This window comes from Mixophyes fleayi, chromosome 1, assembly GCF_038048845.1.
Source record: "Mixophyes fleayi isolate aMixFle1 chromosome 1, aMixFle1.hap1, whole genome shotgun sequence".
Classification (NCBI taxonomy): domain Eukaryota; kingdom Metazoa; phylum Chordata; class Amphibia; order Anura; family Limnodynastidae; genus Mixophyes; species Mixophyes fleayi.
In genome coordinates this window covers 335,810,693-335,943,015 of record NC_134402.1, presented here as the reverse complement: position 1 = coordinate 335,943,015, position 132,323 = coordinate 335,810,693, and the positions used below count along the sequence as shown (strand labels likewise).

Sequence of the window (132,323 nt, the reverse complement as noted above, 5' to 3'; positions counted from 1 at the left end):
TTATGTGATGTTTCATAGCAATTGCTATTATATATAACATATTATATAAAAGGTTTTTGTACATGTTCGCAAATTGGATGTAATTATCTGAGCAGTGCATCTGTTGTCAAGCGGACACATCTGCTATTCCTGCAAGTCTGGATGATCTTCAATTCTGAATACGGCGTATATACACATACACTTTCATGTGGCTTTTTCAATCTGGTTACGCTTATGTTTGTGTTAGAATCTGAATCAGACCCTCAGTGCCTGATTTAGCATAAGTGCAATTTGTAAACATGCGTATATCGATGCAGCCAGAATAGACTTGATGATGACTAATGTTTTAAATAGAATAATTACATTTAAAATAATGTGTGCCCCTGAAATAAGTAACCAGCACCAGTGCTACAAACTGGACTGGTTATCCCCAGGGATGCCGAGAGGGGAAGGGGAAGGGGCGGGTACTAATTACCCAGGCCTGTCCCCGGCCCTCACTGCCCACCATTTTTTGCTTCTTTTTTTTTTTTAAACCAAACTTGATTTTTATTTTGTCTTTCTTTTTTCAATGAGGGGTGGGGTTTCAGCGGCTCTGCCCCCTTCGTTGGTGGGGGGAGCAGGACACTTAAATATGAATAGAAATACTCAGATGATCCCGGTGCCGGGTCCATCTTCCCTCCCTGCTCAATTCGCATTGAATGTTGGGCGTGATGACGTCACGCCCGACATTCAGTGAGGGATGGTGCAGAGAGGACCCTAGCAGGGGCTTGCTGCTGACGGCTGCACACTGTGCAGGTCCGTTCAGCATTGACAGTATGCTGCCCGGCTGCTCTGATTGTGTTTTAAACACAATCAGAGCAGCGGGACAGCACACTGCCAATGCTGAACGGACCTGCACATACTGTGCAGCCGTCAGCAGCTTTAGAAATTAGAAAGGGGGCGGGGCCTAAATCGCCCCCCCTAAAATTGCCCCGGGTAGAGCAGTTGCCTAGATCCGCCCCTGGGGGGAGGCACAGTGTGATGAAGAAGAGGAGGGGGGAGGCACAGTGTGATGAAGGGGGGAGAAAGGCACAGTGTGATGAAGAAAGGGGGAGGCAGAGTGTGATGAAGAAAGGGGGAGGCAGAGTGTGATGAAAAAGGGGAGAGAGAACAGTGTGATGAAGAGGAGGGGGGAAAGGCACAGTGTGATGAAGAGGAGGGGGGAAAGGCACAGTGTGATGAAGAGGGGGGGGAAAGGCACAGTGTGATGAAGAGGGGGGGGAAAGGCACAGTGTGATGAAGAGGAGGGGGGAAAGGCACAGTGTGATGAAGAGGAGGGGGGAAAGGCACAGTGTGATGAAGAGGAGGGGGGAAAGGCACAGTGTGATGAAGAGGAGGGGGGAAAGGCACAGTGTGATGAAGAGGAGGGGGGAAAGGCACAGTGTGATGAAGAAGAGGGGGGAGGCAGAGTGTGATGAAGAGGAGGGGGGAAAGGCACAGTGTGATGAAGAGGAGGGGGGAAAGGCACAGTGTGATGAAGAAGAGGGGGGAGGCAGAGTGTGATGAAGAGGAGGGGGGAAAGGCACAGTGTGATGAAGAGGAGGGGGGAAAGGCACAGTGTGATGAAGAAAGGGGGAGGCAGAGTGTGATGAAAAAGTAGAATATAATAATATATAGCCTTTATTGAGGTGTGCAACTGCTGCTGAATCTCACATATTTATTTGATTTAGATTTATCTTCTGTTCATTCACTTTGCATTTTGTTAATTGATACAAAATAAACTATTAACACTTCTATTTTTTAAAGCATTCTTACGTTGCAGCATTTCTTCCACACCTGAGTAAAACTTTTGCACAGTATTGTATGTATTTATTTATTTGCCTTGCTCTGAGGCTGCCCACCACTACTTCCAGAGCAGGGCTGGTGCTGGGATCTCCAGCGCCCCCTGCTTTGAGTTAGCACATATGTGTCAAAGCCCTGAAGGATCTTCACTGTACGTGCGCCGCTCCACCATACGCTTGTTCCAATACCTGCTTTGTTTAGAGCCCGGGACCTGGAACATATGGGGGCTCATCACCTGCAGGCTAGCGGGGCACCCTGGCAAGTGCGGTACCATCCTGCCATGCTTACCAGTGTTCCTCTGGCCCTATTCCAGAGATCAGTGCATCAATGTTGAGACAGGAAATTCCAACATCCCCCGAGTCTTTTTGGGGGATTTTTCCTTCCCCATTGTGAGGACTGCAAAACAGCTGCTTATAGCAAGGTAAAATTAATTTTAGGAAGGATAGTGTGAGCTGTCAGGGTGTTTATTGGCCAAGGGCTCTGACTACAAAGGGATTTTCAGGATGTATTTGGTAAAGAAGTAAATGTTAATAATGTAAAATTTATATTTCAGTCACTTCACGTCAGAGTGATGACATAGCAAAAATATTTTTGGGTTCTAAAAATGGTGACCTGCTACTAAAAGGCTAAAACATAAAAGCAGGGGAATGAAAGTGTGAGCTGCCATGAAGATTAAAGAAACTGTGGCCAAAGAGGATAAAAGTACAAGACATTCTACATCAATTTGCTAGTGTTTTACCATGCCACTAAATCAACAGCGGCCCTTGTGTCCACAATGTGTACTTTGACCCATACAGGATGATTAGGCTGCATTGCACCATTAGTCTATGTAGGAACATGCACAGGAATCATTTCAAAATGTGTTGCTTAGTAGTGTATGTCTTGTCATGATTATGGGGGTCACACTATTGGTGAAAGAGGGAATAAACTAAAAAAAAGAGGTACAAGCAAATATGAGCTGACAATGAAGTATTTTATTTAAGAGTGGTCAATGTGTAGTGGTGAGATCCAAAAAGACAAGAAATAAAATATATGCACAATACCGTACAAGGAATATGTAATGTTTTGTTAACAAACTTTGAAACATCAAATAATAAAGCATATTTTTTTTTAAAAAAAAAACATACAAAACTACAAATCACTAATACCAACAAGCACCAGGCGGGAAAGTCACATTAAAGTCCAACATATTCTCTCTCTCTCTTCCTCTCTCTCCCCATCTCTCTCTCTCTCATTAAAACAACTGCTGACATCACTGACTAATTACTTCTCTTAGTAGTGTTGGGGGCAGGCCCATGGGCTTTCAGACATGTCTGGATAAACCCAAATGAAAATATTATGTTTCACTTTTGAGCAATCAAGAGTACAAACAAGCAATCAAGAATTCATAAATAATTCATATTCACATTTAATAAATATCCCTCCTCCCACAAACTCAGCCCCATATTCAATTAATAACCCCAAACCACCACAGCATTAAATTAAAGGTCCCATTACCCTATCTTAATTTAATAGACCCCACTATTAAATAGCCCACCAATAAATTAAATTGTCCCACCATCACCCCACAAATAAAATAACACCCATTAAATAATTAGCCCCCACCTAAAATCCACCATTAAATTAATAGCCTACCTCCCACCCATGTACGATCAAGACGCCCCCCTCCCTTCCCTCATAACACACATTATATAAAAAAAAAACAAAAAAACACCTAGCACATTATAGCAACCCACCCTTTTTTTATTCACACAGTATAGCGGGCTACCCTCCCATTTCATTCTACAGTATAGCGGGCCTTAATCCCATTTCATTCACATAGTATATCGGGTCCCTCTCCCATTTTATTGACACAGGATAGCAGGTCCCTCTCCCATTTCATTCACACAATATAGTGGCCTCCCTCCCCTTTGATTCACACAGTATAGCAGGACAGGCCTCTCCTCCCCTGTCACACAGTATAGCAGGCCAGGCCCCCCCCCCTCCAATGTTATTCACACAGTATAGCAGGCCCCCCGTCCCGTCACTTACACAGTATTGCAGGCCCCTCCTTCCCTGTCACTCACACAGTATGGCAGGCCCCCCTCAACCTGTCACTCACACAGTATAGCAGCCCCCCCCCTCCCCTGTCACTTACACAGTATGGCAGGCCCCCCCTCCCCTGTCACTCACACAGTATAGCAGGCCCCCCTCAACCTGTCACTCACACAGTATAGCAGCCCCACCCTCCCCTGTCACTTACACAGTATAGCAGGCCCCCCCTCCCCTGTCACTCACACAGTATAGCAGGCCCCTCCTCCCCTGTCACTCACACAGTATGGCAGGCCCCCTCAACCTGTCACTCACACAGTATAGCAGGCAAGGCCCTCCCCTTTCATTCACACTTACCTTATTACTGCAGTGCTGGAGACTCCTCTCTGCATCGCACCATGTTCAAATTGGACGGCACCTGTCAGGTGGTGCACGTCGGCGGCCCAGTCCGACGCTGCTGTGGTCTACAAATAAGTATTACTGTTAAAATATAATGAATAGAAAATTGTTGTGTACAAAAAAATAATATTAAAATATGATTAATAATGAATCATTTGCTGGTTGGCAGTTGACAATAGGTTTGCAAAGACATTCTGGATGGCTGACAACCCACTGTGCAAGTGACAAGAGGATATCCGCTGTGACTGAGTGAAAAGCGGTTTCATTATTAATACAGAAATTACTTTTAATTATTAAAGCAATAAGGCTGTAAAATGCCATACAAAGGGAGGTGGTGATGGCAGATTCACCAAATGGATATAACCATTTCGCTGCCATCACCAATTGGAGGTGGGTATCCCCACTAGGAGGACACATCTATGAATCCTTTAAATTGGGATTATTCTGCCATATTAAATGGATCAAATTTTACTATTATTTTACTAAGCGTTTCCTAATCTTTTTTGTTTTTATGTAGTAATGGGTAGGTGGGTATAACCTCTATGGGAGAACTGCTTTATTTTACATTTTTAGTCCATATTATTGATACTAGATTATTCGGTTATTAATCTTTTTGTGTCTATCCTTATTTACATTTTGGCACAGTTCAACTCTTCAGATTTTTCCACCTTCCTGTATGGGCCACTAGTTTGTGTAGACATGTTTCAGAGCAAACTGATTACCGTATATACTCGAGTATAAGCCGAGTTTTTCAGCACATTTTTTGTGCTGAAAAAGCCCCCCCTCGGCTTATACTCGAGTGATGCTCAGGACTCCGAACACCGGTTACCGCGCATGCGCGGGTTGCATCACCAGCACATCCGGCAACAGAGCCAGACACGGAGCGCACAGCGCTTACACAGGGGAATACCACCACATCATCGGGATTTACGGCAGCCGCACAGTGGTCCCGAGCACATCAGTTTCTCACTGCCTGGATAAACTTTTGGTATTGTCCTACCGACTATGCCGTTGTTATTCACTTGTATGCAGAGACTTTGAGATTGCTTCATGGTACATCGTTAGAAGCACACACCTGCCAGGAGTGGGATCCCTACCTGGAAGGAGGACCTTTGCATAGACTACCTGGACACACCATCTGGGGAGGGAGGTTAAATGCACTACCCAACCTTCCCAGACTCGTGGCCCTTTGTTTTTATTGTGACAATGTTTTAACAGCACCGTTAGATTGGCGGTTGCTATATTGTATTGTGAGGACATATGCAATCAGTAACCAGCCCCATACATACAAACGGATATCACATCCTCTAGAGATGCCTGCTTGTTTTTAAGAGTAAGTCCACATTTAATCTACCATTGTTTTATCCAATATTGCATTTTTTACAATCTACTTATTTTTATTTTTCATATTGCTTTTTATTTACACTTTCCTTTGTATCTCTCTATTGCGCTGGGGAATCCATTGTTGTTGTATTCCTAGGGGTTCGAGACCACCTATTCTTTCTGTTCCTCTGGCTGCCCATTTTCATCCATTACTGTGATTGTTTTTGTCTCATGTACTTTGAAATTTACCAGTAGCTGCTGCATTTCCCACCCTAGGCTTATACTCGAGTCAATAAGTTTTCCCAGTTTTTTGTGGTAAAATTAGGTGCCTCGGCTTATATTCGGGTCGATTTATACTCGAGTATATACGGTAAGTGTTTTGCAGTGTACATCCAGTATGTTTATCCCATGGGTAGGAACATTTCCAACTGCCTATTGCCTAATATATTTATATAAACAACAGCTCAGGCTTCAATGAACACCTAGGGGTATATTTACTAAACTGCAGGTTTGAAAAAGTGGCGATGTTGCCTATAGCAACCAATCAGATTCTAGCTGTCATTTATTTAGTACATTCTACAAAATGACAGCTATATTCTGATTGGTTGCTATAGGCAACATCTCCACTTTTTCCAACCAGCAGTTTAGTAGATATACCCCTTAGTGTTTCAGCATTGGGTTGCTGGTTTGTTGTAAATATACCCCCTGGTGTGAGTAGTTGATAGAGACTTATTAAAAAAGAATCACTGCTAAAATAAAAGCAAAAATTGCACCCACAAAGTATTAATGTATGGGGTGTGTACACTTATGCAACATGGGTGTATGGGTTTTTTTCACTTCTTTTTTCCACAAAAATGTCAATTTGTTTTCATTCGAATTGTGTTGGTTGCAAGGCCACATTAAGGGTGGGAAGTGATGGAAAATATTTATCTTGATTTCAAGCTTTATATTGCAAACACCTGCATGTTCAATAAAGATGTGTAGACTTATTATATCCACTGTATGCATCCAACCTAATTAGAACTGTCCTTGGAAAATTGCATCTGCAATGTACTGTATCTCTGATATGTCACTTGTTGGCTTATGTATGGCAATGTGTGCGGGAATGTTTGTAATTCCATTATTGCATTATAAGACAATGGTCCTGGCAGGTGGGATACAGAACACACAGTGGGTCATATGTCCTAAACACTGGTGTCAGTGAAGTATCATCAGTGTACTGTAGATTTTTACTATATATTGTTTTTCAGTCATAGGAAACTGATCTTGCCCTGCATTATGTTACCAAATCCTTTTGAATTTTGTTTTACCTTCTATCTCACCATATAGATGCTCATGTGGATATAAAATGACTGCTGTGTTGGGGTATCATGTCTATCAAATGCAGTGTGACTGCTAAGTGAACTCTGTGTTAAGTTACTAGTGAGGAGACACAGAAAACAAGATCTGAGCAGGTGGTGCATGGGAGTCTGTTATAACAAATGATGTAACCATATGTATAATACACAACAATGGACAGTAACTATTGACTTTTCTTTAAATGGTATTTGTACTTATGTGTTTACATGCCAAAATGTGTCAATTATACATAAAAAGAGACACAGCTTGCCTCACTAGCTCCTCCATCAGTCTATTGGCTTTTTATCTAAGACTATGCCCATAGCCGTGATAGCAAATTTGGCAACTTTTAGGCTCTCTCCTCCAGGAGATCCCAGAGAAGAGAACCTAGTGCTGTGTGTTGGGGAGTGGCCATGCGGAACACAACATTAGATTCCACCCCCTGCTGCTCAAATGTTGTGATTTGTGGAGTAATACAGCAGGGAGTGAAGCGAAGATGATGCGATTCGCTGTGAATCCCGTAATTGACCGCGCCCTCACACACTTCACCAGGGAAGTGGGCTAGATGCAGGACGTAACACTGCTCTCCCAGGAGTCTTAGAGAACTCCTACAAATTTGGGAGTCTCCCGGACATTCTGGGAGAGTAGGCAACTATGCATGACAGTACTGAGGCCTGTACAACAATATTTTTTGCAACTCCTAATCAGTCACATCTCTGGGCTCAAATACAGCCATAACAAAACTAAACAGAATCCAGAAAATGTTTGGATTTTTATTTTCGAATATGCTGCTCTCCTCGCCTTCCTATGCGTTTCATACTGCTTCTATTAATCATACTTGCCAACTTTGGCAAGGCCTGCTCCGGGAGATCGGGGGTGGAGTGGTTGTATTGGGGGCAGGGCCCTCTAAACATCAATTGTCTTTTCGGACCAACTGGAGCAGGGGGCGGGGCCACGATGACGCACGATTGTTGTCCTAAGCCCGCCCTGCTTCGGTGGTTAGGAGTCGGGAGCTTAGCCTGCTCTCGCAGGATAAGGGAGGACTCCCAGAAATTCGGGAGTCTCCCGGGAGAATAGGCAACTATGCTCTTAATCTCCTTTTCTTAAATACATTGCTTTATGTGCACATATTTATGCACAGTATGATTTATCTGTAGTGATTTTGTCATGGTGACATTTTGCAGAGGTAAAAAGCACTTTAAACAGCCCACAGAAACAGGAATAACTAGAAATTTGCCCATTCTCTTTTTTGGTGAATTGAATATCTTGTTCCATAAAAAAAAAAATCAGGTGAATCAGGTGCATTATTGCAAATTCCCTACAGCAGTGATGAGCACCCCATATATGTTTTTTGTAGGGGTGTGCACCGGCCACTTTTAGTGTTTTGTGTTTTGGGTTCTGATTAGCTTGAGGTTTTGAGTTCTGATTTGTTTTGCCAAAACACCCGACGAAAGGTTTTGGTTCTGATTTAGGGTTTTGGGTTCTGATTTATTTTTAAAAAAGCATAAAAAGTGCTAAAATCCCGGTTTTTGATTTTTTTTTCACTCCTACGCTATTATTAACCTCAATAACATTCAATAAGAATCATTTCCACTAATTTCCAGTCTATTCTGCACACCTCACATATATCTGGACTGCGTAGTGGAGTGGCCCCGGTACCCAATTTCGTACCGGGGCCACAATACCTCCTCCAACTGGTCTAAATTCCACTGCACAGATGGCTGCTCCTACATCCTCTGCAGCATATACAGGGTGTAGTTCGAGCGCGTCAATACCTCTTGTTTTTGACGATGACAGGTCATTTTCATTAATTTTGGATTTGGCAGCAACAGTCAACGTTTTTTAATATCTGATACGCATCTATCTGGACTGCGTAGTGGAGTGGCCCCGGTACCCAATTTGGTACCGGGGTCACAATACCTCCTCCAACTGGTCTGAATTCCACTGCACAGATGTCTGCTCCTACCTCCTCCAACTGGTCTAAATTCCACTGCACAGATGGCTGCTCCTACCTCCTCCAACTGGTCTGAATTCCACTGCACAGATGGCGGACAGCGGATGCACGTCTAACACCAACATAGCTGTTAAGGCCGCAGTTATCTGCTTTGCCATAGGATGACTACTGTCGTACTTTGTGCTCATGGCAAACGACTGTTGGACGGTCACATAATGCCAAAAAAAGAGGTGCAAGATGGAATTGTCCTTGGGCCCTCCCATCCACCCTTATGTTGTTGAAATAGGACATGCACACTTTAACAAACCAATCATTTCAGCGACAGGGCCTACCAAACAACTGTGGCTGAAATGATTGGTTTGTTTGGGCCCCCACACCAAAAAAGCTATTCATCTCTCCCTGTACAACCTAAACTGGCTCTACTGAGGCAAGATGTCGTCCTCATCCTCATCCTCTGATTCCTCTCCCCCTTCAGTGTGTACTTCCTCATCCTCACACATTATCAATTCGTCCCCGCTGGACTCCACAACCACAGGTCCCTCTGTAGTATCTGGAGGCCAGTGCTGTACTTGATTGAGGAATTGATAATTAATTTTTATGAACATCATTTTTTCAACGTTCTGCGGAAGCAACCTCCTTCGCCGCTCACTGACCAGGTTCCCCGCTGCACTAAAAACTCTTTCGGAGTAAACACTGGAGGGGGGACAACTCAGGTAACTTGGGACTGCACAAACAATGAACGTAGTAATAGAAATGGCGGTTCCTCTTTTTTGGAACTACAGAAACAATGAACGTAGTAATAGAAATGGCAGTTCCTCTTTTTTGGAACTACAGAAACAATGACCGTAGTAATAGAAATGGCAGTTCCTCTTTTTTGGGACTGCACAAACAATGAACGTAGTAATAGAAATGGCAGTTCCTCTTTTTTGGAACTACAGAAACAATGAAGGTAGTAATAGAAATGGCAGTTCCTCGTTTTTGGAACTAAAAATACAATGAACGTAGTAATAGAAATGGCAGTTCCTCTTTTTTGGAACTACAGAAACAATGAACGTAGTAATAGAAATGGCAGTTCCTCTTTTTTGGAACTACAGAAACAATGAACGTAGTAATAGAAATGGCAGTTCCTCTTTTTTGGGACTGCAAGAATATATTGCTCTATAATATTTTTTTATACTTTTTCAATTATTTTTTTATATTTTTTAAAAAAAAAAAAAAAAATTGGGTATTTTTGGGGTATTTTTTTTACATTTTTTAAAGATTTTTGGCTAATTAACAAATTGTTATGGACTTATCAGAAACAAATACAGGACAAAAGCACCACTGGACTCAGCAGCACAGACACTGGCCAAAGCACCACTGGAATCAGCAGGACAGAGCACTGGAAAAAGTACTAATGGACTCAGCAGGACAAAGCACCACTTGACTAAAGTAATCAGCAGGACAGAGCACTGGACAAAGTACTAATGGACTCAGCAGGACAAAGCACCACTTGGCTAAAGTAATCAGCAGGACAGAGCACATCAACCTCCCTCTTCAGTAACCACAGGGAGAATGAAGATGGCGGCCGCGAGCGGGGCATTTATGAGATCCGAGTCTCGCGAGATCAGACGCGAGACTTGGATGTCATAGCCTCGTTTTGCATTCCTTGGGCGGCCGGAAGTACCCGAACAGTGCTCGGATCCCGTCGGATCCGCACTGTTCGGGTGAGCTCGGATTAGTGAAATCTGAGCCCGCTCATCTCTAGTTTTTTGATGCACAAATCCATGTGCAGTTCTGTAAATATAGGTGCAAACTCTGGAAATATATATTGATGATGTCACAAAGTGCTGCATGCAGTGTTTCCTATTATTATTATTATGATAAGCAATTATTTATAGTGTGCTCTTAAAGTTCTGTTCTGTAGCGCCATAAAAGACGGTAGTACAAATAAGCATAAGTAGAATTGGGTAACAAATACAAGTAGTAATACAAGAAGGGTAACATATATCAAGTCATATTACAATGGGCATTTCCTGGGCAATTACAAAGATGGTAAGGAAGCCAAAGGTGACAAGGGTGGTGTAGGAAGCAAGTGGAGATGAGGGGAACAGAGGAAAGAAGAGGAAGCAGGCATTACTCTTTCACTTTACTCCGAGTGAACTCAGCATATCATCATATCTTTAGAAAGCTGTGGTTTCCTGGTCGCAAACTTGTAGTGTTCTAAAATGTCCTTGTGGCCCTGTGCTTAGCTCAGCACCAACCCTGATTTGTTTTGTGTACTAAAGAGGTATGATAATTAGGGATAACATCATCCTTAAATGATCACTGGATATTTTATTTACTGTGAGATATTTGGAAGAAAATGTTCTACTCTGTTCAATGCTTATTGCTAGATCTTAACAAATTGGTTGTATCTGAACAACCCTCTGTTAACAAATACTTTTCATTTTACCAATAAGAATGTTTGTCAAATGTATAATTTCATAATGTGGCTGGGTCCCTTTCCCTCAAATCCAGCTCTAGGCGTGGTAAAGTTCTTATTTTTTCTGCTGTATCTCTTGCTCCAACTACAGGGCTAGTCTAAGTCCTGAGTACTAGTGATGACAGTCTCGTATGCATGCTATAGCATTGAGAAATTGTTAGAATGTTTTTATGTTCAGTAGACATTAAAACCATCCTAATAAACATATTTCATGTGGGGTGATAAAAATAAAACTTGTTTTTAATTGTTGTGTAATATTTCTTTATTGTACGGTACATTATGGTTAACAATGGATTGCATCATGGTCAAATTGAACAAACCACAAGAGTGGTTATGTTTTTCTACAGAGAATATCAGATGCATAATTTTTACCAAAGAAAGGAGAGAGTAAGAAAAAGAAGAAAAGGAGAAAGTACAAGATGGTACCGCTTGGGTGATGCCCGTAAAGGTAAAAAAGAAGAGAAAGAGGGGAGGTGGGGATCAGAGGGGAAGGGGAGGGGCTACCTTATTGTGATTATGATTGTGGTGGTGGTTAGGATGGGGCATTTTCAGCAGAGGAGATGGGAGTTGAACTCGTCAGTTTCCCTGCGTCCTGAAATGCAAGCCAGAGACACCATGTGGCATAGTAATCAGCAAACTTGTCCACTGAAAAGAATATTAATTCATCCATTGATCTATAGAATTCTATTCTCTGAAGCCACTCCCTGGTGGACGGAGGTGTGGGGGACCTCCAATGGGTCGGTATCACTGCTTTGGTGGCTGAAATGAGATATTTCAGAATTGATTTTTTGAAGCTGGAAATTGGAGAGTTAGTTTTGTTTAGCAACCAAAAGACAGGATTATCAGGGACCTCATCTCCCAATATATCTATAGAGACAGCTATGACCTGGGTCCAGGAAGACCGAAGCACTGCACAGTCCCACCATATATGAAGGGGGGTGTCTGGAGCCTCCTGACATCTCTAACAAAAGTTCGGAAACCCCGGGTAAATTCTTGCTAAGTGGGCCAGGCATTTATACCATCTCGACATGACTTTCTAGTGACTTTCTACAACTGCTACACTAGTGGAGCATGCATGTGTAGATCCAAAAATGTTTGGCCAATCTGCTGCCTAGATCTGGTTTCCCAGGTCTCATTCCCAATCTCTGGTAAATCTGGGTAAGGATTTATACAGATTTTCAATAAGGAATGTATATATAATAGAGAGGAGGTGAGAAGGGCAGTTGGGGGCCTGACATATTGATTCAAAGACCGTAAGATCCCTTGTTGTGTCTTTGTGGGGAGGCCCAGAAGCCAAACAATGTTGATTTGGAGAAATCTCCAGATTTCAGAGTTCGGCAGTTCCCATTTGGCCTGAATTACTGCAAAGGGAGACACACCCGTGGAGTTAATCAGCTGGCCGACTCGTGTGATTCCAGCTCGGACCAATGTCTTGAATGGACTCGGTCGCCCAGTGGAAACAGTGGATTGTGGAAAATGCAAAGGGGATATAGGCGAGGATATGCGAGTGAGTAATTGGAGTCTAGACCCCCTTGCGATGGAGGGGCCAATATAGGATGTTTAATGGTAGGTAATTTGCTAAGCCACTGGGTAAACCGGGGCAGAGAGGGCAGAATTGCACCCTCAATGTCAATCCACTGTTTCTCACAGTTAGAGATTGTCAATTCCACAATCCTTCCCAACATGACTACATTATGATATGAAGGAAAATGTGGGAGCTGTAGACCCCACAGGTGTCTCCGGTGGTACAGGACGTCATGTTTGAAACAGGGTCTCCCCACCATATAAAATCTCTCAACAGTCTCTGTTGGTCAAAGACCATCTATCGGGCATGTGGATTAGGAGCATTTGTAGAAGACAGAGGACGTGGGGAAGGACAATCATCTTAATTATGTTGACCGAACCTATCCAGGAGAAGGCCTTTCCCCTCCACTCTCTCAGATCCGCTCGAAGCCGTGCTATTAGAGGATCAAAATTGAGGTCAAATAGACGTGACAGGTCACTAGGGATCAACACACCTAGGTACTTAATATGATGAGTGTGCCATTGAAAGGGAAACGCTTGTTGGATACCCTCAGCTACATGGGTAGGTAATGAGATGTTGAGGGTCACCGATTTCGGGTAATTAATCTTGAAGTTAGACAGGGAACCAAAATGCTAAAATTCCTTGACCAAGTTTGGAATCAATATAATCGGATTAATGACCATGGCTAGGAGGTCATCCGCAAACAGAGATAATTTATATTCTACCCCTCCTACCTGTAATCCTGATATATCAGGATTTACTCTAATGGATCTGGTCAGAGTTTTCATACAGAGCACAAAAATTAGCAGGGAAAGTGGACAGCCCTGCCCGTTGCCGTTACCAATCAACACTGGTTCCGAGAGTGTCCCGATGATTTAATACGGGCTGTGGGGAAGCGATAACGATAAAGAGCCAGAAGTTTTTAACTGTTTTATCATTAATGCCTATATTATTAACAGGTTATGTTTATTCTATATAATTTTGCAAATTTATAATCCACGTAGGCTTTGGACGTATCCTGCAGTATATTATCTAGTAGACCATAGCAGACCTACAACTGAATTCATCAGCGCATGTATCTTCAGACCTGTTTTCTTGATGAATTCAGGAGTGCGCAGAGCCTATTTACGTGCTTTTTAAAACACACATTGCACTTAGTATGAATGTTTTGAGAAAACAGGCCCATAATTCTTAAAATTTAAAGTCGTCCACATGGTGGTCCAGTGGGAAACCAGAGGAGTGTCCTGCAGTGTCAGACTGCCATACCAGAGATCCCGAGTCCAGTGACTGGGGGGAAGGAGTGCAGATGGACTCACTGCTGTGTCAGCGGTATTCTTATGAACCCTGAAGGAGTCGGGAGGGTCCAGCAGTGTTAGGCAGACTGAGGACCACAGGAAGCATTCCCAGTAGTGCCGGATGGGTTCATATAAATCTGGAAAGCACATTGTCTACTAGGAGTTTGAGGAAGAAAATCACAGTGAGCCCCATCTGCAGGTGATTCTGGACTGAAAGCACAGGACCTAGCAAAACCTCCCCTAAACTCAAAGTGGCTCTAAACCCTGGGGACAAAGCTCTGGAAGTAAGTCTGAGCAGGAGATGTAGAAATAAGTTCTTCTAGCCAGTATTATGGTCTACTATAGGCATTGGTCACTGAACCAGTTTGTTACGGATACCCAGCTGCTCAAAGCCAGAGATAAGATAGAAATAATATACATTTGCTGTGGGCACTAAAACCACTGACCATAATCCCTAGCGTAATATGCAGCAGTTGCTTTGTTTCCTTTTGGAAGCATATTAACTCTTTAGCTACGCTATCAATTATCACAGTGGTGGTCATGTACCAGTTAACAGGATAGGAAGTTACTTGTATAACTTTAGCACAATCAAACCCTATTAATTTTACTTAAACGTATACAACACTGTTTTACCAGTAACTAGACAAACCATCAAATTAATTAATTGTATTAAATCTTAAATTCTAACAGGCAAATATTGTTTCTGTATCACTAAGTCTGATTCCATTATTTAAAATAATAGTGGGAATTATTGTCATCCCTCGGTCACATAACAGGTTAATAATTATGGTCATTGTGGGTTTGCTACGAACCAGCTACACAGTTTTGAACTAATTATCTGTTCTGTGTGTAGGAAACCACATACATTTGGTGCCAAGACTAGATTTGGAGAGAGGAATAAAAATATTAGTTGTAGAAATGTCTTTCTGTTTTTAACACACAGGGGCGGATTGGGAACTTAAAGTGGCCCTGGAAAAAATTCTTGAAGTGGCCTCGTGTGGGCGGGACCAAATCAACTGTAGGTGGGGCCAACACAAAAGTAGGCGGGATTTAGAACTACTGGAATATGCCCAGTGATTGTTGGTGGTTTGAATTAATAACAGTGCAGGGAGGGGTGGCAGAAAATGGCATAAGTGAAGGGGAGAGCTATTCCAAGCGATTGCTGGAGATATACTAAGTACAAAGGAGGCAGGATTAATGATATTGTTAGTGCAATGGGGGCTGGCTATATGTTCAAGTGATCTGAGAATGGGACCAGTGCAAGGTAAAAGGCAAAAGGCAGAAGGCAGGAATGGAATCAATACAAAAACCACTAAAGTATGACCAGAGCTGGTACAAGGCTCTTTGCGCTTGGGGCACTTAAAACAGAGGGGTTATCATATTAGATACATTTTAGACAAATACACAAGCAAAGCTGTGTGCATTACTGTTAGTTGCACGCAGCTCTGCTTTAACGAGCAGTACAGTGTGAAACAGGACCTACCTCCCAACTGTCCTTGTTGTGGGATCAAATCCTGACTAAACAAGACTGTCACCCAATTTCGGGACTGTCCTAACACATTCAGGACAGTTGGCAGACTGTCCTGGTCTCTCCTACCTGTTCTTGTCACTTTTACCACCGGTGGCTGTTGGTGTCTTTAGATCAGTTGCTACTTGTCTGGATCCTGGAATGTTGGAGGCCCTATTTGTAAAAAAAAAAATGGGTACATGAAATTTATAAAACTCCAACCATTCCCGGCATTAAATCAATAGCATCCACATTTAATAATTACTCCTCCCTCTAGCCCCAAAATTAAAATTATAGTATTCACATTAATAAATAAACCTATTTCCCTCCCTTCAAGCCCCAGCAATAAATTAATAGCATTTACGTTTAATAACTATAACCATTTCTTACAACCATCCCAGCATTAAATAATTCATATTCACATTTAATAAATAACCCTCCTTTCGAAACTCATCCACACATTCAATTAATAGCCCCAATCAAACTCTGCATTAAATTAGCCATATGCCCCCCTTGCCATCACACACACACACACACACACACACACATTACATAGCCACATTCCCCCCTGCCAGCACACACACACACACACACACATTACATAGCCACATTCCCCCCTGCCAGCACACACACACACACACACACACACACACATTACATAGCTACATTCCCCCCTGACAGCACACACACACACATTACATAGCCACATGCCCCCCTGCCATCACACACACATCCACACATTACATAGCCATATGCTCCCCTGCCATCACATCCACACATTACATAGCCATATGTCCCCCTGCCATCACATCAACACATTACATAGCCACATGCTCCCCTGCCATCACATCCACACATTACATAGCCATATGTCCCCCTGCCCTCACACATTACATTTAGAGGCCCCCTAGACAAACATTACATTACATTTAGAGGCCCCCCTAGTCAAACATTACATTACATTTAGATGCCCCCCTAGTCAAACATTATATTACATTTAGAGGCCCCCTACACACAAATATTACATTACATTTACACACACACATAGACTTACCTTCCAGCCACACTTCTCAGCACACGTGGGACAGCACCTGTCATGTGGTGCGCGTCCCATGTGACCTCTGCAGCCACACAAGAGGGATTAATCGATTTGCAGCTACAAGGGGGAAGGTGGCTGGTCCCGGGGAAGGGGCCAGCCACCAACTATACTACGCGGGCCAGCATCTCAAACTGGTCGGGGGTGCACCCTCCCCCCTCATTCGGCATAGTTTCGGGTTGCCCAGATTAAGTAGATCCGGGTGCCCAGTGATCATTCAAGAAAAAAAAATAATGTCCGGAAAAAAAAAAGCAAGCAGCCTGTGGGCGGCCTCAGTAGGCCATCGGCCTACCGGTAAAATTCCCGCCAATCCGCCCCTAGATTAGATGTCAAGTCCACTCTAACGTGTATAAAATATACAGGTGAACAAATTTGAAAAAAAATGACATAAATGAAGAAGGAACATAAAATACACTAAATAAAAAGAAAATCTCCCACTTAGTTCTTGAGGATTATTTTGATGAGAATGTCTGTGTGCCCCCCTAGGATACAATTATGCAGTCACCTGATACAGAATTGCTCACCTCTACGATGCATTAGTTCAAATTTAACATCAAATGTGTCAAACCTGGCCACTGTTGCCCTTTGCAGATGATGTCATCCCCCTTCAGCTGACAAAGCTGCAAATAGATCTCCATACTTTGTACATGTTTTAAAATATGTGGGAATGCAGTGACTGTGCTGAGTGATGCATCTGTAGTCACACAATTCAGCTTTACATTTCTGAAAATAAATGTCCTGCAGTGTTTCTCCTCATTTCTATGGTTATACATGGCAGTGGGGGAAACATGCAGTAGAAAAGTAAACTAACACAGTACCATAGGCATGTGAAAAAAGATAATCAAAAACAACTTGTTTTTCTGTTATATATCTTCTACCAAAAGAGCATAGACAACAGATGAAAGCCAAGTGGTACTCAGACTTTACACAGGCACACTCACAATACATTTCTACTTGTACAAATCTCAATCTGCCTACGTTTCCATCCAGACGTGGAGCTAGCGAGCTGTGGGCCTCGGTGTAGGGAGGCGGAGAGGAGGGAACCAGGCCCCCAACCCTCTGCATCTGCCAGGTAACATGCCCCATTATCTCCATGGGCCCCGGTGCACAGCACCTACTGCACCAATGGTAGTTCCACCACTGTTTCCACGCCATTTTTAAAGGCCCATTTGATGGCCAAAAGCTCCTGATTGCTTACATCATAATTGGTTTCTGCAGCAGAGAACTTACGAGAGAAGTAAGCACAGGGATGCAATCAGTGATTACAAGGGTCCTTTTGAGACAGGACAGCGCCAGCACCTATATCAGAGGCGTCTACTTCCAGTACAAAGGGTAAGTCAGGATTGGGATGTCTTAAGATAGGAGAGAAAAGATAAATTCCCTTTTAAGAGCTTCAAAGGAACCAATAGCCTCTGGGGACCAATCTCCAGGGTCCGCCCCCTTCCGGGTAACAGCAACAATTGGAGATCAGGAAAAAGCACGGATGAACCTTCGGTAGTAATTTGTAAAGCCCAGGAACCTTTAGAAATCTTTCAGATTGATGGATCATACTCAATCCAGGATGGCCTGGACTTTGCTTGGATCCATAGAGAATCCAGTAGAGGAGATTATGTATCCCAATAATGATACTTTCCAAACTTCAAACTCACATTTTTCTAGTTTAGCAAAGAGGTGATGGTCTCACAATCTGTGGAGAATCTGCTGGACATGGGAGTCTTTATTGTGACAAAGAGTGGGAGTATGTCAATATGTCATCCAAGTATATGACAACAAACTTACCAAAGAAATCCCAGAGAACTTCATTAATGAGGTCTTGGAAGACAGTGGACACGTTACAAAGACCGAATGACATAGCCAAATTTCCCATACGCGCTCACAGGTACTCGGATGCCCCAGGTCTTAACTCTAATATAGCGTAAGTTTATGAACAATACCGCAGCGGAAAGGTAGGAGGAAGGAATCTGGATGGTAGCGGGTAGTAAGGAACAAGCCGGGGTCAGGGAGCAGTAATTAATTTGCCCACAGGCTATTTGTCACCCTAATGCGCATGCGCCCGGCTGCCCAGCATTGCCGGGACACGGCGCTGGTTAGAAACTATAGCAGCACTTTTTTAAAGCTCATAAATTACCCTTAGAGTGTACCCATCATTGATAGACAGTGGTAGCAGCCATTTTGTGGTCTGAACCGTTGCTCAGGGCAAAGCAGCCTGTACAATCTCGAATAGCTAGTGACGTCATTGAAGCTTTAGTAGAGGTGCAGCTGCAATGTTCCCCCAGCTGAGTTGGAGGGGGCACCTTTCTTGGCAAAGAACATGTGTATATGTGTTTTTCTCCTTGGGCAGTAAAAGAAGACCCATGAAAATTTATGCTATGGGCCCCGCAATTGTCTAGCTACGCCCATGGGCATGAGGCAGTCTCACAAATATTATTTTCAGCCTCCAAAATGGCTGCCTACTTGGTGTGTAAAGAATGGATACACTATAAAGATGCTGATTTGGTAATACTGATTAGTGCACACACTTTTTCTTCTGTATGTAAGCCTCTGCTTTGAATTGACTTGGGGTATATTTACTAAACTGCGGGTTTGAAAAAGTGGAGATGTTGCCAATAGCAACCAATCAGATTCTAGCTATCATTTTGTAGAATGTACTAAATAAATGATAACTAGAATCATTTGACCCCACAAATGAAGAGGAAATTTCTACGCTCTTCTTATCTTCCTACTCTACCTCCTGTCCTCTTGATCCTATTCCCTCGCAAATTGGTAGATCCCTGTCTTCTGTGCTCATTTCACCTCTAACTCAAATCTGTAATCTCTCACTCTCTACTGGCATCTTTCCATCACTATACAAGCATGCAGTGATTACTCCTATTCTAAAAAAACAAAACTCCGACCCAAACTCTCTCTCAAATTACCGTCCCATCTCTCAGCTCCCTTGCCCCTCCAAGCTTCTAGAGAGACTTGCCTACACTCGCCTCACACGCTTTCTTTCCGCAAACAACCTGTTGGATCCTCTTCAGTCTGGCTTTCGTTCTCAACACTCCACAGAGACTGCGCTGACCAAGGTTGTTAATGATCTGATCACTGCTAAGACTGAACGCCATTACTCTCTCCTAATTCTCCTGGATCTCTCGGCTGCATTTGACACCGTTGACCACTCTCTTCTCATACAAACGCTGCAATCCCTAGGTCTTCAAGACACAGTTCTATCCTGGTTCTCATCTTACCTCTCTAATCGCTCTTTCACTGTTAATTTCTCTGGAGCCACATCTGCTCCGCTTCCCCTATCAGTTGGAGTACCACAAGGCTCGGTGCTAGGTCCTCTGCTGTTCTCTATCTATACCGCTTCTCTTGGAAATCTAATAAGTTCCTTTGGCTTTCAGTATCATCTCTATGCGGATGATACCCAAATCTATCTATCCTCTCCTGATATCTCGACATCTGTGTTGTCCCGTGTAACTGACTGTCTTTCTGCCATTTCATCTTGGATGTCCTCTCGTCAACTCAAACTTAATCTTTCTAAAACAGAGTTAATAATATTCCCACCCGCCAACAAGAGCATACCTGACATTTCTATCTCTGTTGATAACATGACCATAAATCCCACCCCACAAGCTCGCTGCCTAGGTGTAATCCTTGATTCACGCCTATCCTTTGTTCCCCACATTGACTCTATATCTAAATCATGTTACATACATCTAAAGAACATTTCCAGAATCCGCACATATCTCACACAAGACACTGCTAAAACCTTAATTCATGCACTAATCATCTCCCGCATTGACTATTGCAATTCCCTCCTTACTGGTCTTCCCAAAAACAGACTCAAACCCCTAAAATCTATTTTGCATGCTTCGGCAAGACTGATTTTCCTTGCAAATAGCTATTCCTCTGTTGAATCACTCTGTATGTCTCTACACTGGCTGCCTGTCTTCTACCGAATCCAATATAAAATACTTTTACTAACCTACAAGGCCATCAACAAAGCTGCACCAACATACATCTCCTCTCTTGTCTCAAAATATCTCCCAACTCGGCAACTCCGTTCTGCAAAAGATCTGCGTCTCTCATCCACCCTCATTACATCCTCCCATTCCCGGTTACAGGACTTTTTTCGGGCTGCACCCACTCTATGGAACTCTCTCCCTCGCACAATAAGACTCTCCTCTGTTCTACAAACTTTCAAGCGTTCTCTGAAAACCTACCTATTCAGACAAGCTTATAATATTCCTCAACCACCATCTTAACCTCACTACCTTTAGCCTGTTACACAATTTCACACAAGACAACTACCCCCGGACCAACATTGTTGTGTGACAGGATCATTTAGCTTATGAGTCACCCTACCTTTGCAGTCTGGCTGGGCCAAGATGCAAAATGTATACTCAACCTCATGTGTCAATCTCCCATTGTCCCATAGATTGTAAGCTTGCGAGCAGGGCCTTCTCACCTCTTTGTCTGTTTTACCCAGTTTGTTTATTAGTTTATTACGTTTGTCCCCAATTGTAAAGCGCTACGGAATATGTGGGCGCTATATAAATAAATGATGATGATGATGATGATGATGAATCTGATTGGTTGCTATAGGCAACATCTCTACTTTTTCAAACCCGCAGCTTAGTAAATATACCCCTCAGAGTCTATCATTGATCACCACCAACTACGTTTCTTGGATATGCCTAGCTATATATCATAATCGAGAAACCCCAAAACACTGTAGCTCATTGGCAGATATTTCATTTCTTCAGTGAAACAACCTCAGTAGATTCCTTTTTTTTCTTGGTTCTGGATCTTCAAGTATTAATCATACCTAATGGATCTATACTGAGTTTATTGTCTCTAGACTACTTTTGTGGTTTTCTGGGGAGCTCATTCCTTTTCCACTTATTATTTCCCTTCCCTATTTTCTCTCTCCTGTTCCCCAATCCATATAAAAATGAAAATGAGTATCACAATAACTCAAACATGTTTATATAACCTTGAGTTGCAAATGTCTGTATTCATTTATTTGTCACTTACTTACATCTTGGTATATCATGTTCTATATAATGTATTAATTAATTATGTATATAATGTATTAATGGTCCACAGTTTTCACCTATAAATATACAAACAAATGTGAAAGGCAGAGAAGGCCCAGATCAGTGGTAGACAACAGGCAGCCCACAAAGCCATTACCTGTGGGCCCCCAGCCGGTTACTCCTGATCTTATCCTCTGCTTTAGCAGATAATAAGGAAAACGGGGGGCAGCCCACTTCCACGTCATGTGACCTCACACTGCACAATGGAGGAGAAGGGAGTAGAGTGTGCTGTCCCTCCTTCCTCATTGTTGCCCTTTGGGAGGTAGGAGGACTACAGATGATAGAGTTGCCCATTGCTAGCCCAGATTCATACTCTTTACAAAGGAGATCAATCAAATTGTTAAAAGTGGTATTTAATAAGGGCTTATGACTATGTTCCAATAATATAAAGCAAAAGAAAAAAGAAACAAAACCGCCTCTATATACATAAAGCTTAATAACAATGATGTAATATGCCAATACATAACTTCACTGTGTGCTAATAAACCAGATGCTGTAAAATGCATATCAAAGGAAACCCTTTATTGCTGTTTCTGTATTTTGTTTTGTTTGGGCTTTATGATAATTTAAACTAGAATGTACTACATGGCCTACAATTTGTACGTGTACACTGGTTGTAGTAGTCTCTACCTATAAGATGTGGAATTGTCCTGTGTAACATGAGAAAGCCCTGGAATAGGATTCCTCGAGTGCTGACTATATTAGTAACTTTCTCAGCACCTTGCTTTATTGCGTTTAACGCCAGCGAAAGCTTCTTCTGTTCTCATTAAAAATGAAAGTGGAAAGAGGGGATTGTATCCTGGGGGGGTGCAGAGAGCTGGCAGAAAAACCAAATAGCTCTGCAAGGTGATCTCACCCATGAATATTTAATAGAACTGTAATGAGAGGACACTGTGAGGTCAGAAAATTAAGGGTATCTACAGACTCTGGATTTATCCAAACAGAACTAGCTTGTTCTGAAAGTAATTAATATGTAGGAATTTACTCAGCAAGGTTGTCTGTGTGAAATATTCAAACATCAATGTAACCTTTTACAGAACTATCACAAAAATGGCAACTGAGTGGTATATCTGCCCAAAGTGGGATTCATATACAACTAGGCCAACTGACTTAATGGAGCATGTACATGTACAATCTATACAAGTCCATGCTGAGGGTCCAATGAGCATAGATCTAGAATCTAATGATTGGACAGGTCTATCACAATGTATTCCTTATTAGTAAAAACATCACTTCAAAAATCAAACATTCATAATTTTTTTTACTGCTGCATGTGGTCTGCTGGGTCGGAGGATGTTCCTCTGTGCATATAAGACATACATGTCAACTCTCCCGGAAAGTCCGGGAGACTCCCGAAATTCGGGTCAGTCTCCCGGGCTCCCGGGCAAGCTGGCATTTCTCCCGCATGCCAATCTCACACCGAGAATCGCGTCATTTAATGCGATTCTCGGTGAATCGCGCCATTTTGGAGGTCGGGAGGGGGCGGGACGAGGCCAATCGCGACATTTGGGCCCCGCGACGCAAATTACGTTTTCGTGGGGGGCGGGGCCAAAATGACGCGATTGGCCTCGTCCCGCCCCCTCCTGCCCTCCAGTCACGCCCCCTCTCCCGGAAACAAGTTTCCGGGAGTTGGTAAGTAAGTATGATATAAGATCTCAGTGGACCAATACATAGATTGATTGTGGACCATCTGAAGACTTATCATATTAAAAGAGACTGAAGCTCCATTAGCTCCCTTGTTATTCTGCCCCTGCCCTCCCTGATATTGCCCTTTTCTCTAAATGCATTGGCATGAACCCTGCTCACTTATGTTTCTATGCCTAACACTTTCCAATGAAAGTCACACGTGATTCTTCTACAGAAAACAATAAACGTACACATGTACATACAGTTATTAGTAACAAAATATTAGACTCATATCAACATACTGTGCACAATTAGCAAAGAAATAAAATCAAAACGGGTACTTTATAGTTAGATCACCTGAGAAAAAAGGTACAAAACTCTCTTGCCAAGCGCGTCCACCAAAAATAAAAGGAAAGCACTTTATGAAAAAGAGATGTAAATAAGCCACAAATGGACCAATCATCATTATCATCATCAACCTTTATATGGCACCAGCAAATTCTGTAGCGCTTTACAATTGGGGACAAACACAGAAGTAAACCATACTGAGTAAAACAGACAAAGAGGTAAGAAGGCCCTACTTGCAAGTTTACAATCCATAGGTCAATGGGAGTCGGATACATGAGGTTAAATCTTCATATTGCATATTGGTCCAGCCAGATTGCAAAGCTAAAAAGTGATTTGTATGCTATGTGATCCAGTCACATAGCAATGTTGGTCAGGGAACCAGAGGGTTATTGTCTTGTGTGAATTGTGTAAAGGATGGTAATAGCGTAACCTAGTGAGGTTTATACAACATGTTTTCCATCTTCATAGCTTACCTGTTGATATTGTCTCAGACCACGGCTCCCAATTTGTTGCCCAATTCTGGAAGTCCTTCTGTAGCCTCCTTGGGATTAACATCAGCCTCTCATCTGCCTATCATCCTCAGTCCAACGGACAGACTGAAAGAGTTAACCAGTCTTTAGAACAGTTTCTGCGCTTTTATACCTCCCGTGGACCAAGTTCGCATATAATAACTCGTGTCGTTCCTCCACCCGCATCTCTCCATTTTTCTGCAATTTTGGTTTCCATCCAAGGTCCAATTCCTTGTCCTCTCTCAACCATTCTGGCCTCCCGGAGATACGTTCCACGGCTTCTCATCTCAGGATTATCTGGAAGAAAGTCCACTCTGCCTTACTACGGGCCTCGTTCCAGTCTATAAGATTTGCAGACCGTAAACAAAGGAATTGTTCTTTTAAAGTGGGTCAAAAGGTCTGGCTCTCCACTCGTAATATCAAGCTCAAACAACCCTGTAAAAAACTTGGCCCTAGATTCATTGGACCTTTTTCTATTATAAAATCATCATCATCACCATTTATTTATATAGTGCCACTGATTCCGCAGCACTGTACAGAGAACTCATTCACATCAGTCCCTGCCCCATTGGAGCTTGCAGTCTAGATTCCCTAACACACACAGACAGAGACAGATTAGGGTCAATTTTGATAGCAGCCAATTAACCTACTAGTATGTTTTTGGAGTGTGGGAAGAAACCCACGCAAACATGTGGAGAACATACAAACTCCACACAGATAAGGCCATGGTCGGGAATTGAAGTCTTGACCCCAGCACTGTGAGGCAGAAGTGCTAACCACTTAGCCACCGTGCTGCCATTAAATAGGTCAATCCTGTCGCCTTCAGGTTGAAGCTTCCCCGATCTCCTGAAGCCTGCTATCCCTGCATGCAAATCTAGACTCTGCTACTTACGGAGATCTCAGCCTGTTATCTTGGAGGATCATCAGAGATTTGTGGTGGAAAAAATTCTTGACTCTAAAAAGCTCCAGGGGCAAATCCATTTTCTGGTACAGTGGAAGGGTCGTGGCCCGGAGGAGTGATCCTGGGTTCTGTGGAGGCATTTACATGCTGGAAAGCTCGTTAGAGAATTTTTCTAACAAAATCCGAATAAACCAAAATGTCGGAGTACCTTACCTTGCTGCCTGCTTGTGCCTTTTGGCCTCGGCCTGTCTCTGACTTCATTTATCCCCTGCCGTCATCCCCTTGCCCGCGCTACGGTTATATCCATAAGCTTGTACTACGCAGAGCATAAGACCTAGGGGTATCTAAGTACCTGTGAGCGCAACAAGCTCTACGGAAAAGGCGGCTGCTGTAGGTGAAGACCTCTACCACTTGTTCTACAAGCTTATGATAATAGCCGTTAGCCATGACAGATGTAATAAGAGTGGAAGAGAGATGCAGATCTTGTGCAGAACAGAGGTGTGACAGGATGGACCGCCTATGCCACCCTGTCTGTTGTTGCGAGGAACCAACTGGGCTTACTTTGCCACCGTTCCCTTTCGTTATCCAAAAAGTGCCCTTTTGCCGCAGTAGGAGGGGCTTAAGCTGCTGCCCCACTGAACTCCTTTATGGCACTCAGAACCACGTTCCTGTCACTGCTAGTGTACTCCTGTACTTGGACTGGTAACTCCGGACCTCTTACTATGGATCCGGGTTGCTGTGGATAGATCCCCCCTGGCCTATCACACTGACCAGAGCTGCAGGGTAGCAAGCAGAGCGGTGGTACTGGAAAAGCTTGAGTCCAAACCTCAGAATCAGACGGAGAACGGATTAGATTTTAGGGTCTAATCGGCAGGTCACAGGATTACAGCGATATTGAAGAAGTTGTCAAGCAGATCTTTGAAGCAGAATGATGTTTTATTGCTCAAGTGTCCTGACAAGGACAGTCCCACTGATTTAAGTGATCAGTGGTCAGGTCAGATGGAACATCAGAATGATACATTTCAGTGTACAAATCAGAGCATTTATACCTTTCAGATACATGCTATTTTTAGCATCAGGTTATACTCTATTTACACAAACATAAATGTACATACATTGCAAAGCCACTAGTATTATACTTAGCTGTGAAATTCTTAAAAACCTTGCTGTGATTTCCTGCACCTTTGAGATGCAGGAAATGTGGCAGCACGTTTTAAATTAAACCTTCCTGTCTACAAGTTAAACCTCACATATCAAAAGATGTAATTAACACGTGGCCTTTCATCAGACCGTTCGGAATTCATATTCACACAGAAAAACAAAAGGACTCACAACAAGCCACTTTCCCAAACCACAATACACCAAATGCTTGGTAAACACAGACTCATTATGTCAGATATATGCATCAGAAATAGGCATATCCTATAGCAAGGTTAGACAAGAGACAAATTTCTTCCCTGGTCTCAGAAATAACGATTACCTATCCCACAATATAAACAATATAAAAAAATAAGTGCAAATGCAATTACATAGATAAGTGCCCTGCGCTATTCGCTTTAAATAAATTTTTACCAAGTTATTTAACAGTGATCCAGTCACAAGAGGTGTCGAGTTGGGAGATACTTTGAGACAAGTGAGGAGATGTATGTTGATGCAGTTTTGTTGAAGGCCTTGTATGTTAATAGAAGAATTGTATATTAGATTCCATAAAAAACAGGCAACCAATGCAGAGACTGAGAGTGGCTCAGCAGATGAAGAACAATTTTCAAAGAAATCAGTCTTGCCGGTACGTGCAAAATGGATCGCAGGGGTTTGACTCTGGTAAGGGACCAGTAAGGAGGGAATTGCAATAGTCAATGTTGGAGATGATGAATGCACAAATTTAAATTTTAGCATGTGTAAGATATGTGTGTAATTCTGAACATGTTTTTTTTTTGTTTTTTTTTAAATGTTTAACTATATATTTTTTTTTTAAACTCTTTATTTATTACAGGAGGAAAGAACATGAAGACAAATACAAACAGCAAATAAAAAGAAGATTATAAGTCAACATGATGTCTCTTCTTTTTTTTTTTTTTTACTTTACTAGCTGGACATGTTTTTAAGATGTATATAACATGATTTAGATATAGAGTCGATGTGGGGAACAAAGGATAGTTACGAGTCAAGGATTACACCTAGGCAACGAGCTTGCGCGGTGGGATTTATGGTCATGTTGTCAACAGAAGTAGAATTGTCAGGTATGCTTTTGCTGGTGGGTGGGAATATTATTAACTTGCTTTTGAGAGATTGAGTTTGAGTTGGCGAGAGGACATCCAAAATGAAATGGCAGAAAGACAGTCAGTAACCTGAGACAACACAGATGGTAAGAGATCAGGAGAGGATAGATAAAATTGTGCATCACCCATATAGAGATGATACTGAAATCCAAAGGAGCTTATTAGTTTTCCAAGAGAAGTGGTGCATATAGAGAATAGCAGAGGACCTAGGACTGAGCCTTGTGGTACTCCAGCTGATAAAGGAAGCAGAGTGGTGGTTGTTCCTGAGAAATTAACACTGAAAGAGCGATAAGATAGGTAGGATGAGAACGAGTATAGGACAGTGTCTTGAAGACCTAGGGATTGTAGCATTTGTATGAGAAGAGAGTGTTCAACAGTGTTGAATGCAGCATAGAGATCCAGGAGAATTAGAAGAGAGTAATGGCCTTTAGTTTTAGCAGTAATCAAATCATTGACAACTTTAGTCAACTCAATCTCTGTCAAGGGTTGAGAGTGAAAGCCAGACTGAAGATGATCCAATAGGATCCCTTGCAAAAGGGAAGCGTGTCAGGTGAGTGTAGTCAAGTCTCCCTAGAAACTTGAAGGGGCATGGGAGCTGATTATTGATAGGTCTGTAATTTGAGAGAGAGTTTGAGTCAGAATTTTGCAGAATAGAAGTAATCACTGCGTGCTTGAATAATGACGGGAAGATACCAGTAGAGAGAGAGATTAAAGATTACAGTTAAAGGTGGAATGAGCACAGGAGACTGTGATCTACCAATTTGTGAGGGTATAGGATCAAGAGCACAAGATGCAGAGTAGGAAGATAAGAACAGAGTAGATACTTCATCTTCATTTGTGAGATCAAATATTTTTCTTCCATTGGTAATATGCCAGTATAACTTTAATTAATAACATGGTTCTGTGTCATTAAAACTAGGGATGAGCGCGCTCGGATTTCTGAAATCCGAGCCCACCCGAACGTTGCGGATCCGAGTCGGATCCGAGACAGATCCGGGTATTGGCGCCAAATTCAAAAGTGAAACTGAGGCTCTGACTCATAATCCCGTTGTCGGATCTCGCGATACTCGGATCCTATAAATTCCCCGCTAGTCGCCGCCATCTTCACTCGGGCATTGATCAGGGTAGAGGGAGGGTGTGTTAGGTGGTCCTCTGTGCTGTTTAGTTCTGTGCTGTTTAGTTCTGTGCTGTTTAGTTCTGTGCTGTGCTGTGCTGTGCTGTGCTGTGCTGTGCTGTGTTCTGCAGTATCAGTCCAGTGGTGCTGTGTGCTGTGCTCTGTCCTTCTGAGGTCAGTGGTGCTGCTGGGTCCTGTGCTGTGTCCTGTTCAGTCCAGTGGTGCTGTGTCCTGTGCTCTGTGCTTCTAAGGGCATAGTTATTTCCCCAATATTCCCCTGTGTTTAAAAAAATAAAAAAAAGTTTTTTTTATAAAATACCAAAAACTACTTTAATATTTTTTAATTACCACAAAATTTTCACAACCAATCCTGCAGTATAAGCCCATTGGTACTGCAATATTACCAAGTTCACACATTCAGCAGTAAAAGTCCAGTGGTACTGCAATATTACAAAGTTTACACATTCTGCAGTATCAGTCCAGTGGTGCTGTGTCCTGTGCTCTGTCCTGCTGAGTTCCGTAGTGCTGCTGGGTCCTGTGCCGTGTCCTGTTCAGTCCAGTGGTGCTGTGTCCTGTGCTCTGTGCTTCTAAGGGCATAGTTATTTCCCCATTATTCCCAAGTTTGTAAAAAATAAAAAAAAAGTAAAAAAAAATAAAAAATTTAAAAAAAAAATAAATATATAATAATTATAACCAAATTTGCAAAACCAATCCAGCATTATAAGTCCATTGGTACTGCAATATTACCAAGTTCACACATTCAGCAGTAAAAGTCCAGTGGTACTGCAATATTACAAAGTTTACACATTCTGCAGTATCAGTCCAGTGGTGCTGTGTCCTGTGCTCTGTCCTGCTGAGTTCCGTAGTGCTGCTGGGTCCTGTGCCGTGTCCTGTTCAGTCCAGTGGTGCTGTGTCCTGTGCTCTGTGCTTCTAAGGGCATAGTTATTTCCCCATTATTCCCAAGTTTGTAAAAAATAAAAAAAAAGTAAAAAAAAATAAAAAATTAAAAAAAAAAAAAAATATATAATAATTATAACCAAATTTGCAAAACCAATCCAGCATTATAAGTCCATTGGTACTGCAATATTACCAAGTTCACACATTCTGCAGTATCTTGTGCTACATATAATGGAGACCAAAAATTTGGAGGATAAAGTAGGGAAAGATCAAGACCCACTTCCTCCTAATGCTGAAGCTGCTGCCACTAGTCATGACATAGACGATGAAATGCCATCAACGTCGTCTTCCAAGCCCGATGCCCAATCTCGTAGTACCGGGCATGTAAAATCCAAAAAGCCCAAGTTAAGAAAAAGTAGCAAAAAGAGAAACTTAAAATCATCTGAGGAGAAACGTAAAGTTGCCAATATGCCATTTACGACACGGAGTGGCAAGGAACGGCTTAGGCCCTGGCCCGTGTTCATGACTAGTGGTTCAGCTTCACCCACGGATCTTAGCCCTCCTCCTCCTCCCCCCCCCTACAAAAAATTGAAGAGAGTTATGCTGTCAGCAACAAAACAGCAAACAACTCTGCCTTCTAAAGAGAAATTATCACAAATCCCCAAGGCGAGTCCAAGGGTGTTGGTGGTTGTCAAGCCTGACCTTCCCATCACTGTACGGGAAGAGGTGGCTCGGGAGGAGGCTATTGATGATGTAGCTGGCGCTGTGGAGGAACTTGATGATGAGGATGGTGATGTGGTTATTGTAAATGAGGCACCAGGGGGGGAAACAGCTGATGTCCATGGGATGAAAAAGCCCATCGTCATGCCTGGTCAGAAGACCAAAAAATGCACCTCTTCGGTCTGGAGTTATTTTTATCCAAATCCAGACAACCAATGTATGGCAATATGTAGCTTATGTAAAGCTCAAATAAGCAGGGGTAAGGATCTTGCCCACCTAGGAACATCCTCCCTTATACGTCACCTGAATAACCTTCATAGTTCAGTGGTTAGTTCAGGAACTGGGGCTAGGACCCTCATTGGTACAGGGACACCTAAATCCCGTGGTCCAGTTGGATACACACCATCAACACCCTCCTCGTCAACTTCCTCCACAATCTCCATCAGATTCAGTCCTGCAGCCCAAGTCACCAGCCAGACTGAGTCCTCCTCAATACGGGATTCATCCGAGGAATCCTGCAGCGGTACGCCTACTACTGCCACTGCTGCTGTTGCTGCTGTTAGTCGGTCATCTTCCCAGAGGGGAAGTCGTAAGACCGCTAAGTCTTTCACCAAACAATTGACCGTCCAACAGTCGTTTGCCATGACCACCAAATACGATAGTAGTCACCCTATTGCAAAGCGTATAACTGCGGCTGTAACTGCAATGTTGGTGTTAGACGTGCGCCCGGTGTCCGCCATCAGTGGAGTGGGATTTAGAGGGTTGATGGAGGTATTGTGTCCCCGGTACCAAATCCCCTCGAGATTCCACTTCACTAGGCAGGCGATACCAAAAATGTACAGAGAAGTACGATCAAGTGTCCTCAGTGCTCTTAAAAATGCGGTTGTACCCACTGTCCACTTAACCACGGACATGTGGACAAGTGGTTCTGGGCAAACGAAGGACTATATGACTGTGACAGCCCACTGGGTAGATGCATCCCCTTCCGCAGCAACAGCAACAGCTGCATCAGTAGCAGCATCTACAAAATGGCTGCTCATGCAAAGGCAGGCAACATTGTGCATTACAGGCTTTAATAAGAGGCACAACGCTGCCAACATATTAGAGAAAATGAGGGAAATTATCTCCCAGTGGCTTACCCCACTTAGACTCTCATGGGGATTTGTGGTGTCAGACAATGCCAGTAACATTGTGCGGGCATTAAATATGGGCAATTTCCAGCACGTCCCATGTTTTGCCCACACCATTAATTTGGTGGTGCAGCATTACCTCAAGAGTGACAGGGGTGTGCAGGAGATGCTTGCGGTGGCCCGCAAAATTGCTGGACACTTTCGGCATTCAGCCAGTGCCTACCGCAGACTAGAGGCACATCAAAAAAGCTTGAACCTGCCCTGCCATCACCTCAAACAAGAGGTTGTGACGCGCTGGAACTCCACCCTCTATATGCTGCAGAGGATGGAGGAGCAGCAAAAGGCCATTCAGGCCTACACAGCCACCTACGACATAGGCAAAGGAGTGGGGATGCGCCTGAGTCAAGCGCAGTGGAGACTGATTTCCGTGTTGTGCAAGGTTCTGCAGCCATTTGAACTTGCCACACGAGAAGTCAGTTCCGACACTGCCAGCTTGAGTCAGGTCATTCCCCTGATCAGGCTGTTGCAGAAGCAGCTGGAGAAAGTGAGGGAGGAGCTGGTAAGCCATTGCGATTACAGCAAGCATGTAGCTCTTGTGGATGTAGCCCTTCGTACGCTTTGCCAGGATCCGAGGGTGGTCACTCTTTTAAAGTCAGAGGAATACATTCTGGCCACCGTGCTCGATCCTCGGTTTAAAGCGTATGTTGTGTCTCTGTTTCCGGCGGACACAAATCTACAGCGGTGCAAAGACCTGCTGGTCAGGAGATTGTCCTCTGAAGAGGACCGTGACATGCCAACAGCTCCACCCTCATTTTCTTCCACATCTATGGCTGCGAGGAAAAAGCTCAGTTTTCCCAAAAGAGGCACTGGCGGGGATGCTGATAACATCTGGTCCGGACTGAAGGACCTGCCAACCATTGCAGACATGTCTACTCTCGCTGCATTGGATGCTGTCACAATAGAAAAAATTGTGGATGATTACTTTGCTGACACCATCCAAGTAGACATGTCAGACAGTCCATATTGTTACTGGCAGGAAAAAAAGGCAGTTTGGAAGCCCCTGTACAAACTGGCTCTATTTTACCTGAGTTGTCCCCCCTCCAGTGTGTACTCGGAAAGAGTTTTTAGTGCAGCGGGGAACCTGGTCAGTGAGCGGCGAAGGAGGTTGCTTCCTCACAACGTTGAAAAAATGATGTTTATAAAAATGAATAATCAATTCCTCAATGAAGTACAGCACTGCCCTCCAGATACTACAGAGGGACCTGTGGTTGTGGAGTCCAGCGGGGACGAATTGATAATGTGTGATGAGGAGGAAGTACACACTGTAGGGGGAGAGGAATCAGAGGTTGAGGATGAGGACGACATCTTGCCTCAGTAGAGCCTGTTTAGTCTGTACAGGGAGAGATGAATAGCTTTTTTGGTGTGGGGGCCCAAACAAACCAATCATTTCAGTCAAAGTTGTTTGGTAGGCCCTGTCGCTGAAATGATTGGTTTGTTAAAGTGTGCATGTCCTATTTCAACAGCAGACCTCTCAACTGCAGCTCATCCCTCCTCTGCGGGGATAATGTCTCCTGTGCTCTGACACGTCACTCTGTGTACTCTCAGCCTCAGGATCTGACACTACAGCTACCATGCCTCTTGTAGCAGCCCTCACTCCAGGGCCTCTTCCATGTGCAGTGTCCCCCTCTCTCTTGGGTTCACTATAGTGGCATGGAGTTCTCCCCCTCATCCAGGGCACACATTCCTTGCCCTGGCTCAGTCACCACGCTCAGACTTCCAGGCAATGCTGGGGGAGCCTGGGAGCTTCCACCCCAGGTCCCCAGCTACAACTCTCCTCTCCTGTGTCTTCTCTCTCTTTCTGACACTTTAAAGATCGTGCCTTTAAATGAAAAAGTCAGTCTTCATTGCACGACTATGTGCAAGTGCAACAGGGACATTTTTTTGGGTTTACAAAGTCAAACAATAACACTACGACCCTGTCTGTCTGGGGTCTGTCAATGACGAATTGTCTGGAGCATGTTTTGAGGAGGTATTGTGGCCCCGGTATCAAATTGGGTACCGGGGCCACCCCACTATGCAGTCCAGATACTTGTTTGGTGGAATTCCGACACGTGGAGGGTTTTTTAATTATATTGTGGCCTCGGTACCAAATTGTGTACCGGGGCCACCACACTACGCAGTCAAGATACTTGTTTGGTGGAATTCAGACCAGTTGAGGGTTTTATTATTATATTGTGTGGACCACTCTATCTATACCACACTACAACTCTATACCACTCTATTTCCTACTTTAATTCTATTTAATTCTATTTCCTACTTTAATTCTATTACTAATTAATTAACATAAAGAGGAACAAAAATAACCAATTTTACCAAAAGTATAATATGACTTAGACTTACAAACACTACACTTGAAAGATCGTGCCTTTAAATGAAAAAGTAAGTCTTCATTGCATGACTATGTGCAACAGGGACAGTTTTTTTACAAAGTCAACTAATAACACTTGGACCCTGTCTGTCTTTAACATACTTAATGGGATCTCAATGACGAATTGTCTGTAGCATGTTTGGAGGAGGTATTGTGGCCCCGGTATCAAGTTGGGTACCGGGGCCACCCCACTACGCAGTCCAGATACTTGTTTGGTGGAATTCTGACACGTGGAGGGTTTTTTAATTATATTGTGGCCTCGGTACCAAATTGTGTACCGGGGCCACCACACTACGCAGTCAAGATAGATAGATGCGTATCATAGATAAAGTACATTCAGTGGTGTGGGGCAAATTGAAAAATATTCAAAATGCACTGACATTATCAAAAACAAGAGGTTGTCACACGCTAAAACTCCAACATGTATATGATGGAGAGGATGGAGGAGCAGCCGTATGTGTAGTGTAATGCAGACCTGTTGAAGGTTTTTTATATATTTTATTGTGGTGCCCAGTGCCCACTCCTCTACGCAGTCCAGGTACATTTATTGGTGCGATTCATAAAAGTTCAGGGTTTTTAAGATATTGTGGTGACCCACTCCTCTACGCAGTCCAGGTACATTTATTGGTGCGATTCATAAAAGTTCAGGGTTTTTAATATATTGTGGTGACCCACTCCTCTACGCAGTCCAGGTACATTTATTGGTGCGATTCTTAAAAGTTCAGGGTTTTTAAGATATTGTGGTGACCCACTCCTCTACGCAGTCCAGGTACATTTATTGGTGCGATTCATAAAAGTTCAGGGTTTTTAATATATTGTGGTGACCCACTCCTCTACGCAGTCCAGGTACATTTATTGGTGCGAATCAAACAAGTTGATGGTTTTCTTATTATATATATTGTGGTGACCCACTCCTCTACGCAGTCCAGGTACATTTATTGGTGCGATTCATAAAAGTTCAGGGTTTTTAAGATATTGTGGTGACCCACTCCTCTACGCAGTCCAGGTACATTTATTGGTGCGAATCAAACAAGTTGATGGTTTTCTTATTATATATATTGTGGTGACCCACTCCTCTACGCAGTCCAGGTACATTTATTGGTGCGATTCTTAAAAGTTCAGGGTTTTTAAGATATTGTGGTGACCCACTCCTCTACGCAGTCCAGGTACATTTATTGGTGCGATTCATAAAAGTTCAGGGTTTTTAATATATTGTGGTGACCCACTCCTCTACGCAGTCCAGGTACATTTATTGGTGCGATTCATAAAAGTTCAGGGTTTTTAATATATTGTGGTGACCCACTCCTCTACGCAGTCCAGGTACATTTATTGGTGCGAATCAAACAAGTTGATGGTTTTCTTATTATATATATTGTGGTGACCCACTCCTCTACGCAGTCCAGGTACATTTATTGGTGCGATTCATAAAAGTTCAGGGTTTTTAATATATTGTGGTGACCCACTCCTCTACGCAGTCCAGGTACATTTATTGGTGCGAATCAAACAAGTTGATGGTTTTCTTATTATATATATTGTGGTGACCCACTCCTCTACGCAGTCCAGGTACATTTATTGGTGCGAATCATAAAAGTTCAGGGTTTTTAAGATATTGTGGTGACCCACTCCTCTACGCAGTCCAGAAAGATACCTTTTTGCAACGTTTTGGACTAATAACTATATTGTGAGGTGTTCAGAATACACTGTAAATTAGTGGAAATGCTTGTTATTGAATGTTATTGAGGTTAATAATAGCCTAGGAGTGAAAATAAGCCCAAAAACTTGATTTTTAAACTTTTTATGTTTTTTTCAAAAAAAATCCGAATCCAATACCTTAAATCCGAACCGAGACCTTTCGTCAAGTGTTTTGCGAGACAAATCCGAACCTCAAAAATAACGAAAATCCGGATCCAAAACACAAAACACGAGACCTCAAAAGTCGCCGGTGCACATCCCTAATTAAAACAGAAATGATTATAAAATATGCACTTCCTAACATAATACTGAAGAAGAGTGAAGATCAATCAGTAGACACATACGAAAACAATGCCTAGCCCTTACAAATGTCTGTAACTCTACAGTGACATCTAGTGGCTTGGAATTAAATTGACCAGATGAAAGCATCCAAGTAGCACATTGTTTCCAGTAGAGGAATTCCTGCTGTGCTTCTGCTTGCCAGCAATATGAATCCAGCTTAGATATTGTGAGAATAGGATAAAAGGCATGACAGATTCCCAGTTCTGCAAGCATTGACCTATTTTTGGCTGTAACGTAATTAACGCAATGTATGCATCATCTTTGCTAGGTTAGAAATTCTATTTTATGTGTGTCTCACTAGGTTGTGAGCACCATATTTTCCTTTCTTCCCATGTACAAACTCACTTGAAGAAGATACATTAGAACACTGACAATATAAATGTGAGGTTATGGCATTAAAACCTTCCTATTCAACCCTCCATGATTAGCCATGAGACTTTTAATTTTCTTCATCATCATTATCATCATCAATTTATATAGCGTCACTATATCAAGTGCATGCCGGCATGTCAGATTTTCCTTTAGTGCCTGAGAAGGACGCTGTTTCTGTCTTAGTGACAGATTCATTACAACTCTCCCCTGTCAGTGCAAGAAGAAGGACTCTTTAAGAAGAACTTGTTTGTGTTTTCTAGGATTCTCCTCTAACAGGAAAATAAATTCCTGTCAGAAATGTATTCAATTCTTCTACCTCAGAGTTTGAGTACAACCTCACACTCCTCCCTTGTCCTCTCTCAGTTCTATGGGCTCTCACAGTGCAAGATGCAGACACAGAGAAAAGAAGTGAGTTTTCTGGCAATTACAGGCAATATTTCCTCTTTCCTGGCATTCCCGGAACTAGCAAACTAATGGTGCCCACAGCAGGTGCACCGGTCCTGACCATAGCCAGCAAAATAATCCATCCCAGACTAGACAGATTGATGATACCCGTACCCAACACAAAGGGACTTGCAACAGCAAGTCTCCTTAGAGGAAGAATGCCAATCATGCTTCTCCTCCATAGCAGATGCAGCTGGACCTTTACTGTTTGTATTGGACAAACCAAAAAGAGAGGATGATTTAGTATGTTCCTTAGACTCCGTAGTCTCTAAATATGCCCTTCTTAAGGCCATTAGTAGAGTTACTCTTATTATTGGACAGTCCTTTAAGTACATTCTTGCCCAACCGATCTTGTGGCTGTCTACAGCAAGACTTGTAAATATGGCTCCCAAGTCTTTAGACTTTCCAAGTTTTACTGATGCTGATTTGTTTGGACCTCAATTCATTGAAGGACTTAAAGTCTGCTATAAAGACCATTAGATCCTTTGTGGATCTACAAAAGTGCACAAGGCTACCAGAGAGCTGTTTTATCAAGGGGGTCGAACTGCAAAAGCCAATGGTTCGGCTTGTGATTATAGAGGCTCAGGGAAAGCCCAGAGAAGTGGGATCACCTATAAACCATTCAATTCCAGGGGCTCTGGATCTGGTGCCTGGAATTCCACCAAGTAAGGAAAAAATTATGGTAAGTCTTTTCATTTTTCATTGTCAACAATTTACGCTCAAAAATCTGTGTGGAATTGTATATTCTCCCTGTGTTTGCGTGGGTTTCCTCTGGGTGCTCCGGTTTCCTCCCCACTCCAAAAACATATTGGTAGGTTAATTGGCCCTAGTCTCTCTCTCTCTCTGTGTGTCTATGTTAGGGAATTTAGATTGCAAGCTTCAATGGGGCAGGGACTGATGTGAATGAGTTCTCTGTACAGCGCTGCGGAATTAGTGGTGCTATATAAGTAACCGATGATGATGATGATACTTTACTTGTGTGGCAACAAGTTACCACAAATGGTTGCTAAGAGCAATTCAATCAGTTTTAAACCTACCATTCATAGTTTCTTCTTCAGATATTTTCTTGTTCAAGGAATTGCTGTCAGAGGTTAGACAAGGTTCTCACTTCTGCCCTACATCAAGGAAAAATAGCTAGCCTGCATTGGAAAGGCTGGACCAGTCACCTGTTCCCAATCAAAAAACAGGACGGTACTTTCAGACCAGTACTGGAAGTCAGGACTTTGAAACAAAAAAGATTTTGCATGGAAGGCTTGACACATATCCCATTCTAACCACAGATTGCTAGTGCATAAAAGTAGCCATAAAAGAGGCATTCCATTGTATATCAATACACCCAAACCACAGGTGGCTTCTGAGGTCTCTTTGGAAAGACAACCTCTATATAGTTGATGAACAGATGTCAAAATTAATTTTGACTCAGATTGTTACCTTTGTAGGATTCGATTTGGACATCCATTCCTTTTCTCTTTCAGTTTTGCCTGCACAAAATTACATTCTGAAGGCCATTAAGAAACCCAAAGTGGCGCTATGCTGTTAGGCGAAGGTCCTAGGGAAAATTATTGAAATGACTCCATGGATTTTGCATGTACCTCTACATTGCAGATTCTCAGAGTCTGCTAAGGTCTGCTAATTGATTGGAGCCCATAACAATTGGTCAGACAGCATTTATCTAACTCGTCATGTTAGACAGGAGCTTTCTCCGTGGTAGTCTTTCCCATCCTCCACCTCGGCCACTCTTGAATCCCCTCCTTACATATCTATCACAACAGACATGTCTCTCATAGGATGTGATGATTTCTCTCAACAAAAAGCAGTAAGAGGCTCTTTGTCAACAATCAGTTCTACACATAAGTATGTTAGCTAAGAGCAACAAAATTGGCTTTAAGAGCCTTGGGGTATATTTACTAAACGGCGGGTTTAAAAAGTGGAGACGTTGCCTATAGCAACCTATCAGATTCTAGCTGTCATTTTGTAGAATGTACTAAATAAATGATAACCAGAATTTGATTGGATGCTATAGGCAACACCTCCACTTTTTCAAACCCGCAGCTTAGTAAATATACCCCTTAGTTCCAATCACGTCCAGAATGTCCCCATTCAGCTGCACATGGACAACATAACAGCACTGTCAACAGCATACTTCTTAACAAGATGGGGGGCCCTTGATATCTCTATGCAGGTAAGCGTTGGAGATATGCGATTAGGACGTCCCCGAAGAACATTTCTTAACCGCAACCACTTGTCAAAGTAACTGAATGAGTACATGGACTATCTCACCACAGAATGTTCCTAGGTATGGTGGCATGGAAAGATTGTACAAACCTTCAGAAGATCAGGTGCTGATCTCTTTCCCAATCCTTGCAGTGCCCAAGTTCCTTGTTTTGTGTCCAGAATTTCGTCAACAAGAGTGTGGAAAATGATGTCCTTCTCTTGGACAAAACTGACTTGTCCCTATGCCTTTCCCGTCAGCTCTTTACTGAGAGAATTACACTAAGTCAAATCAGTCACAAATGATTCCTGTATACCCAGTTTGGCCAACCAGAGCCTGTTTTCCCATAATAAGCCAGTTATGCAAGTATCCCTATGTAACTCTAGGGTTCTCCAAGGAATGCTTACAAGGTACCCTAGACCTGCTGGAAACTCTGAATCAATGTATATGGATGGTAACATTACAAGGATGCTAACAAAGCTAGAGTTAGCATCATGCACAAAAGCGTTTATTAATGCATCTTTGTGGTGTTTAGCTCTAAAGCTGGGTACACACATATGCAACCAGAGTGTGTATGCTCCCACAATCAAGTTTTATTGTACCAAAACACATTGCATCTGTTGATTTGGTTTTCTATACGTCCTAAAAATCACAATCAATGAAACAATGTATTTTCAGCAGATGGTTATGAGAGATGAAGATCACAGATATGAAGGTAAGTTGTGTTGAGCATGCCGATTTATGTACATGTGAATCAGCATGTTTAAAAGGACTTTTAATTGTTTGTGAACTTGTTAGAGACATTGCATCTGAAGTATGATTGCATAGGTGTTTACCCCACTTAACCTGATTCAGCCCAAGTTACTGCAAATGGAAACCAAATCATCATCTCAATTAATTTATATAGTGCTACCAATTCCGCAGCGCTGTACAGAGAATATTTGTCATTCACATCAGTCACCGCCCAATTGGAGCTTAGAGTCTAAATTCCCTAACACACACAGACAACATTGTTAATTTTGTCAGCAGCCAATTAACCCGGAGGAAACCCAAGCACAATGTGAAAAGTAGAAAGTTTTAAAGTTTTAGATTGTCAAGTCGGCCGGAATGTAGAAGTCTACTTACTGCACTTGACACATTGCTATTATTTGCGGTATCTATCTAGCCCGTACTTACCAGCTTTTTGATGTTTGGTGAGGACGGAGGGGGACAGGGCGTGGCGAATTGCATCATTTTGGCCTGCCCCCACAACGCATTGCCGCAAATGCATCATCTTCCCACTGGGGTGAGGCAAAAATGGCGCAATTCACCAAGAATCGCCTCATGGAGGCTCCCATCCTGACAACTTCTCCTGGAAGTTCCAGGATAGTTGCCAAGTATTAAAAACAAAACCAAAATATTTGGAAAATATGTTTTCTACTCAACCATGGTCTCTAAATGCTTACATAAATGCCCATTATCAGGAGAAGTTCGTTTACAGTATATATTAAACACACTAGATAATTTGTAACATTACATTTAATCATGTTGTGTTCATTTTAGTTTTTAATGTGAAATTAACGTTACACTTAATATAATACAAAAGACAGTAGAAGACGGAGCAGAAGACGCTGTATAAGAACCGAATGACAGAAGTGAACACAGGGTAGTTAAGTAGGCCTGGTAATTATCAACTCACATCTGCCACAAGCAATATGGCCGCCATCAGCAGCTTCTCTCCGGAAATGACGTTTGTGCTGCGTCACACCACTTGATACCCCATGCTGTACTGCGCGTTCTTTTTACGTCATCATGCGGTTCAAAAATCGGTAAGAAGCTTATGTTGTAAACGTAATCTGCAATAATAATAATAATTAGTAGTGATGGCCATTAGTAACATACTTCTCCGTGTAGGTATTTCCTGTGTGAGCTGGTACTAGAGGATCCTCGCTGGAGGCAGAACATCTCGCAGGGCACGGTGCTGTATAACGTGAGAGACGCGGTGACCCGACTACACGGCGACTTCGGCGCTGCGGCATGCTCCATATCCCTGTCAGGTGAGCCCACTACATGGACCAGACGGGGAAATCGCACCACCTGAATCCAAATAATTAGATGTTCATAAGTGACTTCTAAATGTCATGGTCATTTTTAACTCAATTTTCCCATGCCCCTATCACAAGTTTGACAACTGTTAGTAAACTATAATGAGTCCGTTAAATATACCGATTTTCATCCATCAGTGAACAAAAAGTGCAGGTTTAAAAGGGCTGTGGACCTCTTACAATCGCTGATCTCCAGTTTGGTGTTGGTGGGAATTAACTATGGTACATAATTAATAGATTATCAAATACATTGTTTGATACTCCAGTATTTTCTTAATATGGCTTACTTTCTTCATTTCTCTAACTGATCTTTTTCTTTAGCATCTCCTTCTTTCTGTCAAAACCACTACTTTTTTTTCATTAAATATCCTTTTTTGAATTGGTTGGGCATTCATTTTATAGGACACTGCATATAATTGTAAGCTTTGTAAATGCTTACCTGTGTTTTCTGTTACAGTGAAATATCTTAATGCCTACACTGGCATCATCCTGCTGCGATGTCGGAAGGATTTTTACCAGATTCTGTGGTCGGCCCTTCCTTTTATCACCAGTTTAGAGAACAGGGGTCAGCGATATCCATGTTTCATCAACACATTACATATTGGAGGTAAGAAACCTGTCACTTGGTATGATAAATAAGAGTAGAATATAAGAAATAAAACTAATTAGAGGTGAATTGGTTTTGGTGTACTCGGAGGAAACCAAGGGTCAGGCTAGTTGGACTTTTATAGCTACAGCCATTGGACTTCGGTTAAAGTGGTACCTCTAAGCACAGGACTTTTGGGAGTTACTTGTGTCCATGTTATCCAGCGGTTTAATGATGTATATGTGTTGTAAAGTTGTCATAAATGTTGCTATATATTAAAAATATACAGTATGCCAATGTTGTGATATATTTCTAAGGTAAACCTATGTTGGCATCATCGGCTATTTATATAGCGTCACCAATTCTGCAGCGCTGTACAGAGAACTCGCTCACATCAGTCCCTGCCCCATTGGGGCCTACAGTCTAAATTACCTAACATACATATACACACACACACACACACACACACACACACACTAGGGTAAATTTGATAGCAGCCAATTAACCTACTTGTATGTTTTGGGAGTGTGGGAGGAAACCAGAGCACCCGGAGGAAACCCACGCAAACACGGGGAGAACATACAAACTCCACACAGATAAGGCCATAGTTGGGAATTGAACTCATGACCCCAGTGCTGTGAGGCAGAAGTGCCAATATGTATTTAATACTTGACTAGTGTGTAACCTGTTGTAGTCTAAACTGTAAAATATGGCTTTTGCAGTCTGCAAATTGATAGTCTAGACACATTGACTTTCTATAAGGCACCATTGAGTTAAGATTGTAACCTGTAATTTATGTTTATCTATTTAAAATGTAGGCTTGTGCAAAGAGTGTCACATGTGATCAGATTAAGTTTTGGAGGCCAGGTCAGCAGACTACTGTGAATAGGCAAAATATATTTTGCTATAAATTAATGGGTAATGGGTATTAAGAAATGCTTCTAAGGACCTTGCCAACACATACCCAGAGGCACTGAACTGTCATCCGCAGGGTGCTTTTGATCACCTGGCTATTGTGTATTGTTTTTTTGAAAAGTTGCAGTTTTTGCTGTGTCGTGTTATATTACACCCTCAGTACCAATAAAATGGTGTTGGACCTGCACCTGTTATCGGTCTGAGTGATCTAACAGATGATCACACATACTGACAGAAAAAAATGAAGGGCTTTAATGCAGTAAGAATTTATGGTTTTAGGTCAACTAGTTCCTCAGTAAAATACACATTTCACATTCACGGCCTTAAATAAAAGTACTTTATCAGTTTCCTTATACAATACCTCATAAACCCTATAATTGACTTTATTAAATGAGTCCCGTTACCCTCATCAGCAGTGTATTCTCACTAACGTTGATGGACATGCCCTCTAACACCACCTATACCAAATCAAGGCCTGCACTTCAGAGAGGCATTATCTTCCCTGATACACAATTGGGTAGATCAAGCTAACAGGCTAAGTTGTCAGCATGATCCTGCTCACAAATCCTCTACTCGCAGTTGACCAAGGACCTACAGACAGACATACTTTTGCAGATTGTGCCCACATGATCATAATAGTAGTGTAGTGCAGCAATTAGAATCCTATTGCTCATTAGTCCATAGATTTTTCATACCCACAGCTGTATCCTGTGGTTACATTGTCCCTCTCCCATTGTCTGTGTGGGAGCAGTATGTGACAATTAGACTGTGTGGTTGGTCATTTAAGCTGCCTCATCAATGTATGGGATCTGTGCAGTGTATATATTAATAACTACTATTCAGAGAATGGGTGAAATTGGTCATTGCAAATTTCCATCATTTGAATTATCTTCATGTTTTGTTTAAGAAAGAGTTTAGTTACTGCCCATACTTACTTCTTCATGGATAATAGCAAGAGTGACAGCTGCAGGATAAAAACAAAGAAACAAAAGAGAAAATATCACATTGTACGATTTGGAATCTTACAGTGACAAAGATTCTTATTGAAAACGCTTTATATGGTAATCTGCTATAATGGTCAGAAGAAACTCAGAAAATAACGAGGAGAAAAATACACTGGTGAGGGGGTGTGTTGGTAGCTTATTGTAATAAATCTGAAAAAGACGTGCTAATAGCAAGGGAAATACCAATACAACTCCCATTCCACATAGTGCTAACTACAACTCTCATTACACACAAGTGCTGAGTACAACTTCTTCATTCTGCCTAGTAGTTAACAGAGATCCATATGTTCCTTGTATATAATACAAATGATGTGCCCCAAGTACAGTCACACAGTACCACAACCATTGCTCCAAGTACATTGTATCAGTCACAAACTTCATGTCACTACACACTGCCCCCATTTTACAGTCCCATATTACATAATCCCAGTCTACATTGGCATTTACGGTGGTATGCCATACCGTCACTTCTACTGCCGTCATTGTAAAACTATTAAAGTCCACTTACTTACATTTTTTATACGGCCACTTCTAAATTTCTACTTCCAGTAGCGAACAGGGAAATACTTTCTGCATCTGCGATGCAAGAGAATTGTGGAGGACGGAGTATGGACATACTGTTAGTCAGCCTGGTGTGATGACTTTCGTCTTCACACACAATGGAACTGTCAGTGCACCTTCATCCTACACAATATTAAATCCCCGAGGGATTCACTTATGGCTGACCAGGCCCACCCACAAAGTCATCATCGCATGAGGGGTAATGGTAATAACTTAGGAGTTAAAGGTCTTTCCTTCACAATATAAAATGCATTTTAATTCAATAGGAAAAAAAAAATACAAAGTTCAATGTGTAGTTTGTATAAATAGAGCTCTGCTGACACATTATACTCTTTTATAGGTACTATACGTACATGCCAAAAAAGGCTTATCCAGTACAACAGAAAACAGTTGGTACTATTATTGAAAAACTGTTCAAATCCTGGTAAGTAGAGTTTCTTTTGGGCAGCCAATCATGTTCATTCACACCACTAAGATGTGCTTCTGTTACAGAGGAGAAAGTAGCTATCCGCCAGTCTATAGCCAGCTGCTCCTTGCACAGTGTGGAAGAGCCAGAATTCACGACTGCCACGGAAGAGGAGATGGACTAACTGGGTCTTGATGAGATAAAAGTGAAATTCAACAGAGACTTTTTTTTTTTTTTCTTATTTATTTCAGGCATTTGGTAATTAAGAATGTCTGTCTTTAGGTGGCTGCTAAGTTTTTTTTTCCCAGCTTTTCTATGTCTGTCTTTGATAGATTAAAGGCCGACTGTAACTAAAGTAATAGGTTACTAGGAAGAAGTTTATTGGATTGTAAAGTTTTTCAGTACATGCACCTTCTCTATCTAGCAGTGTACAAGTTATTTTTATATAATACTTCCCATCCAGACAGATGTATAGACAACACACCGTGAAATCTATAAATATATCATTGTTTCCACACACTTCTATAGTGTTGGGGAGCTCTGCAGTAACTGCTAACATCTGGCACATATTTGACTGTAATAGTGCTAGAAACTTGTCTGCAACATATTTAGAGTTGCTGAATTCACAGCCCAAAGCTTGTCTCTATAGTTATTTTATGTTAACCCACTTGGTGCCTAACTATACCAGTGAGTGCTGAAACGAGGGCCCTATGCACTGCTCTGAAAGCTGGACAACAGGTGCTACAGTCAAACTATAAAAGCTGTCAGCTGTGTAGTTAGTCACCCTGTCCCTATAAACTAAATATGTGAATCATTTATAGTGTACTACAGACTGATGGGTTTGTGACCTTGTGCCTTTATATGGATATGGAACTCTTTAGTGTTGGTAATATCTGGTTTGGCATACATTATCTTCTTTTTTTTTTTGTCGGCTACATTAGGTTTTTAGCAACTCCATGCAGTGTTCTTCAGTAGGAATACTGAGTTCAGTGCATAGTTCTAATAAGTTTGTAGAACATATTTCTATATACTCTTGCATGAATCCTTTATTAAGAATATTCAGTTTTAGGCTGATGGTCCATTAAGCACATTAAATCGTACAGTAACTTGCCATAATGGTAAAATGTATCCCTATTATATACTCCTATTATATTTGAAAAGTGTTATTCTTATGATAAGTGTGATTAAAACAAAATACAAGAACAGTTGTTTTATAAGATAATATCCCAGAGCGACTGGTATTTTCATGGGAGCTTTCAATGTAATTTCCGTTAAAACGACGACTCTTCTTTAAGAGCTCTTCTGTATACAGCCCTCCCTGCTGTTCTCAGCTGCCATTTTAGAATTGATAGCATGTGATCGATTGTTTCAATTGTGTGCTCATAAAGTGGGTTGCTGGCTTGATCCTAGGTTTAAGTCATGTGGAACATCTTTCCTTTCAATTGACACGAATCTTCACAGATGCAAACAACTTGTGAGCAAGTCGCACATGACACATCTACTTCAGCGTCTCTTAAAAATGCTACTGCCAGAAAAAATTACCCGTTCTAAGAGTCACAGCGCACCAATGTGAGATTATTTTGACAATCGGTCAGACTTAAAAGGAAAGCCCAAACATATTGACCCCAATCTGATACACCTCAGTGTTCTCACCAGCACCTATTTCCTGGGTGCTCTACCCATCTCTTGGAGCCCAACAGGGTCATATTATAATAGAACAAACCATTATTTCTCCTATTAGAACAGGCACTATGTGAGCACTACAGCCAGCAGTATGTGTTAGACCACTGACCACCAGTCTGACCAGTCCTGGTAGTAACCTCCAACATTTTTCAATATTATTATAAAGTATTACACTGTCCCCATCTGGATAGTTCTCTCTTAATGCCACCTGGCTGGCAATATTTTCTTTAATGGTATTGTACAAATCAGCATCTCGGACAGTCCCTATGAATTCTGGGAGAAAAAAAAGGCAATTTAGAGCCCTTTGTACAAACTTGCTATAGTATAATTAAGTTGCCCACCCTTCAGTGTGCACTCTGAAAGTGTTTAGCACAGCCGGGAACATTGTGAGCAACTGTCGTAGGTTAATTCTATAAAAATGTTGAAAAACTGGTGTTCATTAAAATGAACTACACATTATATTAGGAATACCATTGTTGCTGCCAATTACCAACTGAATCGCTAACCTTGGATTCCAGTGTGGCTGAACTAATATTGTGTTGGTGATGACATTAACATAGAGGAAGATGACCACTGTTCGCCTGATGTCCGTTAGTACATTGTTAAAATCCTTATCTGTTCTACAAGCAACAACCAAAATGTTGTTTTTTTTGTGGAGTCCAAACAAATGAAGCACTTTAGCCACTAACGTACCATTGCCTGTTGCTGCAGTGCTTAGTTTGTCAAACTATGCTTGTCTTTTTTTAATATACAACATGGGAGGGCACAAGGACAATTTATTTTACATTATGGGCTTTGCCCACCTTGGCCTTCTCTAAAATTACAATTTATTAATGCCACTGCGATCCCTCTAATGATCTTTTATTACTGTTGCTGCTCTACTTTTCCAATGTGTCACATCCTATATAATGTTAATAAAAAAAATTCAACCATTTTCTTTCTCAAACCATTTCACTTGGGGGATGGGCCTACTTTGGAATAATCTTCTTTTCTAAAATGGCCTTATCAGTCAGTGCTCTGCCTGTATGTCTTAATAATCTAAGGAACAAGTTTAAGCTGCCACCCTATCTGCCACTATGTTTCTTGTGTATTGAATATTTTTTTAAACTGCTATATATTAGTGCTGGTGTTTTGTTGTTATTTTTATGCAGCCTTTGGTCGATAAAGGTTAAAATATTGACTGTTGTGAGGTGCTTGTTAGAAAATAGATCATGGCTTTTAATGATATAAATAGTAATTTAGGAGCAAAAACCACTCAAAATAACATGATTTTCTACCCGTTTTTGACCATATTTAATGAAATCCAAATTACAAACACAAGGTTTTTTTTCTGTGACAAAACCAAAACACAGGGTTTGCACACATGTCTAAACTTGGGCCTCAGGGAAGGGAGACAACCTGTATGCAGCCTTTTTTTTTTTTGGTGAGGAAACGGAGGTATGGTCTGAATAAGAATTCATGGGCTATTTGTGCCTAGTGCTTTGATAGGCTACACATTCATGTATATTAGCGCAGTCCACAGAATGAATGTCTCCACTGTGTTTTATTATAGGCACAAGTCCACCAGTCATTATGTATTTTAGACATGTTGGATGACAGATGGCAACTTACAGTAATGTTGCTGTAAACTGAACTATGGCATCTGTTACCACATCATTATTTAGGAGAACTATACCAACAGACTGACGGATGAAGACTTATTACAGCACATAACCTATAGCATTTGAGTGATAATGCCAAATCCAATTCCCATCATATTTGTTAACTACTCCTTTTTTGCACTTGCACATTGAAAATAGAACAAAGTTGGCCATGGCTTGGCAACCATTTTGCTCGGACGTGCTCTGGTTTAGCTTCTGGGCTCAAGCTTGAAGAATCTCAACAATCAAGTCTTCCTTTACCCTCTGTATTTTGGGAGATTTGAACTCCACAGGCACCTACCACCACTCGTGACACTGTCCTTAACTGTCCCTGGATTTCCACTTTGCAGCCTTGTGGCCAGACATGGCCCCCACACAAGCCTCTTGTGTGGTATTCCGATAACTTTCATTTGGCAGCACAGAGGCCTAGTGGTTAGCACTTGTGCTTCGCAGCATGCGTTCGATTCCCGACCATGGCCTTATCTGTGTGGTGTTTGTATGTTCTCCATGTGTTTGCGTGGGTTTCCTCCAGGTGCTCTGGTTTCCTCCCACACTCCAAAAACATACTGGTAGGTTAATTGGCTGCTATCAAAAATTGACCCTAGTCTCTACCTCTCTGTCTGTATGTATATGTGTGAGTGTGTGTATATATTAGGGAATTTAGACTTTAAGCTCCAAACGGCGAGAACTGGGCCCATTCATACAGATTCTTCCCTTTCTTACTGTTCCTCTGGCATCAGGATTGCCAAATCTTGGCAAGAACTCTCTGAAGCCCAAGGTTTGCTCCAAAGACTTAGCCTAGCTCCAGCTCCCTACTGGAATTGTCCCAGCCCTCCACTAGTGAGCAGTTCATCTCCACTTCCGAGACCTCAAAGACGAGAACGGACAACAGTTTTGAGATCTGCTACCCACCAATGTCCTATTCCCTTAATGGCATCCATCTGCCCTCTCATTTCCAGTCTGTATTCCAGTGTATTTCCCATTTAGCCTTTAACCCTCCCTCCTTGTACTGGAAGCCATGGTCAGGCTAGTTCAGGGATCTCTACTCCAATATGCTGACCTTTGTGCCAAATTCCCCAACCTCGAACCCAATATTTTGGGGGGTATTTTCAACACTTTTATACAATCTCTGTCGGGCAGGCCCCCTGATCCTTGAGGAAAGGTGATCTCTGCTCTTTATATTATCCCCATTGATTGTTCCCTGAAATCAAGAGGCTAACATGAGGGAGGAGGGGGGGAGGGGGGGAATAAAACCAAAATGCCAATGGTGCCATTCCCACCATTGCATTCTAACATTTTAGAGTACAGCAGGACCTATTTGTCATGCATTTCAGCATGTTACCAGTATCATCATTTTTATAGCGCCACTAATTCCGCAGTGCTGTACAGAGAACTCACTCACATCAGTCCCTGCCCCATTGGAGCTTACAGTCTAAATTCCCTAATATAGACAGAGAGGGAGACAGAGACTAGGGTCAATTTTTGATAGCAGCCAATTAACCTACCAGTATGTTTTTGGAGTGTGGGAGGAAACCCACACAAACACAGAACTCCACACAGATAAGGCCATGGTCAGGAATCGAACTCATGTACAGTAGATTGTGTAGCGGTAGAAACACAACATGAAAAATTACTAAAAGTGTGGTTTAATTTTCATGAGCTTTTACCCATTTCCTAGTGCATGTGTGAATGAGCCCTTAGTCTCTTTTGACCGACCCTATATATTATCTGCTACTGGTGATACTGTTCTATAGTGGTCCTTCTACACAAATTATCAGGACTTGCACATGTCCCAATTTCCCCACCAAATTATTTTCCCCATTTTAAACGCCTTATGCAAATAAAATTAACAGGACAAGTTGGAATACATTGCTTTATTTGTTTTACCTTATTTGATACCAAAAGGGAAAGTTGTTTTTATGGCATAACCAAACCAAAGGCCACATGGATGTGCTGGTTAATCGTTTCAAGATTATGTCCCAATTATGATGCAAACCACACCTGCTAGTAATAAACTGCCCAAACCTAAACACTCAATCACTTATCTACAGTTATGAATTGATACTGATGTGTTAATTTCTATGCATACAAGACATTTCTGAGTTTGTGGAGAGAACACCATACAGAAGAGCCCACCTCCACTACTTCCACACCTACCCACTGTGGATGCTTGACAAGATGTTCTGGGTCACCAGCTCTGTAACACAAGTGAACCAAGTCAAAGGGGCATATTCAATTCCGATTCGCGGGATCGCGCCGGAACGGCCGCGAATGTAATCCGCGGTACCGCAATAACGTGGATTTTCATTTGCAGCCCATAGGGCTGCGTACGAAAATCTGCGTTATTGCGATACCGTATTACCGGCAGTTGTGCGCATTTTCCGCGGTAACGCGATCGGAATTGAATATGCCCCTAAGAGTCCTAGAAGAACATAACTAAATGTGTGATCTGTTAATACGGGAAATTAATGACCATAAAAGTGATTGCGTATTATCCGCTTTTATTTTGCAGTCTACAAGTCACTTTCTTGTATTTTTGTTTTTTTTTTGAATGCGTTGCATGAGCGCCAATGGAAGCATAGCTTGGATGTCTGTTTGTGAATGTAAGCTAAAGAAACCCACTCTGTTCCCAATCAGAGGAACCTTATTTTATGCCCGTTACATAATTTATCCTATTAGAAATAACAGATTATGGGACTTTATTTTAAGTGTACTGGTTCACCTTAATGTTTTAAAAGATATTGAACATCTATATTCCATGTTCGCGTACTATGTCAGGCAGGGATTTCTGTGATCGTTTGAATGGAACCATGTAACTGTTAGTAGGAATATTGATTGGTAGTTTATGATTGGGATTCCCTTATTCTTTAATTTCTGCATACAGATTTAGTTAGAATCATTTTGGGCTAATCTTCAGAATCATAATTCAAATATGTTTTATATACTTATTTTCTGCAATGGATACAATGACAGTTTATTACTCTATGGACAAAAATTCAGTTCAGCATGTTGTCTCCAGAACTGTCACATCGTGCCAATGTTGAGGCTGAAATCTCTGATCTTACAGTAATGGCTGGTAATACGCACAGCTAGACAGTATGGTGATGTCTGGCACCACATTGAATCTCACATTATGTAAGAATCTATACTCCTTTATAAATGTTTTTATATCTTAGATGTTATGGCTTTATATAAATGATTGTCTTCTCTTCAACAGCTATATTGCAGTTTTTTATTTTGTGAATAGGCAGGTGTAGTATCTGTACAGGTGATCATTTTATTATTAATGGTGTATAATAAAAATATATTTTTTTAAGTTTTAAGACTAGAAGTATTCATCTGATTGTTTTAATTTAAAGTAAAACTACATCTCCATGATTGTATCACTTTATGTGTGTCTCCTATGAACTTTGGCTTCATACTAACACAGGGAGTGTCCATACAGAAGGGAGGAGCAGATACCTTTGAAGGCGAACTTTCTAAGATTCTGCCACCTGACATTTTTGCCCACAGTGCCAAGAGCACTTTAGTGGATTGCTGGAAACAGACTTCTGTATTTTGGGATTACTATTGATAATTTACAGCCTCTAAAAGCAGTCTTCATAGTGCTGATGGTGTTGCTGTCTATTGATTCACTATATAGGATATCTTGACTAAAGCTGCCTCTACAAGAGGGACCCACTGTGTAAACATAAGCGAGTTATTTCGATTTCCAGCTGCAGATTTTGTCATGTGACATTTTCAAATGCATTTTATATTGCAAAAGATTTTTATTGTTGGTCAATGAGTTTAATATTCAAATCCAGTTGATTAAAATTTTAGAGATTGTGTTTTACAAACTAGCCTTGTTCACAAATATAAGGGTTTAATTGATTACAAGGTCTATGAAGTTATTGACTGGAGTGGTCTAGCAGCCTCTGTTTTAACAATTGATTGGTGTTAATTTTTATTTCTAATTTACTCGAGCACCACAAATGCCTTTTTACTTTGTATACATTAAAGGGAAAAGGTTGCAATTAAGTTTTCTAAGTGGTCCACCCCCCTAGCCTGATTCCAACATTAAGACACAAAGGGGCATATTCAATTCTCGGCGGAAACGCTGAAAATCCCGCGGTCCGCGCGCTATTACCATTATTACGGTAATAGTGCGTGGGAAAAATGTTAATACGGTAATTTTCTCGCTGGATTTCAGCTCACAGCTACCTGGGCCACAAGCTGAAATCCAGCTAGCTATTACCGTATTAACGGTAATAGTTTTTCTGCGGCGCGGAAAACAAAGAATTGAATATGCCCCAAACAGTCCATTTACACAGCCTATACAGCTGGATAAGGGATGGCTGCATGATATGTTCATGTGCTCTATGGGCACAATGTAATTAGTGGGTAGGGCTTTATGTCGACAGACCTGTTACAGGGTAACAAAAAGAAAAGTGTTCAGATATAGATTTGTAAAGTAATTTATTGTTTAAACTACAGTTTGAGAAAAAACAAAAATACTCCTTTTACATGAAAGCCACAAGCAGAGCAATGATGCCCAGCTTCAGATAAAGCTTACTATAGAATGAACCTCAGATTAATGCACAGGCCCTTGGCTTTATTTAGACCTTAGTGGCAGATACGGAGCTAAGGTGCTTTCCCAGTTACAAGAAGCCCATCAGCTCAGGTTTAGTCACTCTGCAGCTGAGCAGTAACACTAGTGTTCTCATGTACAACAGTCTGCCCTACAATCCAGGAGTTACTGAGACCAGTTCCACCACTGGCAAAAACCCAGGGAAGAAAAATTAAAATCTTCAATCATAAATACTGCAGATAGTGATACAAAGCAATGTGTGCAGAGGACGAGGGGAAGTCAGAGGTTTAATTAGATTTGCTCTGCTCATTTTGTGTGGACCATAGAGGTACTAAACAGAAGTTTCTGCTGCTTTTTCTTCCTCTTCCCTCCTTTCTCACCTGAGGGGATATAAACAAAGTGAGGTACAGCAAGTAAATCCTACTTGAGAACAAATCCTGAAAGGATCTCCTTACCTGAAGGAGGAGCAGGAAGCGCAGTGTCCAGCTTTAGAAAGGCCACCTCCATGGCTTCACTGAAGGAGTTCTGGAAGCTCGGTACAGGGACCCTCTCAGAGCAGTCACTCTCACCATCGCTGTCTGCAGGCGCTGTTGTGCTCATAACTGGATTTTCTGGAGAACAAAATAATCAATAACTTGCCTGCCCGGGAGCAGAGGAACACAGATGGTGACAAATATTTACCTTTTTTGACTGTAGCCTTGGGCCATGATTCTGCCTTTGCTTTGCCAACCCTTAGCATCTACAAGACAAAAGTAAATAATGCTTTTATAACACCGGTTTAATATGGCCTAAAATGATAAATTGGCATAGTAAACGGCTTATTATAACATAGAAGCAAAAATGTTTACTTTGCATTCACTTCCTTAACAGGATTGGTGGTATAACCAATTAAACTAGCATCATTAGTTTGCAACAGTATGTATATAGACATGTAGTTTCTGTACCTGTAATGTACAGAAACTACACGTGTCATCTGTCACCTACACACAGTGGAGTCTTCTATTGTATGTGTAAACCAATAGTCAGTGTCACATTACCTAAAATTATAGTATTAAACATTTTAAATGTCAAATGTATCAGTACAAGTGTTTACAGCAGGGTTTCCCCAAACCCAGTCCACAGGACTCCCTAACAGTGCAGGTTTTCCGGATCACATGTGACATAATTAGGACCACCTGTGGAGCTGTTACAATGTGTCAGTAATGAATACACCTGTGCTCCAGCAAGGCGATATGGAAAACCTGCACTGTTAGGGAGCCCTGAGGACTGGGTTTGGGAAACCCTGGTTTACAGTATGAAATGTCCACATTTACTTTAATACACAAGTCATTATGTCTCCAACTTAATGACTGGTCCAAAATGTGTATTATATTTCAATATAAAAATGGATGTTCAGAACAATTGACTGCGGTGTTCTTTTCCATCACACTAGTGAAGTGATATGCTGCACTCATGAGTACTAGGCTCCAAGCCACAAAATAATTGCCTAAACCACGTGCAGACACTTCCTCTTAGTAAATCCACTATTCATGGTTTGATGCTAGATTACATGCTCTATTAGCATCACCACCATGGAGCAAATAGAGAATTAACTCACCTGAGCAAATGAAGGAAACTTGGCATCATCCTCAACTGGGGTGTCAATGGGGCTTTCTGCACCCTGACCAAGAATGGAGCCTACACAAAGTAAGAGTGACATTAAAGAGGAGGTTGCAGCATTACCCCAGTAGCTGCCACTATAAACAATACTCACCAGCCTGGGAAACTGGGCTGCAGCTCAGTGGAGAGGGCGATAAGCTTTGTGTATCTGCAGCAGACATCAAAGAAAGTGGACCAGGCAATGTGGGCTCTGTGGTGGAACTGACCGCAGGAAACTGCTGGAAGTTTTCCAGTGCAATATGCACTTCAGGATCTGTGGACGGTGTATAAATATGTATGGTAATATCAGTTGTCTGACAAGGATGACCTAAAGCAACGCTATCCACATATGTGCATGGACAGCTGCATTGTATACATGCATTCCCTTATATTATGGACTTGTGGTAAGGATTTAATAAGCTATTGTGAAATATAAAATATTTGTCTATTTTGCCAATATCAGGGAGACAGTTTTAATGTAATTGTTGACTTTGTAATGTACACCGTGAAGTGCTGATATTTCTGTATCTTTACCAGTGTGTGGAAGGAAGGAGGGGGCCGGGGGAAGTCTGATCTTACATTTTCCCTGCTTTTTGTTCTCTTCAATCTCAATCCTTTTCTCCCTGCGACGCTCATCTCGAGCCTTCCTCTGACGCAGCCTTTTTCTCTTCTCCACCTCATCTAAAAAGTTTACAGAAATACACAACAGTGAAAATTTGCAGTATTTGCCGTAAAAAGCATTTGGGTTTTTTTGGAGCACCTATCTACCACCCCCCCTTACCCCTTTCTCTCTCTTGTCTGTGTCTTTTCCCCAATGATTGTTCTTGTACACACTGAAAACTTTTATTGTTGCCCCATTATGTATGTTCTATATAAACTATTAATTGCCGTTGATTTTCTGCAAGGCATAAATATGTTAAAGCGCATTTCAGTTTTAGTCCAGTATATGCACATTGAGAATACACATCTAAGCCATTAAAAGCAAAAAAAACAAAAAAAAATAAACATTTATGGGCACTACAGAGAGAGAGGATTTTAAGGTCTGAACAAGAGCTAGTAGGACTGCATAATCTGCTTTTTAATGATAATTGGAGCTCAGGCAGGCAACAGTTCTTTATTTACCATTGTACATAATTGGGAGAAGTTGCTCTTGGAGGATGTTTTGGTACCACTTTATTCATGGCTGTGTTCTTAGGCAAAATTGTGAGCGAGCCCACTCCCTTGGCTGAGAAGCAACCTCACACATGAATGGTCTCAGGATGCTTTACTGTGGTCATGACACAGGACTGATGAAAGCGTGCTCACCTCTCCTTCTCCGGACAAGCGTTTTTCCATATGCCCCAAACAATCTGAATGGGGATTCATCAGAGAAAAGGACTTTACCCCAGTCCTCAGCAGTCCAATCCCTGTACCTTTTGCAGAATATCAGTCTGTCTCTGATGTTTTTCTTGGAGTGAAGTGGCTTCAGTGCTGGCCTTCACACCAGGCCATCCTCCAAAAGTCTTCGCCTCACTGAGTGCATCTGCACGCACACCTACCTGCTGCCATTCCTGAGCAAGCTCTGCACTGGTAGTGCCACAATCCCGCAGCTGAACCAACTTTAAGAGGCGGTCCTGGCGCTTGCTGGACGCTCTTGGGCACCCTGAAGCCTTCTTCACAACTATTTAATCTCTCTCCTTGAAGTTCTGGATAATTCCGATAAATGGTTGATTTAGGTGCAATCTTACTAGCAGCAACATCCTTGCCTGTGAAGCTTTTTTGTGCAAAGCAATGACGACTGTACGCGTTTCCTTGCAGATAATCATGGTTAACAGAGGAACAATTATTTCAAGCACCACCCTCCTTTTAAAGCTTCCAGTCTGTTATTCTTACTGAATCAGCATGACAGAGTGATCTCCAGCCTTGTCCTCATTAACAATCTCACCTGTGTTAACGAGAGGATCACTGACCTGATGTCAGCTGGTTCTTTTGTGACAGGGATGAAATGTTTTTGGGATAAAGTTCATTGTCATGGCAAAGAGGGACTTTGAAATTAATTGCAATTCATCTGCTCACTTTTCATGACATTCTGGAGTATATGCAAATTGCCATCATAAAAACTGAGGCAGCAGACTGTGAAAAATATTTGTGTCATTCTCAAAACCTTTGGCCATGACTGTACACATTTTAACCAAATTTAGTTAAATTGGCAACCTCATACAAACAAAATGCCACCTGACAGCACTGCATTTTTAAGGACTCAAACTTACCAGCAAAATATGCCAGAGTTTCCTGTGAAACAGCCGGGGGTCCAAGCGCCATCTCACAGATACTGAACTCGCAGGTAAGAGGCAGATGGCACAGGTAACGATGTCGTCTACGCACGTCCTGCAGTGCAGAGAAGGATTACTTGCTGGAATATTACATCATGCACCTGAGAAACTTTCGTTTTTGTCCTCAGTATAAATATCAACTCACCTCAGACACTGTGAAACCATCAATTTCTACCACAGAAGCAGTAATGGTTTCTGGACAGCGCTCAAGACTGCCATATTCATGGACCAAGCAGCGCACATTCACTGGATGGAGGTACACATGTTGCCCATCCACAGCTGAAAGCAGAAGAGACCGAGTTACACTCATTTACAGAAAATACAAGTAGTTCCATATTGACAAACCAGCAGACACCCACCTTGGTAGAAGTAGTAGTAGTGAGGGTTTGTAAGTGGCCCAGAAGGAACAGTTTCCTGTTGACTGTGTGACACACAGGAGGCAGCCTCTTCTGTTCCTAGATCATTGTCCTCAACAGATACAGGTTCCACAGTTGTGGGACTTAAGGCTGGGCCCAAATCTTCATCCGGCAGATCAATGACCACCTCATCAAAAGCGGAGAGGTACTGCACCACCTGTGAAGAGTTGACAAGTGTTGTAGTTAGCTGTATACCGATACACTACTCTAGCTTCAAACTAGTGATTTCATAGCAGTCATTTTCCTAAGCCACAAATTTGTGGAGGATTTATTTTAAACAGTGTTTTGTAGCAGACTTACAAAAGTCTGCTATTAAGATGCTGGCCAATATCATTAGGAATACAAAGTAATCAAAGCTACAAAATCATAGCTACAAAGAGTGACACTATCCTATTCACTGTGTTTTCTTTGCCTTTTAAAATAGATATCCAAAGCCAGAAAGCCATATGGCAAACCGCAAGTGTTTGATATGCAGTGTTACTTGCGTTTGGAGGGTCATTGACTCACTCCACTGACCTCAATTCATTTAGTTTTGGATTAAACATATTGAATGGAGCTGGCAACAAAGAACTGGAACAATGCCAACGCACAGAATCGATGTGTAATATTGACACCAACCTTATTGTCCAAGCCCGGTAACCTCTCTTCACACTTAGTATCCAACGTTAAAGCCTCCATAGAAACCGCAGTTGCTTCAACATCTTGTTGACGGGGCACCTGAAGGCTGTCCTGCCGATCCTGTTAATGTAGGAAATATGAAACTCCAGCAGCCTCCTTGCCTTTTAAACAATAAGTCTCACATTCTCATTTAGATAGTGTAGCAGGTTTGGTTCACATTGAAACAACCTTTCATTTTGTTATTTACAGTTTATATAAAACATAGTGTATTCCAAATTATGCGCCCAATTCAAACCTCTGATCAATCACAGAACATTTGGTAACTACAGCAGTAACCAATTTATTTCCCCACAGATCACTAGAGTCTTTATCTAGAATGCCAACCTTCAACTCCTGAATAGCTGCTTCTATGAAACAGGCCTCAGGCATTTCCCGCTCCACATTGTACTGCTCCAGTAGTGCTGCTTTCTCTTTAGCAATCACTTGTTTCAGGATCTGGTCTCTGGAAGCCAGAAGAAGCTTGGAAAACAGAGTATGTTCCTCATCTAAAAAAAAATAAAATAGTTTTGAGATGGGAACAACAGATACGCCCTATTCCACATCTGCATCAGCTCCCATCATGAGATGGTTTAGGTGGCATGAATACATCACAGATGGCCCTGGGGCACCTCAAGAGACTTCCGACTTCCCAGCAGCTCACTCTACAGCGGCCCTCATAGAATCCCCCCAGCCTGTCGAGCAGCTCCAACCCCCCCGATACCCCTTCCATGGTAGAAACATCTTCAGTAGGTCAAAATGAAGGTTGATATGTTTTGCTGTATCATTTTTTTGCTTTTACCACTAAATGTTAAATGTACATTGTTTATATAGTGTGCCTTATTTTAATCAAGTGATTCCTTTCCCCCTGTGGGGGGACCCCCTATGTGTTTTCCTTTGTTTGTATTCTTCTCTTCCCCTCTTTTTCTGTACCCCATATATCTTTGAAAATGTTCAATAAAAATATTGATGGAAAAAAAATTAATCATAAACCTATAAATGTCACAAATATGACATACCAACATTCCCTCTAAGGTTGGTGGTGGACCATTTTAATGGCGCCTATTAACAAATCCAAGAGATAAGTGCACTAGTCACCATTTGGCTAGCACTCGTAAGCCTGGATGACTGTTTCCTGCCACCACCTTCATATTGATTACAGAATCACTCAGGAGCACTGAGTGCTTGCTCATAGCTCCGGACTACAGAACATATACAGTCATGTGGAGACATTGGGAGAATCCAAAGGCACCCAATAACTGGTAGATTAAAGATATGGGAGAACAAACCAAGTACACAGACCGCACCTTGGGTCATGATCACTCATGTCTAGTAACAGACTGCCATATACATGTTACCCCTAATCAAGCCATGAAGGTGACAAATCAATGTCCTATGTTCTATTAGAAGTATTTTCTTTAGGATTACATTCTCTCACCTCCCAAGTGAATAGGCTCATCTAGCTTCATCCACTTAGATTTAGGCATAGCCACCAGCACACCCTTCTCTCTCCTCATTAGCTGCATTGTGATGGTATCACCCACAGCATACAGACATCTTTCTGTGGCAATAACACTGCAGATAAAAGGAAAACAGAACAAAACATGATGAGCTTTTAAAGATTAGCACTTAAGTCCTATATAGTAGGGTTTACATTGGTATTAAAAAAAATGCCTTTGACCATGTTTGAACTAGGTATATTAAGAGGGTCATCATCATCATATAGACAATGGTGGGTGCAGTTCCATTTGCTCTGTTGGTAAACTGATATCAACAGTCTAGAAAAATTACCATATGGACAGTTTGGTATAACTAGTATCCCCTAAATGTTACACTTGGGAGTATTCTTGTTCTCAAGAAGTCACAATATTTTTCAGTCTACATTTAGAGTAATGTGTATATAGTAATACCTTTTGAGGTCTTTTTTCATAATGGAGCTATAACAAATTGGACACCGACTCCAGTCCTTCTCACTTAGTGACAAGTAGTGCAAGATACAGGGCCAGCAATATATATGTCCACAGCGAGTGATCTTTGCAGCGACTGGAGGGTACAGACAGATGGGACAGGAGGGTACCTCATGACTGCAGATACGCTGTGAAAACAAAGGCAACAAATTATGAAAGATTCATCAGAAAGCCATAAATTACTACATGGCATTTGGGAGCAACAGAAAACTTACAATTGCAAAGAATCTAATAATCAAATCTCCAAAAACAGAGAACCCAATTTACCAGTAGGCTGAAGTAAGGCAGTGTTTTTACCCAAACAAATTAAAGACCTCAACAATGGTAAGAAAGGGAGTTAGTTAAACAATTCAGGTCAGGGAGTACTTTATGCTGATTGTTTTAACTAGAAAGACCAAACTAACTATTAACTTTTTCACCTTGAGTGGAAATATTCATCACAAGTTATGGTTACTCTTTTATTCACATTTTATACAAGTAAACCTGTAACTGTAGAATTCTAGAGAACCTAATTCCTCAAACACACTTTATATTACAAGTTGGAGCAGCTGTAATATCCATGAACTGCAATGAGACAGTGACTTGAACGTAAAGTGTAAAGTAAAATTCAGAAGCATTTTTTACATGTTTGGTGAAGCCAAACAGACTTGGGTAGTTATACTGCTATCTGTAAGCCATTTGCTAAAATGTGTTACCAATTATGCTAGTTCAAATATTCACCTAATGAGCTCCTCCTCCAGTTTTATTCTCACCTAAAAACCTCCACACTACACTGCCAGTTAGCCAGGAGTGCTGCTTGGTCACCATTTTAAAATGGTGCCTGAAAGGAGGTGTGGCCACCGAGACTAATCCTCATGCTTTATGCTTTGAGCTTCACGTTAGTCCAAACAACCAGACACCTCTGGCTTTCAACCAGGGCTGCAGAACAAACAGAGCCTCAGGAATATCGGCTGCATGGGGCAAGAACCAATACTCCACTGAAGGAAGCAGTAGGTAAGGAAGAGTCTGCCAAAAACGGGATTTATACTTACAATAAATCTTTTTTTCAGAGTCCATCTTGGGGACACTCCTTAACCATGGGGGTTGAGTCGGGGGGCGGAGTCTGGCACCCAAAGAGTTAACTTTTTTCAGCTGACAGCATATCACCCCCGCCAATTCCCACATACCTCAGTTTGATTACAAAAGCCATTAGGAAGATAGGCCAATCAACCAAGACACACCACTCAACAGAGGGGGGAGTGGAGACAAAACAACGAAAAGACGGGGGGGATCGGAGTGTCCCCCAGATGGACTCAGAGAAAAAGATTTATCGTAAGTATAAATTCCGTTTTCTCTTTCATCCATCTGGGGGACACTCCTTAACCATGGGGACTTACAAAAGCAATCCCTGTGAAGGGTGGGACCGCTCTGATCTCCTTGCACGCAGAACACTACGGCCAAGGGAGGCGTCCCCAGACGCAAATATATTAAATTGGTAGAATTTCGTAAAGGTATGGACCGAGGACCAGGTGGCTGCTCTGCACAGCTGGTCCGCCGTGGCTCCATTACGAGCCGCCCAAAACGCCCCAATCGACCGGGTAGAATGGGCAACAATATGTTTCGGCACAGGGAGATTAATACTTTGGACATAAGCCTCCCTGATAGTCAGGGTAAGCCATCTGGCAATAGTTTGCTTAGATGCTGGCCATCCCCGTTTGGAAAAGTCAAACAACACAAATAGAGACTCTGTCTTACGTATCTTTGCAGATCTCTTAACATATATACGCAATGGCCTCACTACGTCCAAATATTTATTTGTCTTTGTTCTTCTGTTTGGTTCTTGTCCAGCAACCACCAGCTGAGGACCTACCTCCTCTACTGGTGCCTCAAGCACGGGAATGCTTCTCTGGGATTGGACCCTGTCCAGGGTAAGGTCGCGAAAGATGTCACCATCTTTCCCAGCAGTTTCAAAGACCTGGCTACTGACAGCCTCTTGTCTGACAGGATCCTGCCTGTCCACTCCATCTAAGACCTCAACTTGTCCTGTGGAGACAACCTTCTGCTGCGTACCAAGTCACTCACTAGTCTCAAGAAACTCATTCTTAGACAAGAGATTCTCTGACCCTTTCAGACTCTAGAAGTTCGGTTATAGACTGAACAACTCGTCTAGCCTTAGCACCCTGAATGGGTGTGACTAAAACCTTTTCCCTTACTGGAAATTCTAAGCCTGTATAGCTTCGTCTGAACTAAGCAAATCGACAGCCCTGAGCTCTTTCTGATTTGACAGAAGCCAGCGAGGTAAATTTTTTCCAAAACCTGAGGTGAGCTGGTCCCATGAATTCTATCACGATATTCTGGACCTACTCGTCTACCGAGGACCCTGTCTGCTGCCAGGCAAACCCAAGCAGCCGTCCTCCCACCCCACCCTCTGGAACCAGAGGTGGGTGGTAGTCATGCCGCTGGTCTATCCGGCAGCTTGGCGGAAGAAGCTCTCCGCGCCACAGGGGCAAAGGATGACCTTCCCCTACGGGACTGTCTCCTGGATTCCACGGCCCCTGGATCGGTAGTCTGGCCTCTACCAGACCCGCCCCCGTAAGGAGGCTGTCTGAAAGAACTAAACCTAGGCCTAGCCCTAGGTCTTGGAGTATTTACAGGCAAGGACGTTTTTTTGCCCCCTGAAGCCTGTAAAATCCAAGAGTCTAATTCTGGACCAAATAACATCCCACCCGTATACGGGATAGATTCTAATAATCGTTTAGACTCTGAATCCGCATTCCAAGCCCTTAACCATAACGCCCTTCTAGCTACTACAGCTGTAGCTGAAATAGATGAAGCTATGGAGGCCGAATTATGGGCCGCTTCATATACATAGCCAGCTGCCTCCCTTAGCTGCATGGCCAGAGGCAGTAAATCTGAATCCTGCAAAGCCGACTCTAACTGCCCTGCCCAGACTTCCATGGCCCTAGCTACCCAGGTAGAGGACAATGCTGGCCTGAGGCCAATACCGGCGGCCGAGAAGATCGACTTCAACAGGGATTCTAATTTCTTGTCAGTCGCGTCCTGTAAGGTCGCTGACCCGGGTACAGGTAGTGTAGTCTGACGAACCAATCTCGCCACAGGTGTATCTACCTTTGCCACCTGTTCCCAACGGGTCATATCCTCCTCCTGAAGGGGATACAATATGCCAAACTTCCTTGGCATAGAGAACCTTTTATCTGGATATTTCCAAGAGGCCTCTACAATATCCCTCAACTCAACTGAGGGAGGGAACCTGACCACCTGCTTAGAAGCCTTCTTAAAGAGGGAGCGGTCCAAAGACTTCGTCTCCTCTACTTCTGCAAACCCCAGGGTCTGACGAACTGTGCTCTTACCAGATCGTCCATACCCTGGTGCCTAGAGTTTCCTTCTGACTCTATAATGGACACATCTCCTCTCTGTCAGCGGGGCCGCCTCCCCCGACAGGCGCTTCTTCCACGAGTCAGCTCCGTTTGCATGGAGCCTCTCGCCACTGTCAAAAGAAAAGGAAAAAAACCTATAACCAGTGAACCCTGTTCACTGTCTCTCTTGGAGCTCTTCAGGTGCAACCTTCTTCCAAGGGCACCCAATTCAAACTGAGGTTTGTGGGAATTGGCGGGGGTGATATGCTGTCAGCTGAAAAAAGTTAACTCTTTGGGTGCCAGACTCCTCCCCCCGACTCAACCCCCATGGTAAAGGAGTGTCCCCCAGATGGATGAAAGAGAAAATGCAGTTTTAAACCATCTGAAAAATCAAATCCCTGGTCTGTTAAATTATCTTACATTTCATTCAGTTTTCCATCTGTCGATTACTGAACCATTTGTAGATCCCTCTTACACTACACAATAAATCTATACATCAAAGTATGTGTGGGGTTTACTGACCACTTGCTCCACTAGATCCCAGCTGACAAGTGTGTCTGGATCAGTGAAATGTACACTGTAATCATGATCGTCCGACACCACAAACTGGCAACTAAAAAAAAAAAAAAAGTAAAAATTAGTATGTTATAATATATTGAATTATGATTTTTTTTTTTTTTTTTAAAGTTGCAAAATATTTTACCTTGAGATACATTGGGCAGGACCTTTATGACTTGCTCACCATTAGGTGGGGAGCACCCTGTGGGACCACAACCATTATCTGAAGCCAGCAGCTGGATTAGACCACTTATGAAAGAGCAACTTCTACAGTTTACAGATGAAAACAATCTGTAAATGCCAATTCATGCCATCATTCTATTTTACTGTCTTGACATGGATTGAGTTCTCCTGCTCCCATCACTGCTGTGCACAACTAGACCAGCTCCAGGTAAAAGTGGAGGCCCCATGGGTCCAAAAGTGAACAACCCCTTTAAAAATATCAGAAATCAAAGTTAACTGTCAGAATACATCCCGGTCTGTGCCAGACTCAGGAGACAACTCACTTGGCTTGCAAAAACAACTCCTTGTTAAATGGTTTGTGACCCCACTTGTTTCTTCTTCCCCAATTCCCGTGCCCATCTCTATGTGCCCCAGGATGACCACGTGGCTCATATGTAAAGTTCAATAGGTGGTTCAAGCTTATTTTCTTGGGTCCCGAATACTGAGCTGGACTGAACTCTGCCCGTTGAGTCTCTGCTACCTGCAAACAAGAAGCTGTATCAGTTGTGGGCACTGCCAACAAGTGCTTTGATCTCAATTTACATACAGTTTTAATAAAACACACATTTTTGGATCAAACACGTATGGCAAGAGTCATTCCTCACCTCTTCTCTTCTTCCATATGTGTACTGTTTGGCACCTCCTCTCTGAGGTGGAACCTTGTTAAAAGTTTTGCTTTTCTGTGGAGCGGAGCGCCGGGTCTGACCGGCAAAGCCCTCATTTTTAGGCTGAGAATTTTCACGTTTGCGGCTATAGCGTTGTTTTGAGCTACTGCCGCCTTTTCCATCTGAAATACAATTTTTTTTTTAAAAGGTCAAGAACATGTGCGTAATTTGCTCCCAAGTTCCCCCAAATAAACAAAGTTATGGGAGAACAAAATTTGGGTTGTTTTTTTGTTTGTTTGTTGTTTTTTTTTTAAATATGTTTTAGAGGATGACCTGCAATTTTAGCTATCTTGGTAAACAGTACAATTCTGCCATTCTGTTATCATAATACAGGGAAGGCAAAATATGTCATCTAAAAATCAACTATGCGTGTATTACAGCATGGCACTGCAACACAGATCATGGCAGCTCCTGTTTGGAGATTGTAGAACTACCAAAGCCATTAGGACATAGCACTTTTAGATGGAAAACCAAATGCTTCATTCAATTACAAGGCCTCATACCCACTGGCACTAATTTCATGCACTAATTACTAGCATGTTTAATATCGGTACAACAGGCCAGAAAAAAGACCCCATTGTTTCCAATGACACCATACCTACTTACATTTCTATTAGCATTTGCATTGTATTTTTCCAAACACATCTACCTCCATTTAATTTGTTTACCACAAGTTAAATACAATGAGGAAACACTTAGTGACCACCAACCTCAAAATGCTAGTAAAACCAATAGAAAGAGATGCATGTAAAACACGCCTGCCGTGTTTTCGCTCACTTTTTAATGCAAAGAGATTCCAATGGGTACAGGACTTAAGCATTACTATATTTCCCCATGTATAAGACACATCTTAATTTTGGCCCCTAAATTTGCAAAAAAAAAATATATTACAGTAGCTGGCAAAAATGCAATCGCCCCCTCTCCCCGTGCTACCACTGTACCTCTGTCCCCCTCCTCCGTGATCTCCGCTTGCGCTGTGCCTGGCCCCCTCCTCCGTGATCTCCGCTTGCGCTGTGCCTGGCCCCCTCCTCCGTGATCTCCGCTTGCGCTGTGCCTGGCCCCCTCCTCCGTGATCTCCGCTTGCGCTGTGCCTGGCCCCCTCCTCCGTGATCTCCGCTTGCGCTGTGCCTGGCCCCCTCCTCCGTGATCTCCGCTTGCGCTGTGCCTGGCCCCCTCCTCCGTGATCTCCGCTTGCGCTGTGCCTGGCCCCCTCCTCCGTGATCTCCGCTTGCGCTGTGCCTGGCCCCCTCCTCCGTGATCTCCGCTTGCGCTGTGCCTGGCCTCCTCCTCCGTGATCTCCGCTTGCGCTGTGCCTGGCCTCCTCCTCCGTGATCTCCGCTTGCGCTGTGCCTGGCCTCCTCCTCCGTGATCTCCGCTTGCGCTGTGCCTGGCCCCCTCCTCCGTGATCTCCGCTTGCGCTGTGCCCGGCCCCCTCCTCCGTGATCTCCGCTTGCGCTGTGCCTGGCCCCCTCCTCCGTGATCTCCGCTTGCGCTGTGCCTGGCCCCCTCCTCCGTGATCTCCGCTTGCGCTGTGCCTGGCCTCCTCCTCCGTGATCTCCGCTTGCGCTGTGCCTGGCCTCCTCCTCCGTGATCTCCGCTTGCGCTGTGCCTGGCCTCCTCCTCCGTGATCTCCGCTTGCGCTGTGCCCGGCCCCCTCCTCCGTGATCTCCGCTTGCGCTGTGCCTGGCCCCCTCCTCCGTGATTCCCGCTTGCGCTGTGCCTGGCCCGCTCCTCCGTGATCCCCGCTGCCACTGTAGCGCTGCTCCCCCCCCCCCTATGCATCCCCACTACCCCTGTATAAGACACACCCAGGTTTTAGACTCAATTTTGAGGAAAAAGGTGCATCTTATACATGGGGAAATACGGTACATCAAAAACATGGAGCCATGTAACAGATTACACAGGGCAATGACATTATCTGTCAAAGCATGACTGGGTGGAGTGTGGTTTAGGCAGACACTTCCATGTGAGCAAGATCAGATTAGAATATTAAAGCTTGTAAACAAAACAGCCTGAGTACACGCCATTTCCTTTTATGGGCTTTCTTGACAAACCAATTTACCATAATGTTAGGCTTTGCTATAATGCTAGTCAACACATACTTGAGAACTATTGTATAGTGATTTGTTAGTGACAAGTAATAAAAGGTGTAAGGTATGAAAGCAATGTTGGCAGATATGCAAGCTATTAATTTTTTGCTGTCAAAGGCAGCCTCAAACATTGTGCTTGATTTAGCATGAAATCAAGAGTATAATTAGCTCCTGAGGAATTCTTCAAGTACCGATAAATACTTAAGGAGCAGACCGTTTTCAAAAAGGGAATATCCCTAACCAGTATCACCATACCCACAAGTTAGCAAGAGAACACACAGACTGGTGCCATTTACAAACAGCTCAGCCACAGGAGAAAACAAATTTCAAGCTTTTTCCATAGCAAAAAAGCAGATTTTGTGATACTAAGTTATATATTATCTGATTTTGTTTAACAAACACTACTCTTACAAGACACCTTGCTTGGAACCCTATAATTTCAGTGGAAGTCCCTAGGAGTCTAAAAGGGAAAAGCTAAGAGAACCCACTACACCTTTAAGGATCAATATTTTAGTGTTATTGTTTATACAGCACCACCATATTACACTACAGATTTACAGAGAATATACAGTGCATGAGATGTACCACAGTGCTTCAACAAGCACTTTCATTGTCAGTAGGATAAAAGACAACAATGCAGATTCACCAAAGGAAACATCCACAACTGTGATCGGCCACATTGGATCACTGGCCGTATAGCTGTGTATAGGGGATGATACTACTACAGACAAGAGATGAAACTAAAGCATCCATCCAGATTAAAGGATAGTTTAAATATTATTTTGATTATTCCGCTTGTGTGTAATTAGGTGACTGCATGGAAAGCACCGCGGACCCCGGCCAGGGCGCACCACAAGCCTCGGCCGGGGCGCACAGCGGCCCCAGTGACAGGACTCAGACGGTCATTACCATTCTTGGGCTTAGAGTCCCCGGCAGGCCCCGTGGAGCCTGAGCGGTTCTGGGTTTTGCTGGTGTTGCTGGATCCGGGATCCATGTCTGCGGCGGAGCTCAGCGGCATAGACCGCGGGCAGAGCGGGGGGAGCACAGTGCTGGGGACGGCTTGGAGCCAGGCGCATGGCGTTCAGCAGCGACGCGTAACGGAGACAGGGCTTCATGGCGACATCTTGCTGTGTGACCAGGAGAGAAGAGAAATGACAAGGAGGCCGGAGAGAAAGACGGTGAATGTCGGGATCCGGGAGCGGTAGGCCCCACGGGAGACAGGCAGAGATCCGGGAGCGTCGGGCCCCACGGAGGTGGTGCGTGGATGTGGCTGGCCCCACGGGAGGGGACGGACCCAGGCGGGGGGAGTCCGGGGGGGACTCGCTCTGGTGGATGGATCGCTACTAATCTGCCCCCGGAGAGGAGCAGACAATCTGACCCACGTCTGTAATGGCGACTGACCGCCTGACGGTACCAGATACCCGGATGACGAGCTTATATAGTGGGGGTGTGACCGAGCCGCGGGGTTTCTGGGAGTTGTAGTTTCTCGGGCCTAACACAGCGATTCTATAATCAAAGCCAGTCTTTTGCATAGAGCAGAGAGGGCACCAGGGCTGGAGGGGGCAACATGGCGGCGCCCATCAGAACTGTCACTGGCTGCTGCCCAGCTGCATGGAGGTTTGTGAGGGCTGTGTGCCCACGATCTCATTATACACAGAGCCACGGGAAGGAGACACATTTCGGTTTCCAGACTGTGTCTGAAGAAGAGAAGGGAGAGAGAGGTAAATAACTGAGATAGACCAGTGTTTTGGCATGGCACTTCGTTAAGACATGAGCTGTTGTATTATTTGTATACTAATTTACTTTCACAGTCTTTTAAAATAACTACAAACATAAATAAACATAATATATTGAGTTTATGGTGGGATTTTCACAATTGAAACAGATTGGCGGTTGCTTACTCTGGATTAATTTCAAATATAAGTGCAGGATCGCAGGAGAACCAAAATAGGTTGAACTTGATGGACTGGTGTCTTTTTTTCAACCTCATCAACTATGTTACTATGAGTTTAGAGTTACATCATATATTGAGTTTTTAGTTTACATTATTCCAGCAAAGAAAGGCTGACTTGTATTTTTAGTTATTTATAATCAGTTATTTATCATTTCTGATTCTAAATTCATCATTGCCATAGATCCTATATTTAGATTCTGCACACTGTCTAAATAGATAAATATTAATAGTTTGATGAAAGGCAGTGTTATAATTAGAGATGGGCGGGCTCGGTTCCCCAAGATCCGAACCCACCCGAAGTTTGCCTATCCGAGTACCGAGCCGAGCAGGCTGTTGAAGCGAGAAAGAAGTGCAACTGAGGAAAAAAGTTAACTGCCGATAAAAAAAAAAATTGCCAACATGCCATTCTACACATGCAGTGGCAAAGAGAGAATGAGGCCTTCACCTTTCTCTATTAGTGGCAGATCAAAAAATGTTACCAAGCCTTCTTCTTGTACGGTCACTCGTGACCAAGCAAGACCAAGTAATTTGGAGTATAAAAGTGGTGCAAGATAACAGTAAGGCATTAGAGGATAATGTTTGCTCTGAATCAGAAATGACACCAATCCCTGGGGAGAGTCCATCCACCAGTGGTATGTCTAATCGTGAGCATTCTGTTAGTGTACCCATAAAGAGGGGCCCTTTCAGAAGTTCTGTTGATGTGTGCCTGAACAGCCCGAGTGTAGCTGGTGATACACAAATTAAGGATGCCACTTTGGAATTAGAAGAGGATGAGGGGGAGATTTGTGTAGGTGCTAATGATGAGGATGATGCAGACAGATACCAAATTGCCTTTCTCAATTTCTATTTATATTCTAGACTCTATAACGGCAGAATCGTTTTCTATTTTACTCCTAGTGGAGAGGGGGTCTGATGCAGACAGATACCAAACTGCCTTTGTCCATTTCTTTTAATATTCCATTCTACAGTCTATGCAGGTTGCTTTTTTTCTATTTAACTACAAGTGCAGGGGGGGGGTTCATAGACAGCCACCAAACTACCTTGGTCCATTTATTTGTTATATTGTTCAGTCTATGCAGGCTGTTTTTTTTCTATTTAACTACAAGTGGAGGGTGTAATATACACCCAAAAATGATGGCTACATTGCCAATAGTCAAAGATGGAGGAGGAAGACAACCAGGTTTGTCTGTATAATTTGCAGGCAAGTGTTAGAATTAAGGACGGCCTAATAGGGATTAAACTGTTTTTTTCATAATTTATTAGCTTTAGAATTACCTCACTTATCCAAGAAACTGGTGGAGCACTAAATTAGGTTATTTTAGACCAAAAAAAATTGTATTTTTTTCAAAAATAGCAAAACAAAACCAAATATATAGTTTGTTTGGTACAAGCTTATTTTCCTGGTTGTATATACTTTAGATGTAACTTTTTTAACCATTGTTGCTTACTAAAAGGCATCGTTATTTCATTTTTAGTGATGCATGTACTCTGTATTTGTATCAACGTTTTCCATGTTTCCAGTATTGACATACGGGTTTATATGCGTTTTCACACATGGTTTTCATTTGCACTTCAGACTTTAATCATTCCTGACTGACGGAAGAAACATTTTCCCTTCACTTCAACGTGTCAGCATGGAGCACTATGAACACCATTGCTAACTGAAAAAGCTCTAATGTTCATCCTTAGACACCAAATCAAATATACTTATCACAAACTATAATATATTTTATGAACACTGAAACATATACAAATGTACATAAAAACAAAGAAACGTGCACACTATGAACTAAATAGGCTTATGTCAATACTGGAAACATGGAAAGTTTTGCTACAAATATACAGTACATACATAAATTGAAATGACGCTACTCATTACCCTCATTCACCACTATATTCCGCCATAATCCAATGGTAATTCTTGAACCATTTAAAACCATGGAAAATGTCCTTAATTTGAAATCCTAAAGGGAGAACCAAACCCATATTTTCTTCTTTAAATCCAAATAGTAAACCAAGCAAAATCCTTTTCTTGTAATTCACTGGAAGAAAAAATAAAATGAAGATTGAATTAAGATGATGCAAACTATTCAGTTCTGCACCTGCCACAGAATGATACTTAATTCTCCTTAGCCACTCAGCCAATCAGAAAGAAGAAACAATTACCAGTGCTGTGCAGGTCCATTGATATTTATGGCCCATTGATATCTTTAGCCCCCATTAATTTCTATAGTCCAATCATTTAATTGGAATTTCTAAGACCTGTATAAACACCATTGAAATGAATAGGCTACGGAAATGAAGGGGGAAAAATAAAGCACAACACTGGTAAAAACGCTTGTTTAAACCCCTAGAGGATATGTACGAAATGTGTTCATGAGTGGACTACTTCAAGCGTGTGACATGCTTTGAATGCAATGAAATGGAACAAGAAGCATCCAAAAGAATGCAATGCAGCTGTAGGTGGGAGCAAGTGCAAACACAAACGGGTATGGACACATTGAATGGAATGCATTCTATTTTAACAAATGGGTGTTTGCTTTGCACTTATAAACACTAGTGGTTACCTGGCCTGAGAGTCAGCTCTGGGTGAACTGTAGTAATATATTACATCAAGGTTAGTATAGTATACTAGTAAAGGTGTGCAGTTTAATTATAATTAAGTAATTAAATATGTAACCCTTTAACTGAGCATAGGCATAGCTCAACAAAGATCTAAGCTGCAGACCAGCTTTGCATGTAAGACCTTTACTGTGTTGTAGTGCTTGCCACAAAGAGTGTAAAACGGTAGTTAGTATTAACAAAAGGTTGCTATAAAGTAATAAATGCAGCTACTTATCTCAAAGCATTTATACCCAAAAAAGATAAAATCATAATAAAAATCTAAAGAAAATGGAGGATAAGATCTAGCGCTTCTTCTAAAAGTCAAGGAACCAAGCAATTTCATATAAATATATCAATTGCTAAAATAAATCCTTAAAGAACTAACACATACATAGGCAAACCGAGGGGAAGTTTCCTAGTGCCTGGAAACCCCCATCCAAGCCTGGGGCACTGTATAATTGAGGTGGCTGGACCCTGCCCTCGCTTCACACGGCTCTGCTTGAAAAGGGAGAGCTGCGTGCACCTAACAGTATTGCATGCAGCATTGCCTATGTATATTATAGGGAAAGGAAGAGTTGGAGAGCAGCCAAGCACTTTCTTATATTATAGCCACGCCCCACATGCATGCTGGTCACGCCCACTGGTGGGGTGGTGTGGAAACCCCCCTCTACAAATCCTGCGTTTTCCCCGGACATAATCCATATGCATAAAAAGATTCAAAAAGTCAAACTTTTGTGGATCCACTGATCGAGAGCCTCTTCTGATTTATATGCTATTAAAGCCCTGAATTTCCTCCCCGTAACTTCTCCAACCACAGTCGTCTATATGTATGTAGTAAAGACTTGTTTCCAGTTATCCACGTTATTGCAAATCTCCAAAAGAACTCCTCTTCATATATAACACGTGTGGTTTTTCTTATACGCTCCAATTCATATAATAAAGAGGGAAAGAGGAAATGTATGTTTTATGTATATGATTATGTGTTAGTTCTTTAAGGATTTATTTTAGCTTTTGATATATTTATATGAAATTGTTTGGTTCCTTGACTTTTAGAAGAAGCGCTAGATCTTAACTCCATTTTCTTTATATTTTTATTATGATTTTAGCTTTTTTGGGTATAAATGCTTCGAGATTAGTAGCTGCATCTTTGAATAGTGCGCCTGCGGAATCTGTAATTTTGTTTTTGCTATAAAGTAATACTTATAAACTATATCGGAGGATACCGCGGTAATGTTTTTCTGTTTACCTAACCAGCCAACTGGTCTGCCCGCAGGTCAGACCTATGCATTACCCTTGGCCTTTCTGGTACATTGACATTGATTAAATAAATTACCTAGGCAAATGATGAGTGCAAGATGCACTCTTTTATTATAGATATAAAACACACAACACAAAATATTAGGAAATATGTGATAGTACCAGAGGGTACACCACACTGCACACTCCTATGTCCTCATTACAACACACAATCCCACCTGCAGAGCCACACTTTTCAGTTCTCTACTCACATGGCAGGGAGTGAGCTCAATGTCCTCCCGCTTTTGTAGGTCCAAAGAGAAAGCACTGTCAGTGGAGGCTTTGATGGGAAAAATAAAATAATATATATATATATATATATATATATATAATTAGCCATAATTTTTCATTATCAGATAATTGTTTACCGTTGCCCGGCGATGCTTCACCTGGTGAATAATGATAACGAAAAAGGTTGTCTGGTCCATGATAAAAGCACCTTATTTAAAACTAAAATATGAAACAAAGTAATATCAGTGTGCAAATGCTGTGCTACTATAAGAACACCCCCCCACACACACACACACCCCTTAATTTATATATTTTATCTCTTAATCTGTCATTCCGGGCTTCTATACCAGACTTTGGTCTTTTTTTTGTTTTTTGTGCCCACACTATAAGCCCCATTGTCTCAATTTAGTCTGGAGTATAAAGATCTAGATTCCAGGTTTGAATACCGCAGGTTGTCTAATTCCATAATATGTATAATTTTAGAGGGGGTGCAATTTATTTTGAAGACAGAAAATTGCCATATTCACCAGAATTGCAAAACGTCCAACAGGCGTATGACAAGGAAAGTCACCATGTCAACCTTAAAACAGATAACAGATCCTCCAGGTTGGCTGTACATCTACAACCTGTGCAACTCTATCTGAAAGGTTTTGGTGCCTGATGCACACAAAAAATACATATTTTTGGTTTAGTGGCCCTTTTAAATTTGCTTATCTTTGCTTCATGTTATCAAATAATTATAAATCCTATGATGCCACTTTGTATAGGTATCCGTAAATATATGACCAAAGTGCAAATGTTTATATTCTAATTGCTTTTTACTTTTGATTACATTCTTAGTGTATCGTGTCTTTGAGAGTGTTTCTCAGAACTATGATGTAATGAATGACTCAATGAGCCTTGGAATACATCGGTTGTGGAAGGACTGGCTGGTACGTCTCATGCACCCAACACCGGGCACTCAGCTACTAGATGTAGCAGGAGGAACAGGTAACAGGTTGTATTTTCATGGAAGTGCTTAATTTTAAAATGAGGCAACTTATACTGTTTATTCTTTACAGGTGCATTTAGCTATGCATTGCTATATGTATGCAAAAGCAAGGCTATGGTTTCACTTTATCATATAGAGCTGTTTTATCAAGTCTTATTTTATTATTATCTTTAATTTATAAGGCGCCACAAAGGGTCCGCAGCGCCTTACATAACATACCAAAGACAGTGATCCATGACATAACATGATACAGAAAGAACAAAAATATATACACAGACATGGTAACATGGTAATGCAAATCCAATTATTACTGGGACAATGAGTGAAAGTGATGGTAGAAATTAGCGAAAAGTAGGCCAAAGCTTAAGAAAATATTGGCCTGCTTCCCTAGCCCTAGGTACAGAGGGTGTTGGAATAGTAAAAGGAGTACACAAGGAAAGAGGGCCCTGCTTCTGAGAGCTTACATCCTAAAAGGAAAGGGGAGACACAAATAGGGTGGTACTAACTGGGGGAGATAGTTAGGAGGAGGACTGATAGACTTGAGTAAAGAAATGAGTCTTAAGGGCACACTTGAAGCCTTTGAGAGTAGATGCTAACCTGATGAAACATGGAAGATCGTTCCACAGCTGGAGCAGCCCGTGAAAAGTCCTGGAGATGGGAGTGAGAAAAAGTGATCAGTGAGGCAGCGGTCAGAGGCAGAGCGGAGGGTGCGGCTAGGAGTGTAGGTAGAGATGAGATTGGAGATGTAGGGAGGGGAGGATTGATTAAGAGCTGTGAGGGTGAGAAGTTTAAATTTAATTTTGTAGGCCATGTGGAGCCAATGTAGTGACTGTTGGAGGGAAGCAGCACAGATAAGGCGGCGGGAGAGAAAAATGAGGCGGGCAGCAGCATTGAGGATAGACTTAAGAGGATCAAGGTGAGAATCAGGTAGGCCACAGAGAAGGAGGTTACAGTAGTCAAGGAGAGAGATTACAAGCGAGTGAACAAGGATTTTCGTAGCTTCCGTGGTGAGAAAGGGGCGAATTTTGGATATATTCTGAAGGTGGAAGTAGCAGTATTTTGAGAGGGACATAATGTGAGGCTTGAAGGAGAGGGAGGAATCAAGGATGACCCCAAGGCATCAGACTTAAGGGACAGAAACGAGGGTAGTATTATTAACAGAAATAGAAAGGGGGGAAGGTGGGAGAGTCCTGGAAGGGGGGAAGACAATAAGTTCAGTCTTGGAAATATTGAGTTTAAGGAAGCGTTGGGACATCCAAGATGAGATGGCTGAGAGACAGCAGGAGACACGAGACAGAAGGGAAGGTCAGTGGATGAAAGAAAGATTTGGGTATCATCAGCATAGAGGTGGTACTGGAGGTCAAAGGAGCAGATGAGGACACCTAGGGAGGAGGTGTAGAGGGAGAAAAGCGGGGGGGCCAAGAAAGGAACCTTGAGGAACGCCAACAGGTAGGAGAAGAGTGGGGGATGTGGAGTCATGTGTAGAGATAGAGAAGGAGTGAATGGTGAGGTAAGAGGAAAACCAGGAGAGGACAGTGTTGGGTCCTGTGGGCAAGTGGAGGGGGGAGAGGAAGAGAGAAGGATATGGACTTTATCTGCAGATACCGGAGTGAAGGAAGAGAAGGAGGGTGAGCTAGCAAGAGGGGTGGGGAGAAAGGAGATAGCAGTCGCAGAGAAGGGTGGGAAGGGGGACAGAGTGGGCAGGGAGGGGGGAGAGGGTGGGGTAAGAAGGGACTGCAGGGAGATGTCATGACGTATAGACTCAATCTTGGAGGTGAAATGAGTAGCAAAGTCGACAGCAAAGAGCGTTGGGGGGAGAGGGGAAGGGGAGAGGAGGGAGTTGAAGATGGCAAAAAGCCGACAGGGGTTGGAGGATTGGGAAGAAATGAGAGCTTTAAAGAAAGATTGTTTAGAGAGCGATAGGGCTGAACTGTAAGAGGCAAGTATGAACTTGAAGTGGAGGAAGTCAGCATGAGTGTGTGACTTTCTCCAGAGCCGTTCTGCACTGCGAGAGCATTTTTGAAGATAGCAGGTAAGTTTAGAGTGCCACGGTTTCGGCGGGGACCGACAAAGCTTGATGGTGACAGTTGTGACAGAGTCAAGTGCAGGGATAAGAGTGTGATTGTAAAACGAGACAGCCTCATCGGGGCAAGAAAGATGGGTGAGAGGAGCGAGCTAAGGGAGGAGGAGAAAGTGGTAGGATCAACTGTGTCAAGATTATGCCTGGTGAGAGTAACCTTGCAGGATGGGGACGGTGAGAGGGGAGGAGAGATGCTAAAAGAGAGGAGATGGTGGTCCGAGAGAAGAAAAGGTGAATTAATGAGGTCAGAGACAGTACAGACTTGAAAAAAACAGATCTAGGGAGTGGCCACTGCGGTGGGAGGGAGAGGAGGTCCATTGAGAGAGACCAAGGGAGGAGGAGAGGGAGAGAAGTTTGGAGGCATCAGGGTCTGAGGGATTGTCTATAGGGATATTAAAGTCCACCAAGATGAGGGAGGGAAGATCAAAGGAGAGAAAATGACTATATGAAAAATATACTATTGCAATGAGGGGGTGCTCTTTCCATTTGTAACATGAAAGGGAATAGGAAAGAAAAGTAATGGATTGTCAGAGCACTCCTATCTAATCTAAATAAACATATAAATATTGTACCGGGCAAATGCCTTTATTAAATGTATTGTCTTAAAAACAAATCAGTACAAATAGTACTAATGCCCTCATTGGTAAGAAGTGAAATATAAAAATAGAAAGAATGATGGGAAAGAATATTGAAGTAGTGTTTTAAAAATAACCACAGATTGTGGAGCCAGCAGAAAAAGCAGGGCTCTATTATTCAAAATTGATCCAATCCTTATGTCTCCTATTAACACGAGAAGTGTATTATACAAGATGGAAAATATACATTGAATGATGTTAAAATAGGATGTCATATAGCCATATATTTATGGAAATAGGGACTAGCATATATATCCCTTCCAAAGGGTGAAAAACAATGGAAAAGCCTATATTACTGTAAATAATGTTACTTTAGGGTATCACTATCTGATGGTTGCCTGAAACATATATTAAATATCCATGTAGGAACTGCATCCATTCTCATATTATGTAATAAACGGGGTCTAACCTATTGGTAATACCCCTATCAGATATAGGCTTGTTAGTCTCCCTTAATAAATATGACTAGTAATAGACTAGGATCCAAAAGCCTTATATTTAATCTTATATTCCCATCACAAGTGTATGCTAACTGTAGCAATTGCTCAGCTATTCACTGAATTATATGACCAGCGCTACTAGGAATGGAAAAGCCTATATTACTGCCAATAATGTTGCTGTAGAAAATGAGGGAGCCAGGTGGCAAAGTGATCAAGGAATTGGGAGGACGGTAGATAACAGCAACATGTAGGTGGATTGAGTGGAATAGGCGAATAGAGTGAAACTCAAAGGAGGAAAAAGAGATGGGGGGGACAAGGGGGAAGAACCCGAAAAGAGCAGCAGAAGGAGAGAAGTATGCCGACGCCACCAACTTGCTGTTCCCCAGGTCTGGGTGTGTGGGAGAAGGACAAGCCCCCAAAAGAAAGAGCAGCAGGAGAAGTAGTGTCCACAGGGGATAGCCAGGTTTCAGTGATGGCAAGCAGGTTGAAGCATCTAGAGATTAAGAGATCATGGATAGAGGTCAATTTGTTGCAAACTCACCTGGCTTTCCAGAGACCACAGGATAGAGGAAAAGAGGGAAGAGGAGAGATGTGGATGAGATTGTTGTGGTTGCTCGACTGCAAGGGTGATTATGATATGGAGCAAGGGGCATGACAGGGAGAGAGGGTAGGAATTGGATGAGAAGCAGAAATAAGAGGGGATTTGTCAGGGGAGTAGGCGTTGGGGGAGGAGTGAAGATGGGGCAGATAAGGGGGTTTATAAATGGGAGAGGCAGAAGGTAGGAGTGACGTGAGGGAGGAGTTGAGATGGGGCAGATAAGGGGGTTTATGAATGGGAGAGGCAGAAGGTAGGAGTGACGTGAGGGAATAGATTACCTGGGGGGAAGAGAGGGAGGTGGTAGGTAGGAGCAGACTGACACTGAGAGAAGAGCAGTGAAGGGGACAAGAGGGAAAGGGTGTGAGTGGGGAAAAGGAGGAGAGAGGAAAAGATGGGGGAGCAGCGAGTCAGATCAGGGGCACAGAAGAGAAGAGAGGAGTGAAAAGGAGGAAGACTATGGAAAGGTTGGGCAGAGGGATAGAGGGAGAGGACAGAAGTTAGAGAGGAGCAAATCATGATAAAGCTAGAGAAGGTGTGGAATAGACAGGTAAAAGTAATCCAGAAATCAAGGATGGTAAGGGCTAACAAGTGAAGTGAGGAAGTGGTGAGAGAAAGAAAGGTGAGTGAAGCGGTAGGAGAGAAAAGAGGAGGAAAATATGTAAAGCATGAGCCAGGGAATAGGAAGCAGTAAGGACAGCAGAGAAATCAGATGGGTGTGGTAAGAGAAACAGTTAGATTAGACAGTGACTTTAGGCATGATTGGAAGGCAATATTATAACATAAAGCATATCATACAAAGTGCACTATGCTGGTTATGTAAGTTCACAGGACAAGAGGGAGCCAGTTAAAAATACAAGCTAAGTGGGGCAACAGTGTGGTTTAAAGGTGGGAAAACAATCAGCATAAGTGGAAGCAGCAAGTGCTATTAAAACTACAGCAGCCAAAATAAGTGTGAGAAACAGATTAGCAGGGAGTGTCCAGGCAGTTGTCAATGCAAGTGGTGGAGGATATCAGAGCTCAGGCAGATTGTGGAATGTTGTCCTCATGTAGTAGTGTTTGCAGGTAAAAGGTTCCCCTCCTGTTCTCCTCTCGTATATTGCTTACTATACTAACTAAATTAGTAATTACACTTCGAATAAATCCTCACTAGCTAACAGCCTTGGACTGCTGTTTAAATAGGTTCAAAAAGCCATGTGACCACTTTCATGAATTAACCCCCACTAATCCCACACTACAAACAAAGTAATACAATTCTAAAACAAACAAATTGAGGGTAACCATACCATAAAACTACAAGGCTGCACATATGATGATCTTATAATGGCTGTTATAGATTATTATGGGAGGCACAGTAGTTAGCATTGTTGCCTGATCCCCATCTGTATGACATGTGTATGTTTACCAGTGATTGTGTGGGTTTCCTCCAGGTGCTCCGTTTTATTTCCCACAATCCACATACTGGTAGATTAATTGGCACCTGACAGGCACACTTTACCTATTTTTCCCCTTTACATTCCTTTAATGTAAATATTTATTTAGATAAAATAAAGGCAATACTAAAACTGCTGGCAAAGCCAGGCGTTCATTAGACTGCCAGTGGGAAAGTGGTCATCTTCATAAAGGTCAACAATGTTAAGGACTGTCAAAGATTAAATGTATATATAACTCTGTGTGGGGGAATTCCGTTAGCTGCCATGTTCATTCTGAACATCTCGGCTGCGAGATTTTTACAGAAATCTCCGCTGATTTTTCCTCGCACCTCTATGGGGGGAAAATGAGCAGAGATTTTATTGTAGTAATAGTAAAAATGCTTAGCCGCGATGTTGAGGAACATTGCGGATCGCCAATGTAAGTTTGTTTATTGCCCATACAGGGCTATAGCATTAAACTTTGTCAGTATTTACGTTCTGTCATAGTATGCAGTTAAGCAAATAAAATTTGTTTTTAGAGGTTAAGCTTCTAATATTCAAAGTCTAAAACTGAAATGATATGTCAGCTGCCATAAAATTAAAACCTGTTACTTAAATATCTATCAAAACACTGCTTTAAGTAATGTTTAATAAAAATAAAATCCTCTGACGTAAAGTGGTACTTTGTAATCAAAAATAGTAAGAACATATTCTGTTTATTTTTTTTTTTTTTTTAAAGTTTTATTTTTGAGAGGTCAATAGTAAACATCAGTCCAAGATAGTATCCATAACAATCAAATCAAACAAATTCAAGGACCTATACATTCAGTGTATATCAAACAGAACTATTATGTTTATTTTTAATGATTAATACCTTTAAAAGAGCACTGTAGGTAAATTTAAACGCTCCTTCCCATAACTATTCCAACCATCCCTCCATTTTACATACTTTAAGTCAGAGGTGAATGGTGTATTCAAACTACATTTACAATGGTCGCCTTCATTTGTTTCATTTTGTTTTACAGGAGACATTGCCTTTCGCTTTGTTAATTATATCCACGCACAGAGGGAAAAACGAATTCGCAATGAGTTGAACTTGCAGCAGAATCTGTCTTGGTCGGACATCTCAAGGTCTTATAGTCAGGAGCAGAAAGGATCATTGATGGGTTCTCAGGCTGTTGTTTGTGATATAAACAAAGAAATGCTGAAGGTTGGGAAACAGCGGTCATTAAGTCTAGGTAACACTGAAGGTGAGCTGCATTTAAAGGAAAATGTTAGACAGATGTCTTTGTATCAGACTGCATAGCCAATCCTAATCTACCCCAGCCTTTGTCCTAGAAAATTGTAATTACTTTTTTAATTGTTACAGGGGTTTCCCCCTATTTTTATTAATGTGTATTATGGGTGTAAAATATAGGAACCATTTTTTAAGTCCGCTTTTTTTATTGCTTTTCTCAGTAGTCTGCCTTTCATGGAAGAGAGGTAATGGGGTTACTATACAGGATCACCTTCATGGCAGCACCCCCAAAAAAAGAGAGGGGAAAAAAAATCAAATTTCACCTGTAGGGCAGGGGTTGGCAACCTTTTTCTATCAGAGCGCCGGCTAAAATCTAGTGAAGCCCAGGTGTGCCAGTTGGGTGTGATCATATATATATATATATATATATATATATATATATATATATATATATACATACATACATACATACATACATACATACACGGCTGCCTAGAGAAATTCATGGCCCCAGTACAGCAACTTCATGTGTCTCCCTTTATAGTCAAGCATGGTAAAAAAAAATGTTGCGCCACCGCTCCACAACATTTTTTTACCATGCAAGTGGTCATACAATTGGGGGCGTGGCAGTACATCATTGGGGGCATGTCTAGCAGGTGAAAAGCACCAGGCCACCCTCTTACAGAAAAATGCATTACTCACACATGCCCCCTTGCTCAGCAGCTTTGCTCACATATGTCCCCTCTGCCCACATGCTTTAATCACACGTGTCTCCCTCTGCCCACATGCTTTAATCACACTCGCCCCCCCTCTGCCCAGCACCTTTCGTCACACATGCCCCTCTCCATCACCTTTAGTCACAAATGCCCCCTCTCCAGCACACCTTCTTCTTACCTTATTCTCCACTGCACAGCATGGGAAGATATCCAGCAGCCCACCGAGTACCATGTGACCACTGCAGTCACATGACCTGGCGTCTGAAGATACCTGAGCTGAAGGGGATTTAGCCACTACCAATCCCCCTGCACTCAATAATTTTTTTTTTAAAAAAAGTACTTTTAAAATAAAAAAATTATTTACAAAGATAGGTCTCCAGTGAGGACTCGGGCCACCAAGCAGGCCCGGCCAATTTGTAGCTGCCCCCTCCCCTCTCCGCAAAAAAACGTTATGCCGCACAGTAGTGCCCCAGTTCACATCATACCTCATAATTGTGTCCCCAATTCATCTTATGCCTCATAGTTGTGCCCACAATTCATACTTTGCCACAGTTGCCCCCAGAAATACATAGCTTGCCACAAATGCCCCCCGAAATACATAGCTTGCCACAAATGCCCCCCGAAATACATAGCATGCCACAGTTGCCCCAGAAATACATAGTATGCCACAGTTGCCCCCATAAATATATAGTATGCTACAGTTGCCCCCAGAAACACATAGTATGCCACAGGTGCCCCCAGAAATACATAGCATGCCACAGTTGCCTCCAGAAATAGCTAGCATGCCACAGTTGCCCCCAGAAATAGATAGCATGTCACAGTTGCCCCCAGAAATAGATAGTATGTCACAGTTGCCCCCAGAAATAGATAGCATGCCACAGTTGCCCCCAGAAATACATAGTATGCCACAGTTGCCCCCACAAATAAAAAGTATGCCAAGTATATGTGCCCCTCAATTTGCTGCCCTTACTTACCTTTGTAGACTCAGAAACCTGGGAGCTGCTTCAATAAAACAGCCGGTGATGGCTGAAACGGACCTTCTGCGCATGCGCAGAAGCTTCGTTTCGGCCATCACGGGCTGCTTTGCTGAAGCTGCTTCAGTAATGAAGCAGCTTCACTGTGGCATAATGAAGTATTGGTAATGAAGCTGCTTCAGTAAAGCAGCCGGTGATGGCCGAAACGGAGCTTCTGCGCATGCGCAGAAGGTCTGTTTCAGCCATCACCGGCTGTTTTATTGAAGCAGCTTAAGCCTCGGCGTGCCAGACAAAAGTGGTCAGCGTGCCACGTCTGGCACACGTGCCGGGGGTTGCCGCCGACCCCTGCTGTAGGGTGTCATGGCACTCGGGTCACTGTGCATTCACACTGTTACTTCTGCAAACAGAATCCTGGGACATCCCATAGGTAAATTATGGTGCACTTCTGGTTCATAACACCAGTGTTCCCTTGACAGGACAGGGAGACTGAAGAGGAAGGCAGGTGCCCAGTACCTAATAAATGCAGCCCACACAATGCTTATTACAATCTTTCTTGGGTAGAGAACTTATTTAAGTGTAACCTTTGCCTATATACAGTGGAGGCAGCAACTGCGTAGGCTAAACAATATTTCTGAGAGTGCTGCCTACTAGTTTACTAGAAGAAACTGTCTCTATCTCTGACTTCTCCTCCGCCTCTTCCCCAGTAGGAGTCCCTCAGGACTCCGTCCTTGACCCTCTGCTCTTTTCTTTGTACACCTCTTCACTGGGTAATCTTATCAGCTTCTTCGGCCTCCAGTACCACCTCTATGCTGATGACACCCAAATCTACCTTTTTATCCTGTTCTTTCCCTTCCCATCCTTAATAATAAGGTGTCCTGTTGCCTCTCTGCCATTTCCTCCTGGATGTCCCAACATTTCCTTAAACTCAATATGGCCAAATCTGAACTTATCATCTTCCTTCCCTCTAGAGACTCCTGACCTCCCACACTCTCCATTTCTATTGGTTCTACCATCATCTCTTTGTCACCCCAAGTTCAATGCATTGGGGTCACCCTTGACTCCTCCCTCTCCTTCACATTCAATCCCAATCCTGCTGCTTCCATCTCCACAATATGGCCTGGATCAGACCCTTCCTTTCCTCTGAGGCCACCAAAACTTTCATCCATTCTCTGATCATCTCCCGCCTTGATTACTGCAATCTCCTTCTCACTGATCTTCCCCGTACCCGTCTCGTTCCTCTTCAGTCCATACTTAATGCTGCAGCCCGACTTATCTACCTCTCCCGCCAGTCCTCATGTGCCTCCTCTCTCTCAAGCCCTACACTGGCTCCCCCTCCACTTCAGAATCCTCTTCAAACGCCTCACCCTCACCTAAAAAGTCCTCTCTAACTCCACTGCTCCATATCTCTACAACCTCATCTCCACTCGTACTTCTTCTCGCCCACTGCAGTTTTCCAACGACCACCTCTCATTCCCGCATTCAAGACTATTCCCGTGCTGCTCCCCTTTTCTGGAATGATCTCCCCCGTTCTATCAGGCTTTCCCCTAGCCTGTCAAACTTTAAACGCTCCCTCAAAACCCGTCTGTTCAGATTAGCCTACAATTCGTCTGCCTTACCCTGACCTCCTCTAACCCTCTTCTCTATCATTCTATGCTAACCTCTCTATACCTCGTTCCTTTCTACTTCCTTTCCCTCAGAGTTCTCGTCCCTTACCCCATCTTGCTACGCTGTGTCTCCTGTCAGTCTTTCTCTCACCTTTAGATTGTAAGCTCCCTTGAGCAGGGCCCTCTTTCCTCGTATCCTCCTCATCCTTTTTACCTTTGTCTTTCGCCCTCCGCCTCTTTTCTCCATTTCGTCACTTGACTCCTGCTTCTATTTTTCCTCTACTCCCTTGCCTCCACTTCTCCATCTCTGCCCTGATCCTGTATGTGGTGCCCACTGTATGTGGTGCCCACAGGGCACAAGCGTCAACCCTTATTCACTCCCCACCTCCCTTCTGCCCTTCCCTTTCTATCTGTACACTGGAATTCACTTTTACCTCTTTGCCCTATGCACCTTTCTCTGCTAAGTTGGTACTTGTTTATACTCTTTGCACTTTGCTTTTACTGCACTTTGTTTTTGTATTATGCCATGTATTGTTACCCTGTACTGTTATTACATGCTCTATATACGGCACTGCAGTCCCTTTGTGGCGCCTTATAAATAAAAGATTATAATAATTAGTGACCTCACTTAGCTATCAGGAGGTTGCCCATAAAATGGCTGATTCCACTGTTTATAGGCACCAGTAAACTATATTACCCTAGATTGTGGAAGAGTAGGTAATTTCAATTTAAATTGTGAAAATGTGTAATACCAACCAATAGCTTACTAACACTTTGTCACTTTTATTATGGACTGGCATAATTCATTCATTCAGAAGTTAAGTAACCAGAATACTGAGCACTTCTACAAGATGAGCAACAAATGAAATACATTTATTTTGTTAGTAAAATAGTATTAGAACCATGTCATCATAGTTTGATCCTATTCTGTGCACTGCTGGTTGGAGAAGTGTATATTGAGCATAAGCCTTTTAGTTAGGTATATTTATTTACAATACACAACTTGGTCACTAATTCTCAGGAATGGTGGAAGTCCAAGATATGTCTTCCTAGTTATTATAGTGGGGTAAGGAATTGGAGAACTGTTAAACCTTGTAACACCTTAATAAAGATCCTTAATATCCTTGCCAAACAGTATCTGTTGACATGTGTCACATGCAATAAGTGGCAACTGACACACCATTTTTACTTACAATGCATTCAGTTCTATTCTGTTAAATCATACAATTACTGCTACATGTGTGACATAAAAGATCTTTAATGACACAATCCAAAATATAATTCAGAAATGTGAAACTTGCTCATGTTTACTGCACATTACTTGAAAATCATTGTATGGCTATTTTTGTGTGCAGATTGGACCATCATAATTAAGTGATCTCTTTTCTGTGCGTACTCAGTATGAGAAATGTATAATATTTCGATTGTTCCATGTATTGTTCAACTCATAGATCTTTTTATTAAAATAAAACCAAGAGAATTTTTTTTGTATATGGGTTCTTTAAGTAGTTGTGGTTTTTCTCACTAAGGTCTATCTTGGGTAGCTGGGGATGCTGAAGAGTTGCCCTTTGCTGATGAGAAGTTTGATGTTTATACTATTGCCTTTGGAATCCGAAATGTAACCCATATAGACAAGGTGAGTAAGTAACAAAAACCAATGGTGTAGCTTCAAATCTTATTATGTCTATATCTACACACACACACACGGGTTTTTTTTTGCTTTGTGAGGACCCATGTCTGGAACATGTTGTATAGGGACACCCCTTTACTAATGCCCTGTCGACAGAATAATCATAGGGGTATGTGTAGGCGCGGTTTGTCACCAGAGTTACCACATGAGATTTACAATTTGACTTTGCATAAAGTACTGACACGGACTGCAAGATGGGGAAAGTGTCATGTATTTTGACTGTCTGAGGACATCCACATGCCCGCTTACACTGACACCTAGCCATCATCAATTCAGCAAGTTTGATCACTACTGTCCGGGTGAAGAGGAGTCATCATCGGGCAGAGTCGAGAACCAGCTCCTTCGGAATAGTCACGTCGGGGTGAGTCTTGTCGTTCTTCTCGGCATCTATATGCCGTACCACACCCGCCGGTGCACCCTGGTGTCGTGCCCAAGGAAGTCTGCCAATTGGTCCAGTTCTGTGTCGTTTAGGTTGAGGACCTTTGAGAGAGTGGCAATGTGCTTTTGAAGCTTCGTGGCAGACAGCATGTGGGGATGCTTGGCCCCACACTCTCGGGCAAACAGTTGTGTGCAATCGGAGACTCTGAAGTGTGACAAGGCAGCTGGTCTGGCGAACATGTAGACATTTTGGCTATCCACTCCACATTTGTCACGCTTTTCTGCGAGACGTTCCGTTGCAGGTTGCATGGCTGGTGTCAGCAGGATGGAGACTTTTCTCCCTCGTTTTCCTCGAATTTCAATCCGAGTGAAGTGACGGTAGAGCTTCCTCTCAACCTCGGAAAGCGCTAGGGACCCATCTTCGTGGAGATCCGAGGTATCTCTTGAGGAGAAGGTAGTCCGCAACATTTTTGAAACTTCCCCTTCCCTTCTTCGATTGAACAAGATCACCTGTGCCAGGGTGACTTTTGCAAGTAGTGCCCACAGTGGTTAACCGTAGCCTCGGTGAATAGTCCACTTCGGTAAGCTTGCTGCTTCTCATCAAGGTTCAAGTGCATCTTTTTTACATCGTCTGTGAAAGGTAAGAGCTAAGGCATGTTTCACTTGGACTCCTTAAGAGTTTTCAAGGCAGCCGATGAGATCAACTTGTTCCATCTCGCCTCACATAGCTTCCTGAAATTTCGTGTGTTTTCAACCGCAGCAGTGCAGCCCTCCATCATGGCTCGGCACTCCAAAATGCTCACTATCTTTTGCAGGCCGTGCCCGATCTTGAGTGCCAGCAAGGGCGTCTTAAATGTACCTGTCTCCTCGTCATAGCCAGCTACCAGCTTCACTGCGGTCTACTACTTGCAGAAAGTTTGATGGGGCGGTAAAGTCTTCCATCCTCTCCAAAGGGGTAGCTCTTCTGGCCTGTAGCAGTAGCCTGCCCATTTCTCTAAACTTCTGACTTATGTACTCGTGCCTGCCAACATCTGATCCAACCCAGTTGAACAGATGCTGTTCCATCTGAATGATGCATTGAGCATTTTTGACTGCGAGTAAGACTTTATCCTGGGTCATGTCACTCAAGAGTTTCTAAAAGCCACCACTGATGTCAGGTGGAACAGGCTGAGCAAAAGCGCACAGTGACTGGACTCTGTTCTTGCCAGGTGTGAGCTTGTTGCCCCTTGGGTTTAGCTTACATCTCTTCATGTGTCGTCAAGGTATTTCCTTGCAAACAAGCCCTGGCAGGCTACACAGTGCATGAAGCCTTCAGCATCCATCTCTTTGTCTGGAAGTTTGCATGGGACCAGAAGGCCATGGCCTGCCCTCATTACCTCAGCATTGTGTGCAAAGTTGCCCCTAATGTGAAGATGCGCCATTTGCATGCACCTTTCTTGCGAGTGCTTGGGGAATATCAAGGCCCAGGCTACTTCAGTCTCATTGCAGTGAACATGCTCCATGTGCCTGACAATTTTTAAGAGGGCTTCTCACAGTACAGTCAGTACTACTTTTTGTTATACACCCTGGAGCCATCACTGTTTCTGGATAGCGTTTGGACAGACACTGCGTCGTCTCTCCGACCCTCTGTGTTTAAAACACGGCTAGCAGAAGGTTGAGAATGGTCGTACATAGAACTTACCTCTGGGTACCTGCACTCTGCTGCGCTGTTGGGCAACGGGGCATCACCGCTGGTGTCTGAACCGCTCTCCTCCGAAGTGTCAGGGTCATACTCATCTCCACTGCTCTTGGGCTATAGTCGGAGATACCGGTGGGCTCTGTCATGCTTCACTGTCCCCGCTTTTCCTTCAGCAGCAGACTGATTTGACTGTGTCTTTACCTTCTTAAATCATCCTTCTATTTTTCCTTTAATACCATGTCTGAGTGATTTGGGAACACGTATCTTCACAATGATAAGGATAGTTCTTAATGTCTTTGGCTGTATGTTTGGGGTCCTTGTCCTGCTGCAGAATAAATTTGGAGCCAGACACCTCCCTGATGGTATTGCATGATGAATCATCACTCACAATCTTTGAGTCCAAAATGACTTCCACTTTATACCATAATATACTAGAGGAAAATATGAGGACATCTGACAGACAACTGCAGCTTGGCCGAAATTGAATCGTGCAACAGAAACATGATTCCGAGCACAACAGGAAATGTACAACTGAATGGCTGAAAAAGAAATAGCCAAGTCATAGACCACACCACGAGGTATATTTACTAAACTGCGGGTTTGAAAAAGTGTAGATCAGATTCTAGTTATCATTTATTTAGTACATTCTACAAAATGACAGCTAGAATCTGATTGGTTGCTATAGGCAACATCTCCACTTTTTCAAACCTGCAGTTTAGTAAATATACTCACAAAACTATTCTGTGACGGGACCTTAAGAGAGCTGTGCCTAAACAAATGCCCTCAAACATCAATAAACTGAAGCAGTGAAGGAGCAGTGGACCAAAATTCCTCATATACAATGTAAGAATCTGAGAACAGCGCTGAATCTGATTACTTCAAATTATTGCTGATGAAGGTTATTTTACAAGCTACTAAATCATGGGTGTACTTACTTTTTCACACACAGCTTCACTATGTCAGGGTATATATTTGTCATATCAGATTAGAGTCATCAAATTTTAAAACTTGCCAAAGACTAGTTGATTGATAAGTATGTTGTAAAATCTGTTTGTTAACGGTAGCGATCTCTAGCCTTTTTGTTGTGTACACGCCCCTGTATATGTTCTGCCACTCTTTCTCTAAAGGCCCTTGAAGAAGCATATCGTGTGTTGAAACCAGGAGGAAGATTCTTATGCTTGGAATTCAGTCAAGTCACCAACCCACTAGTAGCCAGGTACTGGATTAGTTATTACTATGGGCATACATTAACTTTGTCATTATTCTAGTCATTGTTAGGACCTCTTGCTTGAAACAGAAATCCTGGTCAGTCCATGCTCTTTTGTGGGTTGCATATGCAATAAATAATACACATATAAAAAACCATTCCAAATTCAGGGTAATCTTGACGTTGAACTAGGGCACATGGGAATCCTAGTGTTGGAGGTATATTTACTAAACTGCAGGTTTGAAAAAGTGGAGATGTTGCCTATAGCAACCAATCAGATTTTAGCTTTTATTTATTTAGTACATTCTACAAAATGACAGCTAGAATCTGATTGGTTGCTATAGGCAACATCTCCACTTTTTCAAACCCGCAGTTTAGTAAATATACCCCTTGTTGTTACTGATATGTTAGTAATTGATTTGAAAATGGCTAAAGGTGACACACCTAGATTTCCACATACTTTAGGGGTAAAACTGAGCTTTGTGATTATGAACATGTAGCATAGGTAGCACATTGCCTGACTTTGCAGCACCTGGTATTTAGCCTCTTAAGGGACATGTTTTGAATATTTAAAGGGTGCTACATAACATTATTTTATAGGGAAAGAATAATACCTACTTAAATCTAATGCGAAAAACATTTACCATCGCAAAGGGGTACATGGTTTTTAGTTTTGCTTTAAAGAAAAAAGGGTTTTGAAACCCTGTGTTTGTGGGTTTTATTGATTTAGATTAAGCAACAGTTTGTGAGCCTCAGGACCATGTGTCATTTGTTGCTGCATCTGATGTGTGAATAGGGCAGATGAACCTATACAGTTTAAAAAGCAGACATAAAATGTCACATAGTATTCATACAAACAAAAGATAGAACTGCATATATATTAATGTGCAGTAAAAGAGGTTCTGTTATCCTGTAGGAAGTTTGCAAATGGTGTTAACAAGCCACATACATATCTATAATATAAAAGCCTAGTGGCGTGTGTCTGTGTGTGGAAAAAAAACAAACAAGCTGCAGCGCCACCTGCTGGGCGGAGTTATACACTGACCTACTAAATTCTTAGCATTATCTAATATATAAAAGTAAAAGCCTAGCGGCGTGTGTTAGTGCGTGTGTGTGTGTGTGTAAAAAACTATTTTCTCAGAAAGGGCTCATCCAATTGACCTGAAATTTGGTATAGTGACATTATTTGACAAAAAAAATTAGAATAGTGAAGTCAGTTAACTTTCATCATCCCCCTTTCCCCCCGTGGGAGGGGTAGTAAAGGCTAAATTTACGAGTTGAGGGGTCAAACTCATTTTCGTGAGGTAATTTTACCTCATGAACGCACATTAAAAAGGGCGCTTGCGTCGGGAAGTAACGCTCTTCCCCTGAGGAGGCCTGGGCTAGGCCCAAATGCATGACAAGAACCTTTTTAAGACCTTAAGTAGCTTGATTTGACTAGAATGCATGAGTATCATGCACGGGTTAACGTGTGTGTGTGTGTGTGTGTGTGTGTATATATATATATATATATATATATATATGTATATATATATATATATATATATATATATGTATGTATATATATATGTATATATATATATATATAATTTTGGGACTTTTTCTTTAGTGTCCAATTAGTAATTGGTCACTTAGAAGTTTCTTAGACACACAGATTTATTTAGTGTGTGTGTGTGTGTGTGTGTGTGTGTGTGTATATATATATATATATATATATATATATATATATATATATATATATATATATATATATATATATATATATATATATATATATATATATATATATATATATATATATATAAAGGAATAAAGGAAACACGGCGCCACATAGTGTATTACCACAATAAAATATTGTAATAAGAGAGAGTAAAGTGGATGAGTCAGATGTATACTCAAATATAATAACTTCTCTCCGATAGGGCTAATGAAACCGAAAGGGTGATTAGATATATACAAAAGTGACAGCACACTGTGTTCAATGCCACCAATGTAATCACCAATAAACATATATCTGCGTACCAGATGATAGAACCAGAAGATGTATGAATCAGTTCAATGGAAAACTCCAAATCTGAGCAGCTGTTACCAGTAACGTCACTCATCCAAGTGTATAATTATAAAAACACAAGGTAACAAACATATTTTGGTATCTTTAGGTACTCATCTGGGATGTATTCAGAGATGTATGCATAGATATCAATCAGCTCATATGTAGATCTCTGCAGCGCTCCCACCACACTAGTACCACGATATCCAAACAGATGATGGAAAGGTCCTTAGACACTCCTCAACGCGTTTCGTCTGGTTAGATGTTCAGACTTCATCAGGAGGAAAAAATAGTATAAAGGGGAGGGTATGAATGACCAACCTTCTTTTCTAGGACATTACTCTGTCTAGCACTAACAAAATCAGCAGGAATCCACTTAGTAAATAGTGGTACCTAAGAAAACGTATAACAATTCAGAAAAAAATTAAGAAAACATACAGAAGGACTGCAGAGCATAAGTCAGTCATATTATACTATATGGATAAATTAAATTTTAAGTATACAACACTAATTCAATAATCTAGAACACAAATAGACTTGGGCTTGTGGGGGAGCTTAATGGTGAGTAAAAAACAAACAAACCTTTTATCCATAAAAATATCAGTGATAAGATTTGCACAGTCTGGTAATGACATTTGCTAGTTCCAGTGTCAATAGATGTACCTGTTGTATTTTTTTTTACCTCAGATGTCTGTGTGTAAGACTAAAACCAACCTGAGTAACCAACCAGCATATTAGGATGTGCACAGGGCTGGATTAACTGTTAGCCAATTGGAACACTAGAGCATTCACAACGCATTGCAACAGACATCCCAATAAAATGTGTGGAAAAATACAATAAAAAGGAAGGAATAGGTAAAACGCTTTGCCTATTCCTTCCTATTTGTTGTATTATTCTTTTTTTACATTTCCACAGTTAGGTGTGACTGTGACCAGTTTGTGTGCAGGCAGCTCCTTGCGTCATTCATAGTGTTTAACCAAAATATGTCTGAAAACTGTCTCCACAAGAAAACAAGTTCATACATCCAACCTGTTCCCATCTTCTTGGCAGGCTTTATGACCTATATAGTTTCCAGGTTATACCAGTGCTTGGGGAAGTCATTGCTGGAGACTGGAAATCGTATCAATACCTAGTGGAGAGTATCAGGCGCTTCCCTCCTCAGGTACCATTTGTGATGTTCAGTGTGGGAAAGAGTTACATGTACACTTACTGACTGCTTGTTGTATTCATTACTTCTACTATTTTATCGCCTGTATAGGTATGCATAGATTATTATAAACTAATGTCTGATCTAAGTAGAGTGAAATGACACCAGTCAGGATTAGGAGCAGCTACAAAGCATTGATACTGGGACAAAGTATTAGAGGACATTGTAGTGTAGTGTAATGTTCTCCAACTGGAGGCCCATGGACAGAATGCATCCTTCTAGAGAATCCCTCCCCTTTACCCAGGCCTTGTGAACATCCATATACTCCTGTATATGATCTTTGTATGAGGTACATCTTGCAAAAGAAGTTAAAATACTATAGTTTTAGGTGGGTCACATAGTCAAAAATGTGGACAGCACTAAGCTAGCGGAGGAATCTGTGGCTGTATTATGCTGCGTGGATTAATACAGATTTTTTTTTCATTGTCTTCGCCTGTTTTTTCCTTCACTCTAGGAGGAATTTAAAGAGATGATTGAAGATGCTGGCTTTTTCAAGGTCAACTATCACAACCTAACGTCTGGTGTTGTTGCAGTCCACTCCGGTTTCAAATTGTGATACAGACAGCAGTAAAACACTCTTACAATGATGTAAATCAGCCATAATGATCTATAATGATATGCAGACTATTTTTGGTGAATACATGCTGTAATTTATTTTTTTACTAAAGGTTTTTTTCATTTCAGAAGCTGTACAATAGACAAATAGATAAAAGAAAAAAAAACTGTCACTCTGGGGATTGTAGCAGTGATAAATACTGTGTTCAGCTGCGTGTGATAATTTGACAGTGTAGCGATAGTAGCTGGAAAATATACATTTTATTTACATTAAAACGTTTTAATGGTAAAACATTTTTCCTGGCTCATGTTTTTCCGCTACTGTTGCATGCGAGATAGTCCTGAGGTGGTAAAGTTTGCACGGACGTTGAAATTATAGGAACACATTGTTTGGAGGACACACTCTCAAATTATTATGCAAGTCCTATTTAAAAGCTATTGTAGAAATTGATGTGAAGTGCAATGATTTGCACGGTGCTGCAGGATATGTTGGCACATTATAAATATGCTGCCATTGTGCTGGTGGTTTTATTGCTGTAAACCTCACAACTGAGTGACATCACAAAAACTGACAAGCCAAACCCATGATAATCTTTTTATAGTAATCTCATAGTATAATTTCTTCACTGTATGAAGTTTGGAGTTATTACTTCTACTTCATGGCTTAATTGCAGTGTTTGATAAAATCCATGCATCATGCACTTTGAATAGGTGACCAATGCATTAGTCTTTGAAAGCATTAGAATAATTCTTCAATAAGTTAAACTCCACCCATGAGTATAGCTTTTTAAGCTTTATTCATTGTAGAATGAATCACTTCTTTTTGTTATGTTCAGAATAAGAATCCAGATTTTGCTAAGCACACACTGCAGATAATCCCAGTGTAAACATAACAATTGCAGAGTATAATAAACTGTAATAATGTTTTTCTATTATTGTTATTTAAATGACTATTGATTTCTCAAAATATTTTTAATAGAGGGTGGAGGGAGGTACAGAAAGTAAATGGGGGTAGGTTGGGGGAAGGTTATAGGTCAAACTGCATTAGTACAATTGTAGAGACATCTCATTGCTGCTGCCAAGTACATCTAAATCAATTTATAACTAATGTATTTGTTTGCAATTAATTAAGGGATCTATGTATATTTAATATACATATTCTCATGTTATGAAAGGCCTCTGTTACGGCAAGAGGAGGGCAGTTGGGGATTCAGGGTTTTTTTCCTCCAGGAGATGTATTTTGGTTGGCCAGGGTGCGGGTGGGGGGAAGCTATGGGGTAGGAGTAGGTGAGGTGCTTTGGGATCACCCTGCCAGGTTAAGTAATATTTATATGATAACTTCAGGTTTTGTTAGAGAGGTTCGGCCTTAAAATGCGTGGTCCATGGAGACCAAGCACTCATGAAACTGTTCAAGGCGTTGTGTAATATACGCGTTATGTACTCATTAGATTATTCATCCTCTATTGATCACATGGGTTAGTGTAAGTGGCTATGTGTTTTCCCAGCCGCTGGCTATTTGACACTTGGCTGCATTTAAAATGTTTCAAAGGATAAAGGGACGGGGAAAAAGGGGGGCCTACATAAGTCGCACTAATGATAGAGCATATCCCGTGTTGCCTTTTACATATTAATATTTTATTATGTACGGGGTGCTACCATTCCTTAGAGAGGCAGATGAAAGTTTAATGAAAGAAGGGTTTAGTGGGTGCACAAATGCTCTAAATCTTAAAAGGAGTATGGAACACTTAAGACGTAACTTTTATTACTGACTTATCAGCGAAATATAAAATGAAATGAAAAAAGTTAAAACGTGTTGTGTACTTAAAAGTTCACTGGATGCTCTACTCCATCCCATTAATCAATAATAACATCCTTATACTAGATCCTATTAGTATATATAACAATATTAATTGGCCCAATGGATCAAATTATCTCACCACGTCTGGTTTAGATAATATAAATGAATGGTCAAGGGTATAATAAAGAGTCTCTATAATATAGCCATATAGCCACGACTAAGCACATATAGCGAAACGCACGTCGGCGTCTCGCTGGATGCTTCCACTTACCTATTTATAAATCCTCAGATCCTTTGTAATACTCCTTTTAGATCCAAAGTTAGATGGAGTTTACATTAGGTAGCTAGCAATACACCTTATATAAATGAACGAAGATTACCTGCTAGCTCACCGTGCCTCATAGATCCTTTGATAGCTAGATAGCGAAGGGCATTTTCTAGCCAGCCAGGAGGGAAGTTTAATAACCTATGGCTATATTATAGAGACTCTTTATTATACCCTTGACCATTCATTTATATTATCTAAACCAGATGTGGTGAGATAATTTGATCCATTGGGCCAATTAATATTGTTATATATACTAATAGGATCTAGTATAAGGATGTTATTATTGATTAATGGGATGGAGTAGAGCATCCAGTGAACTTTTAAGTACACAACACGTTTTAACTTTTTTCATTTCATTTTATATTTCGCTGATAAGTCAGTAATAAAAGTTACGTCTTAAGTGTTCCATACTCCTTTTAAGATTTAGAGCATTTGTGCACCCACTAAACCCTTCTTTCATTAAACTTTCATCTGCATTTAAAATGTGCCAGATAATTTATTTTGCAGATATACGTAAACTTTGTTTGCTATTCCTGGGACAGGTTTTGGTAGAAATGAGTTTAAAGGGGACATCGGAATTTGGAAATTAGGGTCTTAATTAGATTATGGAATTCAGTCCAGTATTGGACTAGTTTGGGACAGTTCCACCACAGGTAAGATAGGTTGCCCCTGCTGGCCACAGGATCTCTAGTAAGAATACCATCTACATCTTGTAGTACTGCTTCACTCGTACGCACTTTGAACTTTTAGCTATATAGCTTTAGCCTTAATCTGCATCCACTCTCCTGCGTCCTCCTCCCATCTGTCCTCATGAAAATATTTTATCGATTGGTTGTACCTTATCATTAATTGTATATTAATTGGATATTGTTGATATGAAACCTTTTACGTTTGGTAAATGGCAGCAAAGCAATTCTAATGGGGAGGATTGCATAATGGAACCTACTGCGTGCAGTAACAAATAGAGATGTCTGATTTGCAATTATTGGAATAAACTGCTATTGGCCAGCATATCTGGTCAAATAAAAAAGGCGTATTAACATGTTCTCGCTATTTCCATACTCTGGTCCTAGATAGTTTCATTAATTATCCTCACGCTTTTCACACTACTGTGTGTAAGCCACGCCTACTCCAGTCTTTACATAACATACAATCATCACAGAGTTCTTTGTTCAAAAGTTACTGTCTAAAACCCACAATCACAATGCACAATTTTTTTAAAAAAAACATTTTTTTAAGTGTTTGGTGCCAAATCCTGATATATTTGAAGATTAGATCCTGCACATTTTTAGCAGCTACCATCATTTTTTCCTTTGATTTGTAGTAGTGAAACAGTGTCACTACAACTCATGGAGGTTGATCTGTGGTGGGTTCTGTGTGCCCAATCCAACTGTAGGGAAGAGTTGAAAGAGTGCCTTGAGGTAGAGCATCTCAAGTAATTTTCCCAGGTTTGTTTTTGTGCACAAATTATTTCTTCTAGTGCAGCTCTCTACATCCTTAACGTGTTTATTGAATGTTTCAAATTTACTTTGGGGTATATTTACTAAACTGCGGGTTTGAAAAAGTGGAGATGTTGCCTATGGCAACCAATCAGATTCTAGCTGTCATTTTGTAGAATGCACTAAATAAATGACAGCTAGAATCTGATTGGTTGCTACAGGCAACATCTCCACTTTTTCAAATCTGCAGTTTAGTAAATCTAGCCCTTTGTCTTGTTCCTGGTACTTTGATATTACCACACCTATTCCAATATCTGTACTAGGGGGTCATTACAAGCACCCAGTGATGTAATTTCAGTTTTGAATTCGGGAATACTTTGTTGGGATGTTCAGTGTTTTAGTGCTCAAGATCATTGCAAGTCTCCAATTTGTCTTTTACAGGTTTGGTATCTGTAACGTAAGTGTCTCTTAGGGCTTAAAGTTATACAAATGTATTTTCAGGAGCTGACACACCCAACTATGTAAGGGCTCATTGTTCTATAGCATAGTGTATTGATACAAAATTCATTGGAGAAGTGGTAACTTCCTTTCTCTGGCAGTTCCTAAGTTCTATACTGAGATATGTATATATTATCATTCAATACACTACATGGCCAAAAGTATGTGGACATCCGAACATCAGATTTTGGAACATGCCTGCAGCATTCACATCCATCCATTCATTCATCCATTAGTGAGGTCGGGCACTGCCATTGGGACATAAGGCCTGGCTCACAATCGCCATTCTTATTCATCCCAAAGGTGTTTCATGGGGTTAAAGTCAGGGCTTTTTTTCAGGCCAGTCAATTTCTTGTCATGCTAAAAAAAGGGCCTTCCCAAACTGTTGCCAACAAGTTGGAAGCACACAATTCGATAGAATGTCATTGTATGCTGTAGCATTAAATTTTGCCTTCACTGAAACTAAAGGACCAAACCAAACGATAAAAAACAAGCCCAGACCGTTATTCTTCCTTCACCAAACTTTACAGTTGACAGTACGTATTGAGGTAGGAAGTGTTCTCCTGGCTTCTGCCAAACTCAGATTCTTCTGGACTGCCAGATAGTGAAGAGTGATTCGTCACTCCAGAGAACACATTTCTACTGCCCTAGAGTACTGGGGTGGTGTACTTTACACCACTCCAGACGATTGGCGTTGTGCATTGTGATCTCAGGCTTTGTGCGGCTGTTGGCCATGGAAACCCAATCCATGAACAGTTCTAGTGCTAACGTTGCTGTGAGGGGCAGCTTTGAATTCTGTAGTGTGTGTTGCAGCCGAGGGGAGACTATTGTTATGTACTATGTGCTTCAGCACTTGGCTGTCCTATTCTGTGAACGGGTGTGGCCTGCTGCTTCATGGTTCCACTGTTGTTGCTCCTAAATGTTTCCACTTCACAATAACAGCACTTACAGTTGACCTAGCAGGACAGAAGTTTGACAAAGTGACTTGTTGGAAAGGTGGCATCGTATGACAGTGCCATGTTGAAAATCACTGACCTCTTCAATATGGTCAAACATACTAATTCTAAGGGGTGTACACATACTTTTGACCATGTATTGTATATAGGCAACTAACTTGGGCCCTGTGAAGTTTGGAACAGTTCATAAGCAGATTCCTGTTGTCATACTAGTACTGGAGCAAGAGGAATGCCTGGGTATAACTGAATGGCCTCACCTGGAGAACTCTCAATACATTCCTCACCAGCATGTGTAGGGCTCTGATGTGTAGGCGTTAGGCTGAATGGGGAAAATGCATCCCCAGGGGCTTTAGACACTCTAGAGTAAGCAAAATCCATCTCCAAGTCAGCGCTCTAATTGTTCCTTGGACCCCGCAGCTCTGTAGCTCACTGTTGGCCAAAACTGTTGTTGTCAGCAACAAGGTGCCAAGAGGGGAAGTGCTGGATTGAACATGTTTAATTTAGTTGCCTACACTATGGTCACCGTAGAAGTAGCTTGTCCTGTGCTGACTGAGTGGAAAACCCAATATTTTGCTCTGATATTAAGCTTTGGACGGAGTTTAGCAAACTAGCTCGATGACTCGGCCTTATCCCCCTTTTAATAAATATTTTAAGAAGTAACTAAGAATAATGGTAACATTTTGAAGCATTAAAACAAACAGAAATGAAGGAAATGAAACTAGAAGAGACCGTTCCATGCTATATACACACCTAATATAAGTATATTGAGAAGGATTGACTAAAATAGATTGAATTCTATTACAGTTTGTTTTTATTACCAATGAAAATGCAGAATGATCTTTTCTTCCCACCTTGCGAGAGATGTGTGTTGTTGTAACACCTGGTTAATCAATGGCTAGCATTTGTGGTGTTTTCCTGAAATAAGAGCAATAACACATAGTCTGGTTCAGTTAACTTGTCTGCATTTCCAGAGGGGCTGAATCTTTCAATAAGACAATAGCATCTGTTCAATAGAACTAGGGCTTTGATGAGTGGACATCCCTACTCATTTATAGTGGCACCAATACCATGAGAAAAAAAAAGAAAAAACAAGTTTAAAATGTATTGATTTTTTTTTTTAACATAAATCACTTGCATGATATGTTAGTAATTCCCAGTTTTTTTTTTTCCCCTTTAGGCTGTTCATGATTTTTGATTCTGGACTACCTTGGCGACACAAGACATGATATAGTGAGCAGATAGGCCCTCTGAGCTGTCTGTACGGGGACTGCCTTCTCCCATCACATGCTCTGAGCCTGTATCTGATTAGCAGACCGACTGTGTGTCAGCCATTTTTTGTTTACTAGAGGTTAAGAAAAAAACAAGTCAGATGCATGCTGAAAAGGTACTTCTCTTACTATTTAAAGAAAAAAGAATTCCTATATTTGGGATTGCTCTTTTAAGCATGCATTTGGCTTTAGCCAAAATGAACATGGAATACAGGAGCCTATTAAGATAACCTTTAATCACACTTGTCCCATACATATGATCAATCGCTGCATCTAGCCCTAAAAAAAACAAACCACCATATGAAAAGCTGTTAGGCTGTAAAGCAGCAGTTGTCTACCCGAAATAATAAAAGTGAATAAATCAGGTTTTAAGTAAAGCAAAATGTGTTTTTAGTGTAGATGCTAATAAAGCTGCAACCATCTTTATATGCATCAGGAAATCCAGGTTTTCTGCTGTTTGCTGCCATCAGTGTTCTTTTTAACAACAAAAAAAAGTATATTCACAGTAAAAGATCTCAAAGAACATTTTTAGTCATGGGTCAAGGATTAAGCAATCTGTGAGCTCTCTGCAGTTAGCTCTAGTGGTGCAGCAGAAAGTAGACAGTGTGAAGAGGTGGACCTGCCGTGTTAGCGATTTCAAGTGGTATATGTTATATTTTACCATTTTTTGTTTAATGCATAAATTAAAGCATTATGGGATTTATTCATATCCTCCAACTGTACTGTATAATGTCCATTCTGAGCTCTAATCAACAGAGAGCACAAGACAAATTGTCTTTAAGGATAAGAAAAATCTGAGGCACACTCATTGAAAGCTGTGAGGCACTGGGGAGCGTAGACCACGTGCGTCACATGACAACTGCCATCTAGGCTGGAGTTTTTGAAAGAAAAAATATTTTTTTTTCAAGTGTTGTGTATTGTACAGGTGACATGTAAGCTGTAGAACAATACAGATAGGTTCAAATAATATTGAATGAGGTGGACAAGATTAAAGTGCTGTACACTCATTCATGCTGGTTTGAAAAAAAAAAAATAGATATGCTTCATTCTCATGAACAGTTCAGCCAACAATTTTTGCCCACTTGTCGAGTGATATACATTAGCTAGCCAGATGCACCTTCAAGACTAACTAAAGGGCATCTCCTTTATAAATGGAAGCAAAATATTTCTAACTGATGAATAAGGCAGTTGTCCATAACAAGATTTAATCAACATCCTTTAAGAGTTGCTCATACACACTACTGGTCCGAATTTTATTTTAGAAATTGTGGCATAGATGGGCCAATAATGATTACTTCCCATTATAAACATGCAAATAGGCCATGCTGAAGATGTGATCTAATGTCAGGGCAGTTGTGGCAAAATACATGAATGGAATATGGAAAAGTTGTTCTAGCAGCCAACATTCATTGAACTGTCCATTTACTAGTATTCAAAGAAAACAGCCAGTATATTATAAAAGCTGCTCTTTGTGCACGGAGAGCCTTGAATCTCATGACTCATTTCAGACACTACAATTGGATACGCGATTAGAGAAGATTACACCATGGTATATGAATTCATAAGTTGCCATATACAAGAACATCATATGAAGTGTTATTTATGGGATTTAGCCTGGTCTGGAAGCAATTTGGTCAGACAAACTGCAGGTTCAGCCACAGGCAGGTGAGGTGTACAATGACCCCATAAAAGTACTGACCAGATTTCCAACCCTGCTGTCTCAAATCAAAATGATTTTTAGTTAGTGAGACCACGCCATCTGTGCAATTAGTCTATAACTGGTTGCCAGACTGCTCATATGTGGGCAGCAAATGTTCTGAGATCAAACCAAATACACCATACGTTTTCCTCCATGGTAACTGTTAAACAAAATTTCCACAGTCAGTTATTGCCCATTGCTTGCTCGATTTAACCAAACTATCAAGAAGGGATTTTAGAGGGGGTACATTTATACAAGTGTTTTTTGTTTGTTTGGTTTCTCTTTTAACCAATTTTATACAGTTGCTAAGCAGTTAAGGGCCAATTCAAATCTATATGATGTGAATGCATTGTGTTACTCATGCCTGAAAAATATATTTTACCAATTATTACACATTGCAGATTAGTTATAGTGCTGGTTTCTATTACCCTTAATAGAACATGTCCGTATAGCACTATATACCATCTATGTGCACATAAAGCTTACCAATAAGACGGAAGGCGTAACCTCCTGTACAATCCTGCTATTTTACAGGCTCTCCAAGTCGTTCATCTCCCAAAACAGCCAGTTTAAAGAGAGAACCACTGGCTGCATTTCTGAAGTATCTGTATACATTTACTTACACATGCATGTTATAATCAAAGTGAAGTAATAAATCTAACATAACAGAAACATTAATCTACTACAAAACATGTACATTTCCAGGCTATTGCATTATGCTCAAAAGGGACCAGCCACATCAATTTTACCCTTGTCATCTACACACAGTATGGCAGCACGAAATGCAACAGGCAAACATTAACCAGCTTGTTTTAGACCGTTATTGATATTGTTCATATAATGGAATAGGAATGCAAGTTTTAAAAAGAAACATTTAATGTGTTTAGAAAAAGAAAAAAATAAGTTTGAAAATAAATACAATTCATTTCTTTTTCCAAAATCGCTTTATGACCAGTATGAAAACAAGTCAGCACAAGTCCCAATAACACAAATAAGGTAGAGGGGGCAGAAAGGGAATGTCCCCTTAAGAAAGTCCAAATTTCTTTGAATAGTCCAAGTAACAATGAGTATTTGCATTGATCTATCCAGATTTAAACAGGAGAATTGCAACTTGACCAAGGTAGAAGTAGATGAAGTGTTTGGTCTCATGTGTTACATAGCTGCCAAAATTTCTGCCCACGATGCAATGCCATGTAGGGTTGTACTTCTTGTCAAATTCCTAAAAGAAAAAGATATTTTGGTCAAAATGTATCAGTCCAGAGGCTGCACATGGTCATCAGTAGTCTAGTACAAAGACTAAGGTCACCAAGTCCGAGAATTTCTGCAAGTGCTACAAACTTGACACGTAAGAGGAGACATAGCCCATACACCATCTACCCAAGTAGTTGGAATATCAGTATTTGTAACGGATGTATTAAGTGGGCAAAGTTTAACCATAGACTGCCAAGGAAGAACACTTTTTACACACCAAAAGTGTATGGTCATCATCACATAGCTTCCACCCATCCCTAGATCTGTTCTGCATATAATCACCAATTATATAGCGCCACCAATTCCACAGCACTGTACAGAGAATATTTGTCATTCACATCAGTGCCTGCTCAGTCTGGAGTCCCTAGCACACGGACATGGGATAATTTTTATAACCAGCAAATTAACCTACCAGTACATTGTGGGAGGAACCCCACACATTACATGGGGCTTTCACACAGTTAAGGCCCTGGTGGAGGATCAAACTCGTGACCCAAGCAAATCAATATGCCACTCAGACCAATGAACTACTTGTGTTACATTAGCATTTTTCTCTTTTACCACACTAGTAAAATCTGATAAACACATTGGAGGTTACCCACAGTAAGGCTAGATTCAAGAGGGAGAAGCAACAAATTTTTTTTTAAAAAAAACCCAAACCCATCACACTACTGTAACATTAGTTAGGACGGTACTAAATCTGGATGTTGCAAAGCATCCCTTTACAACAGTAAGGTTTAAAGCAAGGTCACTATATATCATTGTCTATACTGCCAGTTAGACTGCAGGCATCCAATTTATGAGGGGGATGATGATCCCTGGGAATAAGCAATATAACACTGGTGTGGGCACAACACGCTGCAGATGTGGAGTTGTACCCACTATACCTGGTGAGTGGAGATGATCTGTAGTTGGAGTGGCTACACTATGATATGGGGGGGGGGGTGTAAGAGTCTGACAAGGACTAAGAGGGGAATATGGGGCGTGTGGGGCAGCGTCCCTTAGCCTGGTACCCTCTCCCCATATAGAAAGTACACAGGTACCAATGACAATCGGCCAGGACAAGGGTCACTCACCTTCTTGATATAGGCGGCTATGTCCTTCTCAATGTTGAATTTCTCCAGGGCTTGGGTGGCGCACTCCACGGAGTCCTGCTGCATCTCCTCGGACATGTCCGCATTCTTGATGACGGCTTTTCTCTCAGACATAGTGGCCTGTGGTGACAGGTGCAGATCAGACACTGAACACAAGGTACACACAGGTCTAACTACGCAGCCACAGATGGGCGCATACACACGGTCCCTCGCAGCCTATGTCCCCCCAGTACTGAGCCCACCACCTGCCCACTAGTATCACACTGTGCGGCTCCGTCATACACGCAGCTCCCAGGCGTCACGGAACCAGTCAGTACTCACTGTGTAATGTGCTGCTCGGTCTGTCACGGCGTTTTCTAACACACTGTCTCTTGAGCGCGCTGCAGCCTCTATTACCTACCTTCTTGCTTTCCCACGCTGCACACGATTGGCTGGTCGTTCACCCACATGTTTTTTCATTGGTCAGCTAGTACGGCTTCTCGAGGCTCCTTTTTCGGCACTTTGTTTCATCCCATAATGCACTGCGGTTCAAGCGTTTGTGTCCATAGAAACACATGCTGCGACTAGCGCTACTGTGTCTCTAGCGGCGTCTCCATGGTAACCTAGGGTGTCGGCCTAGTGATGCCAGGTTGCGCAGGTAGACAATTTGCTAGGATGATGCATTTTATTGTAAAAAATTCGGTAGCATGTATTGTACAAAAGGATTCTTATGTACTAATGGGTAATTTACACTAACACATTATACTTATAAATCATAATCGCCTATTCTCCTGGGATGTCCAGGAAACTTCAATCTTATCAGTAGACCTCATGGCCCCTGGAGAGAGTAGACACTTCTCCCACAAGGCTGCTTACTTGTCTGCAAGGTGGGTGAGGTTTGCTGTGATTGAAGCACTGTCTATCTCAGTGAACACAGAATGAGAAGGGGTATCATCACAAAATTAGCATTATAGTCAGTTATCCAATAGGCTGACTAGGCAGCAACCTAGGACCATAGTTGCCTACTCTCCCGGAATGTTCGGGAGACTCCCAAGTTTCTGGGAGTCCTCCCAGACTGCCAGAGAGCAAAGTAACCTCCTAGTTCCTAATCAACACAATAGTAGAGGGGCGGGGGTTAGGATGCGAATCGAGTGCCATCGTGGTCTACCCCCTGCTGTAATTGGCCGGAAACTGATGTTTTGAGCCAAATGATGTGCCCAGCCGGACCCCGCCCCAACACGCCCACCTCACCCTGATATCCCAGAGGAGATTTTTCCTGTGAGTTCCTTTGTGAATTTATAATCAACATAGGTATTGGACGCATCCTGCTAGTGGCGGATCCAGGAGGGGGGTGGGGGGGGGGGGCGATCAGGGCAATCACCCCCCCTAGCAGGGGCTTGCTGCCGGCGGCTGCACACTATGTGCAGTTCCGTCCGGCAGAGACAGGCAGACAGTCATGTCTGGCTGCTCTGATTGTGTTTTAAAAACAATCAGAGTGGCCCGGCAGCACACTCTCCCTGCCTGTCTCTGCCAAACGGACCTGCACATAGTGTGCAGCCGTACGCAGCCTTAGCTGTCAAAAAGGGGACGGGGACTAAATCACCCTGGTAAAATTATTTTCTAGATCCGCCACTGCATCCTGCTGCGTCCGGTGTAATAGAGCACAGCAGATCTGCCCCGATTCCAAAAGCACACGTATCTAGAGATCCGTGCCTTGTTGAATTCAGGCACACGCAAAGCATGAATACATGCGTATAATACTGAACACAGGTTGAGCTCAGAATACGTGCCTTGATGAATCAGGCCCATTGATCATTCTCATACAGGCGCTTGAGGATAAGAGAGTAGGAGAGACAGTAATAGCACCACCCTTCCACCCTCGGTAGCGCTCTTTCATTCCCCAATTACGCTATACAGTTCTGATTTTAATCAAAATTAAATGAGTGACAACGATTGGTGTGATCCTATTAAAAATGCAAGTGGAGCTGAGTTTCAAAAACAAATGAGGGGGTGCAGGCATCCATTTTTTAAAATAAGGATGAGTTTGTTTTTACCTTTAGCGTGTTATGAAAGGCGAGGGGGCGCTACGAGCATGTTAGGGCAGCCTGAACCCTTAATGAGGCCCTGGTTATCGTATGCCTTGCCCCGCCCATTTGATGACATGAATTGCATCATGAAGTCTTGTCCACCTCATTTCATACTTCACCTCTATCTCCTGGAAGCAAAGTAGGAAAAGTAGGAAAGTATGTGATTAATATGGTAGTTAAAATTAGGCTATACCATATTTTTAGCATTTCAAATAGCAAAAGTAGGAACTTCTGATGCTTTGTGATAATAGGCACACACCTCAGCAGACTTCACTGATGCCAACTGTCCCTAATTTCCAGGGACAGTCCCGGGTATTAATGAGTTATCCCTGGAAATGTCCCTATTTTTCAGCAGTAACCAACAACACAATAAAATTACCATTTTCCTACATGTTAAATGCATTTCTTACCATCTATGCTTATTCTCTGTACTTTTAAAATAAGGTTTTAAAAGTTTTCAGCTTTTATTTTTGGGGGACTTCAGTTTATTTAGTGTTTATTATTTAGTGTTTATCTTGTTTTTATTTTAAATCAGGAGAGGGGATGGTGTCATGAGAGAGGAACAGGATGTCAGAAGGAGAAGGAGGCAGGAAGATAGGAGAGGGTGTCGGGGAGTAGGATCCCTGGGGAGGGAACAGGATCCCAGGGGAGAGGGTATTAGTGGAGAGGAGAGGGTCGAGAAGAAAGGAGAGGGTGCCAGGATCCCAGGGGAGGGAACAGGGTGTCAGGGGAGATGGTATTAGTGGAGGGAAGGGGGCCGAGAAGAAAGGAAAGGGTGCAGGGTGCAGGATCCCAGGAAAGTGGTCCATGTGCCAGGTTAGAAGTGACAGAATGTCAGAGGAGAGGGAGAGGGATTTTTTTTCCCTTTCCCTGCCCACTAAAATGTATATTTTTTTATATAAAAATGTATATTTTACATCACATTTTATAGTCCAAAATTATACCCCAAAATTATTGGATACAATTCTCCGTTATAGGAGCAGGGATCCGTTTAGTGTCTCATCATCACCACTAGTTGAGGTGGTATTAATGCCTAGGACGACCAAAGACTGAGGAAGCCTTTGGGATTTATCTGGTGTTCCCTCTGCTAACACTGCAATTGGCGGTCATGATGATATAGGAAGCAGATATACCGCTCCTATAATGGAGACTAGTTTCTATGTAACAGTGGAGCAGCAGTGATAGCAGAGGGAGTCTTTAAAGCTCCCATCTTGTCATATGTAACATGACAAGACAGGGATTGTAGTTCTCCAAGCTCCACAGACAGTATCACATGTGACGCACATAGATGCAGCAGCAGAGTGTCCCTGGATTCTTTTATTATTATTGTTGATTTGTAACATGTCACAGTGCTCTGCAGCGCTGAGCAATAGGGAAAACAGAACACATATATAACAGGCACATACAGAGTAGACAAACTAAATGCAGACATGAAAACAAAGGGTAGGAGGGCCCTGCTCATGTTTTAGAATGTTGGTAACTATAGGACATCACGGAACACAACTCACTAACAAATCTACAAGAACAGCAAAGCACTAAAACAAGATGGAAGACTTCAAAATGTAGGCACCGAATAATTAAGTTTTTTTATTTTTAACCTATGAATTGCCAATCAAAGCAGAAGAAGAGACTCCCCCATCCCCCCCATGCCCCAGGAAGTAGATGAGCAATAAAGTAGTGAAAGGTTTGTGTGCCAAAGTATTTATTTATAATAATAAAAAATATTCTCCTGTGTGTTCTTGTTCTTAAACAACAATTTTACCTGGTGCACAATGTTCCAGCAGTCTCTGTAGTACTACAGGCTCCAGCATACCCAAGCACTGTAGTTTACCATGTAAAAGTACTTAATTCTACCTCTTAGTAAATTTATTATCCCACACCTACCGCACCAGGGGGTGGAATGAGCCCTAGTACTTTCGACACGGGTCTGGAGGGGGGGTACATTTTTTTGTGGGACTGATCCCCCTTGGTAATTCAGCCATGTGTGAACAGGCTAAGGTTGGGTATCATTACGGCAGGTGGATCCCATGCCTCCTGTAGCCTCATTCTGCTACCGGCTTTTCCGATGTGACCCCACACTTTTTATCCCCCTGATTTTGTCGATACCAGTCTTGGCTATGAGCACAAGCACTGGTAGTACTTAATGGGGGGGAGGGGGGGAGTGTACATCATCAACTTACAAAAGTATCATACACTTTAAGCGTATCTTATTCAAACATTTTACGTACAATGCAGAGTCGTAGGTGTCTTAAGTATTATTTTAGGGTGCAATTTATTCCTACATTTTTTGCATAAATTACGTCCAACTCTCAAGCCCACAGTTTTTACAAAGAGTATTCACACACATTTTTATTTTTATTATCATGGAATCAATATAATTTATGCAGGAATTGTTACCACTGATGCACAGTAGATACTCTGTAATGTCAAATAAGAAGCAACTCCCCTTCCCCTACAGAATCCTTTTCAAACTCCTCACCACCACTTACAAGGCTCTCTCCAACTCTACTGCCCCTTATATCTCTAACCTACTCTCCATTCACACTCCTGCCCGCTCCCTGCGCTCGGCCAACGACCGCCGCCTCTCCTCCACTCTTATCACCTCTTCCCACTCCAGAATCCAAGACTTTTCCCGTGCAGCCCCCCTTCTCTGGAACGACCTCCCTTGTTCCATACGTCTCTCTCCTACTCTGTGCTCCTTCAAACGTGCACTCAAAACTCACCTCTTCCTCAAAGCCTACCAACCATCTACTTAACCCCCATCTCCTCCCTTTTGCTCGTCCTCCCTTCTCTCCTCTTGCCTCAACTGGCTCCTCTTGTGCCTGGTCTGTTTACCCTCCCTTAGGATGTAAGCTCGTATGAGCAGGGCCCCCTCCCCTCCTGTCTCCATACCTGTTCTTCCGCTCCGTCTTTACTGCATATGACTGGTCGGAGTTTCTGAAGTATTGGTACTTTTTGTTCATTGTTCTGTATGGTTTCACCCTGTATAGTCTACTGTTAGTACTGTGTACGGCGCTGCGGATACCTTGTGGCGCCTAACAAATAAATAATAATAATAACTCTACAGCTTTTTCTTAATTACAAATAGAAACAAGTATTTGCCCTTTTGCTAAGATACACCTATAACCTGTAGTGCAGTCACTTGTCTTTAGAGATCACATAATAAACATATCCCTCCTGTGTACAGTTAAAGTGTTTCAATTGATTACAAAATAAGTACACCTGTCGGTGGATGGTCCTGCAGTTAGATAGTGTATTTCCAAGCAAAAGCTTCTTCGTGAACATCAAAGAATTTAAGCAAATCCATGAAAAGGTTATTGAACAGCACCAACCATCGGAAGGATATAAGAAGATTTCAAAGACTTTTAATATCTGTACAATTCTGTCAAATCCATCAAAAGAACTGGAGGGAATATGATACAATTGTTAATTTGTATAGAAAAGGTCGTCCTCCAAACTGAGCATCTGTCCTTGTTAAGGAGGCTGCCAATAGGCAGAGTTATGGTATAAGGGCTATGATGCATTCAACTATATGCGTTTATAACGTGTACGCAATTGTTCATTTAATTAGCATTTCAATGCACTTATTGGGCCTGATTCATTAAGGAAAGTAAGGCAAAAGAATGATTAAGTTTTCTCCTGGACAAAACCATGTTACAATGCAAGGGGTGCAAATTAGTTTATTATTTTGCATGTAAGGAAAATACTGGCTGTATTTTTCATGTAGCACACAAATACTTGATAGCTTTATGTGTACACTATAATTTAAAGTTGATCTAGGACATGCCCTATCCCGACTATAAATCTGTCATCACATGTTTGCTTTACTTTCCTTAATGAATCAGGCCCATTGTATTTTAAATCAAATGTGTTGAAAACATTTGGGATACATTTGAGGTGGCCATACACCAGAGAACGCAGCATTGTCCAATTCATCTAAGAGCACAAAGCACCTTTACTGCAGCCTACAATTTCATGGGCAGAACGGAGAGGGAAATGGGTGTATGCATGTTTTCATTGTACGGTTAGGGCGTGCCAAGCTGGAGTGTACGGAGCACTGTCCGATTTAAACTTTGGGCATCTCTAAGATACGTGTTTTTCCTGTTGTAACACTTGCACCAGCTTCAGGTCTGGTGTAAGTGCCGATTTCCAGTGATGACAGCTGTGTGTACATGCTAGAACATGTGTTTACAATCAGGAGTAACTGTAAACATGCATTTTATGTACATGAGACATTCATAACATCCTAATAAATGTATTTTATAAGGGGGGGTGTTATAATTTTTTACCTAATGTTTTATCATTAATGACTATATTAGTGGCATTAATTAAAAAGTTTTATTTTATCCGTGTGTTCTTTTGGGATTTTATATTCCGCATATGTGTTGAACATATCCCTGTTAGAGCAGAATGGATGATGATGGCTGTGTGTGCAAGTTAGACATTTGCACTGTACAAATGCCTTTTATGTACAGTAGACATTCATAGCAAATGCATTTTATGAGAAAAAAAGCTTTTATCATTAAAAATGTTGTCAATAATGACCATATTAACAGTTGACGTTAATTGAAAAAAAATATTTCTGTGCGTTCTTTTGTGGCTTTATATTTATATTGGACGTATCCTGCAGTGTATTGTCTGTTAGAGCAGACTTAGACCCGTATTCATCAACATATCTTTACATCCGCTCCTTGTTGAATACAGACATGCGTATGCCCGATTTATGTGCGCTTTTAAAAGAAACGAACAATACATTCTTTTTGCGTTCCTTGATGATTCCATAAATCAGTTTTTGTAATATATGTATAAATGCCCCTGTGTACTATCCAATACCTGTTTGTAGCTTTCAGTGCCGATATGCAAAACAAATTACACCTCTGTGTATGAGCCCTAGCGTTGTACATTGCCACAAGAACACTATCCCTAGCGTGAAGTGAAGCACAGTGACAGAAGCATGATACTCTGGGAGAATGTTTTAGGAATTTGATAATATTTTAGGAATTTGATAATATTGCCCAAACCTCAGTTCCCATTAACTATTATGGGGATTGCTGTTAATGCGGTAATTTGTCTATTGAAGGCGATATCTCTGATATCTCCTGCATTAGTCTTTTCCTAAAAAAAAAAGAAAAAAAAAAAGCAGTTTCCGCATTGTTAAGGCTTCATAAATAGGCCACTTAGTCTCATGATTTATTTAATACATAAATGGGGAGTATTTAATGAGTTACGTGAAAGTCACATTCATTGAGTGGATGGCCCTAAGTGGAGTTTACCTATATATTTGCTTATAATTAAATTAGCCGTATTGTATATGGGTTGTGTGCTTAGTGCATTAAGTTCCAGTATACTGTATATTATCAAGCAGTGACTACATTTGCTATACACACTTTAACAAAGGTCAAAATGTTGTGTCATCCAAAAAATGTAGCTAAAATACCAACACTTTACACCACTCTTTTCTTTATTCCAAAGAAAGATTAATGTGTAAAAAATGAATGATATACAGTCATTTTGTATTAATGGATACAACATAGTTGCCTACTTTCCCGGAATGTCCGGGAGACTCCCAAATTTTTGTGAGTTCTCCCGGACTCCCGAGAGAGCAGGCAAAAATCCCGGATCCAGCTGTCTCCGTTGTTGAAGATGGGTGGGGGCGGGGCTAAACGTGGCATTGTGGCCCCGCCCCCTGCTGCGATTGGCCGTACTTACATAAGATTAACAGGGGCGGAGCCTAACGGTGCACCACGCGTGGCCACCCTCACGGACAGCTGCCTTCGAATGACGCAATTTGCGTCATGACGTCACAGGGGGCGGGACCGAAATGACGCGATTTTGGCCGCCCCGCCCCCTCACGCCTCCCTCCACTGGCTGGCTCCCAGAAGGGAGCTTAAGAAAGTAGGTAAGTATGAACTAGAGCAGAAAATTGGATCATGGGAAACTGTATATCTGATAGAGATGATGGTGACATATAACAATGTTTGAACATGAACAAACAACCCAAAAGTTCAAAGCTCTCCTACCACACCTTAGACTCTTCATAACACACGTCACACCCAAGTCACTGTCATACAAGTGATGGTGACATGAAGTATTTAGCTTCACGCAGTAAGACCCTCACTAATCTATAAAGTATATGTTATACCTGCAAAGAAAACAGGGATGTTTATAAGTGGAGTAGTGTATTTTTTAGACCTAATGTTCCAACACTTTTTAATAAAGTAAAGAACAATAGAAGAACACAATATGAAGAAAGCCAAACAAACATCAGGCATCATAACAAGGATTGCAGATCTATACAAACCACACTCAATACAGAGGCACAATAAGGGAGTGTTGGTGTCATTATATTCAGTTTATTTCCTCAGCTTGTCAACTTGTCCAAGAGCTCTGGGATATTCAGGGTCTGATTCATGTTTGGACGTAAGGCCCTTTACATACTGTATCTTGCATGTAATAGACCTTACACCTGTAAACACAATTGCATGCAATTCTGACTGAAAGCAAATGAATAATTAACTGCCTACAAATTGAAGGCGGGACATAGGCCATGTACAGTAAGGGCTTGTAGACGCAGTCCTGGGTTTCTCTTAAGTACGCTTGTTTCAGCCGTATCATTTGCACCAGCTACAGGGCTGGTATATGTGCCGACTGATAGCGATGACTAATGCAGCATAGTCTTTTTTTTTTAAAGTACACCTATGCGTGCCACTAACTAGCGCAGAACATTTTTTGTATAAGTATGATAGAACATTAAAAAACTCATTGTATGTACAGTATGTATTAAGAAATCTTGATTCATCTATTTAATGTAAAAAGCTAAAATTAGAAATAAATAGTTTTTTTTTAAACCAACCATATTTTTATTAATATTGTTTAGAATTGTTCATTTATTTTATAATATTACTTTTTGTATTGGTTCTGAAGACCTTATATTGCACATATGCTTGTACGTATACTAGGGATGTGCACCGGCCACTTTTGGTGTCTCGTGTTTTGTGTTTTGGATTCGGATTTCCTTGAGGTTTTGGGTTTGGATTTGTTTCGCAAAACACCTGACGAAAGGTTTTGGTTCGGATTTAAAGGTTTTGGATTCAGATTTATTTTGAAAAAAACATAAAAAGTGTTAAAATCAAGTTTTTGGGTTTATTTTCACTCCTACGCTATTATTAACCTCAATAACATTCAATAACAATCATTTCCACTAATTCCCAGTCTATTCTGAACACCTCACACCTCACAATATTGTTTTTAGTCCAAAACAGGCTCTACTGAGGCAAGATGTTGTCCTCATCCTCAACCTCTGATTCCTCTCCCCCTACAGTGTGTACTTCCTCCTCCTCACACATTATCAGTTCGTCCCCGCTGGACTCCACAACCACAGGTCCCTCTGTACTATCTGGAGGGCAGTGCTGTACTTGATTGAGGAATTGATAATTAATTTTTATGAACATCATTTTTTCAACGTTCTGAGGAAGCAACCTCCTTTGCCGCTCACTGACCAGGTTCCCCGCTGCACTAAAAACTCTTTCCGAGTACACACTGGAGGGGGGACAACTCAGGTAAAATAGAGCCAGTTTGTACAGGGGCGTCCAAACTGCCTTTTTTTCCTGCCAGTAACAATATGGACTGTCTGACATGTCTATTTGGATGGTGTCAGCAAAATAATCCTCCACCATTTTTTCTATTGTGACATCATCCAATGCAGCAACAGTAGACATGTCTGCAATGATTGGCAGGTCCTTCAGTCCGGACCAGATGTTATCAGCATCCCCGCCAGCGGGTCTTTTAGGAAAACTGAGCTTTTTCCTCGCAGCTTTATCCTCCAAATTTTTGTTTTCCATTATATGTAGCACAAGAGAGCGTACCCCTAAGCCACACACACTCGGCAAAGCCTTTAAAAATTATATGCGGCACAGGAGAGTACCACTGGACTTATACTGCTGAATCAGTGAACTTTGTAATATTGCAGTACCACTGGACTTATACTGCAGAATCAATGAACTTTGTAATATTGCAGTACCACTGGACTTTTACTGCTGAATCAGTGAACTTTGTAATATTGCAGTACCACTGGTGGACTTATACTGCAGAATCAGTGAACTTTGTAATATTGCAGTACCAATGGACTTATACTGCAGGATTGTTTTTGGATATTTTTTTTTAATTTCTTTTTTTTATAACTATTTTTTTTTTTTTTTTATAACTTTTTTTACATTTTTTTATAACTTGGGAATAATGGGGAAATAACAATGCCCTTAGAAGGACAGAGCACAGGACACAGCACCACTGGACTGAACAGGACACAGCACAGGACCCAGCAGCACCACTGAACTCAGAAGGACAGAGCACAGGACACAGCACCACTGGACTGAACAGGACACAGCACAGGACCCAGCAGCACCACTGAACTCAGAAGGACAGAGCACAGGACACAGCACCACTGGACTGAGCACAGCACAGCACAGCACAGCACAGCACAGGATATAGCAGGGCAGAGGACCACCTAACACAACCTCCCTCTACCCTGATCAATGCCTGAGTGAAGATGGCGGCGGCCAGCGGGGAATTTATAGAATCTGAGTATCGCGAAATCCAACAACGGGATTATGACTCGGAGCCTCGCTTTCAGTTTTGCAATTGGCGGGAATACCCGGATCTGTCTCGGATCCGGCTCGGATCGGCAAGGTTCGGGTGGGCTCGGATTTCAGATATCCGAGCCCGCTCATCCCTAACGTATACTGCACTCTGTTCTGTCTGTTAACATACGACAAGTAACATTTAGGTAGAGCGTACTTACACCCAGATTCAAATCGAAACGTATCTTGAGATCCGCTTGGATTTAAATACGGTCGGAACTACGCTCAAGTTTTGTGCTCTTTTTTTATAACATTACTGAAGTGCAGATTATGCAAATATACTACCTGCAATACCCGAGGAGACTGGAATCACAATGATAAAGAGAATGGTAATAATTCTGTGCTATCCCTCTGTCCTTGTCTTGATTTAATTGCATTCCACCTTAAGCAGGAACAAATCAATAAAAATGGCAGTTTTCAATCAATCAAAATTAGCTATTGAGAAAACATTATTAGCAATATAGTACAGTTGTATCATACTTGGATATATAAATTACAGCCAATCACTAGACTATTAAGAGAATGATACATCATGCAATGTGTACCAAAAGCATATAAATGAAAAGATGAGACTATGGTTTCTCTTTCTTCCCTTTTAAACTGACTGGAACACAATCCATGCGAAATGCAAACTGTTCTGTAAAAGACAATCATTTCCTTTAGGAAAGATTTTCTATATTCCCGCAAATAACGATTTAGTGCTGTTAGGTAGCACAGTGGCCTAGTGGTTAGCACTTCTGCCTCACAGCACTGAGGTCATGAGTTTGATTCCTGACCATGGCCTTATCTGTGAGGAGTTTGTATGTTCTCCCCGTGTTTGCATGGGTTTCCTCCAGGTACTCTGGTTTCCTCCCACACTCCAAAAACATACTGGTAGTTAAATTGGCTGCTATCAAAAATTGACCCTAGTCTCTGAGTGTGTGTCTATGTTAGGGAATTTAGACTGTAAGCTCCAATGGAGCAGAGATTGATGTGAATGAGTTCTCTGTACAGCGCTGCAAAATTAGTGGCGCAATATAAATAAATCTTGATAATGTTCAAGTATTTTTATGAGGATTTAGATTAGTTTCAGTGACCATCGAGTTAGGAGTTGGACAGGACTGTTATAAATCAGTGATGGTCAACCTGATACACATCTACACATCTAATTGCCCCCTAATATAACAGTGGTTAGCATTGCCCCATTCTCTGTGTTGGCATGAGTTTCTTGCGGGTCCCCCAGTTTCCGATCACATTCTAGAAACATAGTGGTAGGCTATTTGGCTTCTGACAAAATGGACTCTAATCAGTGTGTTTGTATGTGATAGGGAATTTAGACTGTAAGCTCCTTTGGAGGAATTATTATTATTATTATTATTATTATTATTATTATTATCTTTATAGGGCGCCACACAGAGCTGGATTAAGGCTTCGGGGGGTCCGGGGCACTTAAGACAGGGGGGCCCCTAAGATCTAAAATTAAGGGCATAGTGACACATCCTGCATTACATCACCTACAGCCCACAGTATGACACTTACAGCTCTCCCAGAGGGCTCGCTTAGGTTGTCCTCATAAGAAAAATCATTGCTTCCACAAACTAAAATACTGTACATTAAAACAATCATCAAAACACCACATTAAAATGGGTATTGACACCACACATTAAAACTAGCTATGATATCACACATTAAAAATACCATTGATAACGTACACTAAAACTAGCAATGATACCGCACGCTAAAACTAGCAATGATACTGCACTTTAAAAATGAAATGTATAATGCACATTAAAACTAGCAATGATACAGCAAATTAAAATACCATTGATGATGCATCATTGGGCATGGCCAGGCACCCTCCTACAGACAAAAAAACTGCATTGTTGTGTACACCATTGAACAGTCACCAAAAATTGGGATTGTCCCACTAGAATCACAACATTTCACAGACTTTGCTGCTCTCTCCTACCTGTTCTTCTCACTTTCACCACCTGTGCTGCAGGTTTCTTTAGTTGCGGCTTGTCTGGATCCTGGAATGTTAGGGGCCCTATTTGGGAAAAAAAATGGGTACATTTAGAAAATTACAGCCACCCCCGGAGTTAAATCAGTACCACCCATGATTAATAATTAGGCCTTTCTCCAGCCCCAACATTAAAATAATAGGTTTATTTATTAAATGTGAATACTATTTCCTTCCCTACAAACAGCCCCAGCAATAAATTAATAGTATTTACATTTCAGAAATATACCTATTTCCCGCAACTGTCACTGCCATTAAATAATTCATAGGCACATTTAATAAATGGACCTCATTCTCCCCAAACCACCCCATCTTAAATTAATTGTCCCCACTATTTGTCTCTCCCCCCCTTTTTCCTCATGCTGTGTCTCTCACCCTTTTTTCTTATACTGTGCCTTTCTCCCCCCTTTTTTCTCATGCTGTGCCTCTCCCCCTTTTTCCTTACTGTGCCTCTCTTCTCCCCCTTTTTCCTCCACACTGTGCCTCTCTTCTCCCCCTTTTTCCTCCACACTGTGCCTCTCTTCTCCCCCTTTTTCCTCCATACTGTGCCTCTTCTCCCCCTTTTTCCTTCATACTGTCCCTCTCTTCTCTCCCTTTTTCCTCCATACTGTGCCTCTCTTCTCCCCCTTTTTCCTCCATACTGTGCCTCTCTTCTCCCCCTTTTTCCATACTGTGCCTCTCTTCTCCCCCTTTTTATATATTGTGCCTCTCTTCTCCCCCTTTTTCCATACTGTGCCTCTCTTCTCCCCCTTTTTCCTCCATACTGTGCCTCTCTTCTCCCCCTTTTTCCTCCATACTGTGCCTCTCTTCTCCCCCTTTTTCCTCCATACTGTCCCTCTCTTCTCCCCTTTTCCTCCATACTGTCCCTCTCTTTTCTCCCTTTTTCCTCCATACTGTGCCTCTCTTCTCCCCCTTTTTCCGCCATACTGTGCCTCTCTTCTCCCCCTTTTTACTCCATACTGTGCCTCTCTTCTCCCCCTTTTTCCTCCATACTGTGCCTCTCTTCTCCCCCTTTTTCCTCCATACTGTGCCTCTCTTCTCCCCCTTTTTCCTCCATACTGTGCCTCTCTTCTCCCCCTTTTTCCTCCATACTGTGCCTCTCTTCTCCCCTTTTTTCCTCCATACTGTGCCTTTCTGCGTTATTCCCTTTTTCTTTTTTTTTTACTTACCTTTCTTTTAGCTTCTTTCTTCTCTTCTGTCTTCTTGTTTCTTTCTTGGTCCTCTCCGCGCTGCTCCTCACTGAATGACAGGCGTGACTTGATGATGTCACAACTGTCATTCAGTGTTGACAGTGCAGAGAGGAGGGAGGAGGAGGGACGCCAGCACCGCGGTGAGGTGATTAGTGTATCTTTTTTTTTTTACTACCCGGCTCCCCCCACCAACTAAGGGAGCCCCGTACACCCCGCCCCCCGCCGATGCTGCCGCTGCCGGCGCCATTAAAAAAAAAAGAATAAAAAAAAATCAGTAGAAGTTATGCGCACGGCGGCGGGGGGCCCTCGGAGAGAGGGGGGCCCGGGGCATGTGCCCTCTGTGCCCCCCCCCCCTTAATCCGGCTATGGCGCCACATGAGGTCTGCAGCGCCATACAGATGGCAAACAACAAAACAGTGCAATACAGTAAACAAATAACATTACCACTCACAACACAGCTACTGAAAGCCTGGAAAAAAAAGTTATAGGTAAAGAGAACAGGAGGGATGAGCACTTAGGGAAGGCGGGAGGTGGGTATTGTAGGGTTACAAGGTGCACAGGCAGTTGTGTACATACAATAACAGGTAGTATATTGCTCACTATACCTGCACAATCACTAAAGGGTACTGTAGTTGCCTCCACAGTGAGGATTGTAGCTACAATGTTTTTAAGTCCTATGTTATAGCTTCACTGTTTAATATTTTATAAACTGTTAGTGAATGTGTGGTTTATGTCGTTATGTAAAATGTGGGTATGAATATGCCAGCTAAACTCCTAGAAAATGTAGAGTCTGACTACTGGAACACATTAATAATATACAAGTATTACAAATATGAAAATAACCAGTAAACCTCTGACACATCAATTAAAACACTTCAACGAATTTCTCAAACACACCCAATTCTTCATTTTTCTTGCCAGATCTGGAACCACTATAGATCATTTTTTAATTTGTCTAGTTTCCCATCTCCTCTAACCTTCTTATGGAATAATTACCATCCAGTTGTGTTCAATGACACAATTAGGTTAGTGACAGATGAATTAGAGGGTGGCATATGTGCTGTTACTGAATGTTAGTCCCTTTGCATGTAAGAAGCTTATCTCTCCACGTTCCTGTTCCCCGATCTCAGCCGCAGCTCTGTCTTCCGGTCGGATGGCGCTGCTGCGGTCATGTGACTCAGGGGCGGGGAATTTGAATTTCCTGCTCTTGTGGCGCGCTCTGTCACACTGCCTGTGTCAGAGCAACAAGTTACCACTTGGCGTCTGGCTCTCCCTTTGTGTCCTGTGCTGCTTCTGGTGTTTTCTCTGTGTGTGTCCCTTTGGCTTGTTAGACCTGTGCTTCTGGACCACGCTGCTGCTTGTGTATCCAACCCGGCTATCCTCATTGTCTATGTGCTGTCTGTGCTCCTGTGTATCCGACCCAGCTATCCTTATTGACTATGCTGTTGCCTGTGTACCTATGTATCTGACCCGGCTATCTTCATTGACCACGTACTGCCTGTGCTCCGGTGTATCTGATCCAGCAACTCTCCCGAGTGTGGTGTATCCTCAGTGTATCCGACCCAGAGTTTCAGTGATTGCAGTAATATCCATGCTGCCTTATAGCGGTTCTTGGTGAAGACCGGGGGGTTCATTAGACTCTGCGCCTTGGGAAGGTCTGTGTAAACAATGACTGAAAGGAATCTCCCGTGAGACGTAACATTGCATACTTACAAATAAAACAATTTTTAAACTCACTCTCTAATAGCTACAGAAATGTCAACCCTTTCAAAGCATTATGCCATCATAGGCCTTTAAATGAAGGTATGCTTTCCTCTCTTTATTACATGCTTCAAATAGCTAAACATCTTCCAAACCCTAAGCAATGGACGATTATCGCCTCATTTGGTTGGTCGTACCGTTCAATATTTTCGTTCCAATCTCGTTTCCGCTTTGTAGTGTGTATAAACTTCCGACCGATCCACAACAGTGAGTACGAAATTACAGTCATTGCTCATGACAACATGGCTGTAAAAAGTCGCTAAAGGGACGTCCGCTCTTCCCTTTATCGTCCTAAACAAGGCTAGTGTGTATGCAGTCCATGGACCGAGCGATCGGACCATTGGTCGCATGTAAAATTGCTCGGCATAAAAAGTTGGTTGAAATTTCTGTAATGTGTACCCAGCTTAACTCTGCACTTTGGTAAAACCATGTTGCATTGGAGGGGGGGTTAAATTTAAAATGTTACAACAGATTTTTAGTTAGGGTAGAGCATGTCGCAGATCAATTTTAAATTGCTGTGTAAAAATAATACTATCAAGTATTTGTGTCCTGCATGAAAAAACAGCCGATATTTAACTTATGTGCAAAATAATAAAATAATATGTACCACTTGTATTGTAACATGGTTTTGTCCAGGAGAACACTTACTCATTTTATTGCCTTACTTTCCTTAATGAATCAGGCCCATTGTCTTTGTCCATTATCAAACAAAGAAACATGCTAAATATGGAAACAGTGCTACAACAAATAACAAATTTGCAATAGAAAAATGAGTAGGAAGATCAGGAACAGAGCATTTTGTACCAGGTAGATTAGATGTTTGAAGACCATTTATCACAGGATTACAACTGTCAATTTGCTCATGCAGGTGAGTAGCAGATGAAATCCAGGCTATTCTGTTGATGGTGTTTTTTGTGTTTACAATCTCATTAATATTCCATGGGGATTACAATGACAACCCCCCATTGAAAACACTACCAATTAGTCTCAGTGGGGAAAAATAAACTATTTCCACATCAGGGAGTATATTTACTAAACTGCAGGTTTTAAAAAGTGGAGATGTTGCCTATAGCAACCAATCAAATTCTAGCTGTCATTTTGTAGAATGTACCAAATAAATGATAACTAGAATCGAATTGGTTGCTATAGGAAACATCTCCACTTTTTCAAACCCGCGGTTTAGTAAATCTAGCCCCAAGTGTCATAAATTTCCTGTATCCATAGTGAAATCACTGTTGTTAGATAATACCGTGTTTCCCCGATAATAAGACCTACCCTTACTTTCCCAGAACGGTCCTAAATAAGCCCTACCCCGAAAATAAGCCCAAGCTAAATCCCCATTTTGGCCGGTCCCTGCGCTAAAATACAATGTGTTCCCCCCTCCCCCCCGCATGAAATGGATGCCGCTGTTAACGATTTAACAGTGGCATCCAATCACAGCTGCAGCGTCTCACAGTGAGCGCCCACCCTCCCCTAGTTTCCTGTGAATGACGCTGGTGTGTGTGCCAGCTTCATTTACAGCAGCGCCGCCGAGGAGAGTACTGAAAAAGAGAAAAGTGGAGAAAAACAGTAAGTAAAGTATTGTAAAACAGGACTGAGGTGCACGATGTGGGAAAGAAGCAGGACTGAGGGGCACGATGTAGGAAAGAAGCAGGACTGAGGGCCACGATGTGGGAAAGAAGCAGGACTGAGGGGCACGATGTGGGAAAGAAGCAGGACTGAGGTGCACGATGTGGGAAAGAAGCAGGACTGAAGGGCACGATGTAAGAAAGAAGCAGGACTGAGGGGCACGATGTGGGAAAGAAGTAGGACTGAGGGACACAATGTGGGAAAGAAGCAGGACTGAGGGACACGATGTGGGAAAGAAGCAGGACTGAGGGGCACGATGTGGGAAAGAAGCAGGACTGAGGGGCACGATGTGGAAAAGAAGCAGGACTGAGGGGCACGATGTGGGAAAGAAGCAGGACTGAGGGACACGATGTGGGAAAGAAGCAGGACTGAGGGGCACGATGTGAAAAAGAAGCAAGACTGAGAGGCACGATGTGGGAAAGAAGCAGGACTGAGGGACACGATGTAGGAAAGAAGCAGGACTGAGGGACACGATGTGGGAAAGAAGCAGGACTGAGGGGCACGATGTGGGAAAGAAGCAGGACTGAGGGGCACGATGTGGGAAAGAAGCAGGACTGAGGGGCACGATGTGAAAAAGAAGCAGGACTGAGGGACACAATGTAGGAAAGAAGCAGGACTGAGGGACACAATGTGGGAAAGAAGCAGGACTGAGGGGCACAATGTGGGAAAGAAGCAGGACTGAGGGACACGATGTGGGAAAGAAGCAGGACTGAGGGGCACGATGTGAAAAAAAAGCAGGACTGAGGGACACGATGTGGGAAAGAAGCAGGACTGAGGGACACGATGTGGGAAAGAAGCAGGACTGAGGGGCACGATGTGGGAAAGAAGCAGGACTGAGGGGCACGATGTGGGAAAGAAGCAGGACTAAGGGACACGATGTGGGAAAGAAGCAGGACTGAGGGGCACGATGTGAAAAAGAAGCAGGACTGAGGGACACAATGTGGGAAAGAAGCAGGACTGAGGGACACGATGTGGGAAAGAAGCAGTACTGAGGGACAATATGTGGGAAAGAAGCAGGACTGAGGGGCACGATGTGGGAAAGAAGCAGGACTGAGGGGCACGATGTAGGAATGAAGCAGGACTGAGGGACACGATGTGGGAAAGAATCAGGACTGAGGGGCACGATGTAGGAAAGAAGCAGGACTGAGGGACACGATGTGGGAAAGAAGCAGGACTGAGGGGCACGATGTAGGAATGAAGCAGGACTGAGGGACACGATGTGGGAAAGAAGCAGGACTGAGGGACACGATGTGGGAAAGAAGCAGGACTGAGGGGCACAATGTGGGAAAGAAGCAGGACTGAGGGGCATGATGTGGGAAAGAAGCAGGACTGAGGGGCACGATGTGGGAAAGAAGCAGGACTGAGGGGCACGATGTAGGAATGAAGCAGGACTGAGGGGCACGATGTGGGAAAGAAGCAGGACTGAGGGGCACGATGTGGGAAAGAAGCAGGACTGAGGGGCACGATGTGGGAAAGAAGCAGGACTGAGGGGCAGGATGTGGGAAAGAAGCAGGACTGAGGGACACGATGTGGGAAAGAAGCAGGACTGAGGGACACGATGTGGGAAAGAAGCAGGACTGAGGGGCACGATGTAGGAAAGAAGCAGGACTGGGGGGCACGATGTGGGAAAGAAGCAGGACTGAGGGGCACGATGTGGGAAAGAAGCAGGACTGAGGGGCACGATGTGGGAGTGATAGAAACGTAAAGATATTAAAGATATTAATAATTCACGAACGCCGAATTCTTTACAATAAGAGAATTTCTAGAATAAGGATACTCGTTTGGAGGGGAAAAGGTAATATCAGGAAGAACTTTTTTTTGTTACCAAAAGAGTGATGGATTCATGTAATAATCTATCATCATATGTGGTAAGGAGTCATACGCCACTCCCCCAGTCGGTATCACCCCCATTTGTGTCTTCCCTTTCCTTTAGGATGTAACCTCTCATGAGCAGGGCCCTCTTTCCTTGTGTTCTTCTAATATTCCATCACCCTCTGTACCTCTTGGTCTGCTTCCCTAGCCCTGTTTTCTTAAGCCTACTCTCCGCTAATTACTGCCATCACTCTTACTCACTGTTCCTCATATAATTTGTTCTCCATTACCATGTTACCTGTATTTTTTCTTCATTCAGTATGTCTGGTCTTTGTATTTTGTTCTTCATGTATCATGTTATGGGTCATGGATCACTGCTTTCTGTATATGTCATGTATGGCGTTGCGGACCCTTTGTGGCACCTTATAAAACGTGCTGAAATGGGTACTGCTAGAGCAACCTGTAGCCAGTCAGTGTATTAAAATGGTACCGGCTACGCAGAGTGTATTAACTGAGACATCTCCTGGATGTCCATGTGTAGGCAAGTTTGAAGTAGGAGGGCTAACTCTGACATGTACACAATGGACCTGATTCATTACTTATCTTATCTGCTGTTTCTTGCAGATCTTGCGAAAATCTTCTCTGTGCAAGCCCAGAAAAGGGAGATAAGAAGGAATATCCATTGCGTAAGTTATTAATTTCTTAAGTTAAGTTAAATCCTTCTTAACTGCACTTAAAAAGTTCTCCGAACACTTAAGAAAAAGGGGTTGGGAAAGGGAGGAGAATGGGCGGAGATCGTACTGACTTAAGAAGAGTAGGCGTTTACCTCCAGATCCGTCAGATAAGAAGAAATGCACAGTTTTTCTTAACTTCTTGCTTAAACTTAAGGAAGCTCGGGGTCATGTTTAAGTCCAAAATAGCTATAGTAGCAGCGCTGAATAACACCACTAAACTGTTCAAAAAGCATTGTTCGTTTAAACACTCACAACCAAATATGCACAGCATATATCTTAATACACTTCACTCAAAAAAATATATATATATATTTTTGGGAATTTAGTATCAACCATTAAACAATGTACTATTTTTTAAAAAGAACCATGGTGGATGCACAGTTGTAATAAATTGCAATGTAAAGTGGTTGATGTGTAATATCTAATTGCCTATACCTGTTTTGATATTTTTAAAAAACAGCTAATACGCTAGTATAAATGAAAGACATAACAGCTTAATTTGTTAAAATTGTACAAACTTAAACCATGTGTATTCTTCCATAAGGGAAACATAGGACACCCACACAAACATGGTGTTATGTGCGTATTGTCGCTAACCAATAACGATTGTCGAACCTCGATTTGTGTTTCCAACACACAAAGATTTATTCGCAAATAGTAGAATAATATGCTCAAGCGAAGTGATAATAAATACAGCCGTTACTTATCGCAGGCGCTCTGGATCCAGTGTGCAGTCATTCAATCCTGAAGTCTAGGGACAAGATGTCTGAACACTAGATGTGAAGCTGCTGCTTATATACACACAGAAATACAGTAATACAATGAAGGTGGTATAGCTTGCATCTATTGGTCCAGGTCTCAGGAAGGTCCAAGGGGTTGTCAATCATTGGCTAGTTCATCCTAAGGAATCCAAATGAGGGGGTCACCTCTCCAGGGGGTATGCTCGGCTCTTCCCGCCAAGATTCCTTAGTCTTAAGTAGTTCATAATTCCCTATCATTCATAACTTGTGTATGCACTCTGCGATTCCCTCGCAGAGTGAACCAAACAGTAGGATATGTAAAGAGGTTTATTATGATACCACTCATGATATGATTCCTTCAACCTGTTCCGTGTATTTCACTAATATGCATGTAACTCTAATATAACATATAAATACTACTATATTTCGACATAACTGACTATGTGTTGCAACTACCATTAATGTGTACTATTTTATAAGTATGCGTGTTTGTGCGAATGTATGGTGAAAGACCAATTACTGTTGCTGCCACGTGTAGTGGATGCGTACGCCCTTTCACGCCGTAGCGTGCCCTTGTACGTCGTAGCGTACCGTACGCATCTTTTCAGACAAAGACAACCAAGTTTGCTCGACTTTAATTGAAATGACTTTATCCAATTTGCTGACTTCGACAATGGGGAGGATATATAAACTCCACAGATATAAGGCCGTGAGTGAGGATTCAAATTCAGGTCCCCACTGTTGACAGGTGGATTGTCTAACCACTTAGCCAACATGCAAGTGGAAACAATATGTGCATGATATAGACTAGAACGAAAAGCTTTTTTTCTTTTATAATTTTTATTAATGTCAATAATTATACAATTAAATATTATAGCCCTAAATCCTTGGTAGATGCACAGTTTAAATAATTTGCTATGGAAATTCATTTATATATAATATAATAATAATATTTGTACTTTGTCATTATTTGCCTTCTGGTTTTTTTTTTGGAACATAGGTGTTTTTTGCTTTTATCTGTGGATATTTTCTATTTGTTTGGACTCACTTTATTGGAACAGCTCCTTGCCTGTGTTGTAGCTCCACACAAATTTCAACATGGAATATAGGCATATTCCACAAAATGGGTCAGGAATCGAACTCATGACCCCACTGATTAAAAGTGGATTGTCTAACCACTAAGGTAACCCTGCAGATGTTAACGGACATATATTTTTTCGTAAGAAGGGAAGAGTGCCAGTGTTTTGTTTATTTTTGGTTTCAAGCACTATTATGTAGCTCTTCCATCTGTTGCAAGCATGCTGTATTGTTGTGCTTCTCGCTCTAGTCTATAGAATGTATTTATTTTTTCAACTGAACCTTGCCTTAGTGGTTAGCCAATCCACCTTCCAACAATGGAGTCATGAGTTCAACTCATGACCTTTATCTGTATTTAGGTTATATGTGCTCTACTATGTATAAATTATGGAAGAGTACGCTACACATTTTGTAACGTTCATGATATAAATTTTTATAATACACTAATGTTAATATGCATGTTTATTTATGCTAGCGAATTATTATGAGATGAATTTGCATCCATATTCTTAGTTCAAATCACACATTATACAATATTTCATGTAGGTGAATAAGAAGGTGTGTTGATTTAGCTCATTAAAAACACTTTAAAGTAATTTGTCCCAGGTTATATAAGCATGTAAGTGTTCAAATGAATAATTAGGTTACAACTGTTCTCAGGGCCGGCGCTCCCATTAGGCAACCTTAGGCAGTTGTCTAGGGCGCCGGGACCTGCAGGGCGCTGCTGACTAGATTTTCTAATCTAGTCAGCACCTCAGGAGAGGGTTGCCCGCCGCCGCTGTTTTTCAGTGTCCGTGGCGCATCAGTGAAGTATCACATTGTCTGTCACTGACAGACAGTGTGAATAAAGTTCTCTCCCGACGCCCCCCTCCCCTTCCAGCATGCATCACTCCGCCTCTGTGTGAAGAAGGCGCGGATCAGCTAGAGAAAAGAAAGAAATGGTAAGTAAAATCTACTTTTTTTTTAGTGTGTTCGCGGCGGGGGGGGGGGGGGGGCGAAATATTGCCTAGGGCGCCGTGAACCCTAGCACCGGCGCCGACTGTTCTGTATAATACACTCCGATTGTGTTTTTACGTGTGTAAACAAACCCTTTGCACCTCCCACATTTGCCGTTAAGTAACACCTTGTTATCTTTAAATAAGAAGTGTACCTTAAGAAGCGTAAAAGACTTAAGATAGGCGTGCCTTTGAACTTCCGTTCCTTGTTGAATTGGGAATTTCTTATCTCCCGGTTTCTTCTTAAAATAGTCATCGCAACTTCCGCAGAAGATAAGATCAGTAATGAATCAGGCCCAATATGAGTAACTAAATGTTACCAGTACACAGTAGTGGTATGTGGATCCTGTTAAATAGTAGGGGTGTGCACCGGGCACTTTTAGTGTTTTGGGTTTTGGGTTCTGATTAGCTTGAGGTTTTGTTTTCTGATTTGTTTTGCCAAAACAGCTGACGAAAGGTTTTGGTTCTGATTTAGGGTTTTGGGTTCTGATTTATTTTTAAAAAAGCATAAAAAGCGCTAAAATCCATTTTTGTTTTTTTTTTACACTCCTACGCTATTATTAAACTCAATAACATTCAATAACAATCATTTCCACTAATTTCCAGTCTATTCTGAACACGTCACACCTCACAATATTCTTTTTAGTCCAAAACATTGCACCGAGGTAGCTTTCTGTACTGCGTAGTGGAGTGGCCCTGGTACCCAATTTGGTACCGGGGCCACAATATATCACCCTCAACAGTTCTGAATTCCACTGCACAGCTGCCTGCTCCTACATCCTTTGCAGCATATGCAGGGTGTAGTTCGAGCGCGTCAATACCCCTTGTTTTTGACAATGACAGGTCATTTTCATTAATTTTGGATTTGGCCCCAACACTGAATGTAGTTGATATGCATCTATCTGGACTGCGTAGTGGAGTGGCCCCGGTACCCAATTTGGTACCGGGGCCACAATATATCATCAAAGCGTACGAAGGGCTTCATCCACAAGAGCTACATGCTTGGTGGAATCGCAATGGTTTACCAGCTCCTCCCTCACTTTCTCTTGTAATATAGATTGCAGTACCTATTCTCTTGCACTGCTTAAAAAATACAAAAGATTGCAGTACCTATTCTCTGGAACTGCTTAAAGAATGATCGTAGTAAATGTAATATAGATTGCAGTTCCTATTTTTTGGACTGCTTAAACAGTGAACGTAGTAATATAGATTGCAGTTCCTATTTTTTGGACTGCAGAAACAGTGAATGTAGGTATTGCAGTACTAATATTTCAGGACTGCAATAATATATTGCTCTAGAATTTTTTTATACTTTTTAAATAATTTGTTAAGATTTTTTTTTACTTTTTTTGTATAATTTTTTTTTCATTTATTTTTTTTATTTTTTTGGGGAGTTTTTAATAATTAGACAATTACTATGCACTTAGCACAAAAATGCACAGGACTAAAACACCACTGGACTCAGCAGGACAGACACTGGCCAAAGCACCACTGGACTCAGCAGGACAGAGCACAGGACAAAAGGACCACTGGACTCAGCAAGGACAGAGCACTGGACACAAGCATAAGGCACCACTGGACTCAGCAAGGACAGAGCACTGGACACAAGCATAAAGCACAACTGGACTGATCACGCAGGAGTACCACTACCCTACAACCTCCCTCTACCCTGATCACAGCCCAAATGAAAATGGCGGCCGCTAGCGGGGAATTTATGCAATCCGAGTCGCGCGAGATCCGACGCGAGACTTGGACGTCAGAGCCTCAGTTTCATTTTTTGGCGCCGGAAATACCCGAACAGTGCTCAGATCCGCACTGTTCAGGTGGGCTCGGATTAGCGGAATCCGAGCCCACTCATCCTTATTAAATAGGTGCAGTAAGTCGGTGGTGTCAAACACGCCTTTATTTCACACACAAGAGGGTATAACCTACAGGCAGCTTTAATGTGAACAAACAACAATTAAAAATGTACTCCATAATTCTTGAAAAATTAATAACATACTGTTGAAGTTAAAAAATGTAAAAAAGAAAAAGTAAACAATGTTTACATTTAATACCAGCATTTGCAGAGTAGTACTTTAAGATTATTTATAAGGTGCCACAAAGGGTCCGCAACGCCATACATGACACATACAGAAAGCAGTGATCCATGACCCATAACATGATGCATGAAGAACAAAATACAAAGACCAGACATACTGAATGAATAAAAATACAGGTAACATGGTAATGGAGAACAAATTATATGAGGGACAGTGAGTAAGAGTGATGGCAGTAATCAGCGGAGAGTAGGCTCAAGAAAACAGGGCTAGGGAAGCAGACCAAGAGGTACAGAGGGTGATGGAATATTAGAAGAACATAAGGAAAGAGGGCCCTGCTCATGAGAGGTTACATCCTAAAGGAAAGGGAAGACACAAATGGGGTGATACCGATAGGGGGAGTGGGGTATGACTCCTTACCACATATGATGATAGATTATTACATGAATCCATCACTCTTTTGGTAAAAAAGTTCTTCCTGATATTACCTTTTCCCCTCCAAACGAGTATCCTTATTCTAGAAATTCTCTTATTGTAAAGAATTCGGCCATCGTGAATTATTAATATCTTTACATTTCTATCACTCCCTTCTGTCCTCTTAAGCAGTACAAATTTAGCATGTAGTATCTCCTGATAATTTCTGTTATATAGTGCATGCACCATTTTAGAAGCCCTTTTTTTTTTTGATGATATGGCCTCCAGAATTGTACACAGTATTCCAGGTGTGGGAATTGCGTTTTGTCACGTCTCTCCATGCTCCTTTACACACTTTAAAGGATCTATAAGTCATGCTTCCATGACAATGGCAAGATATTGGGAAGGCGATGTCTACAGCAAGCAGTAGACGGCAAATGTTCTCATAAGGCATGTTGTGTATATTTGTAGTTGCAGCCATGAAATGTGTTGTACTACTGTTCATTTACAAAAAATAGCTTCTGTAATCTATATCCATAATTTACACCCCTCCAAAAACTGACCACGCCCCCTCTGGTCTTATGCCACTGCATAAGACCAAATTTTCTAAATCTACCCATTTTTTTCCAAATAGGACCCCAACATTCCATGATTCAGACAAGCCGCAACTAAAGAAACCAGCAGCCACAGGTGGTGAAAGTGACAAGAACAGATAGGAGAGAGCAGGACAGTCTGTGAAATGTTGTGATTCTAGTGGGACAATCCCAATTTTTGGTGAGTGTTCTGCCTAATGTAAGGGGCAGGCCAAGACTGTGAACTCTTTATGTACACACTGCATTCTTTATATACTATACTATGGTGCTAGATGTCCTGAAAGTCAGGAGTGCTGGGACATATGTCACGCTCTGGCGAGCAGGCACTGTACCCTTGTGCCAATGGTGTACACAACAATGCAGGGTTTTGTTTCTGTAGAAGGGTGGCCTAGTGCTTTTCACCTGCTAACCACGCCCCAATGATGCACAGCCATGCCCTCAACTGTATGAACACACCTACATGCTCAACTATAAGGGGGGCCCCAATGAAGTTGTTATACCGGGGCCCTGAATTCCTCTTGGCAGCTGTGGAGAGTAGTGTATGATTATCAGTGAAAGGAGACATGAAAGGTCTGTAAATGGTCAGTAACAATGGTTGAAGCATTGGTGTGGCGTTACTGCTCACATGGAGGATAGCCATGTGCTAATTCAACCTGTATGTGTGTCTGAAACGTCAGTATGGTTCACTTGTACTCGGACGAGGCCCATGCAGCAGCAAATGGTTACTAGATTCAGGGCAGACTCAGATGTAGGCAACAATGCATTGCCTCTGGGCCTCCTCCTCACTGTTCCATGGTAATTCCAATTCAGATGAGCATAGTAAATTATGCATAAAGTCAGGTGCACACAGCCATATCTATTTATGACCCGAGAAGAGACAGATACTCGCATAGAGATCAATGGAGAGATGCAGTGGCGCACGCAGTGGGGGTTTCTGGTTCTCCAGAAACCCCTCCCCTCCGCTAAAAAAGTGTCCTACATAGCGGCACTGTACTATACAGCAGCCGCGGCGCTGTCAAAGAAGCGTCCGTGGCGGTGCTGTATTGTATACATGTATGCGCGGCAGCTCTCGCTTTTTTTTTTTTGGGGTGGAGGGGAAACCCCCCTTAAAAATCTTCCGTGCACCCCTGATATGGACTGACAAATTACATGTGTGCTTTCCCAAGGCAGATGATGAAGGAGCATGTTCTGCTTTCCTCTGCCCCTACTCTGTCATCCACATCTGCAAAGCACCAGTGTTCACTGCTACTGTGCCTCTCCAAAGAGATCAGTGATCTCAACGGAAGTAACTGTTGATCCTCCATTCTCCTGATGGAAATTGTAATAGAGGGGAGACCAATATAATCAATAGTCATGTGCATATAGCCCGGGGAGGGCTGGCAAGACTTGACTCAGCAACCTATCAGGAACATTTTAAAGGTAAAAAAAAATGCAGGTGACCTAGCCCAAGGTAGCCCGCTATAGGACCAGCCCAGGGGACAGATGCCCCACCCCCAGCCCAGCCTGCCCATGCTATAGCCTATATGCGTTATTATTATGCGGGTTTTGACTCAAAATGTTATAATTCACCACCCCTTGTCTTGGCTATACTTACCTCCAACCGCCTTCCAAGTCTTTGCGCAATGGGGAGCGGGTCATGATGACGTGACTCGCATCGAATCATGTAATCACAGAAGAATCTGGGATGGGGGTGGATTATTCTTCCTGGAGGATCCCGCCGTAATTCGGGAGTCTCCTAGACATTCCAGAATGTAGACAAATATGTTTGCACTTGATAATGAAGTTTAGAGCCGTAATTTTCTTTCACAACAGAATTTATTATGCTAAAGCTGATTATTACCAATTTCATCTTAAAATGGCTGTGCATAATTGGGCAAATTTGTGTAACATCCTCTCACTTCCCTGTCTGATACTCCAGAATATCCAGAAGTGCTTTTTGTCCTGCAGTCTGCATCCATCCAAACAGAGGTTATTTTTGCTAACATACACATAGATAGGTAGAGAAATCCTTTAATATGAAGAGGCAGTGTGTGGGTTTGACAGCGCCTCCCCCGCTTTTTGGAACACAAGCACAACCTTTAATGAGTCACTGCATTATCTCCTTACAGTAAACGTTATGTAAAAATAGTCTACACAGGGAGAAAGGCAATTGTGACAAATATATTGGTATTGTGCATTACCTGATTCTTAAGAGGAAAAAGCTTTTTAATTCACAGCATGTACAATGTGTGACAGAGATTAGGGACATGAAGTACTGAAATGTATAAACAGAAACATAAGAGGCAACACGATTATCAGGACATGGCTGTGCATAGGTCAGTGCTGTAAGAACATGCTTCCAGTGTTACTGGTGCCTCTGCAATTAGCTTTGTTTTTCCTTATGGATAGTAGGTGTGTGGTTTATGTTTATTACCTGTCATATTACTACTGTACACCACACTTGAATGCAAGATGTGTTTAAGCTGTTTTGACACAGATGAGAATATTATAAGTGGATCAGATGAGACGTGGGAGGAGTGCTGTGCAATTTCATTCAACGCCTACTTGTTTTTCTTCCTGGATTCAATTCGAATTGTGCATAGCTCCTAGATTTTAGCTAATTTCTAATGCTTGTTCTGTTACCCTGATGCATTTGGGGTAAAAGCTAACATACCATTGTGTTTTCTTCTGGCTGCATTATACAGCTCTACAAAATATGGAAGTACATTTATAAGTAATGCTGGTGAGGAAAAGTTTTGCAGTTGCAAAATTTACAGCAGATGTAAAATTGAGCAGCTTTATACAGAATGTTGTAGTAGAGTTATGCCCATCACCGCACCTCTTCACCATCATTACTATTTATTTACATAGAGCTACCAATTGCACAGCACTGTTCAGAGAAAATTTGTCATCACACACACGAGGGTTAATTTTGTCAGAAGCCAATGAACCTACTAGTATATATATATATATATATATATATATATATATATATATATATATATATATATAAAATCATGCTTGCCAACTCTCCCGGAATGTCGTGTGGGTCTCCCGGACGAGTGCGGCAATCTCCCGCATCTGCCCGAATTAGGGCCAAAATGCTGCGATTCCCGGAGAATCGCGTCATTTTGGCCCCGGTTTGCGTCATTACGTCACCGGGCGGGGGCAATTTTGGATCATTTTTTATAGTATAAGTGAGTTTACCCTTTTGTTTGGAGATGTTGAAGATTGGCTGAGCGCTGCAGTGTTTATCTATTTGTATTTATTTAGGAGGGTGGGATCTCCTATGCAGCTGCACACCAATTCTCTTGTAAGTAGATCGAGTCAGTGCGCAGAGGTCAAATTTGGTATTAGTCGTCCACGGGCAGACCGGTTCACACCCCACAAAGCCTCTACAGGACCCTACACAGCATCCAAGGCATCCCGCATGATGGTAGCTTAAGCGCATTTACTACCATCTAAAAGGTAATTGCACAATATCGCCACACCTGCAAGACTGGAAGTCACTACCTTTTGAACATTATTCCACTTTGAACACTATTTCACTGTGCACCTATAACACCTACCTTGCAGACACAAGTACTGCAGATCCATCTGTTTATCGGCACAGCCAATTACTATTTCAGTAGCAGTATTACTTGCTTGTTTTCACATACTGTTTTACTGTATACCACTGCATTTATCCAGTGTATTATCCATTTCCTTGCCCATCACCTTAACCCACAATCCCGCTGCTTCTAATGAATGTGTTTCTACTGTAGTGGAAGCATGGGGTCTCAGCTGAATGTATAAAAGTAAAGTAAAAAAAAAATTACCAGTAACTGCTGCATTTCCCTCCCTAGGCTTATACTTGAGTCAATAAGTTTTCCCAGTTTTTTGTGGTAAAATTAGGTGCCTCGGCTTATATTCGGGTCGACTTATACTCGAGTATATACGGTATATACGGTATATTTTTCAGATGAGTGCAAGTCCAAGTTTCTGGGTTGGTCTCCAACACTGTATATATTCAATCCAGTCTCATATCATATGCAAGACAGAAATACCAAAATGTATCAGACAATGATGTGTGTTTAGTGATATATTTTTCGTAACTAATAACAGGAATGGAAACGTTGGAGGAGTTGGGCCACTGGGCTGCGCGGGGAATGAACTTCTTCCCTGCGCAGCCAAACGATCAACAACTCCTGCCAGATTTGCAGCAGAGAATTTCAGTTCCGAGTGAGGTTGAGAAGCTGACAAGCTTGAAAGCGAGTAAAAGTGTGTCCTCTCCTCAAACGTTTCCATTCCTGTTATTAGTTACGAAAAATGTAACGGATATATCACTAAACACACATCATTGTCTGATACGTTTTGGTATTTCTGTGATAAAAGAAAGGGGTGAAAGAGGCACAGAGGGATAAAGAAAGGGGTGAGAGAGAGGCACAGAGGGATAAAGAAAGGGGTGAGAGAGAGGCACAAAGGGATAAAGGAGAGAGAGAGAGGCACAGAGGGATAAAGAAAGGGGTGAGAGAGAGGCACAACATGATAATGGGATGAGAGAGAGGCACAGAGTGATAAAGAAAGGGGTGAGAGGCACAGCGTGATGAAGGGGTGAGATAAAGAAAGGGGGGGAGAGAGGCAGGTGTTAGGTGGTGGC

The 132,323-nt window shown here is 42.0% G+C and overlaps 4 protein-coding genes across 6 annotated transcripts; 2 read left to right on the top strand and 2 right to left on the bottom strand.

Moving 5' to 3' along the window:
• Positions 1-40,588: 40,588 nt before the first annotated feature.
• POP5 (POP5 ribonuclease P/MRP subunit) lies at positions 40,589-45,688 on the top strand. The gene is made up of 5 exons (XM_075215063.1): positions 40,589-40,635; positions 40,721-40,863; positions 41,369-41,518; positions 44,318-44,401; positions 44,470-45,688. The coding sequence occupies exons 1-5, from the start codon at positions 40,619-40,621 to the stop codon at positions 44,565-44,567; spliced, it is 492 nt and encodes a 163-aa protein (XP_075071164.1). The 5' UTR covers positions 40,589-40,618; the 3' UTR covers positions 44,568-45,688.
• A 6,459-nt stretch (positions 45,689-52,147) lies between these two features.
• RNF10 (ring finger protein 10) lies at positions 52,148-67,557 on the bottom strand. Of its 2 annotated transcripts, XM_075215028.1 has the most exons (17): positions 67,064-67,557; positions 64,005-64,186; positions 63,684-63,880; positions 63,142-63,232; positions 59,207-59,391; positions 58,735-58,871; positions 57,645-57,805; positions 57,261-57,380; positions 56,586-56,799; positions 56,372-56,505; positions 56,164-56,281; positions 54,494-54,595; positions 54,030-54,188; positions 53,874-53,953; positions 52,958-53,015; positions 52,732-52,887; positions 52,148-52,656 (listed from the first exon to the last, which is right to left on the bottom strand). In XM_075215028.1, exons 1-17 carry the CDS (start codon positions 67,170-67,172, stop codon positions 52,583-52,585), a joined length of 2,277 nt encoding a protein of 758 aa, XP_075071129.1. In that variant the 5' UTR covers positions 67,173-67,557; the 3' UTR covers positions 52,148-52,582. The 2 variants fall into 2 exon arrangements, with proteins under 2 accessions (XP_075071129.1, XP_075071139.1); XM_075215038.1 differs by lacking the exon at positions 52,148-52,656 and having other exon boundaries at positions 52,745-52,878; positions 52,948-53,015.
• Positions 67,558-67,587: 30 nt separating this feature from the next.
• Positions 67,588-92,615, top strand: COQ5 (coenzyme Q5, methyltransferase). Its single transcript, XM_075215049.1, has 7 exons — positions 67,588-67,875; positions 73,080-73,229; positions 79,418-79,642; positions 84,453-84,559; positions 87,797-87,885; positions 90,978-91,089; positions 91,589-92,615. The coding sequence occupies exons 1-7, from the start codon at positions 67,722-67,724 to the stop codon at positions 91,688-91,690; spliced, it is 939 nt and encodes a 312-aa protein (XP_075071150.1). The 5' UTR covers positions 67,588-67,721; the 3' UTR covers positions 91,691-92,615.
• A 7,914-nt stretch (positions 92,616-100,529) lies between these two features.
• DYNLL1 (dynein light chain LC8-type 1) lies at positions 100,530-102,453 on the bottom strand. 2 transcript variants are annotated; one of them, XM_075215006.1, is made up of 3 exons: positions 102,342-102,453; positions 102,003-102,140; positions 100,530-100,894 (listed from the first exon to the last, which is right to left on the bottom strand). In XM_075215006.1, the coding sequence occupies exons 2-3, from the start codon at positions 102,132-102,134 to the stop codon at positions 100,757-100,759; spliced, it is 270 nt and encodes an 89-aa protein (XP_075071107.1). In that variant the 5' UTR covers positions 102,135-102,140; positions 102,342-102,453; the 3' UTR covers positions 100,530-100,756. The 2 variants fall into 2 exon arrangements, with proteins under 2 accessions (XP_075071107.1, XP_075071116.1); XM_075215015.1 differs by lacking the exon at positions 102,342-102,453 and adding an exon at positions 102,266-102,284.
• Positions 102,454-132,323: the final 29,870 nt, after the last annotated feature.

What these genes read in the sequence shown, in the direction of transcription:
- POP5 (XM_075215063.1), top strand. An exon ending in ATGCTCCATATCCCTGTCAG is followed by an intron (nt 40,864 to 41,368) that starts GTGAGCCCACTA and finishes TTTCTGTTACAG; the next exon opens with TGAAATATCTTAATGCCTAC. An exon ending in GAAAAACTGTTCAAATCCTG is followed by an intron (nt 44,402 to 44,469) that starts GTAAGTAGAGTT and finishes CTTCTGTTACAG; the next exon opens with AGGAGAAAGTAGCTATCCGC.
- RNF10 (XM_075215028.1), bottom strand. Translation starts at nt 67,172, where the DNA reads ATGCCGCTGAGCTCCGCCGCAGACATGGATCCCGGATCCAGCAACACC. An exon ending in GGGATCTAGTGGAGCAAGTG is followed by an intron (nt 59,392 to 63,141) that starts GTCAGTAAACCC and finishes TTGTTTTCACAG; the next exon opens with CGTATCTGCAGTCATGAGGT. An exon ending in AGTTTCCTTCATTTGCTCAG is followed by an intron (nt 53,016 to 53,873) that starts GTGAGTTAATTC and finishes TTTGTCTTGTAG; the next exon opens with ATGCTAAGGGTTGGCAAAGC.
- COQ5 (XM_075215049.1), top strand. Translation starts at nt 67,722, where the DNA reads ATGGCGGCGCCCATCAGAACTGTCACTGGCTGCTGCCCAGCTGCATGG. An exon ending in AGAAGAGAAGGGAGAGAGAG is followed by an intron (nt 67,876 to 73,079) that starts GTAAATAACTGA and finishes TTACATTCTTAG; the next exon opens with TGTATCGTGTCTTTGAGAGT. An exon ending in ACCAACCCACTAGTAGCCAG is followed by an intron (nt 87,886 to 90,977) that starts GTACTGGATTAG and finishes TCTTCTTGGCAG; the next exon opens with GCTTTATGACCTATATAGTT.
- DYNLL1 (XM_075215006.1), bottom strand. Translation starts at nt 102,134, where the DNA reads ATGTCTGAGAGAAAAGCCGTCATCAAGAATGCGGACATGTCCGAGGAG. An exon ending in TAGCCGCCTATATCAAGAAG is followed by an intron (nt 100,895 to 102,002) that starts GTGAGTGACCCT and finishes TTTTTCTTTTAG; the next exon opens with GAATTTGACAAGAAGTACAA.